A 123,152-nucleotide genomic window follows, 5' to 3' on the forward strand; every position below is an offset into this window, starting at 1 on the left:
GTGGATATCACTGTTATTATGGGGGCACTGTGGATATCACTGTTATTATGGGGGTCCTGTGGTTGTCACTGTTATTATGGGAGCACTGTGGATATCACTGTTATTATGGGGGCACTGTGGATATCACTGTTATTATGGGGGCACTGTGGATATCACTGTTATTATGGGGGTCCTGTGGTTGTCACTGTTATTATGGGGCACTGTGGATATCACTGTTATTATGGGGACACTGTGGATATCACTGTTATTATGGGGGCACTGTGGATATCACTGTTATTATGGGAGCACTGTGGATATCACTGTTATTATGGGGGCACTGTGGTTGTCACTGTTATTATGGAGGCACTGTGGATATCACTGTTATTATGGGAGCACTGTGGATATCACTGTCATTATGGGGGCACTGTGGATATCGCTGTTATTATGGGGGCACTGTGGATATCGCTGTTATTATGAGGCACTGTGGATATCGCTGTTATTATGGGGGCACTGTGGATATCACTGTTATTATGGGGGCACTGTGGATATCACTGTTATTATGGGGGTCCTGTGGTTGTCACTGTTATTATGGGGGCACTGTGGATATCACTGTTATTATGGGGGCACTGTGGATATCACTGTTATTATGGGGGCACTGTGGTTGTCACTGTTATTATGGAGGCACTGTGGATATCACTGTTATTATGGGAGCACTGTGGATATCACTGTTATTATGGGGGCACTGTGGTTGTCACTGTTATTATGGGGGCACTGTGGATATCACTGTTATTATGGGGGCACTGTGGATGTCACTGTTATTATGGGGGCACTGTGGATATCACTGTTATTATGGGAGCACTGTGGATGTCACTGTTATTATGGGGGCACTGTGGATATCACTGTTATTATGGGGGCACTGTGGATATTACTGTTATTATGGGGGCACTGTGGATATCGCTGTTATTATGGGGGCACTGTGGATATCGCTGTTATTATGGGGGCACTGTGGATATCGCTGTTATTATGGGAGCACTGTGGATATCACTGTTATTATGGGGGCACTGTGGATATCGCTGTTATTATGGGGGCACTGTGGATATCGCTGTTATTATGGGGGCACTGTGGATATCGCTGTTATTATGGGAGCACTGTGGATATCGCTGTTATTATGAGGCACTGTGGATATCACTATTATTATGGGAGCACTGTGGATATCACTGTTATTATGGGGGCACTGTGGATATCGCTGTTATTATGGGGGCACTGTGGATGTCACTGTTATTATGGGAGCACTGTGGATATCACTGTTATTATGGGAGCACTGTGGATATCACTGTTATTATGGGGGCACTGTGGATATCGCTGTTATTATGAGGCACTGTGGATATCACTATTATTATGGGGGCACTGTGGATATCACTGTTATTATGGGGGCACTGTGGATATCACTGTTATTATGGGGGCACTGTGGATATCGCTGTTATTATGAGGCACTGTGGATATCACTATTATTATGGGGGCACTGTGGATATCACTGTTATTATGGGGGCACTGTGGATATCACTGTTATTATGGGGGCCCTGTGGTTGTCACTGTTATTATGGAGGCACTGTGGATATCACTGTTATTATGGGGGAACTGTGGATATCACTGTTATTATGGGGGCACTGTGGATGTCACTGTTATTATGGAGGCCCTGTGGATGTCACTGTTATTATGGGGGCACTGTGGATATCACTGTTATTATGGGAGCACTGTGGATATCACTGTTATTATGGGGGCACTGTGGATATCGCTGTTATTATGGGGGCACTGTGGATATCGCTGTTATTATGAAGCACTGTGGATATCACTGTTATTATGGGGGCACTGTGGATATCGCTGTTGTTATGAGGCACTGTGGATATCGCTGTTATTATGGGGCACTGTGGATATCGCTGTTATTATGGGGCACTGTGGATATCGCTGTTATTATGGGGGCACTGTGGATATCACTGTTATTATGGGGGCACTGTGGATATCACTGTTATTATGGGGGCACTGTGGATATCACTGTTATTATGGGAGCACTGTGGATATCACTGTTATTATGGGAGCACTGTGGATATCACTGTTATTATGGAGGCACTGTGGATATCACTGTTATTATGGGGGCACTGTGGATATCACTGTTATTATGGGAGCACTGTGGATATCACTGTTATTATGGGGCACTGTGGATATCACTGTTATTATGGAGGCACTGTGGATGTCACTGTTATTATGGGGGCACTGTGGATGTCACTGTTATTATGGGGGCACTGTGGATATCACTGTTATTATGGGGCACTGTGGATATCACTGTTATTATGGGAGCACTGTGGATATCACTGTTATTATGGGGCACTGTGGATGTCACTGTTATTATGGGAGCACTGTGGATATCACTGTTATTATGGGGACAATGTGGATATCACTGTTATTATGGGGGCACTGTGGATGTCGCTGTTATTATGGGGCACTGTGGATGTCACTGTTATTATGGGGCACTGTGGATATCACTGTTATTATGGAGGCACTGTGGATATCACTGTTATTATGGGGGCACTGTGGATGTCACTGTAATTATGGAGGCACTGTGGATATCACTGTTATTATGGGGGCACTGTGGATGTCACTGTTATTATGGAGGCACTGTGGATATCACTGTTATTATGGGGGCACTGTGGATGTCACTGTTATTATGGAGGCACTGTGGATATCACTGTTATTATGGAGGCATTGTGGATATCACTATTATGGAGGCACTGTGGATATCACTGTTATTATGGGGGCACTGTGGATGTCACTGTTATTATGGGAGCACTGTGGATATCACTGTTATTATGGGGGCACTGTGGATATCGCTGTTATTATGGGGGCACTGTGGATATCGCTGTTATTATGGGGGCACTGTGGATATCGCTGTTATTATGGGAGCACTGTGGATATCGCTGTTATTATGGGAGCACTGTGGATATCGCTGTTATTATGGGAGCACTGTGGATATCACTGTTATTATGGGGGCACTGTGGATGTCACTGTTATTATGGGAGCACTGTGGATGTCACTGTTATTATGGGGGCACTGTGGATATCACTGTTATTATGGGGGCACTGTGGATGTCACTGTTATTATGGGAGCACTGTGGATATCACTGTTATTATGGGGGCACTGTGGATATCGCTGTTATTATGGGGGCACTGTGGATATCGCTGTTATTATGGGGGCACTGTGGATATCGCTGTTATTATGGGAGCACTGTGGATATCGCTGTTATTATGGGAGCACTGTGGATATCGCTGTTATTATGGGAGCACTGTGGATATCACTGTTATTATGGGGGCACTGTGGATGTCACTGTTATTATGGGAGCACTGTGGATATCACTGTTATTATGGGGGCACTGTGGATATCACTGTTATTATGGGAGCTCTGTGGATGTCACTGTTATTATGGGGGCACTGTGGATGTCACTGTTATTATGGAGGCACTGTGGATATCACTGCTATTATGGGGGCACTGTGGATGTCACTGTTATTATGGAGGCACTGTGGATATCACTGTTATTATGGGGGCACTGTGGATGTCACTGTTATTATGGAGGCACTGTGGATATCACTGTTATTATGGAGGCATTGTGGATATCACTATTATGGAGGCACTGTGGATATCACTGTTATTATGGGGGCACTGTGGATATCACTGTTATTATGGGAGCACTGTGGATATCACTGTTATTATGGGGGCACTGTGGATATCGCTGTTATTATGGGGGCACTGTGGATATCGCTGTTATTATGGGGGCACTGTGGATATCGCTGTTATTATGGGAGCACTGTGGATATCGCTGTTATTATGGGAGCACTGTGGATATCACTGTTATTATGGGGGCACTGTGGATGTCACTGTTATTATGGAGGCACTGTGGATATCACTGTTATTATGGGGGCACTGTGGATGTCACTTATTATGGGAGCACTGTGGATATCACTGTTATTATGGGGGCACTGTGGATGTCACTGTTATTATGGGAGTACTGTGGATATCACTGTTATTATGGGAGCACTGTGGATATCACTGTTATTATGGGGGCACTGTGGATATCACTGTTATTATGGAGGCACTGTGGATATCACTGTTATTATGGGGGCACTGTGGATATCACTGTTATTATGGGGGCAATGTGGATGTCACTGTTATTATGGGAGCACTGTGGATATCACTGTTATTATGGAGGCACTGTGGATATCACTGTTATTATGGGGCACTGTGGATATCACTGTTATTATGGGGGCACTGTGGATATCACTGTTATTATGGGGGCACTGTGGATATCACTGTTATTATGGGGCACTGTGGATATCAGTGTTATTATGGGGGCACTGTGGATATCAGTGTTATTATGGGGGCACTGTGGATGTCACTGTTATTATGGAGGCACTGTGGATATCACTGTTATTATGGGAGCATTGTGGATATCACTGTTATTATGGGGACAATGTGGATATCACTGTTATTATGGAGGCACTGTGGATGTCGCTGTTATTATGGGGCACTGTGGATGTCACTGTTATTATGGGGCACTGTGGATATCACTGTTATTATGGGGGCACTGTGGATGTCGCTGTTATTATGGGGCACTGTGGATGTCACTGTTATTATGGGGCACTGTGGATATCACTGTTATTAAGGAGGCACTGTGGATATCACTGTTATTATGGGGGCACTGTGGATATCACTGTTATTATGGGGGCACTGTGGATATCACTGTTATTATGGGGGCACTGTGGATGTCACTGTTATTATGGAGGCACTGTGGATATCACTGTTATTATGGAGGCACTGTGGATATCACTGTTATTATGGGGGCACTGTGGATATCACTGTTATTATCGGGGCACTGTGGATATCACTGTTATTATGGGGGCACTGTGGATGTCACTGTTATAATGGGAGCACTGTGGATATCACTGTTATTATGGGAGCACTGTGGATGTCACTGTTATTATGGGGGCACTGTGGATGTCACTGTTATTATGGAGGCACTGTGGATATCACTGTTATTATGGGGGCACTGTGGATGTCACTGTTATTATCGGGGCACTGTGGATATCACTGTTATTATGGGGGCACTGTGGATGTCACTGTTATAATGGGAGCACTGTGGATATCACTGTTATTATGGGGGCACTGTGGATATCGCTGTTATTATGGGGGCACTGTGGATATCGCTGTTATTATGGGGGCACTGTGGATATCACTGTTATTATGGGAGCACTGTGGATATCGCTGTTATTATGGGGGCACTGTGGATATTCCTGTTATTATGGGGGCACTGTGGATATCGCTGTTATTATGGGGGCACTGTGGATATCGCTGTTATTATGGGGGCACTGTGGATATCGCTGTTATTATGGGGGCACTGTGGATATCGCTGTTATTATGGGAGCACTGTGGATATCACTGTTTTTATGGGGGCACTGGGGATATCGCTGTTATTATGGGGGCACTGTGGATATCACTGTTATTATGGGGGCACTGTGGATATCACTGTTATTATGGGGGCACTGTGGATATCACTGTTATTATGGGGGCACTGTGGTTGTCACTGTTATTATGGAGGCACTGTGGATATCACTGTTATTATGGCAGCACTGTGGATATCACTGTTATTATGGGGGCACTGTGGTTGTCACTGTTATTATGGGGGCACTGTGGATATCACTGTTATTATGGGGGCACTGTGGATGTCACTGTTATTATGGGGGCACTGTGGATATCACTGTTATTATGGGAGCACTGTGGATGTCACTGTTATTATGGGGGCACTGTGGATATCACTGTTATTATGGGGGCACTGTGGATATTACTGTTATTATGGGGGCACTGTGGATATCGCTGTTATTATGGGGGCACTGTGGTTATCGCTGTTATTATGGGGGCACTGTGGATATCGCTGTTATTATGGGAGCACTGTGGATATCACTGTTATTATGGGGGCACTGTGGATATTGCTGTTATTATGGGGGCACTGTGGATATCGCTGTTATTATGGGGGCACTGTGGATATCGCTGTTATTATGAGGCACTGTGGATATCACTATTATTATGGGGGCACTGTGGATATCACTGTTATTATGGGGGCACTGTGGATATCACTGTTATTATGGGGGCCCTGTGGTTGTCACTGTTATTATGGAGGCACTGTGGATATCACTGTTATTATGGGGGCACTGTGGATATCACTGTTATTATGGGGGCACTGTGGATGTCACTGTTATTATGGAGGCCCTGTGGATGTCACTGTTATTATGGGGGCACTGTGGATATCACTGTTATTATGGGAGCACTGTGGATATCACTGTTATTATGGGGGCACTGTGGATATCGCTGTTATTATGGGGCACTGTGGATATCGCTGTTATTATGAAGCACTGTGGATATCACTGTTATTATGGGGGCACTGTGGATATCGCTGTTGTTATGAGGCACTGTGGATATCGCTGTTATTATGGGGCACTGTGGATATCGCTGTTATTATGGGGCACTGTGGATATCGCTGTTATTATGGGGGCACTGTGGATATCACTGTTATTATGGGGGCACTGTGGATATCACTGTTATTATGGGGGCACTGTGGATATCACTGTTATTATGGGAGCACTGTGGATATCACTGTTATTATGGGAGCACTGTGGATATCACTGTTATTATGGAGGCACTGTGGATATCACTGTTATTATGGGGGCACTGTGGATATCACTGTTATTATGGGAGCACTGTGGATATCACTGTTATTATGGGGCACTGTGGATATCACTGTTATTATGGAGGCACTGTGGATGTCACTGTTATTATGGGGGCACTGTGGATATCACTGTTATTATGGAGGCACTGTGGATGTCACTGTTATTATGGGGGCACTGTGGATGTCACTGTTATTATGGGGGCACTGTGGATATCACTGTTATTATGGGGCACTGTGGATATCACTGTTACTATGGGAGCACTGTGGATATCACTGTTATTATGGGGCACTGTGGATGTCACTGTTATTATGGGAGCACTGTGGATATCACTGTTATTATGGGGACAATGTGGATATCACTGTTATTATGGGGGCACTGTGGATGTCGCTGTTATTATGGGGCACTGTGGATGTCACTGTTATTATGGGGCACTGTGGATATCACTGTTATTATGGAGGCACTGTGGATATCACTGTTATTATGGGGGCACTGTGGATGTCACTGTTATTATGGAGGCACTGTGGATATCACTGTTATTATGGGGGCACTGTGGATGTCACTGTTATTATGGAGGCACTGTGGATATCACTGTTATTATGGGGGCACTGTGGATGTCACTGTTATTATCAGGGCACTGTGGATATCACTGTTATTATGGGGGCACTGTGGATGTCACTGTTATTATGGGAGCACTGTGGATATCACTGTTATTATGGGGGCACTGTGGATATCGCTGTTATTATGGGGGCACTGTGGATATCGCTGTTATTATGGGGGCACTGTGGATATCGCTGTTATTATGGGAGCACTGTGGATATCGCTGTTATTATGGGAGCACTGTGGATATCACTGTTATTATGGGGGCACTGTGAATGTCACTGTTATTATGGGAGCACTGTGGATGTCACTGTTATTATGGAGGCACTGTGGATATCACTGTTATTATGGGGGCACTGTGGATGTCACTGTTATTATGGAGGCACTGTGGATGTCACTTATTATGGGAGCACTGTGGATATCACTGTTATTATGGGGGCACTGTGGATGTCACTGTTATTATGGGAGTACTGTGGATATCACTGTTATTATGGGAGCACTGTGGATATCACTGTTATTATGGGGGCACTGTGGATATCACTGTTATTATGGGGGCACTGTGGATGTCACTTATTATGGGAGCACTGTGGATATCACTGTTATTATGGGGGCACTGTGGATGTCACTGTTATAATGGGAGCACTGTGGATATCACTGTTATTATGGGGGCACTGTGGATATCGCTGTTATTATGGGGGCACTGTGGATATCGCTGTTATTATGGGGGCACTGTGGATATCACTGTTATTATGGGAGCACTGTGGATATCGCTGTTATTATGGGGGCACTGTGGATATTCCTGTTATTATGGGGGCACTGTGGATATCGCTGTTATTATGGGGGCACTGTGGATATCGCTGTTATTATGGGGGCACTGTGGATATCGCTGTTATTATGGGGGCACTGTGGATATCGCTGTTATTATGGGAGCACTGTGGATATCACTGTTTTTATGGGGGCACTGTGGATATCGCTGTTATTATGGGGGCACTGTGGATATCACTGTTATTATGGGGGCACTGTGGATATCACTGTTATTATGGGGGCACTGTGGATATCACTGTTATTATGGGGGCACTGTGGTTGTCACTGTTATTATGGAGGCACTGTGGATATCACTGTTATTATGGCAGCACTGTGGATATCACTGTTATTATGGGGGCACTGTGGTTGTCACTGTTATTATGGGGGCACTGTGGATATCACTGTTATTATGGGGGCACTGTGGATGTCACTGTTATTATGGGGGCACTGTGGATATCACTGTTATTATGGGAGCACTGTGGATGTCACTGTTATTATGGGGGCACTGTGGATATCACTGTTATTATGGGGGCACTGTGGATATTACTGTTATTATGGGGGCACTGTGGATATCGCTGTTATTATGGGGGCACTGTGGTTATCGCTGTTATTATGGGGGCACTGTGGATATCGCTGTTATTATGGGAGCACTGTGGATATCACTGTTATTATGGGGGCACTGTGGATATTGCTGTTATTATGGGGGCACTGTGGATATCGCTGTTATTATGGGGGCACTGTGGATATCGCTGTTATTATGAGGCACTGTGGATATCACTATTATTATGGGGGCACTGTGGATATCACTGTTATTATGGGGGCACTGTGGATATCACTGTTATTATGGGGGCCCTGTGGTTGTCACTGTTATTATGGAGGCACTGTGGATATCACTGTTATTATGGGGGCACTGTGGATATCACTGTTATTATGGGGGCACTGTGGATGTCACTGTTATTATGGAGGCCCTGTGGATGTCACTGTTATTATGGGGGCACTGTGGATATCACTGTTATTATGGGAGCACTGTGGATATCACTGTTATTATGGGGGCACTGTGGATATCGCTGTTATTATGGGGCACTGTGGATATCGCTGTTATTATGAAGCACTGTGGATATCACTGTTATTATGGGGGCACTGTGGATATCGCTGTTGTTATGAGGCACTGTGGATATCGCTGTTATTATGAGGCACTGTGGATATCACTGTTATTATGGGGGCACTGTGCTTGTCACTGTTATTATGGAGGCACTGTGGATATCACTGTTATTATGGGAGCATTGTGGATATCACTGTCATTATGGGGGCACTGTGGATATCGCTGTTATTATGGGGGCACTGTGGATATCGCTGTTATTATGAGGCACTGTGGATATCGCTGTTATTATGGGGGCACTGTGGATATCACTGTTATTATGGGGGCACTGTGGATATCACTGTTATTATGGGGGTCCTGTGGTTGTCACTGTTATTATGGGGGCACTGTGGATATCACTGTTATTATGGGGGCACTGTGGATATCACTGTTATTATGGGGGCACTGTGGTTGTCACTGTTATTATGGAGGCACTGTGGATATCACTGTTATTATGGGAGCACTGTGGATATCACTGTTATTATGGGGGCACTGTGGTTGTCACTGTTATTATGGGGGCACTGTGGATATCACTGTTATTATGGGGGCACTGTGGATGTCACTGTTATTATGGGGGCACTGTGGATATCACTGTTATTATGGGAGCACTGTGGATGTCACTGTTATTATGGGGGCACTGTGGATATCACTGTTATTATGGGAGCACTGTGGATATCACTGTTATTATGGGGGCACTGTGGTTGTCACTGTTATTATGGGGGCACTGTGGATATCACTGTTATTATGGGGGCACTGTGGATGTCACTGTTATTATGGGGGCACTGTGGATATCACTGTTATTATGGGAGCACTGTGGATGTCACTGTTATTATGGGGGCACTGTGGATATCACTGTTATTATCGGGGCACTGTGGATATTACTGTTATTATGGGGGCACTGTGGATATCGCTGTTATTATGGGGGCACTGTGGATATCGCTGTTATTATGGGGGCACTGTGGATATCGCTGTTATTATGGGAGCACTGTGGATATCACTGTTATTATGGGGGCACTGTGGATATCGCTGTTATTATGGGGGCACTGTGGATATCGCTGTTATTATGGGGGCACTGTGGATATCGCTGTTATTATGGGAGCACTGTGGATATCGCTGTTATTATGAGGCACTGTGGATATCACTATTATTATGGGAGCACTGTGGATATCACTGTTATTATGGGGGCACTGTGGATATCGCTGTTATTATGGGGGCACTGTGGATGTCACTGTTATTATGGGAGCACTGTGGATATCACTGTTATTATGGGAGCACTGTGGATATCACTGTTATTATGGGGGCACTGTGGATATCGCTGTTATTATGAGGCACTGTGGATATCACTATTATTATGGGGGCACTGTGGATATCACTGTTATTATGGGGGCACTGTGGATATCACTGTTATTATGGGGGCACTGTGGATATCGCTGTTATTATGAGGCACTGTGGATATCACTATTATTATGGGGGCACTGTGGATATCACTGTTATTATGGGGGCACTGTGGATATCACTGTTATTATGGGGGCCCTGTGGTTGTCACTGTTATTATGGAGGCACTGTGGATATCACTGTTATTATGGGGGAACTGTGGATATCACTGTTATTATGGGGGCACTGTGGATGTCACTGTTATTATGGAGGCCCTGTGGATGTCACTGTTATTATGGGGGCACTGTGGATATCACTGTTATTATGGGAGCACTGTGGATATCACTGTTATTATGGGGGCACTGTGGATATCGCTGTTATTATGGGGGCACTGTGGATATCGCTGTTATTATGAAGCACTGTGGATATCACTGTTATTATGGGGGCACTGTGGATATCGCTGTTGTTATGAGGCACTGTGGATATCGCTGTTATTATGGGGCACTGTGGATATCGCTGTTATTATGGGGCACTGTGGATATCGCTGTTATTATGGGGGCACTGTGGATATCACTGTTATTATGGGGGCACTGTGGATATCACTGTTATTATGGGGGCACTGTGGATATCACTGTTATTATGGGAGCACTGTGGATATCACTGTTATTATGGGAGCACTGTGGATATCACTGTTATTATGGAGGCACTGTGGATATCACTGTTATTATGGGGGCACTGTGGATATCACTGTTATTATGGGAGCACTGTGGATATCACTGTTATTATGGGGCACTGTGGATATCACTGTTATTATGGAGGCACTGTGGATGTCACTGTTATTATGGGGGCACTGTGGATGTCACTGTTATTATGGGGGCACTGTGGATATCACTGTTATTATGGGGCACTGTGGATATCACTGTTATTATGGGAGCACTGTGGATATCACTGTTATTATGGGGCACTGTGGATGTCACTGTTATTATGGGAGCACTGTGGATATCACTGTTATTATGGGGACAATGTGGATATCACTGTTATTATGGGGGCACTGTGGATGTCGCTGTTATTATGGGGCACTGTGGATGTCACTGTTATTATGGGGCACTGTGGATATCACTGTTATTATGGAGGCACTGTGGATATCACTGTTATTATGGGGGCACTGTGGATGTCACTGTTATTATGGAGGCACTGTGGATATCACTGTTATTATGGGGGCACTGTGGATGTCACTGTTATTATGGAGGCACTGTGGATATCACTGTTATTATGGGGGCACTGTGGATGTCACTGTTATTATGGAGGCACTGTGGATATCACTGTTATTATGGAGGCATTGTGGATATCACTATTATGGAGGCACTGTGGATATCACTGTTATTATGGGGGCACTGTGGATGTCACTGTTATTATGGGAGCACTGTGGATATCACTGTTATTATGGGGGCACTGTGGATATCGCTGTTATTATGGGGGCACTGTGGATATCGCTGTTATTATGGGGGCACTGTGGATATCGCTGTTATTATGGGAGCACTGTGGATATCGCTGTTATTATGGGAGCACTGTGGATATCGCTGTTATTATGGGAGCACTGTGGATATCACTGTTATTATGGGGGCACTGTGGATGTCACTGTTATTATGGGAGCACTGTGGATGTCACTGTTATTATGGGGGCACTGTGGATATCACTGTTATTATGGGGGCACTGTGGATGTCACTGTTATTATGGGAGCACTGTGGATATCACTGTTATTATGGGGGCACTGTGGATATCGCTGTTATTATGGGGGCACTGTGGATATCGCTGTTATTATGGGGGCACTGTGGATATCGCTGTTATTATGGGAGCACTGTGGATATCGCTGTTATTATGGGAGCACTGTGGATATCGCTGTTATTATGGGAGCACTGTGGATATCACTGTTATTATGGGGGCACTGTGGATGTCACTGTTATTATGGGAGCACTGTGGATATCACTGTTATTATGGGGGCACTGTGGATATCACTGTTATTATGGGAGCTCTGTGGATGTCACTGTTATTATGGGGGCACTGTGGATGTCACTGTTATTATGGAGGCACTGTGGATATCACTGCTATTATGGGGGCACTGTGGATGTCACTGTTATTATGGAGGCACTGTGGATATCACTGTTATTATGGGGGCACTGTGGATGTCACTGTTATTATGGAGGCACTGTGGATATCACTGTTATTATGGAGGCATTGTGGATATCACTATTATGGAGGCACTGTGGATATCACTGTTATTATGGGGGCACTGTGGATATCACTGTTATTATGGGAGCACTGTGGATATCACTGTTATTATGGGGGCACTGTGGATATCGCTGTTATTATGGGGGCACTGTGGATATCGCTGTTATTATGGGGGCACTGTGGATATCGCTGTTATTATGGGAGCACTGTGGATATCGCTGTTATTATGGGAGCACTGTGGATATCACTGTTATTATGGGGGCACTGTGGATGTCACTGTTATTATGGAGGCACTGTGGATATCACTGTTATTATGGGGGCACTGTGGATGTCACTTATTATGGGAGCACTGTGGATATCACTGTTATTATGGGGGCACTGTGGATGTCACTGTTATTATGGGAGTACTGTGGATATCACTGTTATTATGGGAGCACTGTGGATATCACTGTTATTATGGGGGCACTGTGGATATCACTGTTATTATGGAGGCACTGTGGATATCACTGTTATTATGGGGGCACTGTGGATATCACTGTTATTATGGGGGCAATGTGGATGTCACTGTTATTATGGGAGCACTGTGGATATCACTGTTATTATGGAGGCACTGTGGATATCACTGTTATTATGGGGCACTGTGGATATCACTGTTATTATGGGGGCACTGTGGATATCACTGTTATTATGGGGGCACTGTGGATATCACTGTTATTATGGGGCACTGTGGATATCAGTGTTATTATGGGGGCACTGTGGATATCACTGTTATTATGGGGGCACTGTGGATGTCACTGTTATTATGGAGGCACTGTGGATATCACTGTTATTATGGGAGCATTGTGGATATCACTGTTATTATGGGGACAATGTGGATATCACTGTTATTATGGAGGCACTGTGGATGTCGCTGTTATTATGGGGCACTGTGGATGTCACTGTTATTATGGGGCACTGTGGATATCACTGTTATTATGGGGGCACTGTGGATGTCGCTGTTATTATGGGGCACTGTGGATGTCACTGTTATTATGGGGCACTGTGGATATCACTGTTATTAAGGAGGCACTGTGGATATCACTGTTATTATGGGGGCACTGTGGATATCACTGTTATTATGGGGGCACTGTGGATATCACTGTTATTATGGGGGCACTGTGGATGTCACTGTTATTATGGAGGCACTGTGGATATCACTGTTATTATGGAGGCACTGTGGATATCACTGTTATTATGGGGGCACTGTGGATATCACTGTTATTATCGGGGCACTGTGGATATCACTGTTATTATGGGGGCACTGTGGATGTCACTGTTATAATGGGAGCACTGTGGATATCACTGTTATTATGGGGGCACTGTGGATATCGCTGTTATTATGGGGGCACTGTGGATATCGCTGTTATTATGGGGGCACTGTGGATATCACTGTTATTATGGGAGCACTGTGGATATCGCTGTTATTATGGGGGCACTGTGGATATTCCTGTTATTATGGGGGCACTGTGGATATCGCTGTTATTATGGGGGCACTGTGGATATCGCTGTTATTATGGGGGCACTGTGGATATCGCTGTTATTATGGGGGCACTGTGGATATCGCTGTTATTATGGGAGCACTGTGGATATCACTGTTTTTATGGGGGCACTGGGGATATCGCTGTTATTATGGGGGCACTGTGGATATCACTGTTATTATGGGGGCACTGTGGATATCACTGTTATTATGGGGGCACTGTGGATATCACTGTTATTATGGGGGCACTGTGGTTGTCACTGTTATTATGGAGGCACTGTGGATATCACTGTTATTATGGCAGCACTGTGGATATCACTGTTATTATGGGGGCACTGTGGTTGTCACTGTTATTATGGGGGCACTGTGGATATCACTGTTATTATGGGGGCACTGTGGATGTCACTGTTATTATGGGGGCACTGTGGATATCACTGTTATTATGGGAGCACTGTGGATGTCACTGTTATTATGGGGGCACTGTGGATATCACTGTTATTATGGGGGCACTGTGGATATTACTGTTATTATGGGGGCACTGTGGATATCGCTGTTATTATGGGGGCACTGTGGTTATCGCTGTTATTATGGGGGCACTGTGGATATCGCTGTTATTATGGGAGCACTGTGGATATCACTGTTATTATGGGGGCACTGTGGATATTGCTGTTATTATGGGGGCACTGTGGATATCGCTGTTATTATGGGGGCACTGTGGATATCGCTGTTATTATGAGGCACTGTGGATATCACTATTATTATGGGGGCACTGTGGATATCACTGTTATTATGGGGGCACTGTGGATATCACTGTTATTATGGGGGCCCTGTGGTTGTCACTGTTATTATGGAGGCACTGTGGATATCACTGTTATTATGGGGGCACTGTGGATATCACTGTTATTATGGGGGCACTGTGGATGTCACTGTTATTATGGAGGCCCTGTGGATGTCACTGTTATTATGGGGGCACTGTGGATATCACTGTTATTATGGGAGCACTGTGGATATCACTGTTATTATGGGGGCACTGTGGATATCGCTGTTATTATGGGGCACTGTGGATATCGCTGTTATTATGAAGCACTGTGGATATCACTGTTATTATGGGGGCACTGTGGATATCGCTGTTGTTATGAGGCACTGTGGATATCGCTGTTATTATGGGGCACTGTGGATATCGCTGTTATTATGGGGCACTGTGGATATCGCTGTTATTATGGGGGCACTGTGGATATCACTGTTATTATGGGGGCACTGTGGATATCACTGTTATTATGGGGGCACTGTGGATATCACTGTTATTATGGGAGCACTGTGGATATCACTGTTATTATGGGAGCACTGTGGATATCACTGTTATTATGGAGGCACTGTGGATATCACTGTTATTATGGGGGCACTGTGGATATCACTGTTATTATGGGAGCACTGTGGATATCACTGTTATTATGGGGCACTGTGGATATCACTGTTATTATGGAGGCACTGTGGATGTCACTGTTATTATGGGGGCACTGTGGATATCACTGTTATTATGGAGGCACTGTGGATGTCACTGTTATTATGGGGGCACTGTGGATGTCACTGTTATTATGGGGGCACTGTGGATATCACTGTTATTATGGGGCACTGTGGATATCACTGTTATTATGGGAGCACTGTGGATATCACTGTTATTATGGGGCACTGTGGATGTCACTGTTATTATGGGAGCACTGTGGATATCACTGTTATTATGGGGACAATGTGGATATCACTGTTATTATGGGGGCACTGTGGATGTCGCTGTTATTATGGGGCACTGTGGATGTCACTGTTATTATGGGGCACTGTGGATATCACTGTTATTATGGAGGCACTGTGGATATCACTGTTATTATGGGGGCACTGTGGATGTCACTGTTATTATGGAGGCACTGTGGATATCACTGTTATTATGGGGGCACTGTGGATGTCACTGTTATTATGGAGGCACTGTGGATATCACTGTTATTATGGGGGCACTGTGGATGTCACTGTTATTATCAGGGCACTGTGGATATCACTGTTATTATGGGGGCACTGTGGATGTCACTGTTATTATGGGAGCACTGTGGATATCACTGTTATTATGGGGGCACTGTGGATATCGCTGTTATTATGGGGGCACTGTGGATATCGCTGTTATTATGGGGGCACTGTGGATATCGCTGTTATTATGGGAGCACTGTGGATATCGCTGTTATTATGGGAGCACTGTGGATATCGCTGTTATTATGGGAGCACTGTGGATATCACTGTTATTATGGGGGCACTGTGAATGTCACTGTTATTATGGGAGCACTGTGGATGTCACTGTTATTATGGAGGCACTGTGGATATCACTGTTATTATGGGGGCACTGTGGATGTCACTGTTATTATGGAGGCACTGTGGATGTCACTTATTATGGGAGCACTGTGGATATCACTGTTATTATGGGGGCACTGTGGATGTCACTGTTATTATGGGAGTACTGTGGATATCACTGTTATTATGGGAGCACTGTGGATATCACTGTTATTATGGGGGCACTGTGGATATCACTGTTATTATGGGGGCACTGTGGATGTCACTTATTATGGGAGCACTGTGGATATCACTGTTATTATGGGGGCACTGTGGATGTCACTGTTATAATGGGAGCACTGTGGATATCACTGTTATTATGGGGGCACTGTGGATATCGCTGTTATTATGGGGGCACTGTGGATATCGCTGTTATTATGGGGGCACTGTGGATATCACTGTTATTATGGGAGCACTGTGGATATCGCTGTTATTATGGGGGCACTGTGGATATTCCTGTTATTATGGGGGCACTGTGGATATCGCTGTTATTATGGGGGCACTGTGGATATCGCTGTTATTATGGGGGCACTGTGGATATCGCTGTTATTATGGGGGCACTGTGGATATCGCTGTTATTATGGGAGCACTGTGGATATCACTGTTTTTATGGGGGCACTGTGGATATCGCTGTTATTATGGGGGCACTGTGGATATCACTGTTATTATGGGGGCACTGTGGATATCACTGTTATTATGGGGGCACTGTGGATATCACTGTTATTATGGGGGCACTGTGGTTGTCACTGTTATTATGGAGGCACTGTGGATATCACTGTTATTATGGCAGCACTGTGGATATCACTGTTATTATGGGGGCACTGTGGTTGTCACTGTTATTATGGGGGCACTGTGGATATCACTGTTATTATGGGGGCACTGTGGATGTCACTGTTATTATGGGGGCACTGTGGATATCACTGTTATTATGGGAGCACTGTGGATGTCACTGTTATTATGGGGGCACTGTGGATATCACTGTTATTATGGGGGCACTGTGGATATTACTGTTATTATGGGGGCACTGTGGATATCGCTGTTATTATGGGGGCACTGTGGTTATCGCTGTTATTATGGGGGCACTGTGGATATCGCTGTTATTATGGGAGCACTGTGGATATCACTGTTATTATGGGGGCACTGTGGATATTGCTGTTATTATGGGGGCACTGTGGATATCGCTGTTATTATGGGGGCACTGTGGATATCGCTGTTATTATGAGGCACTGTGGATATCACTATTATTATGGGGGCACTGTGGATATCACTGTTATTATGGGGGCACTGTGGATATCACTGTTATTATGGGGGCCCTGTGGTTGTCACTGTTATTATGGAGGCACTGTGGATATCACTGTTATTATGGGGGCACTGTGGATATCACTGTTATTATGGGCTCACTGTGGATGTCACTGTTATTATGGAGGCCCTGTGGATGTCACTGTTATTATGGGGGCACTGTGGATATCACTGTTATTATGGGAGCACTGTGGATATCACTGTTATTATGGGGGCACTGTGGATATCGCTGTTATTATGGGGCACTGTGGATATCGCTGTTATTATGAAGCACTGTGGATATCACTGTTATTATGGGGGCACTGTGGATATCGCTGTTGTTATGAGGCACTGTGGATATCGCTGTTATTATGGGGCACTGTGGATATCGCTGTTATTATGGGGCACTGTGGATATCGCTGTTATTATGGGGGCACTGTGGATATCACTGTTATTATGGGGGCACTGTGGATATCACTGTTATTATGGGGGCACTGTGGATATCACTGTTATTATGGGAGCACTGTGGATATCACTGTTATTATGGGAGCACTGTGGATATCACTGTTATTATGGAGGCACTGTGGATATCACTGTTATTATGGGGGCACTGTGGATATCACTGTTATTATGGGAGCACTGTGGATATCACTGTTATTATGGGGCACTGTGGATATCACTGTTATTATGGAGGCACTGTGGATGTCACTGTTATTATGGGGGCACTGTGGATATCACTGTTATTATGGAGGCACTGTGGATGTCACTGTTATTATGGGGGCACTGTGGATGTCACTGTTATTATGGGGGCACTGTGGATATCACTGTTATTATGGGGCACTGTGGATATCACTGTTATTATGGGAGCACTGTGGATATCACTGTTATTATGGGGCACTGTGGATGTCACTGTTATTATGGGAGCACTGTGGATATCACTGTTATTATGGGGACAATGTGGATATCACTGTTATTATGGGGGCACTGTGGATGTCGCTGTTATTATGGGGCACTGTGGATGTCACTGTTATTATGGGGCACTGTGGATATCACTGTTATTATGGAGGCACTGTGGATATCACTGTTATTATGGGGGCACTGTGGATGTCACTGTTATTATGGAGGCACTGTGGATATCACTGTTATTATGGGGGCACTGTGGATGTCACTGTTATTATGGAGGCACTGTGGATATCACTGTTATTATGGGGGCACTGTGGATGTCACTGTTATTATCAGGGCACTGTGGATATCACTGTTATTATGGGGGCACTGTGGATGTCACTGTTATTATGGGAGCACTGTGGATATCACTGTTATTATGGGGGCACTGTGGATATCGCTGTTATTATGGGGGCACTGTGGATATCGCTGTTATTATGGGGGCACTGTGGATATCGCTGTTATTATGGGAGCACTGTGGATATCGCTGTTATTATGGGAGCACTGTGGATATCGCTGTTATTATGGGAGCACTGTGGATATCGCTGTTATTATGGGAGCACTGTGAATGTCACTGTTATTATGGGAGCACTGTGGATGTCACTGTTATTATGGAGGCACTGTGGATATCACTGTTATTATGGGGGCACTGTGGATGTCACTGTTATTATGGAGGCACTGTGGATGTCACTTATTATGGGAGCACTGTGGATATCACTGTTATTATGGGGGCACTGTGGATGTCACTGTTATTATGGGAGTACTGTGGATATCACTGTTATTATGGGAGCACTGTGGATATCACTGTTATTATGGGGGCACTGTGGATATCACTGTTATTATGGGGGCACTGTGGATGTCACTTATTATGGGAGCACTGTGGATATCACTGTTATTATGGGGGCACTGTGGATGTCACTGTTATTATGGGAGCACTGTGGATATCACTGTTATTATGGGGGCACTGTGGATGTCACTGTTATTATGGGAGCACTGTGGATATCACTGTTATTATGGAGGCACTGTGGATATCACTGTTATTATGGGGCACTGTGGATATCACTGTTATTATGGGGGCACTGTGGATATCACTGTTATTATGGAGGCACTGTGGATATCACTGTTATTATGGGGGCACTGTGGATATCACTGTTATTATGGAGGCACTGTGGATATCACTGTTATTATGGAGGCACTGTGGTTATCACTGTTATTATGGGGCACTGTGGATGTCACTGTTATTATGGGAGCACTGTGGATATCACTGTTATTATGGGGACAATGTGGATATCACTGTTATTATGGGGGCACTGTGGATGTCGCTGTTATTATGGGGCACTGTGGATGTCACTGTTATTATGGGGCACTGTGGATATCACTGTTATTATGGAGGCACTGTGGATATCACTGTTATTATGGGGGCACTGTGGATGTCACTGTTATTATGGAGGCACTGTGGATATCACTGTTATTATGGGGGCACTGTGGATGTCACTGTTATTATGGAGGCACTGTGGATATCACTGTTATTATGGGGGCACTGTGGATGTCACTGTTATTATGGAGGCACTGTGGATATCACTGTTATTATGGAGGCATTGTGGATATCACTATTATGGAGGCACTGTGGATATCACTGTTATTATGGGGGCACTGTGGATGTCACTGTTATTATGGGAGCACTGTGGATATCACTGTTATTATGGGGGCACTGTGGATATCGCTGTTATTATGGGGGCACTGTGGATATCGCTGTTATTATGGGGGCACTGTGGATATCGCTGTTATTATGGGAGCACTGTGGATATCGCTGTTATTATGGGAGCACTGTGGATATCGCTGTTATTATGGGAGCACTGTGGATATCACTGTTATTATGGGGGCACTGTGGATGTCACTGTTATTATGGGAGCACTGTGGATGTCACTGTTATTATGGAGGCACTGTGGATATCACTGCTATTATGGGGGCACTGTGGATGTCACTGTTATTATGGAGGCACTGTGGATATCACTGTTATTATGGGGGCACTGTGGATGTCACTGTTATTATGGAGGCACTGTGGATATCACTGTTATTATGGAGGCATTGTGGATATCACTATTATGGAGGCACTGTGGATATCACTGTTATTATGGGGGCACTGTGGATGTCACTGTTATTATGGGAGCACTGTGGATATCACTGTTATTATGGGGGCACTGTGGATATCGCTGTTATTATGGGGGCACTGTGGATATCGCTGTTATTATGGGGGCACTGTGGATATCGCTGTTATTATGGGAGCACTGTGGATATCGCTGTTATTATGGGAGCACTGTGGATATCACTGTTATTATGGGGGCACTGTGGATGTCACTGTTATTATGGAGGCACTGTGGATATCACTGTTATTATGGGGGCACTGTGGATGTCACTTATTATGGGAGCACTGTGGATATCACTGTTATTATGGGGGCACTGTGGATGTCACTGTTATTATGGGAGCACTGTGGATATCACTGTTATTATGGGAGCACTATGGATATCACTGTTATTATGGGAGCACTGTGGATATCACTGTTATTTTGGAGGCACTGTGGATATCACTGTTATTATGGGGGCACTGTGGATATCACTGTTATTATGGGAGCACTGTGGATATCACTGTTATTATGGGAGCACTATGGATATCACTGTTATTATGGGAGCACTGTGGATATCACTGTTATTATGGGAGCACTGTGGATATCACTGTTATTATGGGGGCACTGTGGATATCACTGTTATTATGGAGGCACTGTGGATATCACTGTTATTATGGGGGCACTGTGGATATCACTGTTATTATGGGGGCAATGTGGATGTCACTGTTATTATGGGAGCACTGTGGATATCACTGTTATTATGGAGGCACTGTGGATATCACTGTTATTATGGGGCACTGTGGATATCACTGTTATTATGGGGGCACTGTGGATATCACTGTTATTATGGGGGCACTGTGGATATCACTGTTATTATGGGGCACTGTGGATATCAGTGTTATTATGGGGGCACTGTGGATATCACTGTTATTATGGGGGCACTGTGGATGTCACTGTTATTATGGAGGCACTGTGGATATCACTGTTATTATGGGGGCACTGTGGATGTCACTGTTATTATGGGGACAATGTGGATATCACTGTTATTATGGAGGCATTGTGGATATCACTGTTATTATGGGGACAATGTGGATATCACTGTTATTATGGAGGCACTGTGGTTGTCGCTGTTATTATGGGGCACTGTGGATGTCACTGTTATTATGGGGCACTGTGGATATCACTGTTATTATGGGGGCACTGTGGATGTCGCTGTTATTATGGGGCACTGTGGATGTCACTGTTATTATGGGGCACTGTGGATATCACTGTTATTAAGGAGGCACTGTGGATATCACTGTTATTATGGGGGCACTGTGGATATCACTGTTATTATGGGGGCACTGTGGATATCACTGTTATTATGGGGGCACTGTGGATGTCACTGTTATTATGGAGGCACTGTGGATATCACTGTTATTATGGAGGCACTGTGGATATCACTGTTATTATGGGGGCACTGTGGATGTCACTGTTATTATGGAGGCACTGTGGATATCACTGTTATTATGGGGGCACTGTGGATGTCACTGTTATTATCGGGGCACTGTGGATATCACTGTTATTATGGGGGCACTGTGGATGTCACTGTTATTATGGGAGAACTGTGGATATCACTGTTATTATGGGGGCACTGTGGATATCGTTGTTATTATGGGGGCACTGTGGATATCGCTGTTATTATGGGGGCACTGTGGATATCACTGTTATTATGGGAGCACTGTGGATATCGCTGTTATTATGGGGGCACTGTGGATATTCCTGTTATTATGGGGGCACTGTGGATATCGCTGTTATTATGGGGGCACTGTGGATATCGCTGTTATTATGGGGGCACTGTGGATATCGCTGTTATTATGGGGGCACTGTGGATATCGCTGTTATTATGGGAGCACTGTGGATATCACTGTTTTTATGGGGGCACTGTGGATATCGCTGTTATTATGGGGGCACTGTGGATATCACTGTTATTATGGGGGCACTGTGGATATCACTGTTATTATGGGGGCACTGTGGATATCACTGTTATTATGGGGGCACTGTGGTTGTCACTGTTATTATGGAGGCACTGTGGATATCACTGTTATTATGGGAGCACTGTGGATATCACTGTTATTATGGGGGCACTGTGGTTGTCACTGTTATTATGGGGGCACTGTGGATATCACTGTTATTATGGGGGCACTGTGGATGTCACTGTTATTATGGGGGCACTGTGGATATCACTGTTATTATGGGAGCACTGTGGATGTCACTGTTATTATGGGGGCACTGTGGATATCACTGTTATTATGGGGGCACTGTGGATATTACTGTTATTATGGGGGCACTGTGGATATCGCTGTTATTATGGGGGCACTGTGGATGTCACTGTTATTATGGGGGCACTGTGGATATCACTGTTATTATGGGGGCACTGTGGATATTACTGTTATTATGGGGGCACTGTGGATATCGCTGTTATTATGGGGGCACTGTGGTTATCGCTGTTATTATGGGGGCACTGTGGATATCGCTGTTATTATGGGAGCACTGTGGATATCACTGTTATTATGGGGGCACTGTGGATATCGCTGTTATTATGGGGGCACTGTGGATATCGCTGTTATTATGGGGGCACTGTGGATATCGCTGTTATTATGAGGCACTGTGGATATCACTATTATTATGGGGGCACTGTGGATATCACTCTTATTATGGGGGCACTGTGGATATCACTGTTATTATGGGGGCCCTGTGGTTGTCACTGTTATTAGGGAGGCACTGTGGATATCACTGTTATTATGGGGGCACTGTGGATATCACTGTTATTATGGGGGCACTGTGGATGTCACTGTTATTATGGAGGCCCTGTGGATGTCACTGTTATTATGGGGGCACTGTGGATATCACTGTTATTATGGGAGCACTGTGGATATCACTGTTATTATGGGGGCACTGTGGATATCGCTGTTATTATGGGGCACTGTGGATATCGCTGTTATTATGAAGCACTGTGGATATCACTGTTATTATGGGGGCACTGTGGATATCGCTGTTGTTATGAGGCACTGTGGATATCGCTGTTATTATGGGGCACTGTGGATATCGCTGTTATTATGGGGCACTGTGGATATCGCTGTTATTATGGGGGCACTGTGGATATCACTGTTATTATGGGGGCACTGTGGATATCACTGTTATTATGGGGGCACTGTGGATATCACTGTTATTATGGGAGCACTGTGGATATCACTGTTATTATGGGAGCACTGTGGATATCACTGTTATTATGGAGGCACTGTGGATATCACTGTTATTATGGGGGCACTGTGGATATCACTGTTATTATGGGAGCACTGTGGATATCACTGTTATTATGGGGCACTGTGGATATCACTGTTATTATGGAGGCACTGTGGATGTCACTGTTATTATGGGGGCACTGTGGATGTCACTGTTATTATGGGGGCACTGTGGATATCACTGTTATTATGGGGCACTGTGGATATCACTGTTATTATGGGAGCACTGTGGATATCACTGTTATTATGGGGCACTGTGGATGTCACTGTTATTATGGGAGCACTGTGGATATCACTGTTATTATGGGGACAATGTGGATATCACTGTTATTATGGGGGCACTGTGGATGTCGCTGTTATTATGGGGCACTGTGGATGTCACTGTTATTATGGGGCACTGTGGATATCACTGTTATTATGGAGGCACTGTGGATATCACTGTTATTATGGGGGCACTGTGGATGTCACTGTTATTATGGAGGCACTGTGGATATCACTGTTATTATGGGGGCACTGTGGATGTCACTGTTATTATGGAGGCACTGTGGATATCACTGTTATTATGGGGGCACTGTGGATGTCACTGTTATTATCAGGGCACTGTGGATATCACTGTTATTATGGGGGCACTGTGGATGTCACTGTTATTATGGGGGCACTGTGGATATCGCTGTTATTATGGGAGCACTGTGGATATCGCTGTTATTATGGGAGCACTGTGGATATCACTGTTATTATGGGGGCACTGTGGATGTCACTGTTATTATGGGAGCACTGTGGATGTCACTGTTATTATGGAGGCACTGTGGATATCACTGTTATTATGGGGGCACTGTGGATGTCACTGTTATTATGGAGGCACTGTGGATGTCACTTATTATGGGAGCACTGTGGATATCACTGTTATTATGGGGGCACTGTGGATGTCACTGTTATTATGGGAGTACTGTGGATATCACTGTTATTATGGGAGCACTGTGGATATCACTGTTATTATGGGGGCACTGTGGATATCACTGTTATTATGGGGGCACTGTGGATGTCACTTATTATGGGAGCACTGTGGATATCACTGTTATTATGGGGGCACTGTGGATGTCACTGTTATTATGGGAGTACTGTGGATATCACTGTTATTATGGGAGCACTGTGGATATCACTGTTATTATGGGGGCACTGTGGATATCACTGTTATTATGGAGGCACTGTGGATATCACTGTTATTATGGGGGCACTGTGGATATCACTGTTATTATGGAGGCACTGTGGATATCACTGTTATTATGGAGGCACTGTGGATATCACTGTTATTATGGGGGCACTGTGGATGTCACTGTTATTATGGGGCACTGTGGATATCACTGTTATTATGGGGGCAATGTGGATGTCACTGTTATTATGGGAGCACTGTGGATATCACTGTTATTATGGAGGCACTGTGGATATCACTGTTATTATGGGGCACTGTGGATATCACTGTTATTATGGGGGCACTGTGGATATCACTGTTATTATGGGGGCACTGTGGATATCACTGTTATTATGGGGCACTGTGGATATCAGTGTTATTATGGGGGCACTGTGGATATCACTGTTATTATGGGGGCACTGTGGATGTCACTGTTATTATGGGAGCACTGTGGATATCACTGTTATTATGGAGGCATTGTGGATATCACTGTTATTATGGGGACAATGTGGATATCACTGTTATTATGGAGGCATTGTGGATATCACTGTTATTATGGGGACAATGTGGATATCACTGTTATTATGGGGCACTGTGGATGTCACTGTTATTATGGGGCACTGTGGATATCACTGTTATTATGGGGGCACTGTGGATGTCGCTGTTATTATGGGGCACTGTGGATGTCACTGTTATTATGGGGCACTGTGGATATCACTGTTATTAAGGAGGCACTGTGGATATCACTGTTATTATGGGGGCACTGTGGATATCACTGTTATTATGGGGGCACTGTGGATGTCACTGTTATTATGGAGGCACTGTGGATATCACTGTTATTATGGAGGCACTGTGGATATCACTGTTATTATGGGGGCACTGTGGATATCACTGTTATTATGGGGCACTGTGGATATCACTGTTATTATGGGGGCACTGTGGATATCACAGTTATTATGGGGGCACTGTGGATGTCACTGTTATTATGGAGGCACTGTGGATATCACTGTTATTATGGGGGCACTGTGGATGTCACTGTTATTATGGAGGCACTGTGGATATCACTGTTATTATGGAGGCACTGTGGATATCACTGTTATTATGGGAGCACTGTGGATATCACTGTTATTATGGGGCACTGTGGATATCACTGTTATTATGGGGGCACTGTGGATATCACAGTTATTATGGGGGCACTGTGGATGTCACTGTTATTATGGAGGCACTGTGGATATCACTGTTATTATGGGGGCACTGTGGATGTCACTGTTATTATCGGGGCACTGTGGATATCACTGTTATTATGGGGGCACTGTGGATGTCACTGTTATTATGGGAGCACTGTGGATATCACTGTTATTGTGGGGGCACTGTGGATATCGCTGTTATTATGGGGGCACTGTGGATATCGCTGTTATTATGGGGGCACTGTGGATATCACTGTTATTATGGGAGCACTGTGGATATCGCTGTTATTATGGGGGCACTGTGGATATTCCTGTTATTATGGGGGCACTGTGGATATCGCTGTTATTATGGGGGCACTGTGGATATCGCTGTTATTATGGGGGCACTGTGGATATCGCTGTTATTATGGGGCACTGTGGATATCGCTGTTATTATGGGAGCACTGTGGATATCACTGTTATTATGGGAGCACTGTGGATATCACTGTTATTATGGGGGCACTGTGGATATCACTGTTATTATGGGGGCACTGTGGATGTCACTGTTATTATGGGAGCACTGTGGATATCACTGGTATTATGGAGGCACTGTGGATATCACTGTTATTATGGGAGCACTGTGGATGTCACTGTTATTATGGAGGCACTGTGGATATCACTGTTATTATGGGGGCACTGTGGATATCGCTGTTATTATGGGGCACTGTGGATATCACTGTTATTATGGAGGCACTGTGGATGTCACTGTTATTATGGGGGCACTGTGGATGTCACTGTTATTATGGGAGCACTGTGGATATCACTGTTATTATGGAGGCACTGTGGATATCACTGTTATTATGGGGGCACTGTGGATATCACTGTTATTATGGGGCACTGTGGATATCACTGTTATTATGGGAGCACTGTGGATGTCACTGTTATTATGGAGGCACTGTGGATATCACTGTTATTATGGGGGCACTGTGGATGTCACTGTTATTATGGGGGCACTGTGGATGTCACTGTTATTATGGAGGCACTGTGGATATCACTGTTATTATGGAGGCACTGTGGATATCACTGTTATTATGGGGGCATTGTGGATGTCACTGTTATTATGGAGGCACTGTGGATGTCACTGTTATTATGGGGGCACTGTGGATATCACTGTTATTATGGGGGCACTGTGGATGTCACTGTTATTATGGGGGCACTGTGGATATCACTGTTATTATTGGGGCACTGTGGATATCACTGTTATTATGGGGGCACTGTGGATGTCACTGTTATTATGAGAGCACTGTGGATATCACTGTTATTATGGGGGCACTGTGGATATCACTGTTATTATGGGGGCACTGTGGATGTCACTGTTATTATGGAGGCACTGTGGATGTCACTGTTATTATGGGGGCACTGTGGATATCACTGTTATTATGGGGGCACTGTGGATATCACTGTTATTATGGGGGCACTGTGGATGTCACTGTTATTATGGGGGCACTGTGGATATCACTGTTATTATGGAGGCACTGTGGATGTCACTGTTATTATGGGGGCACTGTGGATATCACTGTTATTATGGGAGCACTGTGGATGTCACTGTTATTATGGGGGCACTGTGGATGTCACTGTTATTATGGGGGCACTGTGGATATCACTGTTATTATTGGGGCACTGTGGATATCACTGTTATTATGGGGGCACTGTGGATGTCACTGTTATTATGGGAGCACTGTGGATATCACTGTTATTATGGGGGCACTGTGGATATCACTGTTATTATGGGGGCACTGTGGATGTCACTGTTATTATGGAGGCACTGTGGATGTCACTGTTATTATGGGGGCACTGTGGATATCACTGTTATTATGGGGGCACTGTGGATATCACTGTTATTATGGGGGCACTGTGGATGTCACTGTTATTATGGGAGCACTGTGGATATCACTGTTATTATGGAGCACTGTGGATATCACTGTTATTATGGGGGCACTGTGGATGTCACTGTTATTATGGGGCACTGTGGATATCACTGTTATTATGGGGGCACTGTGGATGTCACTGTTATTATGGAGGCACTGTAGATATCACTGTTATTATGGGGGCACTGTGGATGTCACTTATTATTGGAGCACTGTGGATATCACTGTTATTATGGGAGCACTGTGGATATCACTGTTATTATGGGAGCACTGTGGATATCACTGTTATTATGGAGGCACTGTGGATATCACTGTTATTATGGAGGCACTGTGGATATCACTGTTATTATGGAGGCACTGTGGATGTCACTGTTATTATGGGGGCACTGTGGATATCACTGTTATTATGGGGCACTGTGGATGTCACTGTTATTATGGAGGCACTGTGGATATCACTGTTATTATGGGGGCACTGTGGATATCACTGTTATTATGGAGGCACTGTGGATATCACTGTTATTATGGAGGCACTGTGGATATCACTGTTATTATGGGGGCACTGTGGATATCACTGTTATTATGGAGGCACTGTGGATATCACTGTTATTATGGAGGCACTGTGGATATCACTGTTATTATGGAGGCACTGTGGATATCACTGTTATTATGGGGGCACTGTGGATATCACTGTTATTATGGAGGCACTGTGGATATCACTGTTATTATGGAGGCACTGTGGATATCACTGTTATTATGGGAGCACTGTGGATATCACTGTTATTATGGAGGCACTGTGGATATCACTGTTATTATGGAGGCACTGTGGATGTCACTGTTATTATGGGGGCACTGTGGATATCACTGTTATTATGGGGCACTGTGGATGTCACTGTTATTATGGGGACACTGTGGATATCACTGTTATTATGGAGGCACTGTGGATATCACTGTTATTATGGAGGCACTGTGGATATCACTGTTATTATGGGGGCACTGTGGTATCATTATTATTATGGGGCACTGTGGATATCACTGTTATTATGGGGGCACTGTGGATATCGCTGTTATTATGGGGGCACTGTGGATATCACTGTTATTATGGGGGCACTGTGGATATCACTGTTATTATGGGGGCACTGTGGATATCACTGTTATTATGGGAGCACTGTGGATGTCACTGTTATTATGGGGGCACTGTGGATATCAGTGTTATTATGGGGGCACTGTGGATATCAGTGTTACTATGGGGGCACTGTGGATGTCACTGTTATTATGGGAGCACTGTGGATGTCACTGTTATTATAGGGGCACTGTGGATGTCACTGTTATTATGGGGGCACTGTGGATGTCACTGTTATTATGGGGGCACTGTGGATGTCACTGTTATTATGGGGGCCCTGTGGTTGTCACTGTTATTATGGGGGCACTGTGGATATCGCTGTTATTATGGAGGAACTGTGGATATCACTGTTATTATGGAGGCACTGTGGATATCACTGTTATGATGGGGCACTGTGGATATCACTGTCATTATGGGGGCACTGTGGATATCGCTGTTATTATGGGGGCACTGTGGATATCGCTGTTATTATGAGGCACTGTGGATATCACTGTCATTATGGGGGCACTGTGGATATCGCTGTTATTATGGGGGCACTGTGGATATCACTGTTATTATGGGGGCACTGTGGATATCACTGTTATTATGGGGGCACTGTGGTTGTCACTGTTATTATGGAGGCACTGTGGATATCACTGTTATTATGGGAGCACTGTGGATATCACTGTTATTATGGGGGCACTGTGGTTGTCACTGTTATTATGGGGGCACTGTGGATATCACTGTTATTATGGGGGCACTGTGGATGTCACTGTTATTATGGAGGCACTGTGGATATCACTGTTATTATGGGAGCAGTGTGGATGTCACTGTTATTATGGGGGCACTGTGGATATCACTGTTATTATGGGGGCACTGTGGATATCACTGTTATTATGGGAGCACTGTGGATATCACTGTTATTATGGGGGCACTGTGGATATCGCTGTTATTATGGGGGCACTGTGGATATCGCTGTTATTATGGGGGCACTGTGGATATCGCTGTTATTATGAGGCACTGTGGATATCACTATTATTATGGGGGCACTGTGGATATCACTTTTATTATGGGGGCACTGTGGATATCACTGTTATTATTGGGGCCCTGTGGTTGTCACTGTTATTATGGAGGCACTGTGGATATCACTGTTATTATGGGGGCACTGTGGATATCACTGTTATTATGGGGGCACTGTGGATGTCACTGTTATTATGGAGGCCCTGTGGATGTCACTGTTATTATGGGGGCACTGTGGATATCACTGTTATTATGGGAGCACTGTGGATATCACTGTTATTATGGGGGCACTGTGGATATCGCTGTTATTATGGGGGCACTGTGGATATCGCTGTTATTATGAAGCACTGTGGATATCACTGTTATTATGGGGGCACTGTGGATGTCACTGTTATTATGGGGCACTGTGGATATCACTGTTATTATGGGGGCACTGTGGATGTCACTGTTATTATGGAGGCACTGTAGATATCACTGTTATTATGGGGGCACTGTGGATGTCACTTATTATTGGAGCACTGTGGATATCACTGTTATTATGGGGGCACTGTGGATGTCACTGTTATTATGGGGGCACTGTGGATATCACTGTTATTATGGGGGCACTGTGGATGTCACTGTTATTATGGGAGCACTGTGGATATCACTGTTATTATGGGGGCACTGTGGATATCACTGTTATTATGGAGGCACTGTGGATATCACTGTTATTATGGAGGCACTGTGGATATCACTGTTATTATGGGGGCACTGTGGTATCATTATTATTATGGGGCACTGTGGATATCACTGTTATTATGGGGGCACTGTGGATATCGCTGTTATTATGGGGGCACTGTGGATATCACTGTTATTATGGGGGCACTGTGGATATCACTGTTATTATGGGGGCACTGTGGATATCACTGTTATTATGGGAGCACTGTGGATGTCACTGTTATTATGGGGGCACTGTGGATATCAGTGTTATTATGGGGGCACTGTGGATATCAGTGTTACTATGGGGGCACTGTGGATGTCACTGTTATTATGGGAGCACTGTGGATGTCACTGTTATTATGGGGGCACTGTGGATGTCACTGTTATTATGGGGGCACTGTGGATGTCACTGTTATTATGGGGGCACTGTGGATGTCACTGTTATTATGGGGGCCCTGTGGTTGTCACTGTTATTATGGGGGCACTGTGGATATCGCTGTTATTATGGAGGCACTGTGGATATCACTGTTATTATGGAGGCACTGTGGATATCACTGTTATTATGGGGCACTGTGGATATCACTGTCATTATGGGGGCACTGTGGATATCGCTGTTATTATGGGGGCACTGTGGATATCGCTGTTATTATGGGGGCACTGTGGATATTCCTGTTATTATGGGGGCACTGTGGATATCGCTGTTATTATGGGAGCACTGTGGATATCACTGTTTTTATGGGGGCACTGGGGATATCGCTGTTATTATGGGGGCACTGTGGATATCACTGTTATTATGGGGGCACTGTGGATATCACTGTTATTATGGGGGCACTGTGGATATCACTGTTATTATGGGGGCACTGTGGTTGTCACTGTTATTATGGAGGCACTGTGGATATCACTGTTATTATGGCAGCACTGTGGATATCACTGTTATTATGGGGGCACTGTGGTTGTCACTGTTATTATGGGGGCACTGTGGATATCACTGTTATTATGGGGGCACTGTGGATGTCACTGTTATTATGGGGGCACTGTGGATATCACTGTTATTATGGGAGCACTGTGGATGTCACTGTTATTATGGGGGCACTGTGGATATCACTGTTATTATGGGGGCACTGTGGATATTACTGTTATTATGGGGGCACTGTGGATATCGCTGTTATTATGGGGGCACTGTGGTTATCGCTGTTATTATGGGGGCACTGTGGATATCGCTGTTATTATGGGAGCACTGTGGATATCACTGTTATTATGGGGGCACTGTGGATATTGCTGTTATTATGGGGGCACTGTGGATATCGCTGTTATTATGGGGGCACTGTGGATATCGCTGTTATTATGAGGCACTGTGGATATCACTATTATTATGGGGGCACTGTGGATATCACTGTTATTATGGGGGCACTGTGGATATCACTGTTATTATGGGGGCCCTGTGGTTGTCACTGTTATTATGGAGGCACTGTGGATATCACTGTTATTATGGGGGCACTGTGGATATCACTGTTATTATGGGGGCACTGTGGATGTCACTGTTATTATGGAGGCCCTGTGGATGTCACTGTTATTATGGGGGCACTGTGGATATCACTGTTATTATGGGAGCACTGTGGATATCACTGTTATTATGGGGGCACTGTGGATATCGCTGTTATTATGGGGCACTGTGGATATCGCTGTTATTATGAAGCACTGTGGATATCACTGTTATTATGGGGGCACTGTGGATATCGCTGTTGTTATGAGGCACTGTGGATATCGCTGTTATTATGGGGCACTGTGGATATCGCTGTTATTATGGGGCACTGTGGATATCGCTGTTATTATGGGGGCACTGTGGATATCACTGTTATTATGGGGGCACTGTGGATATCACTGTTATTATGGGGGCACTGTGGATATCACTGTTATTATGGGAGCACTGTGGATATCACTGTTATTATGGGAGCACTGTGGATATCACTGTTATTATGGAGGCACTGTGGATATCACTGTTATTATGGGGGCACTGTGGATATCACTGTTATTATGGGAGCACTGTGGATATCACTGTTATTATGGGGCACTGTGGATATCACTGTTATTATGGAGGCACTGTGGATGTCACTGTTATTATGGGGGCACTGTGGATATCACTGTTATTATGGAGGCACTGTGGATGTCACTGTTATTATGGGGGCACTGTGGATGTCACTGTTATTATGGGGGCACTGTGGATATCACTGTTATTATGGGGCACTGTGGATATCACTGTTATTATGGGAGCACTGTGGATATCACTGTTATTATGGGGCACTGTGGATGTCACTGTTATTATGGGAGCACTGTGGATATCACTGTTATTATGGGGACAATGTGGATATCACTGTTATTATGGGGGCACTGTGGATGTCGCTGTTATTATGGGGCACTGTGGATGTCACTGTTATTATGGGGCACTGTGGATATCACTGTTATTATGGAGGCACTGTGGATATCACTGTTATTATGGGGGCACTGTGGATGTCACTGTTATTATGGAGGCACTGTGGATATCACTGTTATTATGGGGGCACTGTGGATGTCACTGTTATTATGGAGGCACTGTGGATATCACTGTTATTATGGGGGCACTGTGGATGTCACTGTTATTATCAGGGCACTGTGGATATCACTGTTATTATGGGGGCACTGTGGATGTCACTGTTATTATGGGAGCACTGTGGATATCACTGTTATTATGGGGGCACTGTGGATATCGCTGTTATTATGGGGGCACTGTGGATATCGCTGTTATTATGGGGGCACTGTGGATATCGCTGTTATTATGGGAGCACTGTGGATATCGCTGTTATTATGGGAGCACTGTGGATATCGCTGTTATTATGGGAGCACTGTGGATATCACTGTTATTATGGGGGCACTGTGAATGTCACTGTTATTATGGGAGCACTGTGGATGTCACTGTTATTATGGAGGCACTGTGGATATCACTGTTATTATGGGGGCACTGTGGATGTCACTGTTATTATGGAGGCACTGTGGATGTCACTTATTATGGGAGCACTGTGGATATCACTGTTATTATGGGGGCACTGTGGATGTCACTGTTATTATGGGAGTACTGTGGATATCACTGTTATTATGGGAGCACTGTGGATATCACTGTTATTATGGGGGCACTGTGGATATCACTGTTATTATGGGGGCACTGTGGATGTCACTTATTATGGGAGCACTGTGGATATCACTGTTATTATGGGGGCACTGTGGATGTCACTGTTATAATGGGAGCACTGTGGATATCACTGTTATTATGGGGGCACTGTGGATATCGCTGTTATTATGGGGGCACTGTGGATATCGCTGTTATTATGGGGGCACTGTGGATATCACTGTTATTATGGGAGCACTGTGGATATCGCTGTTATTATGGGGGCACTGTGGATATTCCTGTTATTATGGGGGCACTGTGGATATCGCTGTTATTATGGGGGCACTGTGGATATCGCTGTTATTATGGGGGCACTGTGGATATCGCTGTTATTATGGGGGCACTGTGGATATCGCTGTTATTATGGGAGCACTGTGGATATCACTGTTTTTATGGGGGCACTGTGGATATCGCTGTTATTATGGGGGCACTGTGGATATCACTGTTATTATGGGGGCACTGTGGATATCACTGTTATTATGGGGGCACTGTGGATATCACTGTTATTATGGGGGCACTGTGGTTGTCACTGTTATTATGGAGGCACTGTGGATATCACTGTTATTATGGCAGCACTGTGGATATCACTGTTATTATGGGGGCACTGTGGTTGTCACTGTTATTATGGGGGCACTGTGGATATCACTGTTATTATGGGGGCACTGTGGATGTCACTGTTATTATGGGGGCACTGTGGATATCACTGTTATTATGGGAGCACTGTGGATGTCACTGTTATTATGGGGGCACTGTGGATATCACTGTTATTATGGGGGCACTGTGGATATTACTGTTATTATGGGGGCACTGTGGATATCGCTGTTATTATGGGGGCACTGTGGTTATCGCTGTTATTATGGGGGCACTGTGGATATCGCTGTTATTATGGGAGCACTGTGGATATCACTGTTATTATGGGGGCACTGTGGATATTGCTGTTATTATGGGGGCACTGTGGATATCGCTGTTATTATGGGGGCACTGTGGATATCGCTGTTATTATGAGGCACTGTGGATATCACTATTATTATGGGGGCACTGTGGATATCACTGTTATTATGGGGGCCCTGTGGTTGTCACTGTTATTATGGAGGCACTGTGGATATCACTGTTATTATGGGGGCACTGTGGATATCACTGTTATTATGGGGGCACTGTGGATGTCACTGTTATTATGGAGGCCCTGTGGATGTCACTGTTATTATGGGGGCACTGTGGATATCACTGTTATTATGGGAGCACTGTGGATATCACTGTTATTATGGGGGCACTGTGGATATCGCTGTTATTATGGGGCACTGTGGATATCGCTGTTATTATGAAGCACTGTGGATATCACTGTTATTATGGGGGCACTGTGGATATCGCTGTTGTTATGAGGCACTGTGGATATCGCTGTTATTATGGGGCACTGTGGATATCGCTGTTATTATGGGGCACTGTGGATATCGCTGTTATTATGGGGGCACTGTGGATATCACTGTTATTATGGGGGCACTGTGGATATCACTGTTATTATGGGGGCACTGTGGATATCACTGTTATTATGGGAGCACTGTGGATATCACTGTTATTATGGGAGCACTGTGGATATCACTGTTATTATGGAGGCACTGTGGATATCACTGTTATTATGGGGGCACTGTGGATATCACTGTTATTATGGGAGCACTGTGGATATCACTGTTATTATGGGGCACTGTGGATATCACTGTTATTATGGAGGCACTGTGGATGTCACTGTTATTATGGGGGCACTGTGGATATCACTGTTATTATGGAGGCACTGTGGATGTCACTGTTATTATGGGGGCACTGTGGATGTCACTGTTATTATGGGGGCACTGTGGATATCACTGTTATTATGGGGCACTGTGGATATCACTGTTATTATGGGAGCACTGTGGATATCACTGTTATTATGGGGCACTGTGGATGTCACTGTTATTATGGGAGCACTGTGGATATCACTGTTATTATGGGGACAATGTGGATATCACTGTTATTATGGGGGCACTGTGGATGTCGCTGTTATTATGGGGCACTGTGGATGTCACTGTTATTATGGGGCACTGTGGATATCACTGTTATTATGGAGGCACTGTGGATATCACTGTTATTATGGGGGCACTGTGGATGTCACTGTTATTATGGAGGCACTGTGGATATCACTGTTATTATGGGGGCACTGTGGATGTCACTGTTATTATGGAGGCACTGTGGATATCACTGTTATTATGGGGGCACTGTGGATGTCACTGTTATTATCAGGGCACTGTGGATATCACTGTTATTATGGGGGCACTGTGGATGTCACTGTTATTATGGGAGCACTGTGGATATCACTGTTATTATGGGGGCACTGTGGATATCGCTGTTATTATGGGGGCACTGTGGATATCGCTGTTATTATGGGGGCACTGTGGATATCGCTGTTATTATGGGAGCACTGTGGATATCGCTGTTATTATGGGAGCACTGTGGATATCGCTGTTATTATGGGGGCACTGTGAATGTCACTGTTATTATGGGAGCACTGTGGATGTCACTGTTATTATGGAGGCACTGTGGATATCACTGTTATTATGGGGGCACTGTGGATGTCACTGTTATTATGGAGGCACTGTGGATGTCACTTATTATGGGAGCACTGTGGATATCACTGTTATTATGGGGGCACTGTGGATGTCACTGTTATTATGGGAGTACTGTGGATATCACTGTTATTATGGGAGCACTGTGGATATCACTGTTATTATGGGGGCACTGTGGATATCACTGTTATTATGGGGGCACTGTGGATGTCACTTATTATGGGAGCACTGTGGATATCACTGTTATTATGGGGGCACTGTGGATGTCACTGTTATTATGGGAGTACTGTGGATGTCACTGTTATTATGGGAGCACTGTGGATATCACTGTTATTATGGAGGCACTGTGGATATCACTGTTATTATGGGGCACTGTGGATATCACTGTTATTATGGGGGCACTGTGGATATCACTGTTATTATGGAGGCACTGTGGATATCACTGTTATTATGGGGGCACTGTGGATATCACTGTTATTATGGAGGCACTGTGGATATCACTGTTATTATGGAGGCACTGTGGTTATCACTGTTATTATGGGGCACTGTGGATGTCACTGTTATTATGGGAGCACTGTGGATATCACTGTTATTATGGGGACAATGTGGATATCACTGTTATTATGGGGGCACTGTGGATGTCGCTGTTATTATGGGGCACTGTGGATGTCACTGTTATTATGGGGCACTGTGGATATCACTGTTATTATGGAGGCACTGTGGATATCACTGTTATTATGGGGGCACTGTGGATGTCACTGTTATTATGGAGGCACTGTGGATATCACTGTTATTATGGGGGCACTGTGGATGTCACTGTTATTATGGAGGCACTGTGGATATCACTGTTATTATGGGGGCACTGTGGATGTCACTGTTATTATGGAGGCACTGTGGATATCACTGTTATTATGGAGGCATTGTGGATATCACTATTATGGAGGCACTGTGGATATCACTGTTATTATGGGGGCACTGTGGATGTCACTGTTATTATGGGAGCACTGTGGATATCACTGTTATTATGGGGGCACTGTGGATATCGCTGTTATTATGGGGGCACTGTGGATATCGCTGTTATTATGGGGGCACTGTGGATATCGCTGTTATTATGGGAGCACTGTGGATATCGCTGTTATTATGGGAGCACTGTGGATATCGCTGTTATTATGGGAGCACTGTGGATATCACTGTTATTATGGGGGCACTGTGGATGTCACTGTTATTATGGGAGCACTGTGGATGTCACTGTTATTATGGAGGCACTGTGGATATCACTGCTATTATGGGGGCACTGTGGATGTCACTGTTATTATGGAGGCACTGTGGATATCACTGTTATTATGGGGGCACTGTGGATGTCACTGTTATTATGGAGGCACTGTGGATATCACTGTTATTATGGAGGCATTGTGGATATCACTATTATGGAGGCACTGTGGATATCACTGTTATTATGGGGGCACTGTGGATGTCACTGTTATTATGGGAGCACTGTGGATATCACTGTTATTATGGGGGCACTGTGGATATCGCTGTTATTATGGGGGCACTGTGGATATCGCTGTTATTATGGGGGCACTGTGGATATCGCTGTTATTATGGGAGCACTGTGGATATCGCTGTTATTATGGGAGCACTGTGGATATCACTGTTATTATGGGGGCACTGTGGATGTCACTGTTATTATGGAGGCACTGTGGATATCACTGTTATTATGGGGGCACTGTGGATGTCACTTATTATGGGAGCACTGTGGATATCACTGTTATTATGGGGGCACTGTGGATGTCACTGTTATTATGGTGCACTGTGGATATCACTGTTATTATGGGGCACTGTGGATATCACTGTTATTATGGGAGCACTATGGATATCACTGTTATTATGGGAGCACTGTGGATATCACTGTTATTTTGGAGGCACTGTGGATATCACTGTTATTATGGGGGCACTGTGGATATCACTGTTATTATGGGAGCACTGTGGATATCACTGTTATTATGGGAGCACTATGGATATCACTGTTATTATGGGAGCACTGTGGATATCACTGTTATTATGGGAGCACTGTGGATATCACTGTTATTATGGGGGCACTGTGGATATCACTGTTATTATGGAGGCACTGTGGATATCACTGTTATTATGGGGGCACTGTGGATATCACTGTTATTATGGGGGCAATGTGGATGTCACTGTTATTATGGGAGCACTGTGGATATCACTGTTATTATGGAGGCACTGTGGATATCACTGTTATTATGGGGCACTGTGGATATCACTGTTATTATGGGGGCACTGTGGATATCACTGTTATTATGGGGGCACTGTGGATATCACTGTTATTATGGGGAACTGTGGATATCAGTGTTATTATGGGGGCACTGTGGATATCACTGTTATTATGGGGGCACTGTGGATGTCACTGTTATTATGGAGGCACTGTGGATATCACTGTTATTATGGGGGCACTGTGGATGTCACTGTTATTATGGGGACAATGTGGATATCACTGTTATTATGGAGGCATTGTGGATATCACTGTTATTATGGGGACAATGTGGATATCACTGTTATTATGGAGGCACTGTGGTTGTCGCTGTTATTATGGGGCACTGTGGATGTCACTGTTATTATGGGGCACTGTGGATATCACTGTTATTATGGGGGCACTGTGGATGTCGCTGTTATTATGGGGCACTGTGGATGTCACTGTTATTATGGGGCACTGTGGATATCACTGTTATTAAGGAGGCACTGTGGATATCACTGTTATTATGGGGGCACTGTGGATATCACTGTTATTATGGGGGCACTGTGGATATCACTGTTATTATGGGGGCACTGTGGATGTCACTGTTATTATGGGAGCACTGTGGATATCACTGTTATTATGGGGGCACTGTGGATATCGCTGTTATTATGGGGGCACTGTGGATATCGCTGTTATTATGGGGGCACTGTGGATATCGCTGTTATTATGGGAGCACTGTGGATATCGCTGTTATTATGGGAGCACTGTGGATATCACTGTTATTATGGGGGCACTGTGGATGTCACTGTTATTATGGAGGCACTGTGGATATCACTGTTATTATGGGGGCACTGTGGATGTCACTTATTATGGGAGCACTGTGGATATCACTGTTATTATGGGGGCACTGTGGATGTCACTGTTATTATGGGAGCACTGTGGATATCACTGTTATTATGGGAGCACTATGGATATCACTGTTATTATGGGAGCACTGTGGATATCACTGTTATTTTGGAGGCACTGTGGATATCACTGTTATTATGGGGGCACTGTGGATATCACTGTTATTATGGGAGCACTGTGGATATCACTGTTATTATGGGAGCACTATGGATATCACTGTTATTATGGGAGCACTGTGGATATCACTGTTATTATGGGAGCACTGTGGATATCACTGTTATTATGGGGGCACTGTGGATATCACTGTTATTATGGAGGCACTGTGGATATCACTGTTATTATGGGGGCACTGTGGATATCACTGTTATTATGGGGGCAATGTGGATGTCACTGTTATTATGGGAGCACTGTGGATATCACTGTTATTATGGAGGCACTGTGGATATCACTGTTATTATGGGGCACTGTGGATATCACTGTTATTATGGGGGCACTGTGGATATCACTGTTATTATGGGGGCACTGTGGATATCACTGTTATTATGGGGCACTGTGGATATCAGTGTTATTATGGGGGCACTGTGGATATCACTGTTATTATGGGGGCACTGTGGATGTCACTGTTATTATGGAGGCACTGTGGATATCACTGTTATTATGGGGGCACTGTGGATGTCACTGTTATTATGGGGACAATGTGGATATCACTGTTATTATGGAGGCATTGTGGATATCACTGTTATTATGGGGACAATGTGGATATCACTGTTATTATGGAGGCACTGTGGTTGTCGCTGTTATTATGGGGCACTGTGGATGTCACTGTTATTATGGGGCACTGTGGATATCACTGTTATTATGGGGGCACTGTGGATGTCGCTGTTATTATGGGGCACTGTGGATGTCACTGTTATTATGGGGCACTGTGGATATCACTGTTATTAAGGAGGCACTGTGGATATCACTGTTATTATGGGGGCACTGTGGATATCACTGTTATTATGGGGGCACTGTGGATATCACTGTTATTATGGGGGCACTGTGGATGTCACTGTTATTATGGAGGCACTGTGGATATCACTGTTATTATGGAGGCACTGTGGATATCACTGTTATTATGGGGGCACTGTGGATGTCACTGTTATTATGGAGGCACTGTGGATATCACTGTTATTATGGGGGCACTGTGGATGTCACTGTTATTATCGGGGCACTGTGGATATCACTGTTATTATGGGGGCACTGTGGATGTCACTGTTATTATGGGAGAACTGTGGATATCACTGTTATTATGGGGGCACTGTGGATATCGCTGTTATTATGGGGGCACTGTGGATATCGCTGTTATTATGGGGGCACTGTGGATATCACTGTTATTATGGGAGCACTGTGGATATCGCTGTTATTATGGGGGCACTGTGGATATTCCTGTTATTATGGGGGCACTGTGGATATCGCTGTTATTATGGGGGCACTGTGGATATCGCTGTTATTATGGGGGCACTGTGGATATCGCTGTTATTATGGGGGCACTGTGGATATCGCTGTTATTATGGGAGCACTGTGGATATCACTGTTTTTATGGGGGCACTGTGGATATCGCTGTTATTATGGGGGCACTGTGGATATCACTGTTATTATGGGGGCACTGTGGATATCACTGTTATTATGGGGGCACTGTGGATATCACTGTTATTATGGGGGCACTGTGGTTGTCACTGTTATTATGGAGGCACTGTGGATATCACTGTTATTATGGGAGCACTGTGGATATCACTGTTATTATGGGGGCACTGTGGTTGTCACTGTTATTATGGGGGCACTGTGGATATCACTGTTATTATGGGGGCACTGTGGATGTCACTGTTATTATGGGGGCACTGTGGATATCACTGTTATTATGGGAGCACTGTGGATGTCACTGTTATTATGGGGGCACTGTGGATATCACTGTTATTATGGGGGCACTGTGGATATTACTGTTATTATGGGGGCACTGTGGATATCGCTGTTATTATGGGGGCACTGTGGATGTCACTGTTATTATGGGGGCACTGTGGATATCACTGTTATTATGGGGGCACTGTGGATATTACTGTTATTATGGGGGCACTGTGGATATCGCTGTTATTATGGGGGCACTGTGGTTATCGCTGTTATTATGGGGGCACTGTGGATATCGCTGTTATTATGGGAGCACTGTGGATATCACTGTTATTATGGGGGCACTGTGGATATCGCTGTTATTATGGGGGCACTGTGGATATCGCTGTTATTATGGGGGCACTGTGGATATCGCTGTTATTATGAGGCACTGTGGATATCACTATTATTATGGGGGCACTGTGGATATCACTCTTATTATGGGGGCACTGTGGATATCACTGTTATTATGGGGGCCCTGTGGTTGTCACTGTTATTAGGGAGGCACTGTGGATATCACTGTTATTATGGGGGCACTGTGGATATCACTGTTATTATGGGGGCACTGTGGATGTCACTGTTATTATGGAGGCCCTGTGGATGTCACTGTTATTATGGGGGCACTGTGGATATCACTGTTATTATGGGAGCACTGTGGATATCACTGTTATTATGGGGGCACTGTGGATATCGCTGTTATTATGGGGCACTGTGGATATCGCTGTTATTATGAAGCACTGTGGATATCACTGTTATTATGGGGGCACTGTGGATATCGCTGTTGTTATGAGGCACTGTGGATATCGCTGTTATTATGGGGCACTGTGGATATCGCTGTTATTATGGGGCACTGTGGATATCGCTGTTATTATGGGGGCACTGTGGATATCACTGTTATTATGGGGGCACTGTGGATATCACTGTTATTATGGGGGCACTGTGGATATCACTGTTATTATGGGAGCACTGTGGATATCACTGTTATTATGGGAGCACTGTGGATATCACTGTTATTATGGAGGCACTGTGGATATCACTGTTATTATGGGGGCACTGTGGATATCACTGTTATTATGGGAGCACTGTGGATATCACTGTTATTATGGGGCACTGTGGATATCACTGTTATTATGGAGGCACTGTGGATGTCACTGTTATTATGGGGGCACTGTGGATGTCACTGTTATTATGGGGGCACTGTGGATATCACTGTTATTATGGGGCACTGTGGATATCACTGTTATTATGGGAGCACTGTGGATATCACTGTTATTATGGGGCACTGTGGATGTCACTGTTATTATGGGAGCACTGTGGATATCACTGTTATTATGGGGACAATGTGGATATCACTGTTATTATGGGGGCACTGTGGATGTCGCTGTTATTATGGGGCACTGTGGATGTCACTGTTATTATGGGGCACTGTGGATATCACTGTTATTATGGAGGCACTGTGGATATCACTGTTATTATGGGGGCACTGTGGATGTCACTGTTATTATGGAGGCACTGTGGATATCACTGTTATTATGGGGGCACTGTGGATGTCACTGTTATTATGGAGGCACTGTGGATATCACTGTTATTATGGGGGCACTGTGGATGTCACTGTTATTATCAGGGCACTGTGGATATCACTGTTATTATGGGGGCACTGTGGATGTCACTGTTATTATGGGGGCACTGTGGATATCGCTGTTATTATGGGAGCACTGTGGATATCGCTGTTATTATGGGAGCACTGTGGATATCACTGTTATTATGGGGGCACTGTGGATGTCACTGTTATTATGGGAGCACTGTGGATGTCACTGTTATTATGGAGGCACTGTGGATATCACTGTTATTATGGGGGCACTGTGGATGTCACTGTTATTATGGAGGCACTGTGGATGTCACTTATTATGGGAGCACTGTGGATATCACTGTTATTATGGGGGCACTGTGGATGTCACTGTTATTATGGGAGTACTGTGGATATCACTGTTATTATGGGAGCACTGTGGATATCACTGTTATTATGGGGGCACTGTGGATATCACTGTTATTATGGGGGCACTGTGGATGTCACTTATTATGGGAGCACTGTGGATATCACTGTTATTATGGGGGCACTGTGGATGTCACTGTTATTATGGGAGTACTGTGGATATCACTGTTATTATGGGAGCACTGTGGATATCACTGTTATTATGGGGGCACTGTGGATATCACTGTTATTATGGAGGCACTGTGGATATCACTGTTATTATGGGGGCACTGTGGATATCACTGTTATTATGGAGGCACTGTGGATATCACTGTTATTATGGAGGCACTGTGGATATCACTGTTATTATGGGGGCACTGTGGATGTCACTGTTATTATGGGGCACTGTGGATATCACTGTTATTATGGGGGCAATGTGGATGTCACTGTTATTATGGGAGCACTGTGGATATCACTGTTATTATGGAGGCACTGTGGATATCACTGTTATTATGGGGCACTGTGGATATCACTGTTATTATGGGGGCACTGTGGATATCACTGTTATTATGGGGGCACTGTGGATATCACTGTTATTATGGGGCACTGTGGATATCAGTGTTATTATGGGGGCACTGTGGATATCACTGTTATTATGGGGGCACTGTGGATGTCACTGTTATTATGGGAGCACTGTGGATATCACTGTTATTATGGAGGCATTGTGGATATCACTGTTATTATGGGGACAATGTGGATATCACTGTTATTATGGAGGCATTGTGGATATCACTGTTATTATGGGGACAATGTGGATATCACTGTTATTATGGGGCACTGTGGATGTCACTGTTATTATGGGGCACTGTGGATATCACTGTTATTATGGGGGCACTGTGGATGTCGCTGTTATTATGGGGCACTGTGGATGTCACTGTTATTATGGGGCACTGTGGATATCACTGTTATTAAGGAGGCACTGTGGATATCACTGTTATTATGGGGGCACTGTGGATATCACTGTTATTATGGGGGCACTGTGGATGTCACTGTTATTATGGAGGCACTGTGGATATCACTGTTATTATGGAGGCACTGTGGATATCACTGTTATTATGGGGGCACTGTGGATATCACTGTTATTATGGGGCACTGTGGATATCACTGTTATTATGGGGGCACTGTGGATATCACAGTTATTATGGGGGCACTGTGGATGTCACTGTTATTATGGAGGCACTGTGGATATCACTGTTATTATGGGGGCACTGTGGATGTCACTGTTATTATGGAGGCACTGTGGATATCACTGTTATTATGGAGGCACTGTGGATATCACTGTTATTATGGGAGCACTGTGGATATCACTGTTATTATGGGGCACTGTGGATATCACTGTTATTATGGGGGCACTGTGGATATCACAGTTATTATGGGGGCACTGTGGATGTCACTGTTATTATGGAGGCACTGTGGATATCACTGTTATTATGGGGGCACTGTGGATGTCACTGTTATTATCGGGGCACTGTGGATATCACTGTTATTATGGGGGCACTGTGGATGTCACTGTTATTATGGGAGCACTGTGGATATCACTGTTATTGTGGGGGCACTGTGGATATCGCTGTTATTATGGGGGCACTGTGGATATCGCTGTTATTATGGGGGCACTGTGGATATCACTGTTATTATGGGAGCACTGTGGATATCGCTGTTATTATGGGGGCACTGTGGATATTCCTGTTATTATGGGGGCACTGTGGATATCGCTGTTATTATGGGGGCACTGTGGATATCGCTGTTATTATGGGGGCACTGTGGATATCGCTGTTATTATGGGGCACTGTGGATATCGCTGTTATTATGGGAGCACTGTGGATATCACTGTTATTATGGGAGCACTGTGGATATCACTGTTATTATGGGGGCACTGTGGATATCACTGTTATTATGGGGGCACTGTGGATGTCACTGTTATTATGGGAGCACTGTGGATATCACTGTTATTATGGAGGCACTGTGGATATCACTGTTATTATGGGAGCACTGTGGATGTCACTGTTATTATGGAGGCACTGTGGATATCACTGTTATTATGGGGGCACTGTGGATATCGCTGTTATTATGGGGCACTGTGGATATCACTGTTATTATGGAGGCACTGTGGATGTCACTGTTATTATGGGGGCACTGTGGATGTCACTGTTATTATGGGAGCACTGTGGATATCACTGTTATTATGGAGGCACTGTGGATATCACTGTTATTATGGGGGCACTGTGGATATCACTGTTATTATGGGGCACTGTGGATATCACTGTTATTATGGGAGCACTGTGGATGTCACTGTTATTATGGAGGCACTGTGGATATCACTGTTATTATGGGGGCACTGTGGATGTCACTGTTATTATGGGGGCACTGTGGATGTCACTGTTATTATGGAGGCACTGTGGATATCACTGTTATTATGGAGGCACTGTGGATATCACTGTTATTATGGGGGCACTGTGGATGTCACTGTTATTATGGAGGCACTGTGGATGTCACTGTTATTATGGGGGCACTGTGGATATCACTGTTATTATGGGGGCACTGTGGATGTCACTGTTATTATGGGGGCACTGTGGATATCACTGTTATTATTGGGGCACTGTGGATATCACTGTTATTATGGGGGCACTGTGGATGTCACTGTTATTATGGGAGCACTGTGGATATCACTGTTATTATGGGGGCACTGTGGATATCACTGTTATTATGGGGGCACTGTGGATGTCACTGTTATTATGGAGGCACTGTGGATGTCACTGTTATTATGGGGGCACTGTGGATATCACTGTTATTATGGGGGCACTGTGGATATCACTGTTATTATGGGGGCACTGTGGATGTCACTGTTATTATGGGGGCACTGTGGATATCACTGTTATTATGGAGGCACTGTGGATGTCACTGTTATTATGGGGGCACTGTGGATATCACTGTTATTATGGGAGCACTGTGGATGTCACTGTTATTATGGGGGCACTGTGGATGTCACTGTTATTATGGGGGCACTGTGGATATCACTGTTATTATTGGGGCACTGTGGATATCACTGTTATTATGGGGGCACTGTGGATGTCACTGTTATTATGGGAGCACTGTGGATATCACTGTTATTATGGGGGCACTGTGGATATCACTGTTATTATGGGGGCACTGTGGATGTCACTGTTATTATGGAGGCACTGTGGATGTCACTGTTATTATGGGGGCACTGTGGATATCACTGTTATTATGGGGGCACTGTGGATATCACTGTTATTATGGGGGCACTGTGGATGTCACTGTTATTATGGGAGCACTGTGGATATCACTGTTATTATGGAGCACTGTGGATATCACTGTTATTATGGGGGCACTGTGGATGTCACTGTTATTATGGGGCACTGTGGATATCACTGTTATTATGGGGGCACTGTGGATGTCACTGTTATTATGGAGGCACTGTAGATATCACTGTTATTATGGGGGCACTGTGGATGTCACTTATTATTGGAGCACTGTGGATATCACTGTTATTATGGGAGCACTGTGGATATCACTGTTATTATGGGAGCACTGTGGATATCACTGTTATTATGGAGGCACTGTGGATATCACTGTTATTATGGAGGCACTGTGGATATCACTGTTATTATGGAGGCACTGTGGATGTCACTGTTATTATGGGGGCACTGTGGATATCACTGTTATTATGGGGCACTGTGGATGTCACTGTTATTATGGAGGCACTGTGGATATCACTGTTATTATGGGGGCACTGTGGATATCACTGTTATTATGGAGGCACTGTGGATATCACTGTTATTATGGAGGCACTGTGGATATCACTGTTATTATGGGGGCACTGTGGATATCACTGTTATTATGGAGGCACTGTGGATATCACTGTTATTATGGAGGCACTGTGGATATCACTGTTATTATGGAGGCACTGTGGATATCACTGTTATTATGGGGGCACTGTGGATATCACTGTTATTATGGAGGCACTGTGGATATCACTGTTATTATGGAGGCACTGTGGATATCACTGTTATTATGGGAGCACTGTGGATATCACTGTTATTATGGAGGCACTGTGGATATCACTGTTATTATGGAGGCACTGTGGATGTCACTGTTATTATGGGGGCACTGTGGATATCACTGTTATTATGGGGCACTGTGGATGTCACTGTTATTATGGGGGCACTGTGGATATCACTGTTATTATGGAGGCACTGTGGATATCACTGTTATTATGGAGTCACTATGGATATCACTGTTATTATGGGGGCACTGTGGTATCATTATTATTATGGGGCACTGTGGATATCACTGTTATTATGGGGGCACTGTGGATATCGCTGTTATTATGGGGGCACTGTGGATATCACTGTTATTATGGGGGCACTGTGGATATCACTGTTATTATGGGGGCACTGTGGATATCACTGTTATTATGGGAGCACTGTGGATGTCACTGTTATTATGGGGGCACTGTGGATATCAGTGTTATTATGGGGGCACTGTGGATATCAGTGTTACTATGGGGGCACTGTGGATGTCACTGTTATTATGGGAGCACTGTGGATGTCACTGTTATTATAGGGGCACTGTGGATGTCACTGTTATTATGGGGGCACTGTGGATGTCACTGTTATTATGGGGGCACTGTGGATGTCACTGTTATTATGGGGGCCCTGTGGTTGTCACTGTTATTATGGGGGCACTGTGGATATCGCTGTTATTATGGAGGAACTGTGGATATCACTGTTATTATGGAGGCACTGTGGATATCACTGTTATTATGGGGCACTGTGGATATCACTGTCATTATGGGGGCACTGTGGATATCGCTGTTATTATGGGGGCACTGTGGATATCGCTGTTATTATGAGGCACTGTGGATATCACTGTCATTATGGGGGCACTGTGGATATCGCTGTTATTATGGGGGCACTGTGGATATCACTGTTATTATGGGGGCACTGTGGATATCACTGTTATTATGGGGGCACTGTGGTTGTCACTGTTATTATGGAGGCACTGTGGATATCACTGTTATTATGGGAGCACTGTGGATATCACTGTTATTATGGGGGCACTGTGGTTGTCACTGTTATTATGGGGGCACTGTGGATATCACTGTTATTATGGGGGCACTGTGGATGTCACTGTTATTATGGAGGCACTGTGGATATCACTGTTATTATGGGAGCACTGTGGATGTCACTGTTATTATGGGGGCACTGTGGATATCACTGTTATTATGGGGGCACTGTGGATATCACTGTTATTATGGGAGCACTGTGGATATCACTGTTATTATGGGGGCACTGTGGATATCGCTGTTATTATGGGGGCACTGTGGATATCGCTGTTATTATGGGGGCACTGTGGATATCGCTGTTATTATGAGGCACTGTGGATATCACTATTATTATGGGGGCACTGTGGATATCACTTTTATTATGGGGGCACTGTGGATATCACTGTTATTATTGGGGCCCTGTGGTTGTCACTGTTATTATGGAGGCACTGTGGATATCACTGTTATTATGGGGGCACTGTGGATATCACTGTTATTATGGGGGCACTGTGGATGTCACTGTTATTATGGAGGCCCTGTGGATGTCACTGTTATTATGGGGGCACTGTGGATATCACTGTTATTATGGGAGCACTGTGGATATCACTGTTATTATGGGGGCACTGTGGATATCGCTGTTATTATGGGGGCACTGTGGATATCGCTGTTATTATGAAGCACTGTGGATATCACTGTTATTATGGGGGCACTGTGGATGTCACTGTTATTATGGGGCACTGTGGATATCACTGTTATTATGGGGGCACTGTGGATGTCACTGTTATTATGGAGGCACTGTAGATATCACTGTTATTATGGGGGCACTGTGGATGTCACTTATTATTGGAGCACTGTGGATATCACTGTTATTATGGGGGCACTGTGGATGTCACTGTTATTATGGGGGCACTGTGGATATCACTGTTATTATGGGGGCACTGTGGATGTCACTGTTATTATGGGAGCACTGTGGATATCACTGTTATTATGGGGGCACTGTGGATATCACTGTTATTATGGAGGCACTGTGGATATCACTGTTATTATGGAGGCACTGTGGATATCACTGTTATTATGGGGGCACTGTGGTATCATTATTATTATGGGGCACTGTGGATATCACTGTTATTATGGGGGCACTGTGGATATCGCTGTTATTATGGGGGCACTGTGGATATCACTGTTATTATGGGGGCACTGTGGATATCACTGTTATTATGGGGGCACTGTGGATATCACTGTTATTATGGGAGCACTGTGGATGTCACTGTTATTATGGGGGCACTGTGGATATCAGTGTTATTATGGGGGCACTGTGGATATCAGTGTTACTATGGGGGCACTGTGGATGTCACTGTTATTATGGGAGCACTGTGGATGTCACTGTTATTATGGGGGCACTGTGGATGTCACTGTTATTATGGGGGCACTGTGGATGTCACTGTTATTATGGGGGCACTGTGGATGTCACTGTTATTATGGGGGCCCTGTGGTTGTCACTGTTATTATGGGGGCACTGTGGATATCGCTGTTATTATGGAGGCACTGTGGATATCACTGTTATTATGGAGGCACTGTGGATATCACTGTTATTATGGGGCACTGTGGATATCACTGTCATTATGGGGGCACTGTGGATATCGCTGTTATTATGGGGGCACTGTGGATATCGCTGTTATTATGGGGGCACTGTGGATATCACTGTTATTATGGGGGCACTGTGGATATCACTGTTATTATGGGGGCACTGTGGATGTCACTGTTATTATGGGGGCACTGTGGATATCACTGTTATTATGGGGGCACTGTGGATATCATTGATATTATGGGGACACTGTGGATATCACTGTTATTATGGGGGCACTGTGGATGTCACTGTTATTATGGGGGCACTGTGGATATCACTGTTATTATGGGGGCACTGTGGATATCACTGTTATTATGGGGGTCCTGTGGTTGTCACTGTTATTATGGAGGCACTGTGGATATCACTGTTATTATGGGGGCACTGTGGATATCACTGTTATTATGGGGGCACTGTGGTTGTCACTGTTATTATGGAGGCACTGTGGATATCACTGTTATTATGGGAGCACTGTGGATATCACTGTTATTATGGGGGCACTGTGGTTGTCACTGTTATTATGGAGGCACTGTGGATATCACTGTTATTATGGGAGCACTGTGGATATCACTGTTATTATGGGGGCACTGTGGTTGTCACTGTTATTATGGGGGCACTGTGGATATCACTGTTATTATGGGGGCACTGTGGATGTCACTGTTATTATGGGGGCACTGTGGATATCACTGTTATTATGGGAGCACTGTGGATGTCACTGTTATTATGGGGGCACTGTGGATATCACTGTTATTATGGGGGCACTGTGGATATCACTGTTATTATGGGAGCACTGTGGATGTCACTGTTATTATGGGGGCACTGTGGATATCACTGTTATTATGGGAGCACTGTGGATATCACTGTTATTATGGGGGCACTGTGGATATCGCTGTTATTATGGGGGCACTGTGGATATCGCTGTTATTATGGGGGCACTGTGGATATCACTGTTATTATGGGGGCACTGTGGATATCACTGTTATTATGGGGGCCCTGTGGTTGTCACTGTTATTATGGAGGCACTGTGGATATCACTGTTATTATGGGGGCACTGTGGATATCACTGTTATTATGGGGGCACTGTGGATGTCACTGTTATTATGGAGGCCCTGTGGATGTCACTGTTATTATGGGGGCACTGTGGATATCACTGTTATTATGGGAGCACTGTGGATATCACTGTTATTATGGGGGCACTGTGGATATCGCTGTTATTATGGGGGCACTGTGGATATCGCTGTTATTATGAAGCACTGTGGATATCACTGTTATTATGGGGGCACTGTGGATATCGCTGTTGTTATGAGGCACTGTGGATATCGCTGTTATTATGGGGCACTGTGGATATCGCTGTTATTATGGGGCACTGTGGATATCGCTGTTATTATGGGGCACTGTGGATGTCACTGTTATTATGGGGGCACTGTGGATATCACTGTTATTATGGGGGCACTGTGGATGTCACTGTTATTATGGGAGCACTGTGGATATCACTGTTATTATGGGGGCACTGTGGATATCACTGTTATTATGGAGGCACTGTGGATATCACTGTTATTATGGAGGCACTGTGGATATCACTGTTATTATGGGGGCACTGTGGTATCATTATTATTATGGGGCACTGTGGATATCACTGTTATTATGGGGGCACTGTGGATATCGCTGTTATTATGGGGGCACTGTGGATATCACTGTTATTATGGAGGCACTGTGGATATCACTGTTATTATGGGGGCACTGTGGTATCATTATTATTATGGGGCACTGTGGATATCACTGTTATTATGGGGGCACTGTGGATATCGCTGTTATTATGGGGGCACTGTGGATATCACTGTTATTATGGAGGCACTGTGGATATCACTGTTATTATGGGGGCACTGTGGTATCATTATTATTATGGGGCACTGTGGATATCGCTGTTATTATGGGGGCACTGTGGATATCACTGTTATTATGGGGGCACTGTGGATATCGCTGTTATTATGGGGACACTGTGGATATCACTGTTATTATGGGGGCACTGTGGATATCACTGTTATTATGGGAGCACTGTGGATATCACTGTTATTATGGGGGCACTGTGGATGTCACTGTTATTATGGGAGCACTGTGGATATCACTGTTATTATGGGGGCACTGTGGATATCACTGTTATTATGGAGGCACTGTGGATATCACTGTTATTATGGAGGCACTGTGGATATCACTGTTATTATGGGGGCACTGTGGTATCATTATTATTATGGGGCACTGTGGATATCACTGTTATTATGGGGGCACTGTGGATATCGCTGTTATTATGGGGCACTGTGGATATCGCTGTTATTATGGGGCACTGTGGATGTCACTGTTATTATGGGGGCACTGTGGATATCACTGTTATTATGGGGGCACTGTGGATGTCACTGTTATTATGGGAGCACTGTGGATATCACTGTTATTATGGGGGCACTGTGGATATCACTGTTATTATGGAGGCACTGTGGATATCACTGTTATTATGGAGGCACTGTGGATATCACTGTTATTATGGGGGCACTGTGGTATCATTATTATTATGGGGCACTGTGGATATCACTGTTATTATGGGGGCACTGTGGATATCGCTGTTATTATGGGGGCACTGTGGATATCACTGTTATTATGGAGGCACTGTGGATATCACTGTTATTATGGGGGCACTGTGGTATCATTATTATTATGGGGCACTGTGGATATCACTGTTATTATGGGGGCACTGTGGATATCGCTGTTATTATGGGGGCACTGTGGATATCACTGTTATTATGGAGGCACTGTGGATATCACTGTTATTATGGGGGCACTGTGGTATCATTATTATTATGGGGCACTGTGGATATCGCTGTTATTATGGGGGCACTGTGGATATCACTGTTATTATGGGGGCACTGTGGATATCGCTGTTATTATGGGGACACTGTGGATATCACTGTTATTATGGGGGCACTGTGGATATCACTGTTATTATGGGGGCACTGTGGATATCACTGTTATTATGGGAGCACTGTGGATGTCACTGTTATTATGGGGGCACTGTGGATATCACTGTTATTATGGGGGCACTGTGGATATCGCTGTTATTATGGGGGCACTGTGGATATCACTGTTATTATGGGGGCACTGTGGATATCACTGTTATTATGGGGGCACTGTGGATATCACTGTTATTATGGGAATACTGTGGATGTCACTGTTATTATGGGGACACTGTGGATATCACTGTTATTATGGGGCACTGTGGATATCACTGTTATTATGGAGGCACTGTGGATATCACTGTTATTATGGGGGCACTGTGGATGTCACTGTTATTATGGGGGCACTGTGGATGTCACTTATTATGGGGCACTGTGGATATCACTGTTATTATGGGGGGCACTGTGGATATCACTGTTATTATGGGGCACTGTGGATATCACTGTTATTATGGGGGCACTGTGGATGTCACTGTTATTATGGGGGCACTGTGGATATCACCGTTATTATGGGAGCACTCTGGATATCACTGTTATTATGGGGGCACTGTGGATATCACTGTTATTATGGGGCACTGTGGATATCACTGTTATTATGGGGGCACTGTGGATATCACTGTTATTATGGGGGCACTGTGGATATCACTGTTATTATGGAGGCACTGTGGATGTCACTGTTATTATGGGGGCACTGTGGATATCACTGTTATTATGGGAGCACTGTGGATGTCACTGTTATTATGGGGGCACTGTGGATGTCACTTATTATGGGGCACTGTGGATATCAGTGTTATTATGGGGGCACTCTGGATATCACTGTTATTATGGGGGCACTGTGGATATCACTGTTATTATGGGGCACTGTGGATATCACTGTTATTATGGGGGCACTGTGGATATCACTGTTATTATGGGGGCACTGTGGATATCGCTGTTATTATGGGGGCACTGTGGATATCACTGTTATTATGGGGGCACTGTGGATATCACTGTTATTATGGGGGCACTGTGGATATCACTGTTATTATGGGGGCACTGTGGATGTCGCTGTTATTATGGAGGCACTGTGGATATCACTGTTATTATGGGGGCACTGTGGATGTCACTGTTATTATGGGGGCACTGTGGATATCACTGTTATTATGGGAGCACTCTGGATATCACTGTTATTATGGGGGCACTGTGGATATCACTGTTATTATGGGGCACTGTGGATATCACTGTTATTATGGGGGCACTGTGGATATCACTGTTATTATGGGGGCACTGTGGATATCACTGTTATTATGGAGGCACTGTGGATATCACTGTTATTATGGGGGCACTGTGGATATCGCTGTTATTATGGGGGCACTGTGGATATCACTGTTATTATGGGGGCACTGTGGATATCAGTGTTATTATGGGGGCACTGTGGATATCACTGTTATTATGGGGCACTGTGGATATCACTGTTATTATGGGGGCACTGTGGATATCACTGTTATTATGGGGGCACTGTGGATATCGCTGTTATTATGGGGGCACTGTGGATATCACTGTTATTATGGGGGCACTGTGGATATCAGTGTTATTATGGGGGCACTGTGGATATCACTGTTATTATGGAGGCACTGTGGATATCACTGTTATTATGGGGGCACTGTGGATATCACTGTTATTATGGGGGCACTGTGGATGTCGCTGTTATTATGGAGGCACTGTGGATATCACTGTTATTATGGGGGCACTGTGGATGTCACTGTTATGGGGGCACTGTGGATATCACTGTTATTATGGGGCACTGTGGATATCACTGTTATTATGGGGGCACTGTGGATATCACTGTTATTATGGGGGCACTGTGGATATCACTGTTATTATGGAGGCACTGTGGATGTCACTGTTATTATGGGGCACTGTGGATATCACTGTTATTATGGGGGCACTGTGGATATCACTGTTATTATGGGGGCACTGTGGATATCACTGTTATTATGGAGGCACTGTGGATATCACTGTTATTATGGGGGCACTGTGGATGTCACTGTTATTATGGGGGCACTGTGGATGTCACTTATTATGGGGGCACTGTGGATATCACTGTTATTATGGAGCACTGTGGATATCACTGTTATTATGGGGGCACTGTGGATATCAGTGTTATTATGGGGGCACTGTGGATATCAGTGTTACTATGGGGGCAGTGTAGTGCTGACGTTGTCTGCCTCCTTCCATCCCTATGAGCCCCCCATACCCGCACGATGCCCCCTTGCCCTGTCCTTTCTCCTCCTCCTCGCCCTATGATGAGATTTCTCTGACTCAGTGTTTTCTTACTCGCACTCTCTCTCTCTCTCTCTCTCTCTCTCTCTCTCTCTATATCTATCTATCTCTATCTCTCTCTCTCTCTCTCTCTCTATCTCTCTCTCTCTCTCTCTCTCTCTCTCTCCCCCCTGTGTCGCCTGATCAGCATACATGACTACAATTCCCGGCATGCTTCACGTGACGCGGTGACGTCGGCGTGGTCCCCTTCCTAGTTTTCCACACAGCCCGGATTCCTACAACTCCCAGCTTCCTTTGCGGCCACACCCGGAAGAGAAGGTGTATGTGGCCGATCACAGCTGACATCGGGGCGCTGAGTGTGGCCGATCATGAACGTGGTGCTGGCAGTCAAGCAGTATGTGTCCAAGATGATCGAGGACAGCGGGCCGGGCATGAAGGTGCTGCTGATGGACAGGGAGACGGTGAGAGCGGGCACACAATGTGCCAGTGTACATGGGATTTGCATATTAGCCTTTAGTCATGTGGGGGTCACACATGGACTGCTGAGATCTTCAATCACTAATTGTTATCGGCACTTAAAAAGGTTTTGCAGGAGGAAAGGTTTCTGATTGGCTTATATGTCAGCTCTGCTCCTCGGGGGCGGGGCCAGTGTGCTCGTATACGCTCTTGAGGAGCTGATATAGTGTATTTCCTCATGAGACCCCACTGGCGAATGTGATCCAGTGATCTAACGTGTAGTGGTCCCACAAGCCAAATGGCAGACCAAACTGGCCACTGTTATGTGCAGCTTTAGCTGTGAGCTGTGTACAGAACTCTTATCATGTGACTGATCTCTACAGACCAGCGTGGTCAGCATGGTCTACACCCAGTCTGAGATCCTACAGAAGGAGGTCTACCTGTTCGAGCGCATCGACTCGGCCAACCGGGAGAGCATGAAGCACCTGAAGGCCATCTGTTTCCTGAGGCCCACCAAGGTAATGGGGTCACTGCTGCCACAGTCGGGGGTAGGGCTGATCAGTGAGGGGCTTCAGTTTGGCTACTAATAAAGAACTCTCTGAAGGTCTCAAGCCCTCCACTACTGTGTTTTTCTGGGAGTCCCTGCATAAGATAAAGTCCTGACTTCAGTCTAGTGCCTGGTGGTCACCCCCAGTTACTGACGCCATTAAAGGGAGTCTGTCGCCCCCTGGGAGTTATCAGACCTCTACTATGGGCATACAGGGTATAGAAGAGTGAATCTATACATACCTGTATGGCCCATAGTAGACGTCTGATTGCAGAGAAAAGCACTTTAATCAATTCTATTTTGTACAGGTTTGGCGTCCGGGGGACGGGAAGCAATCCCCGCCTATGCGCTTCTTATTCCCCCAAATCCCTCCTATATGCTTAATTATCATATCCCCCCCTCCCTTACACGTCACAGGGTCCTGTGATGTGCACTGTGCTCCTTGACTTCCTGGGCATGCGCAAAGTGCCGCTCACATAGAGTTCACATAGAGTTCACATAGAGTTCACATAGAGTTCACATAGAGTTCACATAGAGTTCACATAGAGTTCACATAGAGCTCACATAGAGTTCACATAGAGTTCACATAGAGCGCACTTTGTTCCCTCCCGGCCCCATCTCTCTGTGCTCTGCGCCGCAGGGTTCTTTTGCGCAGGGGCCGGCGAGTCACTGTCACTTCTCGGTGCCTGCGCAGTAGAAATCTGCGGTGAAGTGCACAGGCAGACGGGGCTGGGAGGGAACAAAGCGCGCTCTATGTGAGCTCTATGTGAGCTCTATGTGAGCTCTATGTGAGCTCTATGTGAGCTCTATGTGAGCTCTATGTGAGCTCTATGTGAGCGGCGCTCTGCGCATGCCCAGGAAGTCAGGGAGCACGGTGCACATCACAGGACCCTGTGACGTGCAGGGGAGGGGGGAATATGATAATAAAGTATATAGGCGGGGATTTGTGGGAATAATAAGCACATAGGCGGGGATTGCTTCACGTCCCCCGGATGCCAAACCTGTACAAAAAAGATTTGATTAAAGTGCTTTTCTCTGCAATCAAACCTCTACTATCGGCCATACAGGTATGTATAGATTTACTTTTCTATATCCTGTATGGCCATAGTAGAGGTCTGATATCTCCCAGGGGGGACAGATTCCCTTTAACTAATGTGACTATGGGGCACCATTACAACCCTCTAGAAATGAAAGCTGTATTCTGATTGGTTGTGAATGGTTTTAAACCACAGTTTCATTCCATTCTATTTAAAAGGAAAACGTTGACTACCTGATCAAGGAGTTACGGAGGCCGAAGTACAGCGTCTACTTTCTATGTGAGTATATGTCAGGATTCCCCACAGAATAGTGAGTGCAGCTCTGGAGTATAATACAGGATGTAACTCCGGATCAGTAATGTAATGTATGTACACAGTGACTGCACCAGCAGAATAGTGAGTGCAGCTCTGGAGTATAATACAGGATGTAACTCAGGATCAGTAATGTAATGTATGTACACAGTGACTGCTCCAGCAGAATAGTGAGTGCAGCTCTGGGGTATAATACAGGATGTAACTCAGGATCAGTAATGTAATGTATGTACACAGTGACTGCACCAGCAGAATAGTGAGTGCAGCTCTGGAGTATAATACAGGATGTAACTCAGGGTCAGTACAGGATCAGTAATATAATGTATGTACACAGTGACTCCACCAGCAGAATAGTGAGTGCAGCTCTGGGGTATAATACAGGATGTAACTCAGGATCAGTAATGTAATGTATGTACACAGTGACTCCACCAGCAGAATAGTGAGTGCAGCTCTGGAGTATAATACAGGATGTAACTCGGGTTCAGTACAGGATCAGTAATGCAATGTATGTACACAGTGACTGCACCAGCAGAATAGTGAGTGCAGCTCTGGAGTATAATACAGGATGTAACTCAGGATCAGTACAGGATCAGTAATATAATGTATGTACACAGTGACTCCACCAGCAGAATAGTGAGTGCAGCTCTGGGGTATAATACAGGAAGTAACTCAGGATCAGTACAGGATCAGTAATGTAATGTATGTACACAGTGACTGCACCAGCAGAATAGTGAGTGCAGCTCTGGAGTATAATACAGGATGTAACTGAGGATCAGTAATGTAATGTATGTGCACAGTGACTGCACCATTAGAATAGTGAGTGCAGCTCTGGAGTATAATACAGCATGTAACTCAGGATCAGTACTGGATCAGTAATGTAATGTATGTACACAGTGACTGCACCAGCAGAATAGTGAGTGCAGCTCTGGGGTATAATACAGGATGTAACTGAGGATCAGTAATGTAATGTATGTACACAGTGACTGCACCAGCAGAATAGTGAGTGCAGCTCTGGAGTATAATACAGGATCAGGGAGTCCTGTGACTCTTGTACAGTGCCGTTTCTATAATATAGGTTATAATGTATTTTATATTTCAGATTTTAGCAATGTAATCAGTAAGAGTGATGTGAAGTCTCTGGCTGAGGCGGATGAGCAGGAGGTGGTGGCAGAAGTGCAGGTCAGTGGACACCTGTGTCAGGTCCTGCAGTATATGGGGATTATGTTTATGGATGTATGGTGTATATATGCCGGTGTTAGTTATGTTAGGTTGTATTTTCTTGCTTCTTGATATTTTTTCTTGCAGGAGTTTTATGGAGATTACATTGCGGTGAACCCTCACGTCTTCTCTCTAAACATAGTCGGCTGCTACCAGGTAATATTAACCCTATGCGTATTGTAAACCGCAGTGAGGGTCTCCGTGGGTGTAACCCCCACCCCCCTCCCCTGTTATCTTCTTTGTTCTAGGGCAGGAACTGGGATCCCATCCAGCTATCCAGAACCACACAAGGACTGACCGCTCTGCTCCTCTCCCTGAAGAAATGTCCGATGATCCGATATCAGCTGTCATCAGACATGGCCAAGAGGCTGGCGGAGGGTGTGAAGGTGGGTGCCGGTCACTGCTGACTGATGTCCATGGCGCAGCTGACCCGCAGACTCACTTTTTGTTCCTTTTCTCTGCAGCAAGTCATTACTAAGGAGTATGAGCTGTTTGATTTCCGACGCACGGAGGTGCCACCTCTTCTTCTCATCCTGGAGCGCTCTGACGATGCCATTACGCCTCTACTCAACCAGGTGGGCACATGGCCAGGACGGAGCTTGAATACCAGTCTTCGAAAAGGGCTGAGCTGCTTGGCTTTTTCCTTTCTGCCCTCCACTAACGTAGAGAAAATGAATGGTGCCAGAAAACCCCACAATGCGTTACTTACAGATATATTTTCTCTGTGCTCGGACAGTGGACGTACCAGGCTATGGTCCATGAGTTACTGGGCATCAACAACAACCGTATCGACCTGTCGCGTGTGCCAGGAATCAGCAAGGATCTGAAGGAAGTGGTGCTGTCCGCGGAGAACGACGAGTTCTACGCCAACGTAAGCGGCGGAGTAAATCAGACCACGCCAACGGGTCTGATTGAGCCGTAACGAGATGCTCTTCTTTCCCTTTTTTCGCAGAACATGTACATGAATTTCGGAGAGATTGGGACCAACATTAAGAACCTGATGGAAGATTTCCAACGGAAGAAACCTAAGGAGCAGCAGAAGCTGGAGTCTATCTCTGACATGAAGGTAGGAGACTTTACATGACCCAAACTGATAATTTCCTGCGATGTGATCGGGCCGGTAATCACAAAATGCGGCAGCTGAATGTTCGCAGACACTCTGGCTTACTTACAAGGTTATTCCTGGTTTGTACCAATTCAAGGATCTATTCTGGACTGGATTGTATGTCATTGTGTCATGATGGGTTCTTCTGTGCTTCCATATTTTTGGAAATATTAAAATGTACTTTACTAATTGGCAATTTTAGTTCGTACTGCATTCTGCTATTCTACCACTAGGTGGCAGTCAGGTCCTTCATCTCTGCTTTGTGCAGATCTGGAGGGGAGGTCAGCGTGGTCTGCCGTACAGTTCTGTGGACGGCGCTATCTCTGGAGTTTAGCCCGTGCCATCGAGTATGTAAAAGCTTTATCCTGGTCCCTTAGGTGCCGTAACATTTAAGAGATTAGATAAAAGGATGCCTCATTGCTTTCCCACCAAGTGATCGCAGGGTGCTAATGGATCAACATGGCAGCCGGGGGCCCACTGAGGCCCTTGTTGCTACCTTTGTACTTACTACATACTGCAGTAATGGAGGACTTCTTTGTTGGTTGCTTCTCTTTCAGGCTTTTGTCGAAAACTACCCTCAGTTCAAGAAAATGTCCGGCACGGTGTCCAAACACGTGACTGTGGTGGGTGAACTGTCGCGGCTTGTGAGTGAGCGCCACCTAATGGAGGTCTCCGAAGTGGAGCAGGAGTTGGCCTGTCAGAACGACCATTCCAATGCCCTACAGGTGAGAGTCTTCCCCTTTTTAGGGAGAAAGGAGGCTGAAAGTTGTTCACAGCACCACGGCCATCCCTGAGGTGTGACGCCACCTATCATCACCTACACTAAATGGAAATACCCATTTAAAGTGTTTTTCCTGTCTTATAGATGGATATTGTTGGATAGAGCTTGTAAAAAGAATCACTTATGCAATTTACTCCTTGTTAAAATTTTCACCCGTTCTTGAGATATTAGCACTTTTTTTTTTTTGTTTGTTTACAACTTGTTGCCGAGGAAACCGACCACCACTGCTGTCTAACTTACAAGTCAGGCGATGAGGCTGGCTGGTATTAGGAGGGGACAGCATGTTCCAGTGATCCTGGCCAACTTCAAAACGGTGCTTACAAGCTTAATAGAAAAGAGCTTGTAAGCACTGCATGTGTTCTTCTGTCTAGCTGCGGTGGTCGGTCTCCAAGGCAACAAGCTGTAAACAAAACAAAAATGTTAATATCTCAAGAACGGCTGAAAATTTTAAGAAGTAGTAAGTTGCAAAATTGTTTGCATTTTCTAGCTCTATCCAACAATACCCTTTTTATGAACATGGGGAAAACCCCTTTAAGTAGACAAAAAATTTGATGGGAGGAGTTTGTGACTAAATAACAGCTCCGGAGCCTCTGAGAGCTGCTGCTGTAACTTGGTCACGTTTTGTACAGAGGGTCCAATTTGAGTGAAACCTCATTGAATCATTGACATATGCAGCTGAAAATGCCTCCAATCTGAGGTTCATACATGACTGTGAGAATACAGAAATCCCATACAGTACTTCAGTATGGCTATGTCCTAGCCCCCATGGAGGAGGCCGCACTATACGACTTCAAAGGGTAATTAATTATGGCCATTGCACTGGTGATTCAGTCGCCTTGTTCTCCGCACAAAGCTACAATTAAGAGACCATGTGCCCGGTCGTGGTAAGGTCATGCCAAGCCATCTTGCTTGCTCGGGAACCAGTGACACAGGCTTGTGTGTAGGTCTGGGCTGCAGAATGAGACGTAGTATTTGTACCGAGGGTCCCATCATAAGAATAATGAGCTGCAGACTCCATAAGAGTCATGCAGACAATGGGCCGGCTGTGCAGCGCTCACACAGACGTCACTGGCACACTGTGTCCTTTCCATCCAGCCAGTGTGATGTGCCCGCTGCATAGCCCTCTAAAGGTTACATACCAACAGGGTGATGGGGATGTGAGGACAAATGCATGAGTCTGTTCTTCTGACTCTAAGAAAGGTGGGTGACCTCTAGTACAACTGCCACTATACAGACACCCAGATTTCCTACACTCCTAATAGGCTAGAAGTTACACATTGCTATGAGACATAGAATATTTGGGAGTTTAAGAGCCTGGATTATACTCCAGAGCTGCGCTCACTATTCTGCTGGTGCAGTCACTGTGTACATACATTACATTACTGATCCTGAGTTACATCCTGTATTATACTCCAGAGCAGCACTCAATATTCTGCTGGTGGAGTCACTGTGTACCTACATTACATTACTGATCCTGAGTTACATCCTGTATTATACTCCAGAGCTGCACTCACTATTCTGCTGGTGCAGTCACTGTGTACATACATTACATTACTGATCCTGAGTTACATCCTGTATTATACTCCAGAGCTGCACTCACTATTCTGCTGGTGCAGTCACTGTGTACATACATTACATTACTGATCCTGAGTTACATCCTGTATTATACTCCAGAGCTGCTCTCACTATTCTGCTGGTGCAGTCACTGTGTACATACATTACATTACTGGTCCTGTACTGATCCCAGGTTACATCCTGTATTATACTCCAGAGCTGCACTTACTATTCTGCTGGTGCAGTCACTGTGTACATACATTACATTACTGATCCTGTACTGATCCTGAGTTACCTCCTGTATTATACTCCAGAGCTGCACTCACTATTCTGCTGGTGGAGTCACTGTGTACATACATTACATTACTGATCCTGAGTTACCTCCTGTATTATACTCCAGAGCTGCACTCACTATTCTGCTTGTGCAGTCACTGTGTACATACATTACATTACTGATCCTGAGTTACCTCCTGTATTATACTCCAGAGCTGCACTCAATATTCTGCTTGTGCAGTCACTGTGTACATACATTACATTACTGATCCTGTACTGATCCTGAGTTACATCCTGTATTATACTCCAGAGCTGCACTCACTATTCTGCTGGTGCAGTCACTGTGTACATACATTACTGATCCTGTACTGATCCTGAGTTACCTCCTGTATTATACTCCAGAGCTGCACTCACTATTCTGCTGGTGCAGTCACTGTGTACATACATTACATTACTGATCCTGAGTTACCTCCTGTATTATACTCCAGAGCAGCACTCAATATTCTGCTGGTGGAGTCACTGTGTACATACATTACATTACTGATCCTGAGTTACATCCTGTATTATACTCCAGAGCTGCACTCACTATTCTGCTGGTGCAGTCACTGTGTACATACATTACATTACTGATCCTGTACTGATCCTGAGTTACATCCTGTATTATACTCCAGAGCTGCACTCACTATTCTGCTTGTGGAGTCACTGTGTACACACATTACATTACTGATCCTGTACTGATCCTGAGTTACCTCCTGTATTATACTCCAGAGCTGCACTCACTATTCTGCTGGTGCAGTCACTGTGTACATACATTACATTACTGATCCTGAGTTACATCCTGTATTATACCCCAGAGCTGCACTCACTATTCTGCTGGTGCAGTCACTGTGTACATATATTACATTACTGATCCTGAGTTACATCCTGTATTATACCCCAGAGCTGCACTCACTATTCTGCAGGTGGAGTCACTGTGTACATACATTACATTACTGATCCTGAGTTACACCCTGTATTATACTCCAGAGCTGCACTCACTATTCTGCTGGTGCAGTCACTGTGTACATACATTACATTACTGATCCTGAGTTACATCCTGTATTATACTCCAGAGCTGCACTCACTATTCTGCTTGTGCAGTCACTGTGTACATACATTACATTACTGATCCTGAGTTACCTCCTGTATTATACTCCAGAGCTGCACTCAATATTCTGCTTGTGCAGTCACTGTGTACATACATTACATTACTGATCCTGTACTGATCCTGAGTTACATCCTGTATTATACTCCAGAGCTGCACTCACTATTCTGCTGGTGCAGTCACTGTGTACATACATTACTGATCCTGTACTGATCCTGAGTTACCTCCTGTATTATACTCCAGAGCTGCACTCACTATTCTGCTGGTGCAGTCACTGTGTACATACATTACATTACTGATCCTGAGTTACATCCTGTATTATACCCCAGAGCTGCACTCACTATTCTGCTGGTGCAGTCACTGTGTACATATATTACATTACTGATCCTGAGTTACATCCTGTATTATACCCCAGAGCTGCACTCACTATTTTGCAGGTGGAGTCACTGTGTACATACATTACATTACTGATCCTGAGTTACACCCTGTATTATACTCCAGAGCTGCACTCACTATTCTGCTGGTGCAGTCACTGTGTACATACATTACATTACTGATCCTGAGTTACATCCTGTATTATACTCCAGAGCTGCACTCACTATTCTGCTGGTGCAGTCACTGTGTACATACATTACATTACTGATCCTGTACTGATCCTGAGTTACATCCTGTATTATACTCCAGAGCTGCACTCACTATTCTGCTGGTGCAGTCACTGTGTACATACATTGCATTACTGATCCTGAGTTACATCCTGTATTATACCCCAGAGCTGCACTCACTATTCTGCTGGTGCAGTCACTGTGTACATACATTACATTACTGATCCTGAGTTACATCCTGTATTATACCCCAGAGCTGCACTCACTATTCTGCAGGTGGAGTCACTGTGTACATACATTACATTACTGATCCTGAGTTACATCCTGTATTATACTCCAGAGCTGCACTCACTATTCTGCTTGTGGAGTCACTGTGTACATACATTACATTACTGATCCTGTACTGATCCTGAGTTACCTCCTGTATTATACTCCAGAGCTGCACTCACTATTCTGCTGGTGCAGTCACTGTGTACATACATTACATTACTGATCCTGTACTGATCCTGGGTTACATCCTGTATTATACTCCAGAGCTGCACTCACTATTCTGCTGGTACAGTCACTGTGTACATACATTACATTACTGATCCTGAGTTACCTCCTGTATTATACTCCAGAGCAGCACTCAATATTCTGCTGGTGGAGTCACTGTGTACATACATTACATTACTGATCCTGTACTGATCCTGAGTTACCTCCTGTATTATACTCCAGAGCTGCACTCAATATTCTGCTTGTGCAGTCACTGTGTACATACATTACATTACTGATCCTGTACTGATCCTGAGTTACATCCTGTATTATACTCCAGAGCTGCACTCACTATTCTGCTGGTGCAGTCACTGTGTACATACATTACATTACTGATCCTGTACTGATCCTGAGTTACCTCCTGTATTATACTCCAGAGCAGCACTCAATATTCTGCTGGTGGAGTCACTGTGTACATACATTACATTACTGATCCTGAGTTACATCCTGTATTATACTCCAGAGCTGCACTCACTATTCTGCTTGTGCAGTCACTGTGTACATACATTACATTACTGATCCTGTACTGATCCTGAGTTACATCCTGTATTATACTCCAGAGCTGCACTCACTATTCTGCTTGTGGAGTCACTGTGTACATACATTACATTACTGATCCTGAGTTACCTCCTGTATTATACTCCAGAGCTGCACTCACTATTCTGCTGGTGCAGTCACTGTGTACATACATTACATTACTGATCCTGAGTTACCTCCTGTATTATACTCCAGAGCAGCACTCAATATTCTGCTGGTGGAGTCACTGTGTACATACATTACATTACTGATCCTGAGTTACATCCTATATTATACTCCAGAGCTGCACTCACTATTCTGCTTGTGCAGTCACTGTGTACATACATTACATTACTGATCCTGTACTGATCCTGAGTTACATCCTGTATTATACTCCAGAGCTGCACTCACTATTCTGCTTGTGGAGTCACTGTGTACATACATTACATTACTGATCCTGTACTGATCCTGAGTTACCTCCTGTATTATACTCCAGAGCTGCACTCACTATTCTGCTGGTGCAGTCACTGTGTACATACATTACATTACTGATCCTGAGTTACACCCTGTATTATACTCCAGAGCTGCACTCACTATTCTGCTGGTGCAGTCACTGTGTACATACATTACATTACTGATCCTGAGTTACATCCTGTATTATACTCCAGAGCTGCACTCACTATTCTGCTGGTGCAGTCACTGTGTACATACATTACATTACTGATCCTGTACTGATCCTGAGTTACATCCTGTATTATACTCCAGAGCTGCACTCACTATTCTGCTGGTGCAGTCACTGTGTACATACATTACATTACTGATCCTGAGTTACATCCTGTATTATACCCCAGAGCTGCACTCACTATTCTGCTGGTGCAGTCACTGTGTACATACATTACATTACTGATCCTGAGTTACACCCTGTATTATACTCCAGAGCTGCACTCACTATTCTGCTGGTGCAGTCACTGTGTACATACATTACATTACTGATCCTGTACTGATCCTGAGTTACATCCTGTATTATACTCCAGAGCTGCACTCACTATTCTGCTGGTGCAGTCACTGTGTACATACATTACATTACTGATCCTGTACTGATCCTGAGTTACATCCTGTATTATACTCCAGAGCTGCACTCACTATTCTGCTGGTACAGTCACTGTGTACATACATTACATTACTGATCCTGTACTGATCCTGAGTTACATCCTGTATTATACTCCAGAGCTGCACTCACTATTCTGCTGGTACAGTCACTGTGTACATACATTACATTACTGATCCTGTACTGATCCTGAGTTACATCCTGTATTATACTCCAGAGCTGCACTCACTATTCTGCTGGTGCAGTCACTGTGTACATACATTACATTACTGATCCTGAGTTACCTCCTGTATTATACTCCAGAGCTGCACTCACTATTCTGCTGGTGCAGTCACTGTGTACATACATTACATTACTGATCCTGAGTTACCTCCTGTATTATACTCCAGAGCAGCACTCAATATTCTGCTGGTGGAGTCACTGTGTACATACATTACATTACTGATCCTGAGTTACATCCTATATTATACTCCAGAGCTGCACTCACTATTCTGCTTGTGCAGTCACTGTGTACATACATTACATTACTGATCCTGTACTGATCCTGAGTTACATCCTGTATTATACTCCAGAGCTGCACTCACTATTCTGCTTGTGGAGTCACTGTGTACATACATTACATTACTGATCCTGTACTGATCCTGAGTTACCTCCTGTATTATACTCCAGAGCTGCACTCACTATTCTGCTGGTGCAGTCACTGTGTACATACATTACATTACTGATCCTGAGTTACATCCTGTATTATACCCCAGAGCTGCACTCACTATTCTGCTGGTGCAGTCACTGTGTACATATATTACATTACTGATCCTGAGTTACATCCTGTATTATACCCCAGAGCTGCACTCACTATTCTGCTGGTGCAGTCACTGTGTACATACATTACATTACTGATCCTGAGTTACATCCTGTATTATACCCCAGAGCTGCACTCACTATTCTGCAGGTGGAGTCACTGTGTACATACATTACATTACTGATCCTGAGTTACACCCTGTATTATACTCCAGAGCTGCACTCACTATTCTGCTGGTGCAGTCACTGTGTACATACATTACATTACTGATCCTGAGTTACATCCTGTATTATACTCCAGAGCTGCACTCACTATTCTGCTGGTGCAGTCACTGTGTACATACATTACATTACTGATCCTGTACTGATCCTGAGTTACATCCTGTATTATACTCCAGAGCTGCACTCACTATTCTGCTGGTGCAGTCACTGTGTACATACATTACATTACTGATCCTGAGTTACATCCTGTATTATACCCCAGAGCTGCACTCACTATTCTGCTGGTGCAGTCACTGTGTACATACATTACATTACTGATCCTGAGTTACATCCTGTATTATACTCCAGAGCTGCACTCACTATTCTGCAGGTGGAGTCACTGTGTACATACATTACATTACTGATCCTGAGTTACATCCTATATTATACCCCAGAGCTGCACTCACTATTCTGCAGGTGGAGTCACTGTGTACATACATTACATTACTGATCCTGAGTTACACCCTGTATTATACTCCAGAGCTGCACTCACTATTCTGCTGGTGCAGTCACTGTGTACATACATTACATTACTGATCCTGAGTTACATCCTGTATTATACTCCAGAGCTGCACTCACTATTCTGCTGGTGCAGTCACTGTGTACATACATTACATTACTGATCCTGTACTGATCCTGAGTTACATCCTGTATTATACTCCAGAGCTGCACTCACTATTCTGCTGGTGCAGTCACTGTGTACATACATTACATTACTGATCCTGTACTAATCCTGAGTTACATCCTGTATTATACTCCAGAGCTGCACTCACTATTCTGCTGGTACAGTCACTGTGTACATACATTACATTACTGATCCTGTACTGATCCTGAGTTACATCCTGTATTATACTCCAGAGCTGCACTCACTATTCTGCTGGTACAGTCACTGTGTACATACATTACATTACTGATCCTGTACTGATCCTGAGTTACATCCTGTATTATACTCCAGAGCTGCACTCACTATTCTGCTGGTGCAGTCACTGTGTACATACATTACATTACTGATCCTGAGTTACATCCTGTATTATACTCCAGAGCTGCACTCACTATTCTGCTTGTGGAGTCACTGTGTACATACATTACATTACTGATCCTGTACTGATCCTGAGTTACCTCCTGTATTATACTCCAGAGCTGCACTCACTATTCTGCTGGTACAGTCACTGTGTACATACATTACATTACTGATCCTGTACTGATCCTGAGTTACATCCTGTATTATACTCCAGAGCTGCACTCACTATTCTGCTGGTACAGTCACTGTGTACATACATTACATTACTGATCCTGAGTTACATCCTGTATTATACTCCAGAGCTGCACTCACTATTCTGCTGGTGCAGTCACTGTGTACATACATTACATTACTGATCCTGTACTGATCCTGAGTTACATCCTGTATTATACTCCAGAGCTGCACTCACTATTCTGCTGGTGCAGTCACTGTGTACATACATTACATTACTGATCCTGAGTTACATCCAGTATTATACCCCAGAGCTGCACTCACTATTCTGCTGGTGCAGTCACTGTGTACATACATTACATTACTGATCCTGAGTTACATCCTGTATTATACCCCAGAGCTGCACTCACTATTCTGCAGGTGGAGTCACTGTGTACATACATTACATTACTGATCCTGAGTTACACCCTGTATTATACTCCAGAGCTGCACTCACTATTCTGCTGGTGCAGTCACTGTGTACATACATTACATTACTGATCCTGAGTTACATCCTGTATTATACTCCAGAGCTGCACTCACTATTCTGCTTGTGGAGTCACTGTGTACATACATTACATTACTGATCCTGTACTGATCCTGAGTTACCTCCTGTATTATACTCCAGAGCTGCACTCACTATTCTGCTTGTGCAGTCACTGTGTACATACATTACATTACTGATCCTGTACTGATCCTGAGTTACATCCTGTATTATACTCCAGAGCTGCACTCACTATTCTGCTTGTGCAGTCACTGTGTACATACATTACATTACTGATCCTGTACTGATCCTGAGTTACCTCCTGTATTATACTCCAGAGCTGCACTCACTATTCTGCTGGTGCAGTCACTGTGTACATACATTACATTACTGATCCTGAGTTACATCCTGTATTATACTCCAGAGCTGCACTCACTATTCTGCTTGTGCAGTCACTGTGTACATACATTACATTACTGATCCTGTACTGATCCTGAGTTACATCCTGTATTATACTCCAGAGCTGCACTCACTATTCTGCTTGTGGAGTCACTGTGTACATACATTACATTACTGATCCTGAGTTACCTCCTGTATTATACTCCAGAGCTGCACTCACTATTCTGCTGGTGCAGTCACTGTGTACATACATTACATTACTGATCCTGAGTTACCTCCTGTATTATACTCCAGAGCAGCACTCAATATTCTGCTGGTGGAGTCACTGTGTACATACATTACATTACTGATCCTGAGTTACATCCTATATTATACTCCAGAGCTGCACTCACTATTCTGCTTGTGCAGTCACTGTGTACATACATTACATTACTGATCCTGTACTGATCCTGAGTTACATCCTGTATTATACTCCAGAGCTGCACTCACTATTCTGCTTGTGGAGTCACTGTGTACATACATTACATTACTGATCCTGTACTGATCCTGAGTTACCTCCTGTATTATACTCCAGAGCTGCACTCACTATTCTGCTGGTGCAGTCACTGTGTACATACATTACATTACTGATCCTGAGTTACATCCTGTATTATACCCCAGAGCTGCACTCACTATTCTGCTGGTGCAGTCACTGTGTACATATATTACATTACTGATCCTGAGTTACATCCTGTATTATACCCCAGAGCTGCACTCACTATTCTGCTGGTGCAGTCACTGTGTACATACATTACATTACTGATCCTGAGTTACACCCTGTATTATACTCCAGAGCTGCACTCACTATTCTGCTGGTGCAGTCACTGTGTACATACATTACATTACTGATCCTGAGTTACATCCTGTATTATACTCCAGAGCTGCACTCACTATTCTGCTGGTGCAGTCACTGTGTACATACATTACTGATCCTGTACTGATCCTGAGTTACATCCTGTATTATACTCCAGAGCTGCACTCACTATTCTGCTGGTGCAGTCACTGTGTACATACATTACTGATCCTGTACTGATCCTGAGTTACATCCTGTATTATACTCCAGAGCTGCACTCACTATTCTGCTGGTACAGTCACTGTGTACATACATTACATTACTGATCCTGTACTGATCCTGAGTTACATCCTGTATTATACTCCAGAGCTGCACTCACTATTCTGCTGGTACAGTCACTGTGTACATACATTACATTACTGATCCTGTACTGATCCTGAGTTACATCCTGTATTATACTCCAGAGCTGCACTCACTATTCTGCTGGTGCAGTCACTGTGTACATACATTACATTACTGATCCTGAGTTACATCCTGTATTATACTCCAGAGCTGCACTCACTATTCTGCTGGTGCAATCACTGTGTACATACATTACATTACTGATCCTGAGTTACATCCTGTATTATACTCCAGAGCTGCACTCACTATTCTGCTTGTGACGTCACTGTGTACATACATTACATTACTGATCCTGTACTGATCCTGAGTTACCTCCTGTATTATACTCCAGAGCTGCACTCACTATTCTGCTGGTACAGTCACTGTGTACATACATTACATTACTGATCCTGTACTGATCCTGAGTTACATCCTGTATTATACTCCAGAGCTGCACTCACTATTCTGCTGGTACAGTCACTGTGTACATACATTACATTACTGATCCTGAGTTACATCCTGTATTATACTCCAGAGCTGCACTCACTATTCTGCTGGTGCAGTCACTGTGTACATACATTACATTACTGATCCTGTACTGATCCTGAGTTACATCCTGTATTATACTCCAGAGCTGCACTCACTATTCTGCTTGTGGAGTCACTGTGTACATACATTACATTACTGATCCTGAGTTACATCCTATATTATACTCCAGAGCTGCACTCACTATTCTGCTTGTGCAGTCACTGTGTACATACATTACATTACTGATCCTGTACTGATCCTGAGTTACATCCTGTATTATACTCCAGAGCTGCACTCACTATTCTGCTTGTGGAGTCACTGTGTACATACATTACATTACTGATCCTGTACTGATCCTGAGTTACCTCCTGTATTATACTCCAGAGCTGCACTCACTATTCTGCTGGTGCAGTCACTGTGTACATACATTACATTACTGATCCTGAGTTACATCCTGTATTATACCCCAGAGCTGCACTCACTATTCTGCTGGTGCAGTCACTGTGTACATATATTACATTACTGATCCTGAGTTACATCCTGTATTATACCCCAGAGCTGCACTCACTATTCTGCTGGTGCAGTCACTGTGTACATACATTACATTACTGATCCTGAGTTACATCCTGTATTATACCCCAGAGCTGCACTCACTATTCTGCAGGTGGAGTCACTGTGTACATACATTACATTACTGATCCTGAGTTACACCCTGTATTATACTCCAGAGCTGCACTCACTATTCTGCTGGTGCAGTCACTGTGTACATACATTACATTACTGATCCTGAGTTACATCCTGTATTATACTCCAGAGCTGCACTCACTATTCTGCTGGTGCAGTCACTGTGTACATACATTACATTACTGATCCTGTACTGATCCTGAGTTACATCCTGTATTATACTCCAGAGCTGCACTCACTATTCTGCTGGTGCAGTCACTGTGTACATACATTACATTACTGATCCTGAGTTACATCCTGTATTATACCCCAGAGCTGCACTCACTATTCTGCTGGTGCAGTCACTGTGTACATACATTACATTACTGATCCTGAGTTACATCCTGTATTATACTCCAGAGCTGCACTCACTATTCTGCAGGTGGAGTCACTGTGTACATACATTACATTACTGATCCTGAGTTACATCCTATATTATACCCCAGAGCTGCACTCACTATTCTGCAGGTGGAGTCACTGTGTACACACATTACATTACTGATCCTGAGTTACATCCTGTATTATACTCCAGAGCTGCACTCACTATTCTGCTGGTGCAGTCACTGTGTACATACATTACATTACTGATCCTGAGTTACACCCTGTATTATACTCCAGAGCTGCACTCACTATTCTGCTGGTGCAGTCACTGTGTACATACATTACATTACTGATCCTGAGTTACATCCTGTATTATACTCCAGAGCTGCACTCACTATTCTGCTGGTGCAGTCACTGTGTGCATACATTACATTACTGATCCTGTACTGATCCTGAGTTACATCCTGTATTATACTCCAGAGCTGCACTCACTATTCTGCTGGTGCAGTCACTGTGTACATACATTACATTACTGATCCTGAGTTACATCCTGTATTATACTCCAGAGCTGCACTCACTATTCTGCTGGTGCAGTCACTGTGTGCATACATTACATTACTGATCCTGTACTGATCCTGAGTTACATCCTGTATTATACTCCAGAGCTGCACTCACTATTCTGCTGGTGCAGTCACTGTGTACATACATTACATTACTGATCCTGTACTAATCCTGAGTTACATCCTGTATTATACTCCAGAGCTGCACTCACTATTCTGCTGGTACAGTCACTGTGTACATACATTACATTACTGATCCTGTACTGATCCTGAGTTACATCCTGTATTATACTCCAGAGCTGCACTCACTATTCTGCTGGTACAGTCACTGTGTACATACATTACATTACTGATCCTGTACTGATCCTGAGTTACATCCTGTATTATACTCCAGAGCTGCACTCACTATTCTGCTGGTGCAGTCACTGTGTACATACATTACATTACTGATCCTGAGTTACATCCTGTATTATACTCCAGAGCTGCACTCACTATTCTGCTGGTGCAGTCACTGTGTACATACATTACATTACTGATCCTGAGTTACATCCTGTATTATACTCCAGAGCTGCACTCACTATTCTGCTTGTGGAGTCACTGTGTACATACATTACATTACTGATCCTGTACTGATCCTGAGTTACCTCCTGTATTATACTCCAGAGCTGCACTCACTATTCTGCTGGTACAGTCACTGTGTACATACATTACATTACTGATCCTGTACTGATCCTGAGTTACATCCTGTATTATACTCCAGAGCTGCACTCACTATTCTGCTGGTACAGTCACTGTGTACATACATTACATTACTGATCCTGTACTGATCCTGAGTTACATCCTGTATTATACTCCAGAGCTGCACTCACTATTCTGCTGGTGCAGTCACTGTGTACATACATTACATTACTGATCCTGAGTTACATCCTGTATTATACCCCAGAGCTGCACTCACTATTCTTCTGGTGCAGTCACTGTGTACATACATTACATTACTGATCCTGAGTTACATCCTGTATTATACTCCAGAGCTGCACTCACTATTCTGCTGGTGCAGTCACTGTGTACATACATTACATTACTGATCCTGTACTGATCCTGAGTTACATCCTGTATTATACTCCAGAGCTGCACTCACTATTCTGCTGGTGCAGTCACTGTGTACATACATTACATTACTGATCCTGAGTTACATCCTGTATTATACCCCAGAGCTGCACTCACTATTCTGCTGGTGCAGTCACTGTGTACATACATTACATTACTGATCCTGAGTTACATCCTGTATTATACCCCAGAGCTGCACTCACTATTCTGCAGGTGGAGTCACTGTGTACATACATTACATTACTGATCCTGAGTTACACCCTGTATTATACTCCAGAGCTGCACTCACTATTCTGCTGGTGCAGTCACTGTGTACATACATTACATTACTGATCCTGAGTTACATCCTGTATTATACTCCAGAGCTGCACTCACTATTCTGCTTGTGGAGTCACTGTGTACATACATTACATTACTGATCCTGTACTGATCCTGAGTTACCTCCTGTATTATACTCCAGAGCTGCACTCACTATTCTGCTTGTGCAGTCACTGTGTACATACATTACATTACTGATCCTGTACTGATCCTGAGTTACATCCTGTATTATACTCCAGAGCTGCACTCACTATTCTGCTTGTGCAGTCACTGTGTACATACATTACATTACTGATCCTGTACTGATCCTGAGTTACCTCCTGTATTATACTCCAGAGCTGCACTCACTATTCTGCTGGTGCAGTCACTGTGTACATACATTACATTACTGATCCTGAGTTACCTCCTGTATTATACTCCAGAGCAGCACTCAATATTCTGCTGGTGGAGTCACTGTGTACATACATTACATTACTGATCCTGAGTTACATCCTGTATTATACTCCAGAGCTGCACTCACTATTCTGCTTGTGCAGTCACTGTGTACATACATTACATTACTGATCCTGTACTGATCCTGAGTTACATCCTGTATTATACTCCAGAGCTCCACTCACTATTCTGCTTGTGGAGTCACTGTGTACATACATTACATTACTGATCCTGAGTTACCTCCTGTATTATACTCCAGAGCTGCACTCACTATTCTGCTGGTGGAGTCACTGTGTACATACATTACATTACTGATCCTGAGTTACATCCTATATTATACTCCAGAGCTGCACTCACTATTCTGCTGGTGCAGTCACTGTGTACATACATTACATTACTGATCCTGTACTGATCCTGAGTTACATCCTGTATTATACCCCAGAGCTTCACTCACTATTCTGCTGGTGCAGTCACTGTGTACATATATTACATTACTGATCCTGAGTTACATCCTGTATTATACCCCAGAGCTGCACTCACTATTCTGCTGGTGCAGTCACTGTGTACATACATTACATTACTGATCCTGAGTTACACCCTGTATTATACTCCAGAGCTGCACTCACTATTCTGCTGGTGCAGTCACTGTGTACATACATTACATTACTGATCCTGAGTTACATCCTGTATTATACTCCAGAGCTGCACTCACTATTCTGCTGGTGCAGTCACTGTGTACATACATTACTGATCCTGTACTGATCCTGAGTTACATCCTGTATTATACTCCAGAGCTGCACTCACTATTCTGCTGGTGCAGTCACTGTGTACATACATTACATTACTGATCCTGAGTTACACCCTGTATTATACTCCAGAGCTGCACTCACTATTCTGCTGGTGCAGTCACTGTGTACATACATTACATTACTGATCCTGAGTTACATCCTGTATTATACTCCAGAGCTGCACTCACTATTCTGCTGGTGCAGTCACTGTGTACATACATTACATTACTGATCCTGTACTGATCCTGAGTTACATCCTGTATTATACTCCAGAGCTGCACTCACTATTCTGCTGGTGCAGTCACTGTGTACATACATTACATTACTGATCCTGTACTAATCCTGAGTTACATCCTGTATTATACTCCAGAGCTGCACTCACTATTCTGCTGGTACAGTCACTGTGTACATACATTACATTACTGATCCTGTACTGATCCTGAGTTACATCCTGTATTATACTCCAGAGCTGCACTCACTATTCTGCTGGTACAGTCACTGTGTACATACATTACATTACTGATCCTGTACTGATCCTGAGTTACATCCTGTATTATACTCCAGAGCTGCACTCACTATTCTGCTGGTGCAGTCACTGTGTACATACATTACATTACTGATCCTGAGTTACATCCTGTATTATACTCCAGAGCTGCACTCACTATTCTGCTTGTGGAGTCACTGTGTACATACATTACATTACTGATCCTGTACTGATCCTGAGTTACCTCCTGTATTATACTCCAGAGCTGCACTCACTATTCTGCTGGTACAGTCACTGTGTACATACATTACATTACTGATCCTGTACTGATCCTGAGTTACATCCTGTATTATACTCCAGAGCTGCACTCACTATTCTGCTGGTACAGTCACTGTGTACATACATTACATTACTGATCCTGAGTTACATCCTGTATTATACTCCAGAGCTGCACTCACTATTCTGCTGGTGCAGTCACTGTGTACATACATTACATTACTGATCCTGTACTGATCCTGAGTTACATCCTGTATTATACTCCAGAGCTGCACTCACTATTCTGCTGGTGCAGTCACTGTGTACATACATTACATTACTGATCCTGAGTTACATCCAGTATTATACCCCAGAGCTGCACTCACTATTCTGCTGGTGCAGTCACTGTGTACATACATTACATTACTGATCCTGAGTTACATCCTGTATTATACCCCAGAGCTGCACTCACTATTCTGCAGGTGGAGTCACTGTGTACATACATTACATTACTGATCCTGAGTTACACCCTGTATTATACTCCAGAGCTGCACTCACTATTCTGCTGGTGCAGTCACTGTGTACATACATTACATTACTGATCCTGAGTTACATCCTGTATTATACTCCAGAGCTGCACTCACTATTCTGCTTGTGGAGTCACTGTGTACATACATTACATTACTGATCCTGTACTGATCCTGAGTTACCTCCTGTATTATACTCCAGAGCTGCACTCACTATTCTGCTTGTGCAGTCACTGTGTACATACATTACATTACTGATCCTGTACTGATCCTGAGTTACATCCTGTATTATACTCCAGAGCTGCACTCACTATTCTGCTTGTGCAGTCACTGTGTACATACATTACATTACTGATCCTGTACTGATCCTGAGTTACCTCCTGTATTATACTCCAGAGCTGCACTCACTATTCTGCTGGTGCAGTCACTGTGTACATACATTACATTACTGATCCTGAGTTACATCCTGTATTATACTCCAGAGCTGCACTCACTATTCTGCTTGTGCAGTCACTGTGTACATACATTACATTACTGATCCTGTACTGATCCTGAGTTACATCCTGTATTATACTCCAGAGCTGCACTCACTATTCTGCTTGTGGAGTCACTGTGTACATACATTACATTACTGATCCTGAGTTACCTCCTGTATTATACTCCAGAGCTGCACTCACTATTCTGCTGGTGCAGTCACTGTGTACATACATTACATTACTGATCCTGAGTTACCTCCTGTATTATACTCCAGAGCAGCACTCAATATTCTGCTGGTGGAGTCACTGTGTACATACATTACATTACTGATCCTGAGTTACATCCTATATTATACTCCAGAGCTGCACTCACTATTCTGCTTGTGCAGTCACTGTGTACATACATTACATTACTGATCCTGTACTGATCCTGAGTTACATCCTGTATTATACTCCAGAGCTGCACTCACTATTCTGCTTGTGGAGTCACTGTGTACATACATTACATTACTGATCCTGTACTGATCCTGAGTTACCTCCTGTATTATACTCCAGAGCTGCACTCACTATTCTGCTGGTGCAGTCACTGTGTACATACATTACATTACTGATCCTGAGTTACATCCTGTATTATACCCCAGAGCTGCACTCACTATTCTGCTGGTGCAGTCACTGTGTACATATATTACATTACTGATCCTGAGTTACATCCTGTATTATACCCCAGAGCTGCACTCACTATTCTGCTGGTGCAGTCACTGTGTACATACATTACATTACTGATCCTGAGTTACACCCTGTATTATACTCCAGAGCTGCACTCACTATTCTGCTGGTGCAGTCACTGTGTACATACATTACATTACTGATCCTGAGTTACATCCTGTATTATACTCCAGAGCTGCACTCACTATTCTGCTGGTGCAGTCACTGTGTACATACATTACTGATCCTGTACTGATCCTGAGTTACATCCTGTATTATACTCCAGAGCTGCACTCACTATTCTGCTGGTGCAGTCACTGTGTACATACATTACATTACTGATCCTGTACTGATCCTGAGTTACATCCTGTATTATACTCCAGAGCTGCACTCACTATTCTGCTGGTACAGTCACTGTGTACATACATTACATTACTGATCCTGTACTGATCCTGAGTTACATCCTGTATTATACTCCAGAGCTGCACTCACTATTCTGCTGGTACAGTCACTGTGTACATACATTACATTACTGATCCTGTACTGATCCTGAGTTACATCCTGTATTATACTCCAGAGCTGCACTCACTATTCTGCTGGTGCAGTCACTGTGTACATACATTACATTACTGATCCTGAGTTACATCCTGTATTATACTCCAGAGCTGCACTCACTATTCTGCTGGTGCAGTCACTGTGTACATACATTACATTACTGATCCTGAGTTACATCCTGTATTATACTCCAGAGCTGCACTCACTATTCTGCTTGTGACGTCACTGTGTACATACATTACATTACTGATCCTGTACTGATCCTGAGTTACCTCCTGTATTATACTCCAGAGCTGCACTCACTATTCTGCTGGTACAGTCACTGTGTACATACATTACATTACTGATCCTGTACTGATCCTGAGTTACATCCTGTATTATACTCCAGAGCTGCACTCACTATTCTGCTGGTACAGTCACTGTGTACATACATTACATTACTGATCCTGAGTTACATCCTGTATTATACTCCAGAGCTGCACTCACTATTCTGCTGGTGCAGTCACTGTGTACATACATTACATTACTGATCCTGTACTGATCCTGAGTTACATCCTGTATTATACTCCAGAGCTGCACTCACTATTCTGCTTGTGGAGTCACTGTGTACATACATTACATTACTGATCCTGAGTTACATCCTATATTATACTCCAGAGCTGCACTCACTATTCTGCTTGTGCAGTCACTGTGTACATACATTACATTACTGATCCTGTACTGATCCTGAGTTACATCCTGTATTATACTCCAGAGCTGCACTCACTATTCTGCTTGTGGAGTCACTGTGTACATACATTACATTACTGATCCTGTACTGATCCTGAGTTACCTCCTGTATTATACTCCAGAGCTGCACTCACTATTCTGCTGGTGCAGTCACTGTGTACATACATTACATTACTGATCCTGAGTTACATCCTGTATTATACCCCAGAGCTGCACTCACTATTCTGCTGGTGCAGTCACTGTGTACATATATTACATTACTGATCCTGAGTTACATCCTGTATTATACCCCAGAGCTGCACTCACTATTCTGCTGGTGCAGTCACTGTGTACATACATTACATTACTGATCCTGAGTTACATCCTGTATTATACCCCAGAGCTGCACTCACTATTCTGCAGGTGGAGTCACTGTGTACATACATTACATTACTGATCCTGAGTTACACCCTGTATTATACTCCAGAGCTGCACTCACTATTCTGCTGGTGCAGTCACTGTGTACATACATTACATTACTGATCCTGAGTTACATCCTGTATTATACTCCAGAGCTGCACTCACTATTCTGCTGGTGCAGTCACTGTGTACATACATTACATTACTGATCCTGTACTGATCCTGAGTTACATCCTGTATTATACTCCAGAGCTGCACTCACTATTCTGCTGGTGCAGTCACTGTGTACATACATTACATTACTGATCCTGAGTTACATCCTGTATTATACCCCAGAGCTGCACTCACTATTCTGCTGGTGCAGTCACTGTGTACATACATTACATTACTGATCCTGAGTTACATCCTGTATTATACTCCAGAGCTGCACTCACTATTCTGCAGGTGGAGTCACTGTGTACATACATTACATTACTGATCCTGAGTTACATCCTATATTATACCCCAGAGCTGCACTCACTATTCTGCAGGTGGAGTCACTGTGTACACACATTACATTACTGATCCTGAGTTACATCCTGTATTATACTCCAGAGCTGCACTCACTATTCTGCTGGTGCAGTCACTGTGTACATACATTACATTACTGATCCTGAGTTACACCCTGTATTATACTCCAGAGCTGCACTCACTATTCTGCTGGTGCAGTCACTGTGTACATACATTACATTACTGATCCTGAGTTACATCCTGTATTATACTCCAGAGCTGCACTCACTATTCTGCTGGTGCAGTCACTGTGTGCATACATTACATTACTGATCCTGTACTGATCCTGAGTTACATCCTGTATTATACTCCAGAGCTGCACTCACTATTCTGCTGGTGCAGTCACTGTGTACATACATTACATTACTGATCCTGAGTTACATCCTGTATTATACTCCAGAGCTGCACTCACTATTCTGCTGGTGCAGTCACTGTGTGCATACATTACATTACTGATCCTGTACTGATCCTGAGTTACATCCTGTATTATACTCCAGAGCTGCACTCACTATTCTGCTGGTGCAGTCACTGTGTACATACATTACATTACTGATCCTGTACTAATCCTGAGTTACATCCTGTATTATACTCCAGAGCTGCACTCACTATTCTGCTGGTACAGTCACTGTGTACATACATTACATTACTGATCCTGTACTGATCCTGAGTTACATCCTGTATTATACTCCAGAGCTGCACTCACTATTCTGCTGGTACAGTCACTGTGTACATACATTACATTACTGATCCTGTACTGATCCTGAGTTACATCCTGTATTATACTCCAGAGCTGCACTCACTATTCTGCTGGTGCAGTCACTGTGTACATACATTACATTACTGATCCTGAGTTACATCCTGTATTATACTCCAGAGCTGCACTCACTATTCTGCTGGTGCAGTCACTGTGTACATACATTACATTACTGATCCTGAGTTACATCCTGTATTATACTCCAGAGCTGCACTCACTATTCTGCTTGTGGAGTCACTGTGTACATACATTACATTACTGATCCTGTACTGATCCTGAGTTACCTCCTGTATTATACTCCAGAGCTGCACTCACTATTCTGCTGGTACAGTCACTGTGTACATACATTACATTACTGATCCTGTACTGATCCTGAGTTACATCCTGTATTATACTCCAGAGCTGCACTCACTATTCTGCTGGTACAGTCACTGTGTACATACATTACATTACTGATCCTGTACTGATCCTGAGTTACATCCTGTATTATACTCCAGAGCTGCACTCACTATTCTGCTGGTGCAGTCACTGTGTACATACATTACATTACTGATCCTGAGTTACATCCTGTATTATACCCCAGAGCTGCACTCACTATTCTTCTGGTGCAGTCACTGTGTACATACATTACATTACTGATCCTGAGTTACATCCTGTATTATACTCCAGAGCTGCACTCACTATTCTGCTGGTGCAGTCACTGTGTACATACATTACATTACTGATCCTGTACTGATCCTGAGTTACATCCTGTATTATACTCCAGAGCTGCACTCACTATTCTGCTGGTGCAGTCACTGTGTACATACATTACATTACTGATCCTGAGTTACATCCTGTATTATACCCCAGAGCTGCACTCACTATTCTGCTGGTGCAGTCACTGTGTACATACATTACATTACTGATCCTGAGTTACATCCTGTATTATACCCCAGAGCTGCACTCACTATTCTGCAGGTGGAGTCACTGTGTACATACATTACATTACTGATCCTGAGTTACACCCTGTATTATACTCCAGAGCTGCACTCACTATTCTGCTGGTGCAGTCACTGTGTACATACATTACATTACTGATCCTGAGTTACATCCTGTATTATACTCCAGAGCTGCACTCACTATTCTGCTTGTGGAGTCACTGTGTACATACATTACATTACTGATCCTGTACTGATCCTGAGTTACCTCCTGTATTATACTCCAGAGCTGCACTCACTATTCTGCTTGTGCAGTCACTGTGTACATACATTACATTACTGATCCTGTACTGATCCTGAGTTACATCCTGTATTATACTCCAGAGCTGCACTCACTATTCTGCTTGTGCAGTCACTGTGTACATACATTACATTACTGATCCTGTACTGATCCTGAGTTACCTCCTGTATTATACTCCAGAGCTGCACTCACTATTCTGCTGGTGCAGTCACTGTGTACATACATTACATTACTGATCCTGAGTTACCTCCTGTATTATACTCCAGAGCAGCACTCAATATTCTGCTGGTGGAGTCACTGTGTACATACATTACATTACTGATCCTGAGTTACATCCTGTATTATACTCCAGAGCTGCACTCACTATTCTGCTTGTGCAGTCACTGTGTACATACATTACATTACTGATCCTGTACTGATCCTGAGTTACATCCTGTATTATACTCCAGAGCTCCACTCACTATTCTGCTTGTGGAGTCACTGTGTACATACATTACATTACTGATCCTGAGTTACCTCCTGTATTATACTCCAGAGCTGCACTCACTATTCTGCTGGTGGAGTCACTGTGTACATACATTACATTACTGATCCTGAGTTACATCCTATATTATACTCCAGAGCTGCACTCACTATTCTGCTGGTGCAGTCACTGTGTACATACATTACATTACTGATCCTGTACTGATCCTGAGTTACATCCTGTATTATACCCCAGAGCTGCACTCACTATTCTGCTGGTGCAGTCACTGTGTACATATATTACATTACTGATCCTGAGTTACATCCTGTATTATACCCCAGAGCTGCACTCACTATTCTGCTGGTGCAGTCACTGTGTACATACATTACATTACTGATCCTGAGTTACACCCTGTATTATACTCCAGAGCTGCACTCACTATTCTGCTGGTGCAGTCACTGTGTACATACATTACATTACTGATCCTGAGTTACATCCTGTATTATACTCCAGAGCTGCACTCACTATTCTGCTGGTGCAGTCACTGTGTACATACATTACTGATCCTGTACTGATCCTGAGTTACATCCTGTATTATACTCCAGAGCTGCACTCACTATTCTGCTGGTGCAGTCACTGTGTACATACATTACATTACTGATCCTGAGTTACATCCTGTATTATACTCCAGAGCTGCACTCACTATTCTGCTGGTGCAGTCACTGTGTACATACATTACATTACTGATCCTGAGTTACATCCTGTATTATACTCCAGAGCTGCACTCACTATTCTGCTGGTACAGTCACTGTGTACATACATTACATTACTGATCCTGAGTTACATCCTGTATTATACTCCAGAGCTGCACTCACTATTCTGCTGGTGCAGTCACTGTGTACATACATTACATTACTGATCCTGTACTGATCCTGAGTTACATCCTGTATTATACTCCAGAGCTGCACTCACTATTCTGCTGGTACAGTCACTGTGTACATACATTACATTACTGATCCTGTACTGATCCTGAGTTACATCCTGTATTATACTCCAGAGCTGCACTCACTATTCTGCTGGTACAGTCACTGTGTACATACATTACATTACTGATCCTGTACTGATCCTGAGTTACATCCTGTATTATACTCCAGAGCTGCACTCACTATTCTGCTGGTGCAGTCACTGTGTACATACATTACATTACTGATCCTGAGTTACATCCTGTATTATACTCCAGAGCTGCACTCACTATTCTGCTGGTGCAGTCACTGTGTACATACATTACATTACTGATCCTGAGTTACATCCTGTATTATACTCCAGAGCTGCACTCACTATTCTGCTTGTGGCGTCACTGTGTACATACATTACATTACTGATCCTGTACTGATCCTGAGTTACCTCCTGTATTATACTCCAGAGCTGCACTCACTATTCTGCTGGTACAGTCACTGTGTACATACATTACATTACTGATCCTGTACTGATCCTGAGTTACATCCTGTATTATACTCCAGAGCTGCACTCACTATTCTGCTGGTACAGTCACTGTGTACATACATTACATTACTGATCCTGAGTTACATCCTGTATTATACTCCAGAGCTGCACTCACTATTCTGCTGGTGCAGTCACTGTGTACATACATTACATTACTGATCCTGTACTGATCCTGAGTTACATCCTGTATTATACTCCAGAGCTGCACTCACTATTCTGCTGGTACAGTCACTGTGTACATACATTACATTACTGATGCTGTACTGATCCTGAGTTACATCCTGTATTATACTCCAGAGCTGCACTCACTATTCTGCTGGTACAGTCACTGTGTACATACATTACATTACTGATCCTGTACTGATCCTGAGTTACATCCTGTATTATACTCCAGAGCTGCACTCACTATTCTGCTGGTGCAGTCACTGTGTACATACATTACATTACTGATCCTGAGTTACATCCTGTATTATACTCCAGAGCTGCACTCACTATTCTGCTGGTACAGTCACTGTGTACATACATTACATTACTGATCCTGTACTGATCCTGAGTTACATCCTGTATTATACTCCAGAGCTGCACTCACTATTCTGCTGGTACAGTCACTGTGTACATACATTACATTACTGATCCTGAGTTACATCCTGTATTATACTCCAGAGCTGCACTCACTATTCTGCTGGTGCAGTCACTGTGTACATACATTACATTACTGATCCTGAGTTACATCATGTATTATACTCCAGAGCTGCACTCACTATTCTGCTGGTACAGTCACTGTGTACATACATTACATTACTGATCCTGAGTTACATCCTGTATTATACTCCAGAGCTGCACTCACTATTCTGCTGGTGCAGTCACTGTGTACATACATTACATTACTGATCCTGAGTTACATCCTGTAGATCTTTTATTATAAAAATGAAAAACATAACAATAATAATAACAGAAACATAAAATTAATAACCAGAAAATAAACAATGTAATGAAACTGGTCCAGCCGCTCCCTCTCTCCTCACACACATATTATACATATATACACAATAATAACTACCTACACCATGACATCTGGTCCGGTTACCAAACAAATAATAATATAATAAACAATAACCGACAAATTATATACGAAATAATATATACATTCTTTTTTTTTTTTAAATAAATAAAATAAATACTAACTATACAAATATATACAAGACAAAACAAACCCCCCACACTCGAGCCCACCAGTCCCTCCCCGGCACTGACCTGAGAGCTGGTCCTGCGTCTCATGCCTCAGTCCATGTCCAACGTCCATAGGCCAGATCAGGCAGTGCCAGTTTTTCACCCAAATAACCAGTGTCCCACAAGATGAACCCACCTCCCCCCTTTTCCCTCCACCCAACCTAACACCTACACCCAAACCCATATATACAATATATACAGAAACAAACAATACAATAACCACAACTGACAAAGCCCAAGTTCGGCGCCTGCAGCCCTACATCACTGTCTACTGATCAATAAAACAAAAATCTATGGTGTCAGCAGCAGCCCACCACCAGGACAGGAGATGACCAGACTAGGGCACACTAAAAGAAAAGCCCCTCCAGAGGAGAGCGGCCCTCCGTGTACCCAGTCTCTCATACTCCAGAGAACGCACCTTCACCAGGTCACCGAGTATGGTCCTAAACACATCGTCCACTGGGAGGATTTTCCGCTGCGTTGATACTAAGCACCGTGCGTTCCACGTGTGATACCTAACCACTGCGCTAACTAGAAATAAGGTGCAGCGGTCCCGACCACCCAGGTCCCCGAATGCTCCATAGGCCCATTCCGCATAAGAGAGACCGGCCAGCCGGGGCCAGCCAATGGAGGCGCCCACCCTGTTGTACACCTCTGTGTTAAAGGGACAACGAAGCAGGAAGTGGTCCATGCTTTCAAGCATGGTACCACAATGCTCCCGAGGACAGTTCCAGTCCTCAGAGCTCCTACACTTCAGATTGTCCCTCACACACAGTTTCCCATGGAAGCAGCGCCAAGCCAAGTCCCAAACCTTCGAGGGGATCCTGATAGAATTCAAAAGATGCAGACCCACCCCAATATCCCGACTTGGGCAATCCCTGAGCGCCAGAGGCCTCTGAAAATGGGTCAACAGAACCCTTTTGTCAAGGAGCTTCCTTGGCAGAGTCCTGACCTCCCACATTCCCAGACCCCACCGGCGAATTACCTTCAGAACCACGGTAGCGTAAGCCGGGAGATGTCCATGCGGTGTGCGGAGATCCTTCACTTGCCCTCCTGTCTCCCATTCCTGGAAGAAAGGCTGAAACCATCCCTTACAGGAGAATACCCACGGAGGAGCCCTCTCTTTCCAGAGGTTTGCAATATTGATCTTAATGAAGGTATTCACAAGGAATACCACAGGGTTGACCATACCCAACCCTCCTAGTCTCCTCGTACGGTAAGTAACCTCCCTCTTGACCAGGTTCAGTCTATTCCCCCATAACAGTTGAAAGAACAAACTGTAGACCCGAGTCCAGAGAGGCTCTGGCAAGATGCACACACTGCCCAGATAGATCAGCAAAGGGAGCAGGTAAGTTTTGATCAGGTTTACCCTTTCCCTTAGGGTCAAAGACCAACCCTTCCATTGCTTCACCTTCTGAGTGGCGATCTCTAGCCCGCTGTCCCAATTTTGTTTGGGGTAATCCCCCTGGCCAAATTCGATGCCAAGAACTTTTGCAGAGACTTTGGGTTCTGGAAGGGTGTCCGGGAGATCAAAACCAGGATCTCCTCCTCCCAGCCAGAGACTCTCACACTTATCCCGGTTGATCTTAGACCCGGATGCCTCCGAGTAGCGATTTACCTCTGACATCAGCCATTCTGCCTCCCCATCAGAGGAAACAAAAACGGTGACGTCATCGGCATACGGCACCACTCTCAGAGTGGCTTCCGGTGCTGCCCGGTCCATCCCGATCCCAGCTAACGGTCCACGCTCCACCCTCCTAAGAAGTGGGTCAATCGAAAACGCGTACAGTAGCGGGCTCAAGGGACAACCCTGGCGAACACCACACCCAACCTCAAAAGAGCTGCCAATCCAACCTTTCACAAGCGGGAAACTCTCTGCCCCAGCGTACAGGGTCTTAAGCCAATCAACGAACCCCCCCGGCAGGCCATACCTCAGAAGGACAGACCAGAGGTACTCATGATTAACCCGATCAAACGCTTTTGCCTGGTCCAATGACAGCATGTACCCCTTCCAGTGGCCAGCCCTACCCTGCTCCACCGCCTCTCGGACACAGAGTACAGCACTAATTGTACTGCGGCCCGGAACAGAGCAATGCTGGGCCCCCGAAAGGAGCTGGGGTGCAAATTTCACCAGCCGATTAAACAGCACCTTTGCCAAAACCTTCCTGTCTGCATTGAGAAGCGCTATGGGACGCCAATTCTCAATGCAAGATGGGTCCTTACCCTTTGACAAGATGATCAGGGCAGACCTCCTCATTGACTTTGGCAGAGTGCCCGAGGAAAGACACTCATTGAATACCTCAGTCAAGAGGGGAACCAAGGCGTCCTTAAAGGTCTTATAGAATTCAGATGTTACGCCATCCGGACCGGGAGATTTCTTCAGGGCAAGCCCTTCAATCGCCAACTTAACTTCCTCTTCCCTGATCATCTCTGTCAAAACGCCAAGAGAGGGGTCTACCCCTGGTTCGGGGACGGCTTCAGCCAGAAAAGCCGACATCTCATCCCAATCCAGATCCCTCTTCCCCAAGAGGTGCGAGTAGAAGGATCTGACGACCTCCAGGATCCCCGATCTGGATCTTTTCAGGGACCCCGCAGTGTCAACCAGTCCTGTAACAACTTTACTATTCACTGACATCTTGCAGTTTCTGTAAGGGTCGGGCGAGCGGTACTTCCCGTAATCCCTCTCAAAAACCAAAGATGCGTGTCTATCATACTGACACCTCATTAGCAAAGATTTCACTCTGGAGATCTCCTCGCGGCTACCTCCAGTTGAGACAAGATGCTCGAGTTTCCTCCTCAGGCCCTGATACAGGCGATACCTGTCCAGGCTCCTGAGGCTCGAGAGCTGGCGGAAGAATCTCGCCACCCTTTTCTTGAACATCTCCCACCACTCTGACTTACTACTACAACGATCCAGTAAGGGTACCTGGCTCTGAAGAAAATCCTCAAAGGACTGTCTTATCTCCGCTTCTTCCAAGAGAGACGAATTGAGCCTCCAAAAGCCTCTTCCCATCCGGGGGGTCTCTGTAACATTCAGGGAAAACAAAATCATACAGTGATCGGAGAACTCCACCTCAACAACAGATACTGCTGAAGAGACTGCTTCCTCCTTTAAATAAAACCTGTCTATCCTGGACCTACAGTTACCTCTATGATAGGTGAACCCCTCGTGGCCTGGGGTGTGCCGGATGTGGACATCCACCAGGCGAGCCTCACTAGCTATACTATTAAGGGCGACGCTATCATAAGTCAGCTTGTCTCTGGAACCTCCTCTATCCCGGGGCCTCGTGACAGTGTTGAAGTCCCCTCCAAAGACGACCTGCCGACTCGTAAAAAGGTAGGGCTTGATCCTCATAAAGAGACACTTCCGGTCCCACTTAGATTGGGGACCATAAATGTTAATGAGCCGAAGCTCCTGTCCCTTCATAAGGACATCTAATATCAGGCACCTCCCCATTTCTAACTCAATAACCCGTCAGCATTCTACTGGTGCGGTAAAAAGGACCGCCACTCCGCTATACGGCTCGGCCGCAAGAGACCAATAGGAGGGCCCAAGTCTCCACTCCCTATTAGCTATAAACACCTCTGCCATATTTGGCAGCCTGGTCTCTTGCAAAAAGAAAATGTCAGCTTCAACCCGGCTGAGAAAATCAAAGGCCGCAAATCTAGCCATATTTGACTTAATGCTGGCGACATTAATGGACGCCAGCGTCAACGGAGTGGGTACCGCCATCATTGGTGATTGAGTTAGATGGCTTTCTTCATCCCACTCCCCTTATCCTCTGCCTCAGAGGAGGAATCCTTCCCCCTCTTTAATGACACAGAGGTGTCCATTCCCACATTTTTCCTTCTTTTTTCGTCCTCGTCTCCGGACTCTGGGCCAGTCCCTCCCCCCAAGGACCTTACATCCCCAAGTGAAGGAGACTCTGCGCCCCCTGTAAGCTCCGCTGAAGCCGGAACCTCACCCTCGGCCTCCTTCTCAGAGGAAGAGATGTTATCAAGGGCTTGGAACCGGTTAGAAAGACCAACTAGAGGGGAGTCAGTTTTACCTTCCTTAGGTACCTTGGTCAGAGCGGGAGAAGATGTTTTATCTCCCTTCTTTCTCTTCTTTTTTGTGCCGAGCTTACGCTTGTTCTCTAGCCACCGATTATTATCCTCATCCATACTTTCATAATGGGAGGATTCTGAGGCAGAGGCGGTTTCCTCCCTGTGGATCCTCCTGACCTCCTCATCCAACTCATCATCCCTCGGGGCCTCAGCAGCAAGACTGGCTTCCAGGACAGGGGCTGCCCCGGTAGTCTGGGGCTCGCCCCGCTCCCTCTCCTGTTTGCGCTTGTCTAGACGCCTCAGCTGGGCAGGCGTCTTTTTATTGCTTTTCTTCCCTGGCCCCTCGGCTCCCCCACCCCTGCTAGTCCCCTCCCCAGCAGAATCGGCCTCACGGCTTACTCCCACCGGGGTCTCGACTGCATTAGCAAAGGAGCGAGGACAACGGCTGAATGGGTGACCTAACTCACCACACAGGTGGCACCTAATCTCCACACAAGAGGCGGCAAGAGGGCCGACACCCCCACACAACGCACATTTCTGCACAGTGCAGTTTGCACTGAAGTGTGTGGGGTCGCCGCACCTGTGACAGAGCTTCGGTTGCCCCTGGTAGAAGACCAGGATACGATCCCTACCCAGGAAGGCAGACGATGGAATGTGGGCAACCGTACCACCTGAACGCTTAAGTTTTACCATAAACGTCCAGGCCCCTGACCAGATACCAAACTCGTCGCGGTTTTTCTTTGGCATCTCCACCACCTCTCCATACCGACCAAGCCACGTCATGATGTCATAGCAAGAAAGCGACTCGTTACGAGTCATCACGGTCACTTTCTTGATCTGGTTTTGGCGAGACACTGCCTGAACGGCAAAGTCTCGCCAGCCGGGCTCATTTTTTGCCAGCTCATAATTCGCCCAGAAGAGCTCAAGCCCCTCCGGCCGAACAAAGCTGATATCAAACTCAGGCGTGGAATAGGGATGTATCAAGGCGTAGATGTCAATCGCCTTGAAGCCCATCCTCAGCAGGAGCTCCACAACTTTAGACCTTGGAGGACATGCATCACTGCCCCTCCACCGAAGACGGACCACATTCCTACGCACACTGCCTGGCCCGGCTGTTGGGAGGGACCACACTGTATCCCCTCCTTTTTGCTCTCGGAAGGCCCCGAGGCCATGCCTCTCTATCCAGAAGGATAGATCAACCTCTCGACCCTCTACCATTAGTGATCTCTCCCCCTTCTTTAGAGCCTCCAGAAGGCGCCGTTGCAACATGCCGTCCCCAACGCCCGGAGACAAGGAGGATGCCCTATTTGCCCCGGAGGTGACACTGGCATAACTCTGGACAGGTGTTGCCACCCCCGGGGGGGCAACCGGACCAGTGACCACATCAGCCCCAACAGTATCACCATTACCCACCTCCATCTCACCCTCCACCAAACCAGCAACCACACCACTAGACAATGAATTATCCTCATTCACCTCCACCACCACATTCATTCCTGCTGGACCAGTAACAATGGCGGATGACATTTTGACCTCTGCATCAGGCACAAGGGGCTCAGTCACCTCCATAGAACTGGAGGCGACCTCACCTCCGGTCTTATGTGTGCCCTCCACATCATTGGTCGGTAATTTCCGCTGTTTGGCATTCGGAATAATGTGCCGCTGATCTTTAGATGCTGTTAGGCGCCGCTGATCTTTAGCATCAGGATCTTCCGGACCAGCGACGCCAACACAAAATAGCAGTTTCGTGGGAGGACCGGAACGCTCAGCCCCAACTGCCCCCTCACACTGCCGCCGCTTCTCAACTAAGTGATCAGCGGCAACAGCATTCAGAGGTGCCGAGGCTACCGGAGCTGTCCCCGACACCGGGCTGCTCCCCCCTCCCACTGAGGAGCGCACCACAGCATCGTGGCCTGATGGAACGCCCGCCGCCGGGCCGCCCTCACTGTCCAGCCTCTCAGCTGATGCACCTCCTGCTACGTCCCCGCTACTACAAGCAGAGACGGAGCTCTGCGCCTCACTACCGCGCTCTGTAATCTCCCCGCGCCTTTGCACCGGATCCACAGCAGAACCCGGGCTGGGCTGGGCAAAGGGGCTTATACAGCGAGCTGAGCCTGCCGCCGACTCAGGGGGTACAGGGAGGGGGGCATATACGTATCTTACCGCCTCCTGCAGCTTTGGCTTGGTCTTCTTTGCCTTTTTGTGGCCCCCAGGTGCCTCTTCTGGTGGATCGTCACCAAGATGGAAGTTTTGGAGGCACACTGGGGACTCCAGGAGCTTAATCTCCGCCATTAGCGCCCCTCCCTGGCCGCTGCTGTCACTGTCCTCCCCAGAGCCGGCAGAACTGCGACCGGATGTCACTGTCGCCTGTCCTGCAGGGAGCTCGCTGTACGTGGCCTGCGGGTGACTTTGCAGGCTGCCAGGTGGGGCTTCCTGCTGGTCATCATCACTCTCATCATCCACCTGGCTCTCAGGCTGCAGCCCCATCTGCCTTTGCTCTCTGGTATCAGCCATTTCTCTAAAGCGGTCTTCATTTATTAGTTTTTCTTTGAAATGACCACTCTGCTCCCTGATGTCAGCTTTCCTCAGTTCCAGCAGGTGAATCTCGCTGGTCAGTCGCTTTACCTCGGCCTGGAGTTTAGCCTTGCTCTGTTTGGAGGCCCCCGCAGCTTTGGCGCTTGTGCAGCGCAGCTCCTCCCGGAGCCTCCTGATGAGCTTACTGGCATCTTCATACTCACGGAGGCGGATCATGACCCGGGAGGCATAGGTGGACACAGACTCCCGGGGTCCCTGCAGCGCCCAACCCCCCTCAGGGAGGTCGGCCTCACCTCCGTGAGCACTCCGCTTTCCTCCGGAAGGAGCACCATCATGCACGCCGCTGTCAGGCTTTACCTCCATGCTGGAAGCCTTGCGGCTTCTAGGAGTCTCCACAATCCCGGGAGGAGTAGGAGCCACATTGCTGCGACTCCTGGTGCAGCGTCTCACCCCCGAGTCCTCTGATGTGCAGGCCGGTTGCTGGTTTCTTCTGCCCCCCGCTGGCCTGGTTCGGGAAGCAGAAGCCTGGGACTTGGCTCCTTCACTCATCCCAGAAACCAGCTCTCCCTCCGGGAAAGAGAGAGAGCAGGTCCACAGGTGGAGAGGTGTTGGTTCTCAGAGATCAGGAGCTCACAGCAGGATCTGCAGCCACCACACCCGTAATCACCACACTGACTAGCAGCTGATCAGAGCTGCACCCAGTATGATGCCGGTGCAGTCACTGTGCACATACATTACATTACTGATCCTGAGTTACATCCTGACTTATACCCCAGAGCTGCGCTCACTGTTCTGCTGGTGCAGTCACTGTGTGCACAAATTACATTACTGATCCTGAGTTACATCCTGTCTTATACCCCAGAGCTGCACTCACTATTCTGCTGGTGGAATTATTCCATAACTTATCCTGTATTACACTAGATCCTACAAGCTTCTGAGCAGAAATTGTTTTTATTTTTTTTCCTTCAGAATGTGAAGCGTGTTTTGCAGAACCAGCGCTTGTCTGAATTGGACGCCACACGTTTAGTCATGCTGTATGCTCTGCACTATGAGCGGCACAGCAACAACGCTCTGCAGAGTCTCCTCGCTGACCTCCGTAACCGGGGGGTATCTGAGAAGTATCGCAGGGTGAGACTTTTCCGTTACTCCTCCCCACCCCTATAAGGGTGTATGAGTGGAAGGTGACTGGCTCCTTTTGTTTTTTGTGCAGCTGGTGTCTTCCGTGGTGGAGTTTGGTGGGAAGAGAGTCCGAGGCAGCGATCTGTTCAGTCCTAAGGACGCCGTGGCCATCACCAAACAGTTTTTCAAAGGACTCAAGGTCAGTGACTTATGGTTGGAGGATTTAGACAAACTCCATATCTGCTGGCCGGGATAGATATATAACAATGAGCTCGTGTATTACGGGTGGGATGTATCATCAGCAGATGACCAGTCCTTTCTTGAAGTTGATGTGTCGGAAGCCGGAAAAATGGGAATTGTAAGGATCAAGGAGCAAACTGTTATGTCTAAATGATTGGTGGGGCGCTCCCGGGGTATGGTGGCTCTTTTGGGGCGCTCCCGGGGTACGGCGTCTCTTTTGGGGTGCTCCTGGGGTACGGTGTCTCTTTTGGGGCGCTCCTGGGGTACGGCGTCTCTTTTGGGGCGCTCCCGGGGTACGGCGTCTCTTTTGGGGCGCTCCCGGGGTACGGCGGCTCTTTTGGGGCGCTCCCGGGGTACGGCGTCTCTTTTGGGGCGCTCCCGGGGTACGGCGTCTCTTTTGGGGCGCTCCCGGGGTACGGCGTCTCTTTTGGGGTGCTCTCGGGGTACGGCGGCTCTTTTGGGGCGCTCCCGGGGTAAGGCGGCTTTTCTGTCACTGGTAAACTGATGTCTGGTCCAATCCCACAGAAGAGCAGTTGTGCTCCAAATTACTGGTAAATGTACTTCTGGCTATAGTAGAAAGGGTCTGGAACATGTAGATTGGAGGCCTATTCCCTAATAAACTGTTGCCCTGTTTGTTCTCGTGCAGGGAGTGGAGAACGTGTACACACAGCACCAGCCGTTCCTTCTTGATACCCTGGACCAGCTGATAAAAGGGAAGCTGAGGGACAACATGTACCCCTATGTGGGACCTAGCACCCTGCGGGACCGGTAAGACTTAGGCCATTCACAGCTATCACCTCTCTGAGGCTGGTCATGCACATGAGCTGTCCTGCTGACGGCTATGTGTACCGACTACCCTATATACATGCACGCTCCGGTCAGACATGTATGTAGTTGGAGTAAGCTGCCCAGTCCTCCTCTTCTCCATGAAGTATCTGTCAGCCCAGTCCTCACCCTTCATAAACTATTTTGTCCGCAGGCCTCAGGATATCATTGTCTTCATAGTTGGGGGAGCAACTTATGAAGAAGCACAGACTGTGTATAACTTGAACCGGACGACACCGGGGGTCCGCATTGTCCTTGGTGGGACCACCATTCATAATACTAAGAGGTAAGGTGTGAGGACTACTGGGTGCCCTGAAGGACATTCTTCCCAATCTCACTATACACGTGCATGCTCACTATCTCCGACGAGCCGCGTCCTTTCTCTCGTTCGTCCCCCGATGTGTCCTGTCCTTCTCTTTCACACGATCTCCTCCCCTGTCATCACCACCCTACAACAACCCATCTTACTACGGACCATCTCTGGGGTCCCGGGCATCCCATTACTGGTGCACAACATCTGAAACCCGAGCCAGGATTTTTCCTCCAGCCTCAGTCCAACTGGACAGACCCTCACGTGTAATGAACGCCGCTGCTCGGCTGTCATCGGAGCCAGGCTTAACCGTGTATTTTCCAGTCCTGTCATCAGGTGCCAGAGCTGAGCGAGGGGAATTGGGTTACAAGATCTGTGTAATGGGGTCAGTCCATAGAGAAGGTTAAGGCTGGGTGGAAATACCGCCACCACGACCCTATGTGATCGGTAACCCACCCTCCAGGGTGTCATTGTAGAAGAACTAGGCTGATCGGACAACTGTCTGTGCGCCCCTATTAGATCAAGTAAACGTCATAGGAGGACCCCTTCTTTGGGACCCCTCTCTGTGTGGCAGTACCCAGCATATGTTGCAGTGTAAATAAGCGAGAGGTGAGCTAAAGAAGATGTCCCGTATATTGCAGCTCAAGAGAAGGGCTGGATTGTCATATCGAAATGTTCTGCTAATTTCAAAAATACTTTGTATTCTGCATCATTGTCAAGACTTCTGCTTGCTGTATATGATAAGAAAATGTACATATTCCAAGGCTGAATACCATTAATATATCTGATGGTGGAGGGGTGGATATAGTTGTATCTAGTCGAGTCCCTCTGTAAGCAAAGCCGCCCGAGCTCCAGGCTGCATCCACACTGACACATTGAGACACGAATGTGGGGTGCGCAATGTTTAGCCACCCTGATAGCATTTGATTTTGCTGAGGAGATTGGCAACAAGTCGTTAACCATGCAATCAGTTGAATGGATGCCTTTTTTGGCAGCAGCAGCCCTCTGTTTGCCGCAGCAGCCCTCCTCTGTTTGCCGCAGCAGCCCTCCTCTGTTTGCCGCAGCAGCCCTCCTCTGTTTGCCGCAGCAGCCCTCCTCTGTTTGCCGCAGCAGCCCTCCTCTGTTTGCCGCAGCAGCCCCCCTCTGTTTGCCGCAACAGCCCCCCTCTGTTTGCCGCAGCAGCCCCCCTCTGTTTGCCGCAGCAGCCCCCCTCTGTTTGCCGCAGCAGCCCCCCTCTGTTTGCCGCAGCAGCCCCCCTCTGTTTGCCGCAGCAGCCGCCCTCTGTTTGCCGCAGCAGCCGCCCTCTGTTTGCCGCAGCAGCCGCCCTCTGTTTGCCGCAGCAGCCGCCCTCTGTTTGCCGCAGCAGCCGCCCTCTGTTTGCCGCAGCAGCCGCCCTCTGTTTGCCGCAGCAGCCGCCCTCTGTTTGCCGCAGCAGCCGCCCTCTGTTTGCCGCAGCAGCCGCCCTCTGTTTGCCGCAGCAGCCGCCCTCTGTTTGCCGCAGCAGCCGCCCTCTGTTTGCCGCAGCAGCCGCCCTCTGTTTGCCGCAGCAGCCGCCCTCTGTTTGCCGCAGCAGCCGCCCTCTGTTTGCAGCAGCAGCCGCCCTCTGTTTGCAGCAGCAGCCGCCCTCTGTTTGCCGCAGCAGCCCCCCTCTGTTTGCCGCAGCAGCCCCCCTCTGTTTGCCGCAGCAGCCCCCCTCTGTTTGCCGCAGCAGCCGCCCTCTGTTTGCCGCAGCAGCCGCCCTCTGTTTGCCGCAGCAGCCGCCCTCTGTTTGCCGCAGCAGCCGCCCTCTGTTTGCAGTAGCAGCAGCTTTTTTTATATATTTTTTTCAACAGCCCTTTTTGTAGCAACTTTCTTTCTTTCTTTCTTTTTTGTTGTTTTATTGCAGGAACTCTGCAGCAGCTTTCTTTTCTGCCTCATTGGATCTTAAGTCTATGACTTGAATGGGATTGTATTTATGGGATACCCACTTTATGGAGTAGTGGACACTAATAGCAAATCAATAGGGGTCAGTAAGTTCTGGTCACGTTGATTCTTACAGTCGGTCACTGATGACTATCTGTGAAGGTTTCAGTCTTCCCCAGCCATTTTGGTGACCATTTGAGCCGCTTCTCTATTAATGCTTAGCATGAGCTTGTTCAGTGGGAGGTCCAGACTTTATATCAGAGTTTTAAGATGCTCTTGTTTTATAAACCTTGCTGGAAAAACAGAACGTTTTCTTCAGCATCGGTTTATGAGACAAGGATTACCTACGGGGTCTTGTTAAGAAGGGATATGGATACTTGCAGTAGTTTCCACACCAGGAGTGGAAAAAATATCCAGTGTGTTTGACAGTGGAGCTCAGGTGATACATCAGGGGGTCCCATCCTCCGCAGCGCCCCCCTCCTGCCCCTCAGCACTTCTATTATTTACATGCACAGCGGGATTGGGTGACTGGATTTGCATAGAGAGTAGAAACACTAAACGCTCACACACAGACACCATTAGGGAGTGTGTGGCCGGATCACACCTCCTCCTTCCCAGGGGGCTCCTGAGGGTTCAGCATAATATCTTAACCCCTCATCAGCACAGGTGTTTGTATCTAGGGGATTATGCATGAATGGCAGCCTCCAGCTGGGTCTAGGAAGCACAGACATATTTTCTTTATGAAGTTCTGATAAATGTACTGTGATCACTACAGCATAGGCTGGGACATAATTGTGTATTTCTATTGATTGACAGCAAACAAATATTAAAAAAAACAAAATAAAAAAAACACAAAGATCATGCAATGTACAGATGCATAAATGTTCCTTCGATCTGCTCTATTTTGGCTTGGAACGGTAGAGGTGGGAGAGGCTCCTGCTGCAGACAGGGCAATGGGGGGGGGAGGCTCCTGCTGCAGACAGGGCAATGGGGGGGGGAGGCTCCTGCTGCAGACAGGGCAATGGGGGGGGGAGGCTCCTGCTGCAGACAGGGCAATGGGGGGGGGAGGCTCCTGCTGCAGACAGGGCAATGGGGGGGGGAGGCTCCTGCTGCAGACAGGGCAATGGGGGGGGGAGGCTCCTGCTGCAGACAGGGCAATGGGGGGGGGAGGCTCCTGCTGCAGACAGGGCAATGGGGGGGGGAGGCTCCTGCTGCAGACAGGGCAATGGGGGGGGGAGGCTCCTGCTGCAGACAGGGCAATGGGGGGGGGGAGGCTCCTGCTGCAGACAGGGCAATGGGGGGGGGGGAGGCTCCTGCTGCAGACAGGGCAATGGGGGGGGGGAGGCTCCTGCTGCAGACAGGGCAATGGGGGGGGGAGGCTCCTGCTGCAGACAGGGCAATGGGGGGGAGAGGCTCCTGCTGCAGACAGGGCAATGGGGGGAAGGCTCCTGCTGCAGACAGGGCAATGGGGGGGGGAGGCTCCTGCTGCAGACAGGTCAATGGGGGGGAAAGGCTCCTGCTGCAGACAGGGCAATGGGGGGGAAGGCTCCTGCTGCAGACAGGGCAATGGGGGGGGAAGCTCCTGCTGCAGACAGGGCAATGGGGGGGAAAGCTCCTGCTGCAGACAGGGCAATGGGGGGGAAAGCTCCTGCTGCAGACAGGGCAATGGGGGGGAAGGCTCCTGCTGCAGACAGGGCAATGGGGGGGAAGGCTCCTGCTGCAGACAGGGCAATGGGGGGAAGGCTCCTGCTGCAGACAGGGCAATGGGGGGGAAGGCTCCTGCTGCAGACAGGGCAATGGGGGGGAAGGGCTCCTGCTGCAGACAGGGCAATGGGGGGGGAAGGGCTCCTGCTGCAGACAGGGCAATGGGGGGAAAGCTCCTGTTGCAGACAGGGCAATGGGTGGGGGGGAAAGCTCCTGTTGCAGACAGGGCAATGGGTGGGGGGGAAAGCTCCTGCTGCAGACAAGGCAATGGGTGGGGGGGAAGCTCCTGCTGCAGACAGGGCAATGGGGGGGGAAGCTCCTGCTGCAGACAGGGCAATGGGGGGAAGCTCCTGCTGCAGACAGGGCAATGGGGGGGAAGGCTCCTGCTGCAGACAGGGCAATGGGGGGGAAGGCTCCTGCTGCAGACAGGGCAATGGGGGGGGAAGGGCTCCTGCTGCAGACAGGGCAATGGGGGGAAAGGCTCCTGTTGCAGACAGGGCAATGGGTGGGGGGGAAAGCTCCTGTTGCAGACAGGGCAATGGGTGGGGGGGAAAGCTCCTGCTGCAGACAAGGCAATGGGTGGGGGGGAAGCTCCTGCTGCAGACAGGGCAATGGGGGGGGGTTCCTGCTGCCGATAGGGCAATGGGGGGGGGAAGCTCCTGCTGCAGACAGGGCAATGGGGGGAGGGAGCTCCTGCTACAGGGCAATTGGGGGGGAAAGCTCCCTGCTACAGGGCAATTGGGGGGAAAGCTCCTGCTGCAGACAGGGCAATGGGGGGAGCTCCTGCTGCAGACAGGGCGATGGGGGGGAGGCTCCTGCTGCAGACAGGGCAATGGGGGGGAAGACTCCTGCTGCAGACAGGGCAATGGGGGGGGAGGCTCCTGCTGCAGACAGGGCAATGGGGGAAGGCTCCTGCTGCAGACAGGGCAATGGGGGGGAAGGCTCCTGCTGCAGACAGGGCAATGGGGGGGGGAAGGGCTCCTGCTGCAGACAGGGCAATGGGGGGAAAGCTCCTGTTGCAGACAGGGCAATGGGTGGGGGGGGAAGCTCCTGTTGCAGACAGGGCAATGGGTGGGGGGGAAAGCTCCTGCTGCAGACAAGGCAATGGGTGGGGGGGAAGCTCCTGCTGCAGACAGGGCAATGGGTGGGGGGGGAAAGCTCCTGCAGACAGGGCAATGGGTGGGGGGGGAAAGCTCCTGCAGACAGGGCAATGGGTGGGGGGGAAAGCTCCTGCAGACAGGGCAATGGGTGGGGGGGGGAAGCTCCTGCTGCAGACAGGGCAATGGGTGGGGGGGGGAAGCTCCTGCTGCAGACAAGGCAATGGGTGGGGGGGAAGCTCCTGCTGCAGACAGGGCAATGGGTGGGGGGGGGAAGCTCCTGCAGACAGGGCAATGGGTGGGGGGGGGAAGCTCCTGCTGCAGAGAGGGCAATGGGGGGGTGGAAGGGTCCTGCTGCAGACAGGGCAATGGGGGGGGTGGAAGGCTCCTGCTGCAGATAGGGCAATGTGGGGGGTGGAAGGCTCCTGCTGCAGACAGGGCAATGGGGGGGCGGAGGCTCCTGCTGCAGACAGGGCAATGGGGGGAAAGCTCCTGCTGCAGACAGGGCAATGGGGGGAAAGCTCCTGCTGCAGACAGGGCAATGGGGGGGAAAGCTCCTGCTGCAGACAGGGCAATGGGGGGGGGGGTTCCTGCTGCCGATAGGGCAATGGGGGGGGGGAAGCTCCTGCTGCAGACAGGGCAATGGGGGGAGGGAGCTCCTGCTACAGGGCAATTGGGGGGGAAAGCTCCCTGCTACATTGCAATTGGGGGGAAAGCTCCTGCTGCAGACAGGGCAATGGGGGGGAGCTCCTGCTGCAGACAGGGCGATGGGGGGGAGGCTCCTGCTGCAGACAGGGCAATGGGGGGAGGCTCCTGCTGCAGACAGGGCAATGGGGGGAAGGCTCCTGCTGCAGACAGGGCAATGGGGGGAAGGCTCCTGCTGTAGACAGGGCAATGGGGGGAAAGCTCCTGCTACAGGGCAATTGGGGGGAAAGCTCCTGCTGCAGACAGGGCAATGGGGGGGGAGCTCCTGCTGCAGACAGGGCAATGGGGGGGGAGGCTCCTGCTGCAGACAGGGCAATGGGGGGAGGCTCCTGCTGCAGACAGGGCAATGGGGGGAAAGCTCCTGCTGCAGACAGGGCAATGGAGAGGGAAATCTCCTGCTGCAGACAGGGCAATGGGGGGTGGGAGGCTCCTGCTTCAGACAGGGCAATGGGGGGAAAGCTCCTGCTGCAGACAGGGCAATGGGGGGGAAGCTCCTGCTGCAGACAGGGCAATGGGGGGGAAGCTCCTGCTGCAGACAGGGCAATGGGGGGGGTGCTCCTGCTGCAGACAGGGCAATGGGGGGAAAGCTCCTGCTGCAGACAGGGCAATGGGGGGGAAGCTCCTGCTGCAGACAGGGCAATTGGGGGAGAGAGCTCCTGCTACAGGGCAATTGGGGGAAAGCTCCTGCTGCAGACAGGGCAATGGGGGGGGGGGGCTCCTGCTGCAGACAGGGAAATGGGGGGGGGGGCTCCTGCTGCAGACAGGGCAATGGGGGGGGGGAGACTCCAGCTGCAGACAGGGCAATGGGGGGGAGGCTCCTGCTGCAGACAGGGCAATGGGGGGGAGGCTCCTGCTGCAGACAGGGCAATGGGGGGGAGGCTCCTGCTGCAGACAGGGCAATGGGGGGAAAGCTCCTGCTGCAGACAGGGCAATGGGGGGGGTGGGGGAGCTCCTGCTGCAGACCGGGCAATGGAGAGGGAAAGCTCCTGTTGCAGACAGGGCAATGGGGGGGAAAGCTCCTGCTGCAGACAGGGCAATCGGGGGGAAAGCTCCTGCTGCAGACAGGGCAATGGGGGGGAAAGCTCCTGCTGCAGACAGGGCAATGGGTGGGAAAGCTCTTGCTGCAGACAGGGCAATGGGGGGAGGCTCTTGCTGCAGACAGGGCAATGGGGGGGGAGGCTCCTGCTGCAGACAGGGCAATGGGGGGGGGGGGGGGGCTCTTGCTGCAGACAGGGCAATGGGGGTGGGTCTGCTGCTGCGGATTGGGAGAGGCTCCCGCTGCACACAGGGCAGGGGGGGTTCTGCTGCTTCGGAATGGGGGAGGCTCCCGTCGCAGACAGGGCAGGGGGGGCGGTCTGCTGCTGCGGATTGGGGGAGGCTCCCGCCGCAGGGGGGGCGATCTGCTGCTGCGGATTGGGGGAGGCTCCTGCCGCAGACAGGGCAGGGGGGGGTCTGCTGCTGCGGATTGGGAGAGGCTCCCGCCGCACACAGGGCAGGGGGGGTTCTGCTGCTTCGGATTGGGGGAGGCTCCCGTCGCAGACAGGGCAGGGGGGGCGGTCTGCTGCTGCGGATTGGGGGAGGCTCCCGCCGCAGGGGGGGCGATCTGCTGCTGCGGATTGGGGGAGGCTCCTGCCGCAGGCAGGGCAGGGGGGGACTGTCTGTTGCTGCGCTTTGGGGGAGGCTCCCGCCGCAGGCAGGGCAGAGTGGGGAAACTCTTCCTGCAGACAGTGGGAGAGTGAAGTGAAAACACGCTGTCCTCCCGAAACAAGCACAGAAGACTTCTTTTATAGATTTCTCAGTTCTAATTGTAATGTGTAACAAATGGCAATGTGAAAGGGAATGATCTGATTGGCACTGTACTTGCCATACCCAACTCTGTGTTTCAGACACAGCCAAGGAATACACTGCTCTGTTAACCCTTTTATGTCCCTGACAACTGTAATATATCTTTAGTGGGTTTCTCCTGTTTTGGGATTAATGACGGATCCCATAAAAAAACAAGGGGATTTTGGCTCTTAATACCTCAAGCTGCCGTCGTAAGAGTCATCTAATCGGCTGACCTAATTGTTATTTCCAGACCGGCTTACTGCATCCGTCTGACGCACACGAGACTCCCTGTCGCTGACCGCTCATCAGGGGACAGTAGATATCTGCTCTGGGCGCTGGGTAGTTGTGATGGCATCACATAGATGACGGGCACTGTCCTGTGGGCGCAGGTCGATGTAGTATACTTTGATGGAGACCAGTGTGCCAGTATTTAGAGCTGGGTTTAACCAAGGTGACTCTCCACCCCATATCAAAGCACAACATAAGAACCATTAATCTGCTAAAACCCTCTGTGCTGCTGAGATTCCCCTTCTGCTTTCACTTGTATGTGTGATTTCTCACTTTTCTGTTGTGTAGTATTACATTTGACCTTTCCATTACCAGTGTCTCTGGGATACCACGACAGAGAGGGGCCAGAAGATCGCAGCGTCTGGTCACACGAAATCCTGCACTGATTAGAACGGGTTGACCATCCTATTAAACAGTGCAGGTTTTTCCCTTACTTTGTCATAGCAAGGGTTAATCAGTTCAGTTGATCTCCTGGGGCTCTCCATCATGGATTACCTCAGCTGTTCTGTGTTGGCCACTCCCCTCTGGTATACATTATCACCTCTAGCACTTAGGAATTGCCAGTGATGGTTCTACTTCCTGGTTGGTTGTTGGAGGAGAAATTCAGTGTTTGGAGTAGGTGGTTGGAGAGTTGTTCAGGAGATTTCTGCTTCAAGTTGGTTTGAATGCTTATCCTCATCCTCTCCTATTTGGTTTCTTTTACCCATCCCTCCCCTGTGTTGTACTCTTTTTTTTTTTTTTTTCTTTTTTTGTGAGTATATTTGTATGATTGTAGTTTTCTTTCATCCCTGTCTGTCTTCCCTTGTTTGTCTGGTTAGTGTTTTCCTATACAGGTAAGCCTCACACCTCCCTGGGTGGGGGAGGGAGCAGATAAGGTATAAAATAGGAGCATAGCAAGGTGCAGGACCCCGGCGTCTCCACCTCCCGGGGTAATTCGGGGGACAGGGATGGACTAGGACGCCCTCTAGTTCGAGGGATCAGGTAGGTGCCCACCATCTCCAGTCACTACGTGACATTATCACTGGCCGTACCTTTTTTGATCCATTATGGATCCTGTGGCTGCTTTGGCAAGGAAATACAAACAGAGGGGGTGGAAAATTCCGCCTACTGCCTACATCTATGTTTGCCTCATCATCATACTCTTCTTTTTTAGAGGGCAGAGATGCGATGCCCTACGATCTGAGAGACAGATCCCATATAAATTATCAAACTAAATAAATCAGGAGAGGGTCTGTAATAGGGGGGGGGGGATGATATAAATCAGATCTATAATTTGTCATCTCAAACCCTCACAGAGGTGGAGAGGGATGTTCTTGCTTCAGGACTATCCTTCGTACCCACTACCAGATTTGACTCATTCATTTGGATAAAGGATATCAACCTGTTTGTATGCAAATTAAAATAACGGAAATTCTCTATACAAACTGATAGACAAAGATGTGAGGAATTGGGTATAACATCAGAAGAATTACTAGACATAAGAATACTAGTGGAGCTGTGGGACGAAGGACAAAGGGGCACTGGTGAGGGTCCATTTTTGGACCTAAACCCCAAAAGTACAAAAATGCACTCCCTTGGGGATTTCGGGAGGATGGATATCTTCTCTAAATTAGTCACTGAGGAAATTGCTAAAATTAACCCTAAAGGTGGGATGTCTCCAAATTTGTCTATCGAGGAGAAGGACACGATATTTGGTCTGGAGAAGAACACCCGGATTACTATTAAACCCTCTGATAAGGGTGGTAATATCGTAATCATGGATAATGATAGCATAACACATGGTAAGATATTTATCTTATCCAATAATGCCACCTATGAAATCCTCAAAACGAATCCAGGAGTGGAATATGCTGAGAATCTTTTACAAATTCTAGATGAGGCATTACATCTGGGTCTTAAACTGGATTTTTGATATAACTTCTTATATCCAAAACACTTGGTGACAGCTACTTTTTATTTATTACCCAAAATTCATAAAGGATTAAACCCTCTGAGTGGATGGACAATAGTGTCCGGTATTGAGGCCCTATGTCAGAACTCTAGTGTCTACCTGGACCAGATATTGCGTCCCTTTGTTACAGCATTGACCTCGTATTTAAGGGACACTATGGATTTGATCAACAAACTTGAGGGAATGGTGGTGGATAAGGAAGCCATATAAGCCTCAATCGATGTGGAATCGCTGTACAGCAGCATACCACATCGGTCAGGCATTAAAGCCGTGGAGTTTTATCTAAACACCAGATGCCTCCATTATGAACCACACAACAGGTTTATAGTCAAGTTACTTGAGTATAGCCCATGTCACAACTTTTTCATATTTAACGGAAAGTACTACCACCAGCTCAAAGGCATGGCAATGGGGAGCCCGTGTTCTCTCACCTATGTCAATATGCTCCTGGGCTGATGGGAGGACACCATAGTATTCAGGGATGAATACAAAATGTGGGGCCCCCAAATCATCTACTAGGGCAGATACATCGATGATGTATTTGTGATATGGGCCGGTAGAAAGACATCCTTTCAGTCCTTTGTGTCACATTTTAACTCCAACAATATAGGCCTTTCTTTTACTTATGAGATTGGGGGGAGACAAACTTCCCTTTCTGGATGTCTTAATTACGAAGGGTGAAGATGGCTCACATGGTACATCTATTTTCAGGAAACCTACTGCCACAAACAGTTTACTGCGTTGGGAGAACCGACACCACCCAACAAGTTTGAGAAAGGGTATCCCGAAGGGCGAGTTCCTTCGAAGTCCGTTTGGGAGACTGGGATAAGAAAATCTTACAACGGGGGGGGGGGCCAGATGGACTTTCTGGCTTGATACAGTGTTCCCTAAGGCATTAAATGAACATCTAAGTTTTGTCAGTTTTATTTAATCAGTAATTCTTCAGTCTTTTCTTTTACTTGTACATAACCCTGATTTTTGAGATTACAGCCAGAATAAAATAAAAAATGCGATAAGCTAGAAATTCTAGTGACACTAGTTTTTTTTTTTTTTTTTTTTTTACCAAGCAACTAAAATGTGATTACATGGATAAATAAAATATTCTATGTATGGTCCTTTACTTTCCATTCAATTCATGTGGTTCACGCCTCCATTCATACCGCTGTGCATTCCTTAATTCTGAGGTGCCTTCATTAGGAAACATACTGGTTAGTTTAGATCATGCCTTGATTGGTCTATAATTTCGATAGCCCATGATTGACATCATGATGGTACTGACATCCATGATATACACGCGTATTTTGTGTGGATTGTTTTTTGAATCCTTGATTAGTACCTTTGTTGGACTTTAACCCCGTGCCGTTCCTGTGGGCGGAGAACATTACCAATGGAGGCAGGACATAGATAATGCCCCAGTAATGATATATAATGCGGCACCCTTGGATGACATGGGATTAATGAATGGTGGAAGGCAGTTTGCCCATGGTATGGACAGTGTCCCTTCCGAGCGGAGAAATACGTAATTTCTGCCGTCGCGAGTAGGAGTAATGAGCTGGAACTCGCCATGCGTTCCAGCACTCGACTAGGATGCGCTCAACAGGAAGTGAGATCACTTCCTCTACTCTATTTAGAGTCCACACACGACTGGTGGAGCGCACGCAGCCTTCCACTGGGTCCGTTGCTGCACACTTGTTCCTATGTTACAAAAAGGGGTAGTTATTGCTGCTCTATGTTCTGATCTGGAGAAGGAGGTCATAGAGGCTCAGGCGGACGCTCCTGCTGCCTGTCCTTCAAGTAAACTGTTTGTTCCTGTGAACCATCTTAAAATTTTGAGTGAACATCATGATTCGCTCTTGGCTGGACATCCTGGTAGTAATTCCACCACAGATCTTACGCTATGCGTTGTTTTTGGTGGTCTGGGATGCACCAGGATGTTCGGGAGTATGTAGCTGCCTGCAGTCCTTGTATGCGTTCTAGGACCTCACATACTCGTCCGTCCGGGGCTCTTCAACCTTTGGCGATTCCCTGTAGACCATGGACTCATTTATCTGTAGATTGTATTACTGATCTAGCTGTATCAGCAGGTAACACTGTAATATTGGTGGTGGTGGACAGATTAAGCAAGATGTCTCATCTCACTTCGCTACCTGCTTTACCGAATGCCAAGACCTTGGCGCAAATTTTTATTAAATCGTGAAATTTTCATCTTTCATTCTCATCCGAATCTTGAGACCTATCTTAGATGCTTTGTGTCCGGGAATCAAGAGGATTGGGTTTCTTATTTACCTCTAGCTGAGTTCGCTGTTAATAACCGTTGTCATGAATCTACTAGCAAGTCCCTGTTCTTCGGGGCATGCGGTTTTCATCCTGAATTCTGATCCTTCAATAGGAATCGTTCTTCAGGAGTACCTGAAGAGGAACGGTTTTCTTTGTCTGTTACATTAGTGTGGCAAGATGCTCTTAATAATTTGAAGATGAGGTCCAAATATAAGAGTATGGCTGATCGGAGACGATTGGTGGGCATGGACCTGTGTGTTGGTGATTTGGTGTGGTTGTCCTCGAAGAACATTTAAGTTGAAGGTTCCTTCTTGGAAACTGAGACCCAGGTTCATCCGTCCCTATAAGATTGTGGTCGTCGTCAATCCAGTAGCGTCTCGCCTTGCTTTGCCACCTACTTTTAAAACTGATAATGTGTTTCACCGATCACTTCTCAAGAAATATATTGCTTCCTTTGAACCATCTCCACCACCTTCCCCAGTCATTGTTGGTGGGAATCTGGAATTCCAGATAGTGATCGCTTTGCACACCGGCCCCTTCAATATTTGGTACATTGGAAGGGTTACGGTCCTTAAGAGAGAATGTGAGTACCAGCATTTGACGTTCATGCGATCAGGTTTGGTCCAGTCTTATCACGCTTCACATCCACATAAACCTGGTTCTGAGGTTCCGGAGGTTCCGCTTAGGAGGGGGGGGTAGTGTCACAGGGATACCACGACTGAGAGGGGTCAGAAGATCGCAGCGATCGAAATCCTGCACTGATTAGAACTGCTTCACCATCCTATTAAACAGTGCAGGTTTTTCCCTTGCTCTTTCATGGCAAGGGTTAATCAGTTCAGTTGATCTCCTGGAGCTCTCCATCCTGAATTGCCTCAGCTGTTCTTTGTTGGCCACTCCCCTTTGCTATAAATGCTTGCCAATGGCACCTGGGAGTTGCCAGTGATAGTACTACTTCCTGGTTAGGTGTTGGTGGAGGAATTCAGTGTTTGGAGTAGGCGGTTGGAGAGTTCTTCAGGAGATTTCAGCTTGGAGTTGGTTTGCATGCTTATCCTCATCTTTTCCTATTTGGTCTCTCCTGCCTATCCCTCCCTTATGTTCTTCTGTTGTTTTATGAGTATATTTTGTATGCTTGTAGTTTTCTGCCATCCCTGTCTGTCTACCCATGTCTGTCTGGTTAGTGTAATCCTATACACTTCAGCCTCACACCTCCCTGGGTGGGTGAGGGAACCGTTAAGGTTTAAGATAGGAGCATGGCAAGGTATGTGACCCCGGCATCTCCACCTTCCGGGGGATAGGGTTAGACTAGCGCACCCCCTAGTTCGAGGTATCAGGTAGGCGCCCATTGTCCCTAGTCACTACGTGACAACCAGACAACTTTTTCGTTCTGGTTTTTTTTTCCCCCCTCCTTTTCTTCAAAGAGCCCATAACTTTTTATTTTGTCGTCCTCTTTCCTGTACGAGGCTTGTGTTCTACGGGGTGAGTTGTAGTATTGAATGACACCATTCATTTTATCATATAATGTACTTAAAAAATGTGGGAGAAAAAATCCCAAATGCAGATGAATTGGTGAAAAAGAACCCATGCCATTCTGACATTTGTTTTTTGCATTTAATTTTTATGGCAGTGAAATTTTACCCGGTATCATAGAAGTGGGCAATTACTTTTCCCAAGGGGTCACATGGCCCTTCCACACACCCAGTATGATGACCTTACAGCCCTCCCACACCCAGTATGATGACACCACAGCCCTCCCACACACAGTATGATGACACCACAGCGCTCCCACAAATAGTATGATGTTCCCACACATAGCATGATGTCCCCACAGCCCTCCCAAACAGTATTATACTCCCCACAGCCCTCCTACACACAGTATGATGTATCCACGGCCCCCCAAATAATGTGACCCCCCCCTTAGCTCCTTACACAGTGTGATGTCACCTTAGCCAGATAGATTATGATGCCTCCACAGTATCACTCCACAAGTTCTGACTGTCAAAAAAACCCCACAAATAATACTCCTCTTACCCCGTTCCACCGATGCACTGGTTCAGTCAGAGAAGCGTGTGGACTGAGGCTCTGCACAGTCTCATTATTGCGCCTGTCCCACTGAGACTCGGACACACAGGCTGAATGGTGGAGCATGAAGCGGACAGCCCCCTATTCCACCATTGTTCAAATTGAGACTCTGGGTGAGAGCATTGTGGTGCTGTTCAGCAACACTCTCTCCCAACTCACGGGCAGTACGTCACTGTCCATTGGCTGTCCTGATAGTGGGCTGCACAAGAATAGCCAAATGGCCGGATGTTCTCAGGTCTGCGGTAATATGCTTCTCCAAGTCAATACTGTTAGGACAATACCAAACTTGTGATATAATATATGTATGGATTGGTCACTCCCTCAGGAGCAGCACTCTTCTTTTGTAAAATTCTTTTTTTAAATGCATGTGCTATGTTTGCACTTAATTTTTGTACGTTATATAATTTTGGATTATAATGGAATTTAGTTCTTTACATTACATAATACAAATTCCATGCTAATCCTATTACGTAATGCTCAGGTTACTGTAGTCTGCCTCTGTATTATATGTATGTGCTGATCATATGTCTCTGCTTTCAGTTTCCTGGAAGAAGTCCAAGCAGCTGGCTTCCACGGCCGCCCTTCAGAAGCCTACCAGGGGGCCGCGCGCTCGTCAGTCAGGCGATGAGGACAGAAACGTGGCATTCCTGCCTGCGCTGGGGGTCCATTGTCATGGTGTGCACTATGTTCTCGCTCTCTCTCCTCCTGGAGACTCCTATTGTACAATGTCTGTGTCATCTTTGCAGGGATTAGGGGCATCTTACATCAGTTCTCATGGACGACCACAACTATAAGACTTCCGCCCGTCCTTGTGTACAGAGCTCTGCCTGGTTTGGGGGTTTCTGGCCCCTCGTGGAGGCAAAAGAATATACGTTGTACCCAGATGAGCAGGGACAATGCAGTGAAGGGATGACTTATTTAATATGGGGATAATTGTATATAGAATCCTGCTCCCTTGATATTCAATGGCACAAACCTAGGCACTGCCCTTTCATCCAGCTGACGTCCTGGCCTGGAGACGTCAAGTTTTGTCTTTGGTTTCAGGTAAAATGCGGTGTTCATAGGACGTAGATGTATTTAAAAGGGTTCTTGCATAGGACGGGTATCACAGATGTGGCCGATCTGCTCTAAGGCTTCGTGCCAGCTGCTATGACCTAAGGGGCCATTGTGGCTTGTTTTTTTGTAAGGCATCTAGTAGATATAGAATTTTTGCTTATTTGACAGTGGTGGGCACTATCAGGACCACCTCACATCAGCTGGTATAACTGGGCACATAATGTTGTAATGCATGGGAAAGCCAGGCCCCGGTGGTGGAGGGGAAAGGTATCTACTCCCTGATATTACTTACATGGGAAATGGGGTTGTCACAAAACATACCTCCTTTTAAAGCGGACCTGTCCTTTCTCACAAAACCTGTAGAAAAGCATAGTCTTGCAACCCTAATCTCTCACGATCGCAAAAACTACAAGGGCACCAAAAGTAGTATGTGCAGGAACGGTCTCATGGTCTAGTTTTCTGATATGCCATCCTCTCTTTATCAGCATTCTGCCAGCACTATAGGTGCTGGAACTTTCTCCCTCCTTACTTCCAAAGCTTTGCTCCTGCCATTATCCAATGGCTTATCTGTTCTAAACTGAAAATTTGTCTCTGTTATGCCTATATACAGTTTGCCAGAAATGCTAGGCAAAGGCTCCACCTCCCTGTAGAGGGGAGCAAACGCTCCGCCTCCCTGTAGAGGGGAGCAAAGGATCCGGCTCCCTGTAGAGGGGAGCAAAGGCTCCACCTCCCTGTAGAGGGGCAAAAGACCTCCTGCAATTTGCGGTTATCTATTTCTGCAGCTCTTCTGTTAGAGCCGGATTTTTGCAGCACGAGCTCCTGATTTTCCAAGCCCCTTTTTAATTAATTGGATATTTGCAGACATTTCTGCCCCAAATCTTCTGTGTGAACAAACCCCTAGGAGGACTGTTACATCTCTGTATAATTTTCTGTACTCACTCGCTTATGGTATCCGGTGCGAATACATGGACGGCCTTGACCTCGACAAAACTTCACACTACTTTTTTCATTTCAATAGGTGAGTTTTGGGTCCAAACTTAAACCTTTCAGTAAAGGTAAAAGTTTATGTTCTGTTTCCTGTGCGATGGAATTGTTCCCTGTTATCAGCCACTTAAGATATGGCGGTGGCTGTGCACGTGCAATATGTGATAATGTAAAGGATCTTCCACTCTTCAGGAGTAGTAGTAGGCAGCTTTTACGTAATGATGTTGCCATCTTCTAGCTTTAGGCTGCTGTTCTCCAAGATTTGGCCCCCTGCATTTTGCCCCTGCACCCCTCCTCCGGTGTCTCCTGCAGAGACTGTATTATGTGTCGTGTGTTCTTCATGTATTAAATGAAAGTTCAATTGTAGATAAATGCAATACCTTGGTGTCTCTACCACTCTGGTCTGTGAATATTTAATGTACAGTATTATGGATTTGGGTCTAATGGAAGAAGGGTTTTTTTTTGTTAAAAAAAAAAAAAAAGTCCGAGATCGTGCTCTCTCCATCCAAATGCTCTGAAAAATGTGATGGTGCCACTTTAAAAAAAAAACACAAAGAAAACAGTGCACAAAGATGTGGTCAATCGCAGGCCACTCCGAAAGGAGAAGGGCACTCACAAACCATCCCCTATCCCTCCGAGCCAGAAGGACATGGCAAGGAACTGGGACAAATGGCTCCCCTTTGCCGAAGCTCAGCAAAAGCCCAAATAGTCCTCCACACATCCACCTGGGCTGCCACCCGAGTGAAAGCGGGGGTCAATCTAGACTGGTTCCTCTCCAGAAGGAGGTGAGCCGGCGTGAAAAGAAGGTTCCCAACCCTGGGTATGTACTGGATTTAATATATGAAAAAAACGAAGAGGGCAAATGAGTATACTGGCATAAATAAGCTTTATTATTTAAAAATTATTTTAAACAGTATCAAAAATGTGAAGACAATATGTAGACTTGCGGATCATAAATCCCACCATATCCTTAGACCCATAAAAAGGTAAAGGACTAGGTACCTAAAGCAGTACATCACAGATTTGAGATGAAAAAATAGGCACAAAAAGAAATAGCTATAAATAGGCATAGGTCCCCTAAGGAATGGAGTCCTAGGGGGAACCATAAAGATACATTAACATCATAGGGTGGGCTCAGGTCAGTGACTATCGTATGACACTTCACCTAGAGATACCATCCAAAAAAAAAACTGGATAGAGAGTAGGTAAAAGGAAGGAGATGGGAAGAAGGAGAAGGCGGGAAAGGTGGTATAAGCAAACATTGAAAGTACTAGACAGTAAAATGGGGGTCAGGTCAATTAGGTAAAGAATGTATCATTGAATTCATCATATAATATATCACAAACATGACCAAAATGACTCGCCCACAAAGGTATAGAAAGTTGCTCTTAAGGGGGACAGAGGAGGGCTGGTTGCTCCCGTCAGAACGGGCCTCGACGCGCGTTTCGCGACTGCTTTATCAAGAGGCATTGGATTTAATATATACCTGTTGAGTCAACCAGCTGGCTTAGATAGACCTCTAAGCGAGGCCTGGGGTAAAGGGATGCAGATTACCTTTTCTCAAGGAGATAGAAAGTGGTGGATAGTGCCACCTATTGGAAGAATCTACCATATAATCCAATTTTTAATGAACTTTATAACATAAAAACATATCAAAAGATCCGGACCTTCCTCCAATGTGATATCAGGGTAGAGTGGAGTTTTGACATGCGCTGCTGATTTTAAACATAATCAAAATGATCTCAAAGGGTTTCAGAGTCCATCTGACTCCTTCCTCAGGACACCCACAAATTAAAATGACACCTGACAGACGTGTGGTTAAATACACAGAAAGTTCAAATAAAAGAGGCAAAAAAAAAAGGCGGAGGGGGATATACCTCTATATGTGACATACGCTGGTTTCAACATCCATTAAAGCATACAGTTCAATTAAATTGGATAAATATAGGTCCGTTGTCTTGTTTTTATTTAAAAACCTTGTGTTATTAAAATAAGAAAAAAACAAGATGTGTAAAGGGAGTGAGCGTGTATGACTTTAATAACAGAGCAATGATGGGGTTGAACTCCTTTGATAGGTGATATACTCACTTTTGGGGGGTTCATCTGACATCCGGAGCTATGTGTGCAGTTCAGACAGGGTCGCTGAAGATGGATCCAACGGCCTTAGCAGGAAGGGATAACGATTGAAATAAAAGGATCATGTGGTATATAGATTAATGTGTGATAGCGGTTAGTATGTAGGGAAAAGAAAATAGGGGGGGTGTACAAAGATAAAATGTGTACTCTTTGTATAAAGATTAAAGTGTTATTACACCACAGTGCATCGTGCTGGGAAATAGAATAGAAATTAATTCAACGAAGTCTAGAGATTTAAATTGCAAATATTATTGTATTTAAAATCCCAAAAAAAGAAAAGAAAAATGAGTGTTTGATCATACTCGTGTATACGAAGCTCAAAGCTGCATAAGAACAAGCTCCGTATAGTGGCATGCTCCCATCATTGCTCTTTTATTAAAGTCACACACAGTCACTCCCTTTGCACTTCTTGTTTTTTTTCTTTTCTAAAAGGTTTTAAAATAAAAACAAGACAACAGACCTATTTTTTATCCAACTTTATTTATTAAACTGTACGTTTTAATGGATGTTGAAACCAGCGTCTGTCACATATAAATATACCCCCTCCTCTTTTTTTTGGCGCTTGTATTTGACTTTTCTGTGTATTTAACCACATACCTGTCAGTTGTCATTTTCCTTTGTGGAAGGAGTCAGATGGACTCTGAAACGCGTTGACTTTAAGCAACTTTCTCCTGAGATCTTTTAAATTGTCTTTTAAATCATCAACGCATGTCGTAAATCCACTCTACCCTGGTATCAGTCTGAAAACACTCATGGATATTGCAGCAGCTGACCTCAATGGTTACCCCTTCAGGTGAGCATATACCTTTTTTATCCTCACTAATTTTCTTGGATAAGACCCTTTTCCGCTTTGCATTTTTTTTTTTTTTTATCTGATCTTCCTCCAATAAACTCCTTCTATATCGTTCCCTTTTAAAAGTGAAAAATATTTAAACAAATCATCTCCATGTTTTAGGCCCACCTCTTCCTCAATGTAAAAAAAACACAAAATTTGAGCTTGGTTTAAGTTGGTATAGATGCAGCGCATAAATGCATGTTTCACAATGGCCATAAATCAGAAAAACCTACAAGAAGCTAAATGAACATAAACCCTGCCGTAAATAAATAAAAAGCTAGTGCATTTACATAAAATAGGGTTCTTAACACTTGTTAGTATGAAAGCTATCCCACCACGACAAGGTGAACCCGTTCGGGATTGTTCTACTCTGCCTAATATTAAAAACCTTACCATGTGTCAAAATTCACCTCTGTGTGAATCTTCCTCAATGTCCAGTATGTGGATCTAAGACAAGGATGTCAAACTCAAACACACAGAGGGCAAAAATGAAAAACTTGGACAAAGTCGTGGGCCAACTAGTCAACAGAATAATGGGTCCCAAGCAGTCCTTCTTACAGAATAATGGATTCCACGTAGTCCTCCAAACAGTATAATGGCCCCACCTAGCTTTCCATACAGTATAATGGGCCCCACATAGTCCTCCATACAGTATAATGGGCCACACATAGTCCTCCATACAGTATAATGGGCCCCACATCGTCCTTCATACAGTATAATGGGCCCCACGTAGTCCTTCATACAGTATAATGGGCACCACGTAGTCCTCCATACAGTATAATGGCCCCCACGTAGTCCTCCATACAGTATGATGGGCCCCACGTAGTTCTCCATACAGAATAATGGCCCCACATAGTCCTCCATACAGAATAATGGCCCCACATAGTCCTCCATACAGTATAATGGGCCCCACATAGTTCTCCATACAGAATAATGGACCCACATAGTCCTCCATACAGTATAATGGGCCCCACATCATCCTCCATACAGTATAATGGGCCCCACATAGTCCTCCATACAGTATAATGGCCCCACATAGTCCTCCATACAGTATGATGGGCCCCACATAGTCCTCCATACAGTATAATGGGCCCCACATAGTCCTCCATACAGTATGATGGGCCCCACGTAGTTAACCATACAGAATAATGGCCCCACATAGTCCTCCATACAGTATAATGGCCTCCACGTAGTCCTCCATACAGTATGATGGGCCCCACGTAGTTCTCCATACAGAATAATGGCCCCACATAGTCCTCCATACAGTATGATGGGCCCCACGTAGTTCTCCATACAGTATAATGGCCCCACATAGTCCTCCATACAGTATGATGGGCCCCACATAGTCCTCCATACAGTATGATGTGCCCCACATAGTCCTCCATACAGTATGATGGGCCCCACGTAGTTAACCATGCAGAATAATGGCCCCACATAGTCCTCCATACAGTATAATGGCCTCCACGTAGTCCTCCATACAGTATGATGGGCCCCACGTAGTTCTCCATACAGAATAATGGCCCCACATAGTCCTCCATACAGTATAATGGGTTCCACGTAGTTCTCCATACAGTATAATGGCCCCACCTAGCTTTCCATACAGTATAATGGGCCCCACATAGTCCTCCATACAGTATAATGGGCCCCACATCGTCCTCCATACAGTATAATCGGCCCCTCATAGTCCTCCATACAGTATAATGGGCCCCACATAGTCCTCCATACAGTATAATGGGCCCCACATAGTCCTCCATACAGTATAATGGGCCCCACATAGTCCTCCATACAGTATGATGGGCCCCACGTAGTTCTCCATACAGTATAATGGGTCCCACATAGAGGTGGTAGTTCTGATGTTGCAGACCAAGTATAATCACCTTGCAGGCCAGATTTGGCCCACGGGCCAGAGTTTGACGTGTATGATCTAAGACAACTAACTTTAGCAGGAGCTTCTCCCATTCTGCCCTAAAGATCACTAAGCACCACCCACTTGACTTAAGGGATGAGATCTGAGTGGTCACAAGCCAAAGATGGAACTGGTCAGCAGAAGATTAAAAGGAAATGTGTCCTCAGTAAATGAACTATTGTTCAACTCAGGATTTTGTGTCTAAATATATATTTTTTTATATTTTTGGCAATGTTTTTCTCTTCTCATATCATTTTTTTTTTTTATTAAAAGTTAAAACATTGCAATTTTCACACTGACCACTGGGGCTTTTTCCTGTTGTTTAAGAAATTCACATGTACATTAGCAGCAATGAACAGACCACACCCTTCTTGTATTGAAGCATCTAATGAGCGTGTGCAAAGGTGATTGTGAAGGGAGGGGGAGCTGTGACAATGCCTATTGTGATTGGAATCCTGGCTCTGCTGCTTATGAAAACTGCTGAAACTCTTCCTTTTAATTTATTAAAAACTTTTATTTTTAATAAAAATTGTAAAATAAAAAATTGACACATTTTTAAAAAAAAAATACATGTAACACAATACCTGATATAAACCACAGGTCATTTTCTGATGACACGTTCCCTATAACCTCTGTGATCCAGTAAGACGGCTTCAGTTTTTGTAAAATGCTGCTGCCTAACCAAGGATTTGTCCAGTCACCTCCAACTCTCGATATTATAAATTGCCAAAAGCTTCTGACTTGACAGTTATCAGGCCTATTGTATCTTTGTACTTCTTACTAATAACCCCCACCTCAACATTTCTGGTTGGTGCGCTAACATGGTTTTGCTATCGGTCTGCTGATCTCGAGAGACACTTTGGCTGCCGTCAGACAGAAGGTTGCAGGATGTTGTAATAAAGGCCAGATGTTGGTCACCCTCCTATGAAACAAGACATCTTTCACAATAGCCGTCTATTTGTAGTTCCACCGATGTCATGATTACCAGTCATGATTACGTGACACCCGGATCTTCCTCTAATGTGAGGTGCTGGGTCAAATAATCATGGAAATTGTCAGTATTGGTTGTTATTCTTAGGATCAAGTTACTACACAGCTGAGCGGGTACTACAATGGGATGGGCAAGAACGCCTAAAATTGTGTTATACTCCCTTCTACCCTCAAAACAGCTTTAAGGCTTGGACACCACACAATCTCTGAAGGTGTCCTGTCCTCTCTGACATCAAACAGATCTAATATGTTCTGTAAGGCTGTGTGCCCACGATGCGTTTTTTAAGCGTTTCCGCAGCGGCAAAAACGCTGCAGTAACGCATAAAAACCGCATGGTAGAAGGTCTGCCGTGTTCCCCAATGATAATCTGCATGTGCTGTGCACATGCTGCGGAAATTTCCGCTGCGGGTTATCATTGCGGAAAAAAACGGAGTACTACCAATTATTTTGCGGCAGTGCTGCGTTTTCTCCGCCATTGACTTGCATTGAAACGCATGGATTACACATCACTGTATATGTAGATGCGCATTCCACGCGTTTCAATGTGTGGATGGTACCCGGGTCTAGAGGACAGGAGACTCTCCTCCGGACACGGGTACCATAGAACCTGTAAAAAAAAAAAAAAAGAATAAAATAAAAAATAAATATTATACTTACCTTCTGATGGCCCCCGCTGCGCTCGTCCTCCCTTGCCGGCAGATCGCGGTGGACTGAAGGACCTGCGCTGACGTCATAGTCATGTGACGGCAGGTGCTTCAGTGTACCGCGATCTGCCGGCAAGGGAGAACGGAGCGAAGCAAGACTCTGGGGGCCATCGGAAGGTAAGTATAGATTTATTTCTTTATATTTAAACATTCTTTAAGGTCACAGTATATAAATCCATGCTGTTTGCATGGATTTATATAGTGTGACCAAGTTGTCAAGCACTTTCTAAGTGATGCTAAAATCGCTTGGAAAGCGCTTGACACCCACATGCGGAAATGCATGTGAAGAACGCTTCACATCCGCATGTCCCTGGCAGGAAAAACACATGTACAATCCGCATGTACAATCCGCATGCGTTTTTTTCTGCCAGGAAGATGCAGAAACGCTCAGGAAAAAATCCTGAGCATTTCTGCATCGTGGGCACATAGCCTTAGACCTATTTTACAACTCAACCCACAAATGGCTCATCGTATAGAAATCTGGTGAACATGAAGACAAGTCATCGTCTTGACTGATAAGGATCGGTCAGGAAAGTTCCTCAGCTTTTTCCCAACTGTAACCTTGGTGGGTGTGACTAAGTGACTACATGGTTTTTGCTAGAGCCTCTGGTGGTGAGGTTAGGCCTGGCCGCAGGTAAACGCCAGGTACCACTCAAGGGCAGTCCCCGGGACTGCAGCTGCTGACCGCAGGGTCAGAAGCACGGGTACATGGTACAGGAGGGCTAAGACAAAACGTGGTTAGACAGTCCAGGGTCGGGGCAGGCGGCACAGGTTCAGCGTAGCCGAGGTCAGAAGCAGAGAGGTCAGGCATGATGGGAAAACTAGCCGGGTCGGTAGCGGAATATAGATTCAAACATAAACATGGACTAACAGTAGAAACCAACATTCAAGTGGGGAGTGGAAGGCGGAGTTGCCTAAATAAAGGCCCTGCTTGCACGGGATAGGTCAGGTAACCTAATCTCTGCAGGACCTAGCAGGGTTAAATTCCTACAGAGACCGGTCATGCCCCCCTAAAGCTAAATGAATAGAGCAAGCAGATGCTGCATGAGGTAGATTAGCGGAATGGCCTGACATGGCTAGAAACCACATGGTGAGTAGAGGGGCGCTGGGGAGGCATGCGAGTTACCACCATGACATGGCCATTATCGTGCAGAAACAAGCTCTGCTATAAATTGGTTATGCAAATACTAGATCCCAAGGTTTTTCGGCAGCATATTGCCCCATCACACTGCCTCTGCTGTGCATCCTGGTGCAGTCTCTTCCTCATATAATTCATGTATTCCGATGTGCACACAATGGAAAATGTGACTCAAAGGATCAGGCCACCTTCTTTCATGGTCTAGTTTTGATCCTTGTGCTCATTGTAGGAACTTATGGAGGTGGAAAGTCTGGTGCTCTCTCACCAGTCTGTGACTCGCAGCTATCTATGATGTTGTGCATATTCTGAAACCATTCAATTATAGCCAGTACTACATTTATCAATCATTTGGGGTAAAGTCGTTCATCTGTGGCATCAGTCCAGACAGACTAGTCTTCATTCCCCATGTGCATCACTGAGCCTTTGGCACCCACAACCTTGTCGCAGGTTCACCAGTTTCCCTTCCATGGATCATTTTTGGTAGGGGATAACCATTACAAGACTCTACATACCCCAAAAACACCCTACAAGACCCAACGTATACTGGGAACACTCCACAAGACAAACCAGGAAGAGCCTACAAGATCTACTGTATATTAGGAACACCACACAAGACCCGCCGTGTACCAGGAACACCCCACAAGACCTGCCATATACCAGGAACAACCCACACATTCTGCCATGTACAAGGAACACCCCACAAGACCTGCTGTGTACCAGGAACACCCCACAAGACCTGTGGTATACCGGGAACCCCCAGAAAGTCTGGTTGTGTATTGGGAACACCCCACAAGACCTGTGGTATACCGGGAACCCCCAGAAAGTCTGGTTGTGTATTGGGAACACCCCACAAGACCTGCTGTATACTTTAAACACCCCACAAGACCTGTCGTATATTGGGAACCCCAAAAAAGTCTGGTTGTATATTTGGAACACCCCACAAGACCCGCTGTATACTTGGAACACCCCTCAACACCTATCGTATTTCGGGAACACCCAAAAAGTCTGGTTGTATACTGTGAACAGCCTATGAGACCCGTTGTATACTTGGAACACCTCACACGACCTTCTGTATATTGCGAGCAATATATAGTGAGCAACTCACCACAACACTTGTTGTACATTGAGAACATGCAACATGACACTGAAAACCCCACAGGACCCACCATATATCTGGAACCCCCCCACAAGACCTGCTGTATGCCAGGAACACCCCCACAACATCCTCCGAATATTGAGAACACCCCACAAGATCTATTGTATATTGGGAACATGCAACAAGACCAGCTGTAAATTGGGAACTCTCCACAGCACACACCGTATATGTGAATATTCCACAAGACACGCAGTATATTGGGAACACCCCACAAAACCCACCGTGTACTGATGTCCTCCCAGAAAACCCGTCATATACCATGATAATGTCTGTAAAGCGCTGTGAAATTAATGGTGCTATATAAGTAAATAAAATAAATATACTGAGAATCTCTCACAAGATCCACCGTATAGTGAAACTCCTCAGAAGACCTGCCATATTGGAAATGCTCTGACCTAGTAATCTGGACATCACAATTTTGTCCTTGTCACAGTTGCTCAGCTATTTTCCACACTTAACAGGTATCATTGTCACAAGATAATCAATGTCATTCATGTCACCTACCAATGTTAATGTTCTACAGTGTATATAATGTATGGCAGAAGGTTTCAATGTACATTTTAAAATAAAAGCCAACGTGGCTCTCCGATCTGCAGAGTTCGTACTTAGGTCAACGTGACGTAGTTCCACCCCAGATAACTATTTTTATGTATCTCCAATCACATGTATATGAGTCGATCGCACATACTATACACCATGTGGTCGACTCTATTTCGTATGGAGCCCCCTCTTTTGGTCGGATGACATTTCTATACTTAGATGTAATATCTTGGTCAACTTCCCCAATATATCTCTTCACTTCCCCATTATCAGGAGTTCACCTCATTGTATTGATGATGAAATTAGTGGTGACTGTGAAGAGGTAGAAGACAGTGCAAAAGCCATTAAACTAAATGCCATATTGTACTAATTTTGACAATTTCTGGATACACACAGGGGCCACCAGGTATAACCCGATGACAGACGTCCATGTGCTTCCTGGAGGCCTTGCCAATTTACCCCTGTATCATCAGTCAAATTTACATAGTAACGGATAAAATATATTCCTTCCCAACTACCTGGCAATCGGGCATCTGTTTCACGTTTCAAATCTTTCACAACATATTCATATAGAGAGATCCATTGTCTTACTGCTCTTACAGTAAAGAATCCAATCTATATGATAAAGAAACCTCCTTTCCTTTAGATGTTGAGGATGCTCCCTTGTTATAATTACAGTCTTGGCCGTTGGTATGCTTGTAAGATTGTACATACTTAATAGGTCACGCATAAGCCTGCTATAAAGTCTCCCATACAATGCACACACAGATATGAGGGATTTCTGCTCTTCTGTCTCAATGTATCACATTTTAAAAAAGCAACAGTAGCATAGAGGAGATAACACAGCACTACTGAGCAGTGCAGCTGTGAATACAGCATTGGACAAGCTAAAACACACTAGAAATCAACACTGGGTGAGATAAACTTACTAGAAATCAAAAGTAGGGAGAACATTATACAGCAGCACTAAAGCTGTGTGCCCACTATGTGTTTTTTAAGCGTTTCCGCAGCGGCAGAAACGCTTAAAAAACGCTTGTTAGTAAGTCTGCTATGTTCCCCAATGATAATCCGCATGTGCTGTGTACATGCTGCGGAAATTTCCACTGCGGATTATCATTGCGGAAAAATCCGCAGCACTACTAATTATTTTGCGGAAGCGCTGCGTTTTCGCCGCCATTGACTTGCATTGGAACGCATGGATTACGCATCACTGCATCTGCAGATGCACATTCCACGCGTTTCAATGTGCGGATGGTACCCGGGTGTGGATGACAGGAGACTCTCCTCCGGACCCGGGTATCATAGTGCCTGTAAAAAAAAGAATAAAATAAAAACTAAATATTATACTTACCTTCTGATGGCCCCCGGTGCGCTTGTCTCGGCTTGCCGGCAGCTCGCGGTGGACTCAAGGACCTGCGGTGACGTCATTTAGTCATGTGACGGGTCACGCGACCGCTGATGTCGGCAGGTCCTTTAAGCTACCGCGAGCTGCCGGCAAGCCAGGACGCATCGGATAAAGACACCGGTAAGGTAAGTATATATTTTTTTATTTTTTACCATTCTTTCAGTCACAGTATATAAATCCATCCCGTTTGCATGGATTTATATAGTCTGACCAAGTTGTCAAGCACTTTCCAAGTGATGCTAAAATCGCTTGTCAACCCGTATGTGGAAATGCATGTGAAAAACGTTTCACATCCGCATGTCCCTGGCATTAAAAACGCATGTACAATCCGCATGTACAATCCACATGCATTTTTTCTGCCAGGGAGATGCAGAAACGCTCAGGAAAAATCCTGAGCATTTCTGCATTGTGGGCACATAGCCTAAGCAGTGAATGTGTGCATACAGCAATCTAGTGAGGTAAAACTCTATAAATTAAAAGTATTGAGAATATTATACAACAGTACTGAGTAATGTTGCTGTGAATCCAGCACTGTAGTGAGATAAAACAGTTACTAGACAGCAACTGCTTTGATGATATCATACTGCCATACTGACCAGTGTATATATGAATCCCTCTCTATGGTGAGATAAAACATTTGTAAATCAGCCACATGGATGACATAACATAGAAGTACTGAGCAGTGCAGCTGTGAATGCAGCAATGGGTAAGATGAGCAGCAAAATATGTCTGCCTGTTTCACCTTGCTCCTCCCTGATATACACTGATATATGGGAACCATATAATGCAGTTAAACTAAATCCAGGGGTTTGTTCACATGTCCT

General features: G+C 45.7%; 1 protein-coding gene across 1 annotated transcript; it reads left to right on the forward strand.

Annotated features, from left to right (window-relative positions):
• The first annotated feature begins 56,630 nt into the window (after positions 1–56,630).
• On the forward strand, positions 56,631–111,911 carry VPS45 (vacuolar protein sorting 45 homolog). The gene is made up of 15 exons (XM_073639422.1): positions 56,631–56,833; positions 57,212–57,346; positions 58,631–58,691; positions 59,824–59,903; positions 60,030–60,098; positions 60,191–60,328; positions 60,407–60,517; positions 60,679–60,813; positions 60,895–61,008; positions 61,605–61,772; positions 94,124–94,282; positions 94,365–94,472; positions 95,160–95,281; positions 95,493–95,624; positions 110,019–111,911. Exons 1-15 carry the CDS (start codon positions 56,741–56,743, stop codon positions 110,104–110,106), a joined length of 1,713 nt encoding a protein of 570 aa, XP_073495523.1. The 5' UTR covers positions 56,631–56,740; the 3' UTR covers positions 110,107–111,911.
• The last annotated feature ends 11,241 nt before the right edge of the window (positions 111,912–123,152 follow it).

The sequence above is a fragment of the Phyllobates terribilis genome, unplaced genomic scaffold (genome assembly GCF_046119375.1).
Source record: "Phyllobates terribilis strain yellow unplaced genomic scaffold, ASM4611937v1 Scaffold_7__3_contigs__length_470593459, whole genome shotgun sequence".
Lineage (NCBI taxonomy): Eukaryota > Metazoa > Chordata > Amphibia > Anura > Dendrobatidae > Phyllobates > Phyllobates terribilis.

Coding starts and splice junctions, on each gene's coding strand:
- VPS45 (XM_073639422.1), top strand. CDS start 56,741: ATGAACGTGGTGCTGGCAGTCAAGCAGTATGTGTCCAAGATGATCGAG. Junction 56,834..57,211: donor TGCTGATGGACAGGGAGACG/GTGAGAGCGGGC, acceptor TGATCTCTACAG/ACCAGCGTGGTCAGCATGGT. Junction 60,814..60,894: donor ACGACGAGTTCTACGCCAAC/GTAAGCGGCGGA, acceptor CTTTTTTCGCAG/AACATGTACATGAATTTCGG.